Genomic DNA, 144179 nt, shown 5'->3' with positions numbered 1-144179 from the left:
TACCCCTTAACATCTGGCCCTGTTGATATTATCGATTCTAAGTGCTAAGAATATGTTTAAATCAACTAAAATATTTCCGTTATGTTCTGTTCGGGGATTTTTCCCTGCTTGTCTTTTGACCTCCTAAAAGCAGGCAGCCAACCTATTAGTTCATCTATTTTGGCACACTAAAGCATTGAATGGTTTTAAAAGCTTGGAAAATAAACTTCAGACAAATCACAACCATATCCAGCTTATAATGCTGTTTATGTACTTTCTATGGGATGTATAACTACATCCTGTGGAAGGATTTCCTTCACTACGAATCCCCCAAGGTTTCTGACTGATTTCCCTCTTCCTTCAGCACTGTTTGTGTTTAAAAATAATGCCCAAGAGAAAGATAACCATCATGCTGATGCTTTGCACACATGCATTCTCATGCAGTGTCTATTCCCTCTTCCTCAGAAGTGATCAGATGAAGAATGGAGTTTAAGCACATCATCAAAATGGCACAGTAAGTGGTCAGGAGTCTTTCAAATGGCACTAAAAGAAGCTGAGTTTCCAGAGGAGGGAAGTGCAGCTGGAAGCTAGCTATTGCATCATCTGGCTTTCCTCTGCTGAACAAAGGACATTACTTTGTAAAGTATTTACAGATGCTCTTACTTCAAGTGACATAATGCATTTGTTTCAATGGAGGTTTTCAATCTGCAAACTTGGAAATTTTCCTTAGTATGGAAAACCCCATAACCATTCATGGTACCCTGGTGTATATTCGAGGGAAGAGTCGAATCTTAAAGCTAAACTAGCAATTTTGATAACCTCCAGAGGCCGTTCTTTCTGAGACATTTCCATTTTCTATTACAGCACAGAAGTTCTGTCTTTATGACCAAGGGAAGAAAAATGGTCTCTATAGCCATGACACTAATCATGCTGTGAGATTTAAAATGTGTATTACACACTATAGTGTGAGTATTGGAACTGATATTCTCAGGAACTGTGAATTTTTGCAGGAAAGCAAGGATCAAGATGGGTTGCTAAAATTGGGTTGCTAAAGCCATTGTTGTCACTAGTTGTGTTGTTAGCTTATTCATTTAAGTGAAGTGAAGACGCTCAGTCGTGCCCGACTCTTTGTGACCCCGTGGACTGTAGCCCACCAGGCTCCTCAGTCCATGGGATTCTCTGGGCAAGAATACTGGAGTGGGTTGCCATTTCCTTCTCCAGGGGATCTTCCCAACCCAGGGATCGAACCCAGGTCTCCCACATTGCAGGCAGATGCTTTAACCTCTGAGCCACCAGGGAAATCTCCTTCAAAAATCCTACTTGATGAAGAGTCGCAGAGACTGATGAGAAAAATCTAAATATTTCCATGGTGAATCTAAAGATTAATGGTAAGTGCATTGTTGGTTTATTGTATGACCCTGAATCAATTGGTCGAGAAATAATGCTTTGACTGAATAAAGGAAAAGAGGTGGGTTCTCCAGAAACCTGTTCAGATAATGAATGTGCCCCATCACCCTTCGCTGTCATTTAGGAAAGAACCCTGTTGAGAGGAGAGGCATGCAAGTCATTTAAGCAGACCGAAGAACTGAAAACGTGAAATAGCAGAAGGTTATCTTGACTGGAGTCACTCATATCTTTCTGCTTCAGAATCTCAGGGGAATTTCTTTGTGTATCTCCTAGCCTTTACTTGACAGGCTCGAGTAAACAGGAATACCAGGAAGAGTTTGCTCAAGTAGTGTAGTGTTTAGTTTCGGTTGCCTAGTTTCTCAGAATTGGTGGCCAGTGATTTTCTCCCCACATGATGATTCATCCCTTCAACCCCCTCATTTCTCTCTGGCTTTATTTCTTATTAGAGTAGTTCAGTTCAGTTCAGCCACTCGGTTGTGTCCGACTCTTTGTGACCCCCATGGACTGCAGCACGGCAGGCTTCCCTGTCCATCACCAACTCCTGGAGCTTTCTCAAACTCATGTCCATCAGGTTGGTGATGCCATCCAACCATCTCATCCTCTGTTGTCCCCTTCTCCTCCTGCCTAAGTTCTGGATAAAATATGTCGTCTTGGAGTCAGGTTAAATCAATCAATCAATCAATCGACAAGCATTTATTCATTACTTACTGTGAAAATGGCCTGTGCTAAACCCTATGTGCTAGATCACATGGAAGTGTCAGATATATCATTTTTAACAGAAACTTGACCCTCATTCTAGATCATGAGGGTCCTTTAGCCAAGTTCATTAGTTTGCTGTCTGCACACAGGACTTAGATTCCTTCCTCTGGAGAATTGCTTGTGCTTTCCGCTTGGAATGCTTTCCCCACATCATGCTGGCAACTCACACCCTCCAAGAATAGCCCAAAATTCAGAAAGCCTTTACAGATGAAACTTACTCCACTTTGGTTTTTTTCTGCATTGCCTCTTCAACTGATTGTTCTGGTTTTGTACATTCTTTATAAATTCTTTGAATATGGGGACCATAATCTATTCATTTTTGCATCCCAACTGCCAAAAGAGTCCATTAAGAAAGTTTATAAAAATGATAGCTACATACCTTTATTTATTTTCGGTAAAAGGCTTGATCTAAAAATCTAGCCTGACATAATTGGAACTAGACGTATGAATCTCTTTTAAAAATATCATGTACCTTGGGTCTTCCCTGATGGTTCAGTGGTTGAGTCTGCCTTCCAATGCAGGGGATGTGGAAGCCTGATTGGGAGCCAAGATCCCACATACTGTGGGGCAACTAAGTCTGTACAGCACAACTAGAGAAGACTGTGTGCTTCAACGAAGACCCAGGATATACATATCACCCAGTGCAGTGATATATATATGTATATGTATATCATGTACCCTTTATTACTGTTCCCACAGAACAGTAACTTTCGCTTAAGGAGATAATAACAAGAAGCCTCTAAGAATTTGGTAACACTTCGAAGAAAGCTTGTTTTAAGAAGTCTTTGAATGAAATCTACTTGAATTTATATGAATATAATTATCAGCAGCATTTTTTATTGATGCTACATAAAGAGAAAAGTGATAATACCTGTATCTATAGATTTATGCATCCATGGGCGTAATTCCCCAAGATCTTTAGGAGTTTTCTGCCCTCTGATTGGGAAACATTGGTTTAAAAAGTATATATATTGACTGAATTTAGTGGAGTTATATAGCACAGTTTTAGATTAACTCATAACAAATGCCAGACCTCAAAAGATAATCTTTAGACTCAAATTAAGGCTCTGAATTTTGTTTCCTTATTTCCTTCTTCATTTTCTTTCTTCATCCCTCTCTCCTCCTTTCTTCTCTCCTTCTCTTCTTTCCTCTTATTTGCTAAACTAAATGCTTTGATCCTTTGAATGACATATTAAGTCTAATTTATTTTGGCTGATGCTAAAGGCAGACTTAAACCTCACAAATAATAATAATAATAGTATTTACACAAGATTTCCCATGTGTTAGGCAAAGGCTTTACATGTATTACCTTATTTAGCTTTTACACCTCTAGGAGGTAATTACTGTTACTATTATAGTGATCATTGGTATCCCTTTCTCCTTTTATATATAGTCCAAATCAAGATTCTCTTATTTTCATTTCCCAGGTTGCAGATTTAGCTCTTGTTAAAAGCAAAAAGCAATCGAGCTCTTATTTCTGCTCTGAGTATCTCAACTGTTGAGTATATGTTTACTTCAGGTCTTGATGTGATTCTCTCTTCTGTCCCCAAAACATGCTTGGAACTCTTACCACAAATGTAATTTCTAAAGTTTACTTAGGGAGTCATGTTCTGGGCTTTACTGTAGGGGTAAATGCTATGATGTCCAAACATACGTTCTGTCAGCATTAGCAGCGGTGCAGTCGCTCAGTCATGTCCAACTCTTTGTGACCCCATGGACTGTAACACGCCAGGCCACCCTGTCCATCACCAACTCCCAGAATTTACTCAAACTCATGTCCATTGAGTCGGTGATGCCATCCAATCATCTCATCTTCTGTTGGCCCCTTCTCCTCCCACCTTCAATCTTTCCCAGCACCAGGGACTTTGCAAATGAGTCAGTTTTTCACATCAGGTGGCCAAAGTATTGGAGTTTCAGCTTCAGCATCAGTCCTTCCAATGAATATTCAGGACTGATCTCCTTTAGAATTGACTGGTTGGATCTCCTTTCTGTCCAAGTGACTCTCAAGAATCTTCTCCAACACCACAGTTCAAGAGCATCAATTCTTCACCTCTCAGCTTTCTTTACAGTCCAACTCTCACATCCATATATGACTACTGGGAAAACCATAGCTTTGACTAGATGGACCTTTGTTGGCAAAGTAACGTCTCTTGTTTTTAATATGCTCTTTAGGGTCATCATAACTTTTCTTCCAAGGAGCAAGTGTCTTATAATTTCATGGGTACCGTCACCATCTGCAATGATTTTGGAGCTCAAAAAAAAAAAAAGAAAAACAAGGTCTGTCACTGTTTCCATTGTTTCCCCATCTATTTGCCATGAAGTGATGGGACCAGGTGCCATGATCTTAGTTTCTGAATGTTGAGTTTTAAGCCAAATTTTTAACTCTCTTCTTTCATTTTCATTGAGAGACTCTTTAGTTCTTCTTAGCTTTCTGCCATAAGGGTGGTGTCATCTGGGAGGTTCTTGATATTTCTCCTGGCAATCTTGATTCCAGCTCCTGCTTCATCCAGTCCACCATTTCGCATGAAGTACTCTGCATATAAGTTAAATAAGCAGGGTGACAATATACAGCATTGATGTACTTCTTCCCCAGTTTGGAAATAGTCTGTTGTTCCATGTCTAGTTCTAATGGTTGCTTCTTGACCTGCATACAGATTTCTCAAGAGGTAGGTCAGCTGGTCTGATATTCCCATTTTCCACAGTTGTTGTGATCCACACAGTCAAAGGCTTTGGCATAGTCAATAAAGCAGAAATAGATGTTTTTCTGGAACTCTCTTGCTTTTTCCATGATCCAGTGGATGGTGGCAATTTGATCTCTGGTTCCTCTGCCTTTTCTAAAACCAGCTTGAACATCTGGAAGTTCACGGTTCACATATTGCTGAAGGCTGGCTTGGAAAATTTTGAGCATTACTTTGCTTGCGTGTGAGATGAGTGCAATTGTGCAGTAGTTTGAGCATTTTTTGACATTGCCTTTCTTTGGGATTGGAATGAAAACGGACCTTTTCCAGTCCTGTGGCCACTGCTGAGTTTTCCAAATTTTCTGGCATATTGAGTGCAGCACTTTCACGGCATCATCTTTTAGGATTTGAAATAGATCAACTGGAATTCTATCACCTCCACTAGCTTTGTTCATAGTGATGCTTCCTAAGGCCTACTTGACTTTGCATTCCAGGATGTCTGGGCGATCACACCATCATGATTATCTGAGTCATGAAGATCTTTTTTGTACAGTTCTTCTGTGTATTCTTGCCACCTCTTCTTGATATCTTCTGCTTCTGTTAGGTCCATACCATTTCTGTCCTTTATTGGGCCCATCTTTGCATGAAATGTTCCCTTGGTATCTCTAATTTTCTTGAAGAGATTTCTAGTCTTTCCCATTCTATTGTTTTCCTCTATTTATTTGCGTTAATCACTGAGGAAGGCTTTCTTATCTCTCCTTCCTATTCTTTGAAGCTCTGCATTCAAATGGATGTATCTTTCCTTTTCTCCTTTGCCTTTTGCTTCATGGTCCACTGGAGAAGGGAACCGCAAACCACTTCAGTATTTTTGCCTTGAGAACCCCATGAAGAGTACGAAAAAGCAAAAAGATAAGACACTGAAAGATGAACTCCCCAGGTTGGTAGGTGCCCAATATGCTACTGGAGAAGAGTGGAGAAATAACTCCAGAAAGAATGAAGAGACAGAGCCAAAGCAAAAACAACACCCAGCTGTCGATGTGACTGGTGATGGAAGTAAAGTCCAAAGCTGTAAAGAGAAATATTGCAGAGGAACCTGGAATGTTAGGTCCATGAATCAAGGCAAATTGTAAGTGGTCAAACAGGAGATGGCAAGAGTGAACGTTGACATTTTAGGAATCAGCAAACTAAAATGGACTGGAATGGGTGAATTTAACTGAAATGACCATTATATCTACTACTGTGGGCAAGATTCCCTTAGAAGAAATGGAGTAGCCATCATGGTCAACAGAAGAATCCAAAATGCAATACTTGGGTGCAGTCTCACAAATGACAGAATGATCTCTCTTCGTTTCCAAGGCAAACCATTCAATATCACGGTAATCCAAGTCTATGCCCCATCCAGTAATACTGAAGAAGCTGAAGTGGAATGGTTTTATGAAGACCTACAAGACCTTCTAGAACTAACATCCAAAAAAGATGTTCTTTTCATTATAGGGGACTGGAATGCAAAAGTAGAAATTCAAGAAATACCTGGAGTAACAGGCAAATTTGGTCTTAGAGTACAGAATGAAGCATGGCAAAGGCTAATAGAGTTTTGCCAAGAGAACGCACTGATCATGGCAAACACCCTCTTTCAACAACACAAGAGAAGACTCTATACATGGAAATCACCATATGGTCAATACTGACATCAGATTGAATATATTCTTTGCAGCCAAAGATGGAGAGGCTCTCTACAGTCAGCAAAAACAAGACTGGGAGCTGACTGTGGCTCAGATCATGAACTCCTTATTGCCAAATTCAGACTTGAATTGAAGAAAGGGGGAAAACCACTAGACCATTCGGGTATGACCTAAATCAAATCCCTTACAATTATACAGTGGAAGTGACAAAGAGATTCAAGGGAGTAGATCTGATAGACAGAGTGCCTGAAGTACTATGGATGGAGGTTCGTGACATTGTACAGGGGGCAGTGATCAAGACCATCCCCAAGAAAAAGAAATGCAAAAAGGCAAAATGGTTGTCTGAGGAGGCCTTACAAATAGCTATGAAAAGAAGAGAAAGGCAAAGGAGAAAAGGAAAGATATGTTCTGTAGGCATTGCTAAAAGTCATTCTGACAGTTGTCCTGTGGCCCAGGTCTAAGAGCAGCTCTCTTAGCTGGATTTTACCTACTGTTCCTTATGAGGGAACAAGACAATTTTTTATGATCATAGGGAAAGTCAGTGAATGATGTTTTGACATCATATTTAACATCTTCACTGTAACTACAATGACAAGTTTCCTTACACTATATTTTAATATCTGACTACGGCTCAATGAGGACAAAACTCACATCAATAACTTTAATTCAGTAAAGGGCAAAACACAGGTTGCACATTTCTGAAGTTTTGATTTAATCTAAGGATAAATGTTTAGTATATCCAGTGCAATGAAGAAGTTCTTCCAAATATTACCTCTTGAACAGCAGTGAATTTTAGGTTACATCCTAGAATAAGGAAAGCAATTCATGCTGGCTATTGCCTTTAAGGCAGTGAGGAACTGGAGAAACTCACTGAAGATCTGTATTTAAATAGATTGTGTGCAAGGGGAGAATATAGGTCTGCAGAGAGAGCTTCTGGGTGTTCTTATAAAAAAATTTTTGTGCTTGATTCCAGCACACAAATTCTTCTTTCAGAAGAATGGACGATTGTAGAACTAAGGGAAAAACACAAACCCCAAATTTAGTAATTCAGTCTTGAATAAAATCAAGCTGAAATCAGAAATTGAAAATATTTAGTAACAGAACACTTGAAATAATGAAGAGCTGTTGATACATGGGCTTTGGGAATAGAAAACACTGAGCTGGTTTCTTAACATCTTGTTTTGAAAGATAAGAAAGTATATTAGGAAATATTTGCACATCAAGCACCACAAAAGTTGCGTTAATTTAATCTTTAGTCTGTTTCTTAGCATTATGCTAAGTTTCTATCTATTGTTCTGTAATTCAAAAAGCAAAAAAGATTTTAAAATATTGAAATTTTAATAGTTTAATAGTTTCAAAGACTTCTGACTTATTATTCTGGGGGTTTTGAATGCTCAAAATAAAAGATTATATTCACAGATTTTTTGATGGAAAAAACTGTTAAAGTAGAAAATTCTGTTTCCTAGAAAATTTTATTTGTGAACTGTAAAGAGACTTTTGTTGTATGGATGTTTACCCATCCCTCCTTTCATAGGAACAGATTTTTAGCTGTGTATAGGAATACCTAGAATAGAGGCAGTGAGGGATAGCCACGTGACTGAACTGTAAAAAGATCATTTTAGAAATTGAACAAGAAATTGTAGAAATGCAATCAGTTTTCTTGGACAATTGTTAAGATCCCAAAGTTGTATGCCTTAGACCCAGAGCTGTCCAATCCAACTTTCTGCAATGATGAAAATATGCTATATCTGTGTCACCTGATATTGTAGCCAGTAGCTATATGTGGCTATTGAGCCCTTGAAACATGGCTAGTATAACTGAGAAATTGAACTTTTAACTGATGCAATTTAATTTAGATTTAAATAACCATGACCTTAAATTATAGTCATAATGATTTTAGTTTTCAAAACATTTAACGCTCAATAATATATCCACAGAATATCTCTCTTTGAGAATTTAAACCTTCTAGAGAAACCTCCAACATAAATGGATTATAAAATATGTGCTTAGGTGCCTTGACTTGATTTGCTTTATAAGATTCTTAGCCATGAGTCAATTAAATACTGGAGAAGAACATTTGGTTGTCTACTAAATACAACGTTTTTAGATAAAGTTGGGCTTTACTTTGGAAGAGTAATTAGAAGGTTGGCCAGTGATGGATTGAAAGCTCTCCTAGATAATGACAGTTCAGTTCAGTTCAGTCACTCAGTCGTGTCCGATTCTTTGCCACCCCATGAACCACAGCAGGCCAGGCCTCCCTGTCCATCACCAACTCCCAGAGTCCACCCAAACCCATGCCCATCGAGTCAGTGATGCCATCCAACCATCTCATCCTCTGTCATCCCCTTCTCCTCCTGCCCTCAATCTTTCCCAGCATCAGGGTCTTTTCAAATGAGTCAGCTCGTTGCATCAGGTGGCCGAAGTACTGGAGCTTCAGCTTCAGCATCAGTCCTTCCAATGAACATTCAGGACTGATTTCCAACCAAGTAATTAACTAGAGGGGAAAGCTTAGCTTTCTGTACTCTTTGTTGGGAATGGGATGTATACAGCTCAATTAAAAGAGGCAAAATTCATCATGGTTATAGCACAGATGAAATTAGAAAAAGATTCCAGTTCTAGCTCAACTGACTCACTGTGTGATCTTGGGCAATCTACCTAATGATCACCTTCAGTTCATTATCTATAAAATGAAGCTAGCAACGATTCCTATTTATAGAGTTGTAGGTTCATATGAGCTAATTTTCATTAAGTACTTGGTGCAGCGCCAGGATAAGAGTAACAGAAAGACAGGTCACCATCTAGTTTTAGAACCAAAGGATAAAAATGAAAAAGATGAACAGCAACAACAAAATTCCCCGAATGACACAGACTCAGCCACCAACAGGAATGCATTAATCTTGTAAAGGCTTTGGGATACTTCTCTGTAGAGGCAGAGTAGAATTTATAAAAGTTAGGACAGTATCAAATAATTGGCATATGTCCAAATAGTCAACATATGACTGGAGGGATCATGTAAGTGTTAAGAAACATTATATCTACTTTTTCAGTAAGTTGAATCAGAACCAGAGATTTCTATCACATGAAAGCTTAAAAACAGTCTCATTAGGTTGACCAAGATAAAAGTTGATAAAATTTACCCTAATTATATATTTATTTCCCTGAAAACCAGAAGAGATTAAAGGTCAAAATCATCGTGTATGGAAAACTGGATGCTCTCTCATCCATGTCTCTTACATGCACGTAACTAATTAGAAAATCAAATACACTCTGTCTGTAATAAAATTCATCAATTTTAGTTTCTAGTTTATACTGAGATGGTGAGATAGGGTAAGAAACTTCATGGAAGAGATTAACAAATTGAATATCCTCACTTTCCAACACTGTTGGTATTGAAATATTTGCTAGGCATTTGCCGTTTTCTTAGCTTAGTTATGTAGAAGGAAAAAACAGAAGTCAGGATTAAATGAATTATAGTCGTAATAAACTGGGTGAATCTGAAAAAAAACTGTGTGAGCCAAATAAAAATTTTACCAAATAACCTCTAATAACCTCCTTACCCAGTTTCAACCTGATATTTTATTATCTTAATATTTTGTATATTCTAGCACTAAAGCCAAAGATATCCCAGAGGATATTATTACAAAATTGTAAGACTCTCATCTTAAAATAAAAATATAAGCAAAAAAAAAAAAGTAATTTGAAATGTTGGGTTTTCTTACTTCTATGACCTAATCTGGCTGCATTTTAGGAGAGGAATGTTGGTCATTTTAAGAGTTTTAGTTACTGGAAGATAGGAGTTTGTGGTGCAGGGAGGTATGGATTTAAAGGGACGGTGATGAAAAGCTGGTGTTGCTTAGAACTGGCAAAAGTTATAACTACAAGTGTAGTGTGCCCTCCTGGATTAGAAAAGGAAGTTGATCTTGTCTCAGGCAGAGCCATCTAATCAGTTCTTGAATATAGAGCAGTTTTCTGGCTTTCTCTGTTCATCGGGGTAAGCATCAGAAATTAACCCCAGATAACTTATACGATAAAAGATTGTTGGGCAATTCACAGAATCAATGGGAGGTCTAAAGAGTTAGGCCTGGAAAAGAAACAAGAGCCAAGAGAGGGTTGACTGCTGTAAACGTGGCCAGGGTTTCACCACCTCCAACGTCAACCTCGCTGGATTTAGGACACTAGTTCTGTTAACGCGTACAATTCCCAGTCTTCTCTAGATCTTTGTGTCACCACCTTGAGAGTCAAAGTCCCTGATGACAGCATCTGATTAGTAGAATCTACATCTTTTACCTTATCTCTCAGGGCTTTTAGCTTTTACTTCAAGATGTAGACAGTGGGGCATTAGCTCCCAGAGAAAGTTGTACAGGAAAAAAAAAAAGATAAATGTCCACCATATTTCTGGACCAGGTACCCTGGAATTGGATTTATTGGTTCCTCAGCTGAGCAGTACTACTTTTCAGGGAGGTGGAGTTGGGCCAGGTGGGGTTGGGTAATGTGAGGGAGCTTCTTAAAGGAAGGGCACATATTATATCTGTGAATGATAACTTTAAATTTTTGTAGAACTGAAAAAATAAAGGTATATATTAAGCATGGCACAGGGCATGATGGGAAGATGATGGCTCAACAAGTCCCATATTCTCTTCCCGTTTATTGCTAACATCTCCAGCCTAAAGCCTCTTCTGGGCTAATAGGGATCTAGGGCTGGAAGGCAAGTAGAACATGGAGGGCCGCGCTTCCTTTTCCTCCACCACCCTAAAGCCAGAGGAAACTCAGGTATAACCTGGGAAAAGATTTGAAAGCTGCAATTTCTGGAGAGAGGTTGGCCCCTGGACATTCCTGAGCACCCAAGGAGAAGGTTGACATTGGCTACCATGAGTGTGCCTTTCATTTCAGCCCTCAGGAAGCCAAAGAAGAGGTCGAATCTTCTCCACTTCTGAGACTAAGTGAGCATGGGAAGCCCCTAGAGAAAAGAGGCATCCTTCCAATTCCTCAGCAGGGAACTGAAAACATTTTCATCAGTACAATGGGCCACGTGGCCAGAAACTGCTGTGCTTCCATCACTCTCAGGATTCTGTCCTAAAGCACCTCCAAGACTAGACAAAGGAAAATAGCGCTGCACTCCAGGGGGCACAGAGAAGAATAAATAATCAGAACAGACCCCAGCAAAGTCTGAGGAGTTTGCTTGAGGCAAGACTTTAAGCAAATAATAAATAAAAATCCAAAGACCTCAAGACAGGGGAAAACATTTAGTGGAGAAAACAATGGTTAGGAAAAGATCTTATTTTGTGTATATATATATATATATATATATATATATATATATATATAGTTAAATCAAACTGGATAACTATAGACTATTTGAATGTGTGAAAGCTAAGAGAGAACTAATATGGAAGGAGGTTGAAATTAATGAAATTTAAAATGATACAAAGGCTAACTACATCTGAAAGCTAGTTCTTTGTAAAATTCAATAAAATAGACAAGTTCTTTGAGGACTTCACTAAGGAAAAAAAAGAAAGCAAAACTACATCAAATTAGGAATGAGAGAGGAAACGTAACCACAGCAATGTATAAGATTAAAAGATCTGTAGGATAATGCCATATATAACCCAATAAATTTGGAAACTTAGAAGACATGGGTTATTTCCCAGCAAAATAAAATTATCTAAGTAATTCCAAAATTAATTGGAAAACTTGACTAATTACTATAGAATTATGATAACAATTGCCTATTCTTGCTAAAACTATAGCTGACTATATCCCAAGCCCAATGAATCAGACTCTTCAGTGTTGAGATCTAGTCATTTCTTCATTTATCAAGAACGCCAGTTGATTCCTATCATCAATAAAATTAGAGAATGCTGCCATAGAAGATTGAGGCTGGATAATTGCAGATATACTATTTAAGAAAAAGGCTTTAGAACCTGATGTTTTATAGCTGAGTTCTATGTAGCCTTTAAGTAACAGATATTTTCAATTTTATGTAGCTATTCTAGGCCACAGAAAATGATAGAATAATTCTTATGATATCAGGATAATGTTAATACCAAAACTTGATATAGTGCAAAACAAAAACAAATTATAGACCAAACTAGCAGATATAGAGTAAATAAATAAAATAAAATAAAATAGCACTAGTATCCAGCAATGTATAATAGCAATATACCATAACCATATAGAATTTCTTCCATGATTATACAAGAATGACTTAAAACAAGACTCTATCAGCATCAATTATTTCGTTAACAAATTGAGAGAGAACGAAACATATGATCATATCAATAGATGCTAAAAAGACATTTGATAACATTGATTAATCATTTCTAATAAAAACTATAAGCAAAACAGCAATGAAAGGTGATTACTCAAATATATAAAGTCTGTTTTTTAAAAAGCTAATAGCAATGATAATACAAGCAATAATTTAAAAATTCACATGCCCTTTGACCCAGCCACCCTCTTGTGGGGAATCTATCTCATACAGATAAAAGCAAGATGCTTAGTGAAACATTGCTATAGTGACAAAAAACTAGAAACAAAATGAATGCCAAATGGGTAGAAAAAACGAACAAATAAGTTAGAACACATTTGCATCATGGATTGTCAAACAGGCATTAAAAAGAATGTGATTTCCTTTCAGGTACACTTTGTTGTACACTTGAAACTATAACAACATTGTTAATTAACTATACTCCAGTATAGTTAAAAGTTAACTCTTAAAAGTTAAAAAAGAAAAAGAATATGGTTTCATTTAAGCAATTTGTCAACTCCTAAGGATTGCCACCAAGGACAACGTCAAGGCTGTATATTGTCACCCTACTTATTTAACTTATATGCAGAGTACATCATGAGAAACACAGGGCTGGAAGAAGCACAAGCTGGAATCAAGATTGCTGGGAGAAATATCAATAACCTCAGATATGCAGATGACAACACCCTTATGGCAGAAAGTGAAGGAGAACTAAAGAGCTTTTTGATGAAAGTGAAAGAGGAGAGTGAAAAAGTTAGCTTAAAGCTCAACATTTAGAAAACTAAGATCATGGCATCTGGTCCCATCACTTCATAGCAAAAAATGGGGAAACAGTGGAAACAGTGGCTGACTTTATTTTTCTGGGCTACAAAATCACTGCAGATGGTGATTGCAGCCATGAAGTTAAAAGACACTTACTCTTTGGAAGAAAAGTTATGACCAACCTAGATAGCATATTCAAAAGCAGAGACATTACTTTGCCGACTAAGGTCCATCTAGTCAAGGCTATGGTTTTTCCTGTGGTCATGTATGGATGTGAGAGTTGGACTGTGAAGAAGGCTGAGCGCCGAAGAATTGATGCTTTTGAACTGTGGTGTTGGAGAAGACTCTTGAGAGTCCCTTGGACTGCAAGGAGATCCAACCAGTCCATTCTGATGGAGATCAACCCTGGGATTTCTTTGGAAGGAATGATGCTAAAGCTGAAACTCCAGTACTTTGGCCACCTGATGCAAAGAGTTGACTCATTGGAAAAGACTCTGATGCTGGGAGGGATTGGGGGCAGGAGGAGAAGGGGGCAAGAGAGGATGAGATGGCTGGATGGCATCACGGACTCGATGGACGTGGGTCTGAGTGAACTCCGGGAGATGGTGATGGACAGGGAGGCCTGGCGTGCTGCAATTCATGGGGTCGCAAAGAGTCGGACAAGACTGAGAGACTGGACTAAACTGAACTGATACAGGGACGGGGGAGCCTGGTTGGCTGCCGTCTATGGGGTCGCACAGAATCAGACACGACTGAAGTGACTTAGCAGCAGCATACATTGGTAGCTAACATGAAGTATAAGGGTGAGTGGAGAGGGGATGGAGGTGGTAGATAGAAGTTAAAATAAAAAAAAGCAAAACCACAACAAAGACAATTTTCCTATAATGGTTCAACATGTAAAATAGAATTCTATGTATGTTAAAGGATGTACGTGTGTGTGTTTATATGTATAATTCAATTCTTAAGCAGTTTAAATGAAGCAAATAAATTATTTTAAGCAAATTCCAAATGCCATATAACTATATCCAGAAATATTTCAGTGTGAATTTCCAATGTATATCTTTATGTTTGCTTGTACTGGTATTATGAACCAGAAAAAACGGGAAAAGGTAGACACTAGATTGTTTTTAATCAGTCCTTTAGGAGGTGGAAGTGGAGAAGTGGGGGTACAGGGATATAATTAGCTTTGTTTTCATATTGCTTTGAAAGTGTATTGTTTCACTTACTGCAGTAAGCATGAAAAAACTAGCAGTTTGGTTCTTTGGTTGATCTTAGGTTTGGAAGACATCTTAGAAATGTCTACCTTCTTTACTCATGGTCAAGGCAGCATGCTTGAACAGTTGTGGATATGAGTTAGTTGAATAGCAACATATTAGTGAGGAAAAAAATGGATTTTTTTTTTTACCAAACCTGTGAAAGTGAAGATATCTATCTTATATGTACAATTTATATATATATATTTAATATCTTATATGCATACATAATATCTTATGTGTATAATTTCTGTACCTAAAGAAATACATCTAAAATATATTTGGAGTAAATGCTTTCAAGTAGATATCTTTAAATTCTCCAATTGTTGGACATACAGATTATGTCCCAAATAATACTGCAATGGGTATCTTCTATGTGCTGTCTTTAAAATGATGTTTAAAAAGATGACCAAAAACCTTTTCAAGATTAAATGTTAAGATAAACAAAGAATGATAGCCTGGAAATACCCTTCTCTAAAAAAAAAAAAAAAAATCAAAAAACTTCTGCACAGAAAGGAGACGGGAAGGAAATGTAGTGTAGCAGAATGCTAGCAAAGGCTGTCTTTCAAAAGTGATGTCACATTTATAAACAGTACTTCCTACTATTTTCTGTTTTATCAAACTTATAATTAGGTTGCAACATTTTAATAACAAAAAATCTAAAACCCTTAAAAAATACTGTCTGATTCAAATGCAATCGTTACTTTTGACACAAAGCCTTTATAAATATTTTGTAGAGGTTATTACTAGAGTCATTCTTCAACTATTTATGGCATTATAGAGATTTGTGGAACATTAAATAAGGGCAGAAATGCCTATGTTGTCAGTAAGTTGTCCTTAGTTGGGTCAAAAATCTCTGTATTCAAAAAACAACTATACGAAATTGCAAACAGAAAAATATGAGAAGGCTCTGAAATTAGCATTTTGGATCCATTATCAAGAAAATCTCAACTTGACATGAGCTATTGAAGAGAAGCAAAAGAAAGAGATGGTATTTCTGAACTAATATGAAAGAACGTAGTGCACGCGTGCTAAGTTGCTTCAGTCACGTCCGACTCTTTGCAACCCTGTGGACTGCAGCCTGCCAGGCTCCTCTGTCCATGGGATTCTCAAGGCAAGAATACTGGAGAGGGTTGCCATTTTCTACTCCAGGGGACCCCCAACCTAGAGGTTGAGCCTGCCTGTCATATGTCTCCTGCATTGGCAGGCAGGTTCTTTACCCCTAGTGCCACCTGGGAAGCCCCTCTGAAAGAAGTAGAAGTTTACCAGACCAGCTTTAGAATAGTCCCAGTTTCCCTTTCACAAATAATTTCATTCATTCAAATATCATATGCTAAGTTAGGCAAGGTAGTCTCTGTGAATGGCAGTTTCCTTATATGTGAAATGGTGTTCCTATGGAGTACTTCTTACCGTCTTACAGAATACTTCTGAAGGTCAGGGATGATGAATGTGAAGTTTCTGGCACATGATAAGTACTCAAAAAATAGAACTTATTGTTGCTGTTATTGTGATTATTATTATTACTCTTGCCCCCTCTATTGAGGAGAAATTGGTAGCACAGAGGGTTAAATGTCACTTTTAATGAATAGTGTATAAAACTATATGTTTTATCCCACAAAGTAGATTTAGTATTTTTCTACCTTTTTTTCGCCTTTTTATTTTTTAATTGTATTTGTTTATTTTTAAATTGGAGTATAATTGTTTTACAGCTGTATTAGTTTCTGCTGTAAAATGAAGTGACTTGTCTATTTGTATACATATATCCCCTCCTCTTGGACCTCCCTCCCACCATCATCCCCATCCCACCCCTCTAGGTCATCATAGCACCCCGAGCTGACCTCTCTGTGCTATATAGCAGCTTATTTACACAGGGTACTGTATGTCAATCCTAATCTCCCATTTCATTCCACCTTCCTCTTCCTCCCTGTGTCTACATGCCCATTCTCTATATCTGCCCTGCAAATAGGTTCATTTGTACCATTTTTATAGATTCCATATATATGCATTCATATAAGATATTTGTTTTCCTCCTTCTGATTTACTTCACTCTGTAAGACAGATCCTAGGTACATCCACATCTCCACAAATGACCCTTAAACTAGTATTTTTTGTCTGTGTCAAATCATTAATTGAAAGATGCCTTTGGTTTCTGAATCAGTACAGCCTGTATTTTCACTAACCCTGCCACTGAGACAGGCCAGACCCCTTGGCCAGTGGTAGCTGAAAGGCTTCATGCTGGTGTTAGAATCATCCAGGTGATGATTACTCACAAGCCAAGTGATGACACGGACCTCTCAGATCTTTCCAAAGTCTCTGTTGCTAGGCTTCTTAATAGAAACTGCTAGTGCAAGTTTTTCTGTATGTACCTGGTAACAGTAACCATGTGTGTCAGTGGCTAATGCATCCCATGGCCACTTGGAATAGCAACAAGAATCTCCAGATGGAAGGATGCTGCAAATGAGATTTTATATAGTTAAAAGAACATTTGAAAGTCAGAGGATACAGGTAGTTTATGTAAATCCAAATTCAATTTGGACAAACACCATGACCTTCTGGCACCCAATAAAGGACAGCAACTCAGACACATGTTCCCGTCAGGTGGTAACTCTTATCAGCTGGAGTAGTCTAAGCTTTAAGTGGTTATGGTGAGTTCCTGGTGTGGCCAGCTGTCAATAATGGTAACCATCATTTCTGTTGTCGGCATCGTGATCATTATTACCATAGTCCTGTGGTTATTATTTCAGGGTTCAGCCAAGAAAGAACTTGCCCAGACCTTATTCAAGTTAATTGCAGGACGAATTTAGAGCAAGGAAGGCTGCTTTTCTAGTTTAGATAGAATCTAGTTTAGGGAGCAAAGGGATTGTAACATATGGAGGCATCCTGCTGTGATTCTTCTAAATCCATGTGCTGGCAGCTCTTTTCTGTCCTAGAAATCATGGTGTTTTAGAACAGCTCTTCTTAATGCTTACCCCTCTTTTATGCTGGGATACACATGGGTGCTACTTCCATTGAATGTACCCAGATTTGATAAAACGCAGCAAATTGCAGTGAAGCAAAGCACACTAATTCATGCGTGCCACATCGATATATTGGAGACGGAAATGGCAACCCGCTCCAGTGTTCCTGCCTGGAGAATCCCATGGACAGAGGAGTCTGGTGGCCTACAGTCCATGGGGTGGCAAAGAGTTGGACACAACTGAGCAACCAACACACACATGGATATATAGTTCACCAGAACATTATAGTCTGGATCCTCTCTGAAGCAGAGCCTGGGACAAGAATTGGGGTGTAGGTAGTTTATTTGGGAGATGATCCTTTGGAATAGGAAAAAAGTAGTGGAGAGGATCAGGTAGGAAGGGAGGAAGAACTAACAAAAGGGTGCATTAAGCAATGGTTGTCCCAGAACCTGGGAGAATCAGACAGAATGCCTCAGAATTCATTCATCTGAAGGACTGGCACCAGTCATCCATTGTTGAGGGTCTTCTGGGAGCTTAACTGCCCTGAAATCCTGGCCTTATTTTACACACAGTTGGGGTGGGATTTTGGGGTAAATAAACCCCAAAACAAACCAGGGGTGAGGGGGTACTGAATGAATGATGGAGTGAAGTTCTTAAAAAATCTACTTTTCTACATAAGTAAGAAGGGCTGTCAAAATCAACTATTTTAGAATTCTGAAAACTCAAGGCTTGCAATAATCTAAGGACTATTTATTAAAGCAAAATGGCCAAATCTTAGTAAGAACAGCAAGATTCTGGCATTCCGAGACTGACCACAAAACTGGAGAGGAGAAACTGGTGAACTAAATATCCAGAGAGGATTTTGAAACTTTCTGACATATTTGACAAATCTAGAAGCCCACATGCATATACATAGGTCTGTGCACCTGCTCAAGAAACCCTGCGAGACCCTAAGCTCTCACCTTGGGGTTAGCTCAAAGCTCCATGCAATCAGGAAATGAAGGCAAAGGCAGAGCTGGAAATGGCCTGCTGGAGTATCGAAGCTGTCCTCCCAAACAAACACAATCCATAGGCAAGAACTGGGGACTTAATGATTCAAGACATTTAAGGAAATCTCTGTCCAAGTATTAACTGGCCCCTAAGCTAGCAGAGCATAGACTCCAGGGGCTGCACAGGACAAAGACTACAGACTTCACAGAATAAGTCCAGGGAAGTCACCAAACAAGAGCAACAAATCCTGGGAAAATAGAGGAATCTGACTTTCAGAGTTGATGCATTCAGTTCAGTTCAGTTTAGTCGCTCAGTCGTGTCCGACTCTTTGCGACCCCATGAATCGCAGCACGCCGGCCTCCCTGTTTATCACCATCTCCCGGAGTTCACTCAGACTCACGTCCATCAAGTCCATGATGCCATCCAGCCATCTCATCCTTTGTCGTCCCCTTCTCCTCCTGCCCCCAATCCCTCCCAGCATCACAGTCTTTTCCAATGAGTCAGCTCTTCTCATGAGGTGGCCAAAGTACTGGAGTTTCAGCTTTAGCATCATTCCTTCCAAAGAAATCCCAGGGTTGATCTCCTTCAGAATGGACTGGTTGGATCTCCTTGCAGTCCAAGGGACTCTCAAGAGTCTTCTCCAACACCACAGTTCAAAAGCATTATATATTTAAAATGTATGTACATTTTCAGCAAAAGATTATGAGGTGAGCAAAACAAAAGACCAAGGAAGTAGAAGCCTTACACAGGAAAACAGCAGCCAATAGAAACTGCCCTGAGGAAGCCCAGATGTAGTACTTACTACACAGACAGCACAGATCTCCAGCACCAAAGAAATCTATTACAGTAGCTTGTGACTGTATAAACTAAGAAGCTGGTTATGTGTTATTTCTGGGGTTTTAGGAGTAGATTTGTGCTCTGCTTTGCTAATCAATTTAATAAAAGAGAAAATAAATGAATGGAAGTGGGGCAAATGATACTGATGACCCTGAATTCCCAATAATTAAATTTCAAATGCCATTCTAAATTTTACATTCTAATATTCTAAACAGTAATAATTTAAAAAATCATTAATAAAACTTTTTTCTTTATAACACATCTCACAACAGATAGTAACCTGTCACTGCATGGTGAGACCCTGGTAGGGAACCATGACTTACCTGGTCATCTATCTCAGTGAATCCCTAATTTTACTAAGTATAAGAGTCACTTAAAAAAGAAAGAGTCACTTGGAAAGCTATTACAATGCTGATTTTGGATTTCTCTTCCTCTCTAAAGTTCCTTCAGCTTCCCACCCTCGCGAGTGTGATTCGGTAGGATGGGGAGGGGCCCAAGCTGTCTGCATTGCTCAAAGGCATCCCTCGTGATTCTGATGTAGGCAGTCTGTGGGTGCCAGATGGAGAAATACTGGTTTTTGTCCAACTCACTAATTTTAAAGATGAGATAATTGAGACAGAGAAAGGGAAATGACTTGTTTAAGGTTTCATGATAGAGACAAACAGTGAGAGTCTAAATTCAGGCCTTGTCACCCATAGTCTTGTGCTTTTTCCACTATATCACGGTTCTTCTTACATATTTGGGTTAGGTTAGAATAGCCCTCTGCTCCTTGCTTGCTCCTTGGAAGAAAAGCTATGACAAACCAAGACAGCATGTTAAAAAGAAAAGACATCACTTTGCCAACAAAGGTCTGTATAGTCAAAGCTATGGTTTTTCCAGTAGCCTTATACAGATATGAGTTGGCCCATAAAGAAGGCTGAGCACTGGAGAATTGATGCTTTTGAATTGCGGTGCTGGAGAAGACTCCTGAGAGTCCCTTGGACAGCAAGGAGATCAAACAGTTAATCCTAAAGGAAATAAACCCTGAATATTCACTGGAAGGACTGATGCTGAAGCTCCAATATTTTGGCCACCTGATGTGAAGAGCTGACTCATTGGAAAAGACCCTGATGCTGGGAAAGACTGGGGGCAGGAGGAGAAGGAGGCAACAGAGGATGAGGTGGTTGGATGGCATCACCAACTCGATGGACATGAGTTTGAGCAAACTCTGGGAGATAGTGAAAGACAGGGAAACCTCGTGTGCTGCAGTCCATGGGGTCACAGAGTCAGATGTGGCTTAGCAACTAAACAACAACAGCCCTGTGCTCACTGGTTAGGTGTGCCAGGGAGGCAGTGGATCATGTGTCAAAGAACATTAAAACCACTACACCCCTATCCATGGCTCAGGCAATCAGAATTTGTGCTGCCACAGCCCATGAGAAGAATCTTGTGCAAAGCACCAAAATGTGAGTGATGCTGCTGAGGCTACTGTGAGAGAGTCAGCAAATGAGATGATGTATTTAGATGTACTCAGAGAGTTCAGAGAGTGGTAACCCAAAGACTGGCTAATTATTCATTTCCTCTTGGACCAGAGCTACACAGTGCTAAGCATTCACATATTTTCAAACATGTGGATTACTGATTTAAGAGTTCAGCTTTCTGCTGGCATCTGACATCATGAAACCACAACTGTCGAGAATTCCAATTCATAGTTATAAATAAACTTGGCTACAAAGATCAGAGACAATGAAAGGTCTGAGACAGAATATACTCTTCTGGGATAAAAGATTAGCCTTGAGACTATATTATTATAGCTTGACGCCCTTGGGCTGGGCTAGAGGAAGAAAGGGCATACCAGGCTGAGAAAGCCTCATGTACAAAGGCATGGAAACCATCTTGATGACAATGGGGAATCATAGGAGAATTTCAAATGATAGAATTGCAGTCTAGAAAGATCACAGAGGTTAGAATATGGAGAGAAGTTAGAAAGGGTAGAAAGGGGGGGAGGTGTCCAGAAATGAAGACCAGTTAGAAATGATAAGAGCCTGAACTAGGAAGGGGAACGCTGTTCTCCAGTGCTTGAGGACCATCACTTTCAGTTGCTGCCGCTGGCGTGTACTCAGGAGACCCAATCCTAAGAGTGCCTATACTGCCTGTTTACCTAGAAGACATTCCAAGGAGCAGATTCAAGAATCAGATTTCAGGCATACAAACCTGAATGATGGGTATAAAATTTCCAAAAAAAACCAGTAAAGAGAGGAATGGAGAAGATGTGAAAAAGCGAGGAGAAAAAAAGAAAAGTTATGTGAATGTGTGAAACTTGGAAGAAGAATCAAGAGGTCATTCTTTGGCTGCAAAAATATCTTTTAAGGGTTGCTTTAAAAAAATACTCAAATTTCAAGATGGATATCTTTTCTTAGTGTTAAGAAGATAAATTTAAATAATGTGGTTTTTTTTAACAGTGATATACTTTTTTTTTAAGTTTTATTGAAGCATAGTTGATTTATTTATTTATTTTTATTATTTTATTTTACTTTACAATACTGTATTGTTTTTGCCATACATCAACATGAATCGGCCATGGGTGTACACGTGTTCCCAATCTTGAACCCCTCTCCCACCTCCTTCCCCGTACCACCTCTCTGGGTTATTATAATGTTGTGTTAGTTTCAGGTACACAGCAAATTGATTCAGCTATATATATATATATATATTTTTTTTTTTCATTATAGGTTATTACAAGATACTGAATATAGTTCCCTGTGCTATATCAGTTCAGTTCAATTCAGTTGCTCAGTCGTGTCTGACTCTTTGCGACTCCATGAATCGCAGCACGTCAGGCCTCCCTGTCCATCACCAACTGTTGGAGTTCATTCAAACTCTTGTCCATTGAGTCGGTGATGCCATCTAGCCATCTCATCCTCTGTCGTCCCCTTCTCCTTCTGCTCCCAATCCCTCCCAGCATCAGGGTCATTTCCAATGAGTCAACTCTTCACATGAGGTGGCTTTTGGTATTGGAGTTTCAGTTTCAGCATCAGTCCTTCCATTGAACACCCAGGCTGGATCTCTAGGATGGACTGGTTGGATCTCCTTGCAGACCAAGGGACTCTCAAGAGTCTTCTCCAATACCACAGTTCAAAAGCATCAATTCTTTGGCGCTCAGCTTTCTTCACAGTCCAACTCTCACATCCATACATGACCACTGGAAAAACCATAGCCTTGACTAGATGGACCTTTGTTGGCAAAGTAATATCTCTGCTTTTCAATATGCTATCTACGTTGGTCATAAGTTTCTTTCCAAGAAGTAAGCATCTTTTAATTTCATGGCTGCAATCACCATCTGCAGTGATTTTGGAGCCCAGAAAAATAGTCTGACACTGTTTCCACTGTTTCCCCATCTATTTCCCATGAAGTGACAGGACCAGATGCCATGATCTTCATTTTCTGAATGTTGAGCTTTAAGCCAACTTTTTCACTCTCCTCTTTCACTTTCATCAGAGGCTTTTTAGTTCCTCTTCACTTTCTGCCATAAGGGTGGTATCATCTGCATATCTGAGGTGATTGATATTTCTCCCAGCAATCTTGATTCCAGCTTGTGCTATATAGTAGGTCCTAAAATAAACTAATTCCTAAGTGCTTTTCAAAAGAGCTCATAATTAAAATAAACATGTCATAGTGATCTCATGTATATGTAAAGATTATTAAGCTGCACAAAGGAAGCAGATCAATGTTCTGGGGATTGCAACGTGCATTTTGAGTAGGAGGCAGAGCCTAACTTCACATCTCAGAGGAGTTGAGATTTTCTGAGAAGGGGCTGAGAAATGTGCACTCACTGGGGTGGCAGAGGAGGTTGGCGCTGGAAATCAGGTTACTAAATCCTTGTCTGGAGCACGTGGGCAGATGTGAGAAGTGGGAGGAATGTTCAGACCACATTCACATCGTTTCCTAGTGAAAATGCCAAAGCAAACTTGCAACCATAGCAACTCAATAGACCTATTAAAGCCCTATTAAAACAAAAGAGAAAGCAAAAAAAAAAAATCCTCTATGAATTGCATTTAATTGATCAAAGAAACACATAAAAACCCAAAAAACAAGTCACCCCCAAAATACCTTCCCATTGTTCACTTTTTAGTAGTAAATAAAGTTTTGTTGTCTGTTTTTATTTCCCTTTTATCTAGTTGATTAATAGGAGTGTATTGTTAGAAATTTCTTGATAATACTTTCTAACACAGAGGCAAAAGTTTTAGAAATATAATCTGTGCTTGCAGAAGATAATTCTCTTATGTCTCTACCAGCAGAGAAACAAAGAAAATGAAACTAATGAGAAAGTTGGGGATGGCTCTAGAGGTTTCTTGTCTAGGCACCAAAATGAAATCGGAGTGGAGGGTGGGTAGAGGGCTGAATTAACATGGGTAATGCAGAGGGGCGATGAGATGGAAATTCTCTGAGGATTTCAGGACTCTTTCAAGAGCAGGGCTGGCACTGAGGAGATGGAGGTATGCAAGTACCTGGTGGGGTCCCATCTTCATTCAAACTTTTGATATTTTATCATGGATTTGCTTGTATTCATTCTGACTTAAAAACATTACATTAAAACATTGTCTGAATTATTGAGTTTTTGGTATCCCAATAAAATTTGTGCCTCAAGGGAGTGCCTCACTTGCCTCACCCTAGTTCCTGCCCTGCAAAGGAGAAACAACAAAGAGAAAAATTCATAGTGCACATCAGAAACTGTCTGCACTCTGAGCTGTGCTTGAAAAGGAAAGCTTATGTTGCTGAGGTGCAGAGGTCCTGGGCTCCACCACCCATGGTTTGCAAGGTCAGGATGTGGAGAATTGGACGTTAAACAATCTAGAGGAGATACTGCATTTTAGGGTGTTTTTTTTCTCACTGCATTGAAGATTTCTTTCCGATTCTAACCAATTTGATTATGTTGTGCCTTAATGGAGGTTTCTTCTTGTTTTTAAATTTTCTTTATGCCAGGTTAGCTGAAGCTTCTTGGATTGCAGGTTTATAGTTTTCATCAAATTGAAAAAAAATTAAGTCATTGTTTCTTTAAATATTTTTCTGTTCCTCCCACTTTCTATTAGCGACTCTAGTACTCCAATTATATGTGTATTAGGCTGCTAGAAGATTTCCGATGCTCATTTGTTTCCCAGTTTCTTTTCTTTCGGAGTTTTTCTATCGCTATGTCTTCAAGCTCACTAATTCTATTTTTTACAATGACTAATCCACTGTTAATTCTACCTAATGTATTTTTCATTTCAGACATTATAGTTTTAATATTCAGAAGTTCTGTTTGGGTCTTTTTTATATTGCTGTTCAGTTCCTTAGTTGTGTCCAACTCTTTGCGATCCCATGGACTACAGCACACCAGCCGGCCCTGTCCTTCACGATCTTCTAGAGCTTGCTCAAACTTATGTCCATCGAGTCGGTGATGCCATCCAGCCATCTCATCTTCTGTCATCCCCTTCTCCTCCTGCCCCCAATCCCTCCCAGCATCAGAGTCTTTTCTAATGAGTCAGCTCTACGCATCAGGTGACCAAAGTATTAGAGCTTCTGCTTCAGCATCAGTCTTTCCAATTAATACTCAGGACTGATTTCCTTTTGGATTGACTGGTTTGATTTCCTTGCTATACAAGGGACTCTCAAGAGTTTTCTCCAACACCACAGTTCAAAAGCATCAATTTTTTGGTGCTAAGCCTTCTTTAGCTCTCACATCCACACATGGCTATAACTCTCACGTCCATACACGACCACTGGAAAAACCATAGCTTTGAATATATTCCATGTCTTTTTAAAAAACATACTTAATCCCTCCTTTTTGAATGTATGGAACAGAGTTATCATAACTGATTTCATGCATTTGTCTACTAATTCTAAAATATCTTTTGCCATTTCTTGATCTGTTTATATTGATTGCTTTTTCTCTTTATTTTCTATTTATTATGGCTTGTACTTCCTGCTTCTTTGCATGCCTGGTAATTTTGGATTGGATGCCACACACTGTGAATTTTACCTTGTGGGTGCTGGTTATTTTTATATTCCCAAAATATCCTTGATACTTATCCTGGGATGCAGCTAAATTACTCAGAAAAAGTTTGATTCTTTTCAGGCTTGCTTTTAAGCTTTGTGGGTGGGACCAGAGCAGCCTCTAATCTAAGGACAATTTTTCCTCACTGCTGATTCTTCTAACCAATACATCATGAAACATTAGTTTATCCATTCTGGCTGGTAGGAACAGGTACTAGTTCCAGCCTAGCTTGATCAACAAGTATTATTTCCTCTAATCCTTTCCCTGGCCTCAAGGAGTTTCCTAATATGTGTACACTGACCAGTTCCTAACTGAGGACTTAATGAGGATACTCTCATATCTCTAGAGCTCTCTCTGTGATACTTGTCCGATACTCTGCTCGTGAAACTCTAGGTACCTTGGCTCCTGGACTCCCAGGTTTATCGCCTCCCTGAACTGTCTTGAAAACTCTCTAGGCAGTAAGCTCAGACAATCTGAGAGAGCTCCTCATTTGTTTCTTCTCTCTCAGAAATCATTGTCCTTTGTTGCCTGGTGTCTAATATCTAAAAATTGTAATTTCACATAGTTTTCCCACTTATTTTTTAGGTTGTGTGTGTGTATGTATTTTAGAGAAAGAGTTTGTTAGGTTCTTGTTACTCCACTTTGCCTGAAGCAAAAGTTCCAACTTCATGGCTTCTGAAGGTGGTTGATGAGTAATTTATTTGAAGTATAGAATACATTACATCCTGAATGATCAGTTAAAGTCTCATAATGGTTTAGGACATTCTAATAAAATTTACATCCTTTTCCACTGTTGAAACATAATTCTCTTGATTTTATACTCATAATTTTTATGTAAATACTTAGTAAGCAAGTGTCAAAGTTTTATTTCTCATTAATGAGGTAACCAGAAAGATGATAAAAGCAGTTAGGAACCTGAAACGCAGAGAAAGCCAATGATCAATTAAGAGGGAAGGAGGCAGAGAAGGAAGGGGAGTGGGAATCTAACTGGAAAAATGGATTGGAATAAGCTAAGTAAATTAGACATAAAACTGGTTAATGTCCCACAGCCCAATAAAATCATAACCTTTGAGTTTATCTTCCCAGTTGAACAGACATGATTTTTGTTTCTATTATATGAAAATTCATTTGTATAGTATTCATTTTTACAAGCTAACATCCAACCTTCATAGACTTAAAAATGTCAGAACCTTAGTTAAGAGTAATAGTAAATAAAATAAAAGTTACTTTCCCTTGGAAAATCAGTGTTTTAAGAAAGCATTAAATGGACATATATTTTGGGCTTATTTTTAAGTTTTGGAAATCTTCTTAACATCAGTATTACATAGACATCAGTGAGATCTGCTGTTATCAGCTGGTCACTCTGAGTCTACATTCCACTCTTTTAATGAAAAGATTAAAGTAGAGCAGTGGTTTCAAATTGTGGTTATATGTTAGAATCAACTGGGGGAGATTTGCAAAAGTACCAAAATCAGAATCCCTTATTAGACCAACTAAATTCAGTGCTTTGAGGGTGAAGACTGAGGATTGTTACCTGTTTCTAATGTTCAGCTGGGGTTGAAAACCACTGGTCTAGACTGGGTTGTTCAGACCCCTTTCAATAATCATGCCCCATGATTCCATGGCTTGGAATCTAGGCAGATCACTTTACACTGAAGAAAACAGACAAATAAAAGCTCTTCTAACTTGTCTGCATTGCCCGTGACTTGGAAATGATTCAAGGCTGCTCATACTCACTCATGGTGTGGAAGCAGAGGGAAAGGCCAAGGGTGGGAGAGATGAGTGACTGGTTTTTGTGGTCCAATTAGATACAGTCAGCATGAGTTGCTAGAAAGAGATAGGAATGCCAGTAAATTCTTTAAAAAAAAAAAGGAAAAGAAAAATGAAAATTCTTAAAAAAAAATAGGACAACAAATATCAAAATTTACTTTGTGCTTCTACACTCTTGAGCTTATCTTTGCTCCCAGAGCGGGTGTTCTTTCACAGATGTTATTGGAGATTGCATTTCTGATTGAAGACTTTGCATCCATAAATTAAGGCTATGCCAATAATACTCACACGAGGAAAATAATGCAATAAAAGCCTTTAAGATGATTTCAAAAGACAAAATTCTATTTCAAATTCTATTCCTTCATGCTTGTCACTGAAAAGCATTTTTTGGCAGCTTTTCTTTAAGTGAAAATAATTTTTGAAAGCACTGGCTTTTGAAGATTTCACCCTAAAACTACCCTTACAAGAAACACATGACAAATTAACTGAGCAAGCCAAGAATTAAAAGAAAAGTTGCTTAACTTGGTGAGAGTTTTTAAAATCACAAATTAACATTGAATTATTTTAAATTGTTTTTGGGCATCTTTCTCTATGCTTATATTATTTCTTCTCTTTGATTTGTTAATGTAGTAAGTAATAGTAATAGATATCCAAATGTTAAAATATGTTTTTACTCCTATTATAAACCCTACTTGGTCATGATGGATTATTCCTTTCATATTCTATTTGATTTCATTTATCTCCTCCCTGACACTTTTCATGGTAATAATCTTTTTTCCTTCACAGTGAACTTCCTGTGAGTTGAGTAGGAGTTGTATTAACTTCCATAGCCACTTGACAGATTAGAAAACTGAGACACAGAGGTAGCAAATGACTTATTCAGTTCAGTTCAGTTCAGTTGCTCAGTTGTGTCCGACTCTATGCGACCCCGTGAATCGCAGCACGCCAGGCCTCCCTGTCCATCACCAGCTCCTGGAGTTCACTCAAACTCACTCCCATTGAGTCGGTGATGCCATCCAGCCATCTCATCCTCTGTCGTTCCCTTTTCCTCCTGCCCCCAATCCCTCCCAGCATCAGTCTTTTCCAATGAATCAACTCTACGCATGAGGTGGCCAAAGTACTGAAGTTTCAGCTTTAGCATCATTCCTTCCAAAGAAATCCCAGGGCTGATCTCCTTCAGAATGGACTGGTTGGACTTCCTTGCAGTCCAAGGGACTCTCAAGAGTCTTCTCCAACACCACAGTTCAAAAGCATCAATTCTTTGGTGCTCAGCCTTCTTCACAGTCCAACTCTCACATCCATACATGACCACTGGAAAAACCATAGCCTTGACTAGACGGACCTTAGTCAGCAAAGTAATGTCTCTGCTTTTGAATATGCTGTCTAGGTTGGTCTGAGAACAAATGGCAAATAAAGTGACAAAGCTTATGCTTAAATTTTGGCTCCTAATTTCTAGTCGAGGGATTGTTTTCTCTTCTCTAGGAGATTTACATTCTCATCAAAACATATTCCAATCACTAAATATTTCCGATAACCTCACAATATTTCACATAACTTTAGAGTAATGTCTTAAGAACAGGATTTTCAGTTCCACTAAATCATTAATGCTGTTTAAAATCCTAATGCCCAATGCTCTTCTGTTTTTTAAGTCTCCATAGTGACAGTTGTCATAACCACATTTAACCATCATGGAGCCTGGGGAAAAACGTGGGGCGGAAGTGGGAGGAGACGAGAACAAAAGAGGGCAGATGGATGGCTGAGCTGTTAGACACGCTGCAGAACCCCCGAGGATGAGTAGATTTGAGGGTGAGCCTGCATGAGTGGACTTAGAGAGGCGTGGGCACCTTAGTTGAATTTCCAGGTGTGAAATCTACAAGGCAGTTGAAAATACAATTTTGGAATGTCACTTGCCATTTAATTGTCATTTGCTTCTACAAGGATTAAATCACTAGTCACTGTAGTCACTGACCTTCAACACACCCTGAAAGGGTTTCAGGAATGAGGAATTCTGTGCGCTGGGAAAAACTAGCAGAATAGCCCTTCAGACAGATATTTTCAGGAGATGATATGAGCCCAAATTTCTTGCATCTTCTCACATCTAGAAAAGTACTAAAATGATTAATAGAGACATTTGTTCCTCATGACTAGCAACAACTTCCTCCCAAAATGTGTGCTTGATGGCACGTATCCCTCTTCACCAAAATTACATGTATCCTGACACCTTCATCTGCCCCTACCCACCTCTTCACAGCAGTTCCTCCGAGCTATCTTAGATGATGTTTCCCAGCCTAGAGGCCTCATTTCTGTTTCAAAACTTAATTCACGATTTTCACCTTGTGCGTTTTTTCCAATGGACAAGAATGTTGAAGCGAGTTTGGATTGGCCATGCACAGTCAGAAATGATTGGCAGATAGGTGCTACCAGAGTCTTGGGAATGGCTGAAATCATCCAGAGAGAGTGTGCGAGCAAGGATGAATAGAGAAAGAGGAACCAAGAAGAAGCATAGAAAGAATACAGTGAAGGAAGGAGACAAGCAGGAGAGAGCAGTGCCCTGAAAGGCAAGGGGAGAGGAGAATTCACCTCCCTTCTTATTCTAAACTTGTCATCTCCAGGTTTCCCCATCTCAGCAAATGGCTCGCCTTCCACTCAGTTGGAGGAGGGAATGGCTACCCACTCCAGTATCCTTGCCTGCAGAATCCCATGGACAGAGAAGCTTGGGGGGCTACAGTCCCTGGGGTTGCAAAGAGTTGGATACGACTGAGCGACTAAACACATCACCCAGTTGCCTAAGTGAGCAAACAGGTGTCTTTCTGATTATGCCCCTCTCCTCTCATCAGCAAATTTTTATCAATTCAACTCCTATTTATATCTGAATTTGTTCACCTCTTCCCTGTTTCTCTGGAACTCCCCCACCTCATGATCCAAGACCCTCCTACCTCTCCCTGGGACTGCAACAGGCTCCTCAGTGGTCCCTCTGCTTCTATCTTGTCCCCCACCCTCCCAACCAAGACCATTCTCCACTCAGAAGACAGAAAGGCACAAAGAAGATCGTATCATTCCTTGATTAAAATCCTTCGGTGATTTTCTATTGCACTTCCACTAAAATCCCAAGACTTTTATCATGACCTAAATGGACCCACATCTGGCCCTACCCAGCTCTCCAACCTCATCCTGTACATTTTCCCCTTGTTCACCAAATCCAGCCACAACAGCCCTCCTCCTAGGTTTTGAATGTACTAAGCCCACCGCCCTCCACAGGGCCCATGCCTTTGCTGCCCCCTTATCTGAAGAGCTCTACCCCAGACCAATGCACTCTGGCTCTGTCTTTGGTGATGCCTCAGCTTAAATATCACCTCCACAGAGAGGTCTTCTCTGAGCATCCCATCTCCGTAGCCAACACCCACTGCAATAGTTTTCTGGGGCTGCCATAATAAAGTATCACCAACTAGGTGACTTAACAGAAATTTGTTGTCTTGTTTCTGGAAGTTAGATGCCCAAAAACCTGGTGTTGGCATGGTTGGTTTCTTCCTGAGAGCTGGGAGGGAGAGTCTGCTCCTGGCTTCTCTCCTCGGCTTGCAGATGTCTTTTCCCTGTGTCTCCTCACATTGTCTTCCCTCTAGGTGGGTCTGTATGGCCATATTTCCCCTTTACATAAAGACACCAGTCATACTGGATGGAGGTCCACACTAATCTCACTTTAGTTTGATTAACTCCTTTCTCCAGAATTAAAAAAGGTTACCCTCTGACGTACTGGAGGTTAGGACTCCAACAGATATAGGATCACTATTCAACCTGTAACATCCAAATTCAATCCCCAGTTAATCACATGGTTTCACTTTCTTCATAGCATTTGGCCCTATCTGCAATCACATTGTTTGTTTTTTGCTTTCATTTTTTCCTTTGTCTCTGGACATTCCGCAGAACAGGAACCTTGCCAGTCTTTGGAGCAGACTCTGCTGGCACCCCTGACACACCCCTGTTACCATAGTTACCAGCATCCTCTCCCTGCAGCACCTGTAACTTTCTGAGTTTTCCTCTAGCACGTGAGGGGTGCTTCACATGCTGGGAAGCTACTTGCAGGTGAAGGTTGGTGGCAGAATAGCTGTATTCTCACCTTCTCCGGGGGACAGTGCTGAAGTTTGCTTTCTGCTGTCTTGGAGAGGTCCAAAGCAGGGCTGAGTCGAATTATTCATACTGCTTGGCTTTTTCACATACTCTGTTCACTTTTTCACTCCCAATCAGTGTTTCCAGGGATCTCTTTCCCAAAAAGATGCTTATGCTGAGTTCCTGTCTCTGGGTGTGCTTCCTGGGGAAACACAATCTTAGAGGGTCTTTATCACTATATTTCTGGTACTTTAAACAGCTCATAATCCATTTATGGTAAATGCTCCATAAGTTATGATGAGTCAGTTAACAGAAGGAGGTGGTAATTGATATTTTCAAGCGCTATAGGAAGAGGTTTGGTAGAAAAGAACTAAAAAAAAAAGGAATTTGATAAGTGAGATCAGAAGCTGCTGCTGGAGGAGCTTATTAGAATGGCAGAGGTGAAAGTCTGATTTTGGTGGGTAATATGAGGTGAGAAAGGTAGGCAGCAAGGGACAGGAAAGAGTTAACTTTATATGAGGGCAGGGTGGAAGGAAATGTATTCTTTTGAACAAGAAAAATTTGAGTATATTTGAGGCTGAGCCAATGGAGAAGGGGAGAATGAAGATAGAAGTGAGAAGCGGGATAACTAGTGGGTCAGAGGTTTAGAAGACAAATTAGAGGCTGAGTTAGTACATACAGATGGGGGCCCTAGCATAAGGAAATAAAGACCTTTGGATATGTGAGCATCCATTTATGTATGTATAATAATATTCATTTGTTCTTATTTCAAAAATATAAAGTGTTCATTGCAGAATATTTGGAAAAGACAAAAACCATGAGATTTACTGAGCTCTTACAATATTTCAGACTCTGGTCTATGTGCTTTGCATATATTAACTCATTTACTTCTCAAATAGTCATATGAAGCATGATTGAACAGTATGAACCATACTGTTACTATCTCTGTACTATAGAGGAGAGCGATTGAGTCAATTGCCTGAAGTTGCAAGACTGGTAAATTGCCAGTTAGGATGTAAACCTACCTCATCTGTACCTTATGTACATATGCAGAGAAAATCCCAGAGAAGAAATTTATCAGGAAAAATAAATAAACATGTGTGGGATACTTAGATATAGAAATCACCAGGCGTTAACAGCTGATGCTTCTCTTTTCTTGGGGAAGTAGGTGGTGACTCTGAAGGAAGGAGACGAGAGTAAGCAGGACTCTAGACTCAAGTTTAATAATAGTTTGAAGATACTGCTTCCAGTAAAGGAGAAAGAAGCTGACTAGGAATTTTCAGCAGTATTGAAGAGCCAGCTTGAGTTTGTAAGTACTGAGTTTGCAGAGGGTTGGTTGGCATGGTTAAGTGATTTTCTGAAGGGCACTGGACTGCTTGTTGTTTGGGGTAAGAGCAGTTGTAGATTAGCCTTAGGAGGAGCACAGACAGTCATGAGAAATTGATGGTATAGTTGAAATGGCTGCATCTTTGTTTGCGATCTCTCAAGGCAGATGTTGGGATAAGGATTCAAGAGCAAGAAGTTTACTAGGAGGTGAGTCCAGGAAAAATGCTTGTAGGTGAGAGGGGGAATGAGACACATCAGAAAAGAGAGTACCTGGCAGACATGCGAGGGGAGCTTACTCCTGCAGGGGGACTCTGGGAGCCAGTGGGAAAACTCATCTTAGAGTGATCTCCCAGCGCCCTTGCACATCACTTCCCATTTGCCGTTGGTTAGGACTGCTCCGGGGCAATCATGCATGGATCGAGGGCTGCCACACATGTGAATACAGAGAATTCTGGTGCCCTGAAGATGGCCTCAGGCAAAGAGAGGCTGACTGTTGGAAGTCTGGTCTAGCAATGCCTATTGAAAGAGAAGGCCTGGGAAGATAAAGACTGGGCATCAAGAGTGTCTGTTACACACATGGAACTCTGCTCAATGTTACTACTATGCGCCAGCTTGGCTGAGAGGAGGGCTTGGGGGAGAATGGATACCTGTATATGTATGTCTGAGTCCTTTTGCTGTTCACTTGCAACTACCACAACATTGTTAATTGGCTATAGCCCAGTACAAAATAAAAAGTTTAAATTTTTTTTTTTAAGTGTCTGCTACAGATGGACCATGAATTTGTGTCCAGTAAAGACGCAGCAAACCTATGAAGAGACTAGGAGAGCAAGGAAAAGTTCTGTGATGAACATTCTTTTCTGAAAATAGTTTTGAATAGGTAATAATAGTACATGGAACAAAATTGAAGCATGAGAGAATATAGAGTGAAAATTAAGTCTTCCTTTCTCACCATCCACCTCCATTTTCTACTATTGTTAGTGTCTTATATATCCTTTCAGAGATAGTATAGCAGGGATTATGTATGTGTAAATGTATTATAGGCATCAGCTCAGTTCAGTTGCTCCGTCGTGTCTGACTCTTTGCGACCCCATGAATCGGAGCATGCCAGGCCTCCCTGTCCATCACCAACTCCCGGAGTTCACTCAGACTCACGTCCATTGAGTCAGTGATGCCATCCAGCCATCTCATCCTCTGTCGTCCCCTTCTCCTCCTGCCCGCAATCCCTCCCAGGGTCAGAGTCTTTTCCAGTGAGTCAACTCTTCGCATGAGGTGGCCAAAGTACTGGAGTTTCAGCTTTAGCAACATTCCTTCCAAAGAAATCCCAGGGTTGATCTCCTTCAGAATGGACAGGTTGGGTCTCCTTGCAGTCCAAGGGACTCTCAAGAGTCTTCATAGATATATGTATATACTCATATTTTAGATATGGGTTTTATATATGTGTGTATATGTTAAACATACAGGTAATATATATGTTAATTATACCCACACAGGTGGTACAAATAAAATACTCTGTCTTTTACACATGTATCTTGGGGAACTTTTCATATCATTGCATGTGGATTTGCCTCAATTTTAAAAATAGGTGCCTAGCATTCAGTCTGATGGGTGTGTGTGTTCCCTCTCAGTTGCTCAGCCGTGTTCAACTCTTTGCGGACCCATGCCAGGCTCCCCTGTCCATGAGATTTCCCAGGTAAGATACTGGCATGGGTTGTTATGTCCTACTCCAAGGGATCTTCCCAACAAGTTACCAAAAAACCCCAAAATAACAAACTTTCTTCTGGGTATGTTATCTTGTATGTGTGTTACTGACCAGATGCCAATGATCTGTAAGATAAATGCCCAGGAAGAGGGTTGCTGAGTCAAATTTGAATTTGATAGACAGTACTGAACGTCTTTGAACCAATGTGCACACTCATGGGATTGACCATCAAGAGGTCAAAGAAGGGAAGTACAGGGGCGAGGGAGTTGAGGAGGAGGGAGGGGCTGGATAACAGTAAATGCCGGATGTGGAGATTCCGGTGGAGCAGTTCCTGCCGCTGACAAAATCCAGGGTGTGGCCACAGCCAGAAGTTGTTGGCGTGGGCTGGGGCGCAGGCAAGGTCGAGGAAGCAGAGGAAGTTAAGGAACCATGAGGTGTCAGAGTGACTCACTCAGATGATGAGCCAGTCAGTTCATACTGGTTAGTTCGTCATTATCTTGTAAAAGGCCGTTGGAGAAGCCTTCAGCTTCCCTTTAACTCTGGCAAGGAAAAGATGCCTATGCCTCCTGATCCTCTTTCCACTCTGTGGTGCAGAAAACTCTTCACCACTGGAGCTTGCTGAGGAGGAAATGCATCAAAACAACGTGGCTGCTTCCAGGGACAGGCAGTGATGTCTCCAGTTAATATTATGGCCCGTGTGGCTGTGGAAGCAGGTGAGTCTGTTTTACCAGATCCTTTGGCTTTCTAGTGAGTATCCATTAGGCCTGTGGATAGCTCATTTTACGACAACTCCAAACTTACAGGTGTTTATGACATTGTCAAATGAACGCTGGCCTGGGGAGATACTTCCTTGTTAATAAAATCACTAGCAATTATAATAACAATAGGGATTAAGGTGCTGAATCAGTTAATAATTGTGTTCAGTAAGTAGCAGAGAGAGATCTTAAAATCACTGGTTTAAACTAGAGAGGAGTTCTCTTTGCTCTCAAGTAATGTGTAAAGTTCAGGGATAAGCCTTCCACAAAAGGTGTAGCAGCTCCACAATGCCCTTGATGTCTCAGGTTCCTTCTCTCCTTCTGCTCTGCCTCTCTGGTGCTGACTTCCATCCTCATGGTTTCCGGATGGCTGCTGAAGTTCCAGCCATCATAACCATGGTTTCATGCTGGAAAAGGTCAGAGGTAAAAGGGATTATGCCAGATGAATCAGCACCTCCCACTCCCACCTTTTAATGAACTTTCACAAAAGTTTCACTCAGTAAAGAGAAATTTTCCTCTCACTGCACAGCTTACAGTCACGTGGTCATCCCTATCCGCAGGGAGCCTGGGAAACGGAGACTTTAGCAGGACTCCTTGCAGCCCCCAACAGATTGGATTCTGTTAATAAAGAAAAAGAGACTAGATATTGGCTCTGGGAGACTAGGTATTGGCTAGGTAACTGGCAATATCTCTCAAATTTCCTAGACACTTTACATTTTAAAAACATGATTTTTTTTTTAATAGTGGTAAAATCTGTATAACCTGAAAGTTACTGCTTTAGCTATTAAAACAATTATTTATTTGGCTGTGTCAGATCTGAGTTGTGGCATGCCGGATCTTCTAGTTGTAACATGTGGGATCTAGTTCCCTGACAAGGGATCGAACCCCGCCCCCTGAATCGGGAGCACAGAGTCTTAGCCACTGGACCACCAGGTCAGTCCCACTATTTTCGTTATTTTTTAAGTGTACAATTCAGTGACATTAAGTACCTTCACAGGTGTTGTATAGCTATGACCACCATCCATTTCCAGAACTTAATCAGCTGCATCAGAAACTCTGTCTCCATTAAACAATGACTTCATCACCACCCTCATCTCCCCTCAGTCACTGATAACCCCTATTCTACTTTCTACATCTTTGATTTTGCATATTTTAGGTACCACAGGTCATACAATATTTATCCATTTGTGACTGACTCCATTTCGCATAGTATTTTCAAAGTTCATCCAATTGCAGCAAGCACCAGTACTTCACTCCTTTCCGTGACCGAATAACATTCCATTGTATGGATATGCCACATTTTGTTTATCCAATTACATGACACTTGGGTTGTCTTAGTCCGTTCAGGCTGCTGTAATGAATTACCACAGACTGGGTTGCTTCTAAAGAATAGAAGTTTATTTTTCACAGTTCTAGAGGTTCAAAGTCCGAGATCAGAGTGTCAGCATGGTCTGGTTCTGGTGAAGGTCCTCTTCTGCATGGCAGAAGGCCGACTTCTCATCCTGGTAGAAGGGGAAAAGGATCTCTGTGGGGCCTCTTTCATGGCAACACTAGTCCCTTTCATGGGGGCTCTACCCTCATGACATGCTCACCTCCTAAAGACCCTGTCTCAGTACCATCACATTGTGCATTAGGATTTCAAGATAGGAATTTGGGGGAGACAGAAACATTCAGACCATAGAGGTTGTTTCCAAAGTTTCACTACTGTAAATAATGCTGCCATGAACATTGGTGTATAGACATCTGTTCAAGTTCCTGCTTTCAGTTCTCCGATTCCACCCACGTGGTAATTCTCTGGTTAACTTTTTGAGATGCTACCAAATGCACTTTACATTTTATCTACTCTTCACAAACTGGCCATTGTTGAAATCACACATTGAAATTCTGATGGAGAGGGGCCTCCTACGCTGGATCCAGGTTATCCCCGGCAGGCTGATACTGCCCATTGCCTCCACTGGGGGACTCCCGTGAGTTATATGCCTCAGTGAGCTGGATGGAATTTTTATTTTAGAAATGGGAAACAAATGTAAGAGGCTGAATCAGCAGTATTCCCACTCTTCTCCTGGTAATGAGAGCTCTGCTAACTTTCCCAGACTCTGCCCTTTGCAGCCTTATTGGGTCTATACTGGATTCCCTTGACCAGTGGAGACTTGGAACCATAAAGTTCCAGGAGGGAGCTGTTTTCACTCCTATGTTCGACCTCAAGCCAACCTGTCACAGATTTATCAAGGAGGGGGAAGGTGGCCTTAGTTCATCTCATGCTCCAGTAATAGTTCTAAGTGTGCGTTCTAGTGGATAAGAACGTGGTCACCGGAGCCAGATGGCTTGTGTTCAGATCCCAGCTCTACTATTTGTTGTGTGATCTTCATTAAAATTATTTCACACTTCACTGTGCTTCAGCTTCCTCACCTATAAATAGGGGATGAATGACGGTGCTTTACTTATTTCACATGATTGCCATGAGGGTTACCTGAGTTGACGTGGTTAAGCAAGTACTTTAGAAAGGTGCCTACACTCTGGAAGGGCTCTGCAAGTGGGGGTCATGTTAGCAGTACTGACCTTATGATTATGCCCAAGAATGTAAATTCTCTAAACCGTAACAGTTAATAGAGAACTGATTATAGATTACCACTGTAGCTCTGGTAATTAAAAACAAAAGAACAAAATTAGGAGGACACAGATGAACGAAGCATGGAGAGACACAGTCATATGGTTTGAAAAAGCCATTAGACTTTAACTGTCTTTGGCCTGATGTCACAAGCTTAGAAAATGCTAACAGTTGGCCTCTGAAATTTGTTAGACCGGCCTGATTCTGTGATCTATATCTGTAGCAAGATATTTATTCAGTAGTCACCTTGTGCCATCTATAGGTCAGTATGATTTACTGCAATAACTGAAGAGTAGGCTGTGATAATCTTCGGACACAAAATGATTGACTTGATTTTCAAATACTACTCACACCTCCTTTTTGCTTGGGAAAGCCTTTCTCCTTTTTTTGGTTTGTTCTTTGCTTTTGTTTTCGGTAGATGCAATGCTTTTCGTGACTAAAAATAATCCTCTCTATGGAACAAGGGGAGAAATTTTGCCTTGAGATGCAGCTGTGAGTGAGGAGGGCATTGCATACCCAGATTCCATTTGCTCACACGTCCCTCACAACCAGGAAATCCTTCCTTCTATGTTAAATGGCCAAGATGTCATTTTAAAAATCCAGTGAAGCTTGCATTTTCCCACAGTAAGGGGGGTGAACCAGGAATTGGAGCAATTTCTGCTTTCTATTGTCCTGGTGTTTTATTCTTAGCACCAGTGGCATAGGAAAGGCCATTGATTGTGATGCAGGGAACCCTAAGTGCTGTAAGGGGCAATGCAGGCAGGGGAAATCAGGGAGGACTGTCTGGAGGGGATGAAGTAGGCTCTGGATTTTAGAAGAATGCGGGTGGCAGGAAAAGGGATGACTGGTGGCGATGATGACCCATTGCCCTCTATACTATACTCTGTGTTTACTGATCAAGAAGGCCTCATCATATAAAAAGAAGAAACTCATTTCTCATAAGCCTGCCTCGTATCAAGCTTTTTCCTTTGGGTCTTCATGTCTTTGTCTCTTTCCTGTTTCCATTCTAAGTTCCCTTACCCTCTTCCTGGTCCAAATCATACTAGTTTCCTTTAGTTTCTGGAAAGCATCATGCTCCCCATCACCAGAGGTTTTTGCATCAGCTGCCCACCCCCACCCCCTGTATGGAACCATCCTTATCTTGGTAACTCTTCTTCATCCTATAGACCTCAGATGAAAAGTCACTTCCAGAAGGAGGCCCTGCCTGATCCCCCAGACCAGGTGGAATCTCCTTGTACATGCTGTGCTTTGCATTCTTCCCTTTCTTTTGGAACTCCCATCACACTTGTCAGGTTACAGGTCTAACAGATGTCTTTTCTATACTGCAAGTATGGGGCTGTCTGTATTCCCATGGACCAGAAAGAGGCCCATGCAAGGGTCAGGAAGGAAAAAATAGCAGAAAAATTGTACATCTTCCATTATTAAGTTTTCTTTGATGGTTTATTTTAGAGGCCAAGCTAACAGTGCCCAGTCACCAATGCATGGTAGTATTGGTGTAGGAGAATGTAGTGGGTACCATTTTTTCAGTCCAGAAATGGGGCAGGTGCTCTGGTGGCACTCTGTGGACAGAGGAGGGACAATGCTCTAGGGTGGAACTTCTGCCATCACTCCTGCCCCTGGGGATGGAGTAGGATGGTAACTCTGCAGGGTCAGGGGTGGGGGAGAGGGAGTGGGCGAGTGCTGGTTGGAATATAGGACCATCAAACTCAGGAAAAGGGAAAGTGGACTTTCCCCCTTCAATTAATTGAGAAAAGCCATTTCCCAGAGTGCAGAGGAGAATTGGAAAGATGGATTAAGTCCGTAGTGCAATCTTTTAAAATGTACACGATATTAGATAGTAAGCTATACATAAACCACAAAGAAGATTGTGCAGAGGCTTAAATGGGTTGACACCAACTGTGGATCCAAGCATTATGAACTGAGAGGAGATAGGATGAGAAAGACTAAGTGACCCAGTTCTAAGCCTCATCTTTTATCTTGAATATAATAAAATCTTGAGGTCTTGTTAAAAAAAATAACGTATATACTATTTTGAAGGTGAGAAAGAGAAAAGGTATCCTGTGAGGTTAATTTGGCTGCAGTATTTAGGGTGAATTAGAGAAGACTGGTCCGGATCAGAAGAGTGAGTGTTAGGGCTGGAATGGACTTCACGAAGCGGCGTTTGAAGGAAGACTTAGAGCTCAGAGTCTTTGGGGTGCTAAGGGTCCCAGTGGGGCATCTGGCTTAGTACTTAGCGTCAGGATAGTCCTGTGAGTGTCCTGCCAGGATTATTTGAGGCTCATGAGAGAACTGCTTTGGGTTGCCAGCAGGAAGCACCTGGCTTGGCAAAGCTGGGACAAAAGTAGGAACTGGTGTTAGCATGCCATCGTTTGATTGGCCAAAGAGATGTGAGATTGACCAAGAGGAGGGGAAGACACTAGGTCTTGAGGGCTATACCATGATAATAGTATGTTCTATGGGAAACGAAGTCAAGGCACAAGGAAGCTCCCTGACCCTCCTTTAAGTTTTAGGAAAACCCTCATAGACTCAGAGGGAGTTGCTTAGGAATGTAGCCACGGACTTGACTATGATCTTTGAATCCAGCCTGGTTAACACCACATTGCTTATTTTGACAAGGGAAAACCCCAAGTGCTGGATTTAGGAACATGTACTGAGTTTTTTTATTGGCCATACGGTTGGCTCCCCTAAGGGAAATGTTTCATTGAGCAGGTCATGTTCTAAAGCCATTCCTTGCTGGTCAAGTTCTTCAAAGTTTCTTCTTAGGAGCTACCCTTTGGAAAGAGCACTGACCTGGCAGGGGAGAGTCTGGGTTCTACTCCCAGCCTCACTACTCTGAAACTACGTCTATGAACAAGTCACTTCACCCACCTGGAACCCAGTTTCCTCCCTATAGCTTCCATCTCTCACATCTTATAACTCTAAATATGGTGCAGTCACTAGAGATAGTGATGAAGCTCATCTTGGTTCTAGAAAACAAATACAGGTTCTGGAAAACAAATATATCGCTATGAAGGACTGTGTCCCCTTAAAATTCATATGTTGAAGCCCTAACTCCAAAGAGCAAAATAAACTCGATTCTGGAAAAGAAGATACTCCTCAGCTGTGACACTTATAGTCTGTGTCTCTTAAAGCCCTAGTGATTTGTCTGAGATGTTTTCTCTGACTCCAGCCAATTCTCTGATGCCAACTGGGTCTCCAACAATTTACCCCATCTACCTGGAGTCAGGAAGCAACAGCTAGAACTGGACATGGAACAACAGACTGGTTCCAAATAGGAAAAGGAGGACGTCAAGGCTGTATATTGTCACCCTACTTATTTAACTTATATGCAGAGCACATCATGAGAAACGCTGGGCTGGAAGAAGCACAAATTGGAATCAAGACTGCTGGGAGAAATACCAATAACCTCAGATATGCAGATGACACCACCCTTATGGCAGAAAGTGAAGAGGAAGTAAAGAGCCTCTTGATGAAAGTGAAAGAGGAGAGTGAAAATGTTGGCTTAAAGCTCAACATTCAGAAAACGAAGATCATGGCATCTGGTCCCATCACTTCATGGGAAATAGATGGGGAAACAGTGGAAACAGTGTCAGGCTTTATTTTTTTGGGCTGCAGAATCACTGCAGATGGTGATTGCAGCCATGAAATTAAAAGACGCTTACTCCTTGGAAGGAAGCTTATGACCAACCTAGACAGCATGTTCAAAAGCAGAGACATTACTTTGCCGACTAAGGTCCGTCTAGTCAAGGCTATGGTTTTTCCAGTGGTCATGTACAGATGTGAGAGTTGGACTGTGAAGAAAGCTGAGTGCTGAAAAATTGATGCTTTTGAACTGTGGTGTTGGAGAAGACTCTTGAGAGTCCCTTGGACTGCAAGGAGATCCAACCAGTCCATTCTAAAGGAGATCAGTCCTGGGTATTCATTGGAACGACTGATGCTAAAGCTGAAACTCCAGTACTTTGGCCACCTGATGCGAAGAGTTGACTCATTGGAAAAGACTCTGATGCTGGGAGGATTAGGGGAAGGAGGAGAAAGGGACGACAGAGGATGAGATGGTTGGATGGCATCACTGACTCAGTGGACATAGGTTTGGGTGGACTCTGGGAGTTGGTGATGGACAGGGAGGCCTGGCGTGCTGCGATTCATGGGGTCGCAAAGAGTCGGACACGACTGAGTGACTGAACTGAACTGAACTGAACTGAACCTGGAGTTAGCATTAGATCCCACAAACTAAAGGACTACCCCCTTTTCAGATGTCAGTTGCAAGTTCTGAGCCACATGTCCTCTGATCAACTAGCTATAAATTGGGGGTTCTGATGATCTTTTCCTCAGGTTTGAAGATTTGCTAGAATGGCTCACAGAACCCAGGAAAACTTTATGTTTACAGGTTTACTGGGGCTTTGTAGATGGTACAGTGGCAAAGAATCCACCTGTCAATGCAGGAGATGCAAGAGACTTGGGTTCAGTCCCTGGGTTGTGTCTCAGGGTCCCTGTGAGGAGTCCCAGGGAGCTGATGACCCCAAGTGATAGTAAACATGTGTCCATGGACTTGATCTGGACCTTGAGTGTCTGTGGGGCAACAGCAGGTCTTGCCTGGGCTTTCTTGGTGCAATAGGATGTTGAGATTACTCAGTGGGATGGAGAACGCAGGCCAGTGGCCAGTTCCATGCTCCTGTGACCACTGTGTCTAGTCCCTGCTGTGAGCCTGTGAGCCTGAGATTGGCAGGCCAATCTCCCGAGGCCTGCAGTGAAACCTTCTTGATTCTTGTTCCTGTTTTTGGAAGTATGTCTAATTTGGAAAGAGACCACACTGCCATCTGACTCCACATTGTACTCTCAAAACTGTGTGTTAAGCAAAATTATTTCCTTTTCTTTTATCTGGCATTCACCCAACAAAATCAGAGTTCCAAATGTCACGCCAAAGGCACTTGCTTAGGAATCTTGAATATGAAGGAGTTTTCCAAATTCTCATAGAAAAAATTATTTCATTTTACAGAAGTTTCTAATTTTTTTAAGTTTTTTTTTGACATGGACCATTTTTTAAAGTCTTTCATTAAATTTATTACAATATAGCTTCTGTTTTATGTCTTGGCCTTTGGCTCCAAGGCATGTGGGATCTTGACCAGGGATCAAACCCACACCCCCTGCATTGGAAGGTGAAATCTTAATCACTGACTGGATCACCAGGATGTCACCTAGAAACAGATATTTTAAAAAGTATGTCCATCTAAAATGTGTAGTCTATGGGCCAGATAGATTTTTCTATACTTAGAATTTTTGATTTTCCAGAATGTCTGAGATTTTATTGGTTAGTGCATACAAGATTGCATACATATATTTTATCTCCATAGGAGAATAAACTCTTTTCACCCATGTCAGAGGCATTTAAAAAAACAAGATTACCTTGCTAATGAGAATATTTATCATAGGAAGTAGGAAGTATTATAGTATAGGAAGTATCAGGAAGTATTATGATAAATATTTTCATTAGCAAGGTAATCTTGTTTTTTTTAAATGCCTCTGACAGGGGTAAAAAGAGTTTATTCTCCTATGGAGATAAAATATATGTATTAAAAACTATAGGGGCTTCCCAGGTGGCGCTAGGGGTAAAGAACTTGCTTGCCAATGCAGGAGATAGAAGAGGGTTCAATCTCTAGGTTGGGAAGATCCCCTGGAGTGGGAAATGGCAACCCACTCCAGTATTCTTGCCTGGAGAATCATATGGACAGATGAGCCTGGCCGGCTACAGTCCACAGGGTCGCAAAGCTGGACTTTAGCACACAGGCATTAAAAACTATAACACTTGGAATTAGTTGGAGTACTGTGTAAGCACACAGCATGATATTTTTATAAATGTACAGGTGTTGACGCCTGCATCTAACTCACTTCTGAATCCTTCACAAACCCCGCTCACTACTCGGCATGATACAGCCTTGCTAAAGCTTCATTGAATTAGTTTTTTAAAAAGTAAATAGTCTGAACCACTTATTTGCATACCTCTGGAGTTTCCTTAACAGAAATGGGAGCCTTATTCAAAACAGACTAAGAGAAAGGCCCAAGGGAGCACAGATTTTCAACTTGTGGTTTCTGAAATGCACAGTTCATGGGTGTCTATTGCTTGCTGTCTCTTGACACTTCCACATTCAGTACAGTGCAGTTCATTGCTTTGATCTATTTTCTTTTATGCTTCACTGAGCATGTAGTTGCAGGCCAGATTTTAAAAGCCATCCATAGGTGGCCAGCTGTCTGGTGGTGGATCTGAAAAGAAGGAGCTATCACTCCCTGAGACACTCACTCTGGAGGTGAGGACAGCTCAGCTTCAGCTTTCCGAATTTCTGTTCTCCCCTTAGGCTCTCAAAATCTGTCAGAATTCTTGGTTGTAGGCAATGCAAACAGACATCAACTGATTTAACCTCACTAATTAAAATGACATTGGGCTGCTTGTAGGGTCGTTGGCCGAATAGGAGATCCAGGCTTGGAGGTAGAGGAGCAAGGCACAATACCCACAGTCGGGCCACTCCGCGCTCAGGGAGGGCACCACTGCCGCTGCCAGATGCTGTGCTCTCCTGCTGACGTGGCAGCACTTCTGCTCCAGGTAGAGGATGGGGACAGCATCTAACCACTGCTGCCGTGGAACTGTGATCTTGCCACCACCTCTGGAGAGGGAGGGCCTCAGAGTCACCTCTTCGTTTCATCACTAGCACCAGATTCACAGTCCAGAGGGGGTGCTTCTGATTGGTGGGTCCTGGATCCTAGACCCATATAGCTACTTGCAGGGGGTTCCTGGAAAGGTAATGTCTGGCATTTCAGTTTTTATAATGGCGAGTGGCCTCTGCCTTTCTTGAAGACTCATAAGAAAGGCAATTCCTCAAATAAACAGTAGGCAGCTGAAAGAAATGACAACTGTCCATGATATGAACTAAACTATACCAACATCGGAGAAGGCAATGGTACCCCACTCCAGTACTCTTGCCTGGAAAATCCCACAGATGGAGGAGCCTGGTGGGCTGCAGTCCATGGGGTTGCACAGAGTCGGACACAACTGAGCAACTTCACTTTCACTTTTCACTTTTATGTACTGGAGAAGGAAATGGAAACCTATTCCAGTGTTCCTGCCTGGAGAATCCCAGGGACAGGGGAGCCTGGTGGGCTGCCGTCTATGGGGTCGCACAGAGTCGGACACGACTGAAGCGACTTAGCAGCAGCAGCAGCAGCAGCATACCAACATCAGGCTTCAGAGGTGGCTCAGTGGGTAAAGGATCTGCCTGCAGTGCAGGAGCTGCAGGAGATGTGGGTTTGATCCCTGGGTTGGGAAGATCCTCTGGAGTAGGAATGGCAGCCTTCTCCTGTGTTCTTGCCTGTGAAGTCCCGTGAAAGAGGAGCCTGAGGGGCTACAGTCCATGGAGTCACAGAGAGTCGGACATGGCTGAAATGACTCAGCAGTCATACCAAAGTCACTGCCTCTAAGAAAGAGGATAAAAACTTTACTGTACGCAGATTATTAAAAACCAAGCCAAACAAAAACTACCAGCAGTAACCATGAGAGCAAGGAGATACGTTATTCCTTGCCTTTGAAAATCCTGCTTATCATGAGAACCATTTCAAATGTAGTTGTTTATAGTTTACTATACGAGGAGCTTTTAATTTTGTCTAAATATTTTACTTAAGGGAATTTTGCTTTTTCTTTTTCTCCTTCAGAAATCTACATTATTGGTGGGCTATGTTATTGGGTTGATGTGGGTTATTTTTCATTCATGGAGGTAGATAAATTGTATATAGGGATTATGCCTCTAGAAACTTCCAAATGGAAGAGCTTCAAAACCTCTGTGGGGATAATCAGGCTTTTCTTAACTCATTTAGTCAATATCTCCTTGGATTGAACAAGAAGTCAGAATTAGAGCCTAATAGGCCATTTCTATTTAGATGGGAAAAAGTGTCCTATTTCATTAGGTTTGTACTATGTCACTTTGTCACCAAAAGTTTCTAGGTCATATAATTTCACTCGTACACAGAGGTGCAGACTCAGAGCGCTGGGCACGTGGCGTGGTGGTGAGAAAAGGAGAGACTGATATGGTGGGAAGGGTGAGAAGTCAGGAATGGAGGTTCCTGAATTTTGCTGCCCAAGATTACCTCCCAGGGAGCAGCCTCCCAGCCTAAACCCTACTGATGTTGGACCAGTTATTTCAGATAGTCCAACATAGTCCAAAACAATGCTACAAATGAATTGGGGTTGTTCTAAAATGATTTTCACCTCCTCATTGACAATAGCAAGTCTTGATCCAAGGGAGCATAGGGAGTAGGTATTAATATATACACACATGTATAATACTTCTATACATCATTGTTTAATTAATTAGCGAATTAATTCACTCTGTAACTATTTACTAAGACCCTATTATGTACTAAGCATCACACTGGTTTACAGTTGCTACCTCATCTAATAATCCCTCTAACAACCCTATCCTCTGTAGATCAGTTCCTTCCCCTATTTGAAAGATAAGACAATGAAGTTCAGAGAGCTCAAGAGGCAGAAAAACTTGAATCCACATCACTTGTCTCCAAGTCTGTGATTCTAGCCACTGTTTCTTGTGATCTGAATACCACCTCTGAATACTGAGGTGACCAGCAGACAGTATCTACCCTCCATGGTGGCTGGACGTCAGAAAAGAAAAGAGACATCACCATACAGTGTGATTTTTCTCTATAATATTATTGTGTGGATTTTGAGGTTTGTGCTTGCTCAGTTGTGTCTGACTCTTTGAAACCCTGTGGACTGTAACCCACCAGGCTTCTCTGTCCATGAGATTATCGAGAAAGAATACTGGAGTGGGTTGCCATTTCCTACTCCAGGGGATCTTCCAGACCCAGGGATTGAACCTGCATCTCTGCATTCTCTGCAGCTCACTGCATTGGCAGGCAAATTCTTTACCACTGAGCCACCTGGGAAGCCCAATACTGTTGTATCAAGAGCCCAGAGGAGAGATATCTAAGCCAGCCAAGGTTTGGATGGGAGGTAGTTCATGAAGGTTTTTATGTTTTCAAAGGTTCTTCTTTTATTTAGTGATAAAATTTGATAATGAGTTTGATGTCCTTTTAATTAAATTAATTAATTTATTTAGGCTGCACACTGTGGCATGTGGGATCTTAGTTCCCTGACCAGGGATTGAATCTGTGCCTCCTACATTGGAAGCTTGGCGTCTTCACCACTGGACCACCAGGAGGTAAAACGAGCTTAGTGATGAAGGGTGACGAAGATGTTTCACAGGAAAAACATATGTACAGGCATAGAAGTGTGGCATGGAACAGGCACACACCTGTTCCATGGCTCGTGTGCATAAAAGGAGACACACACAGAGAAAGAGACTCTGAAACATGGCTAGAAGGATATGCAGAAATAGTGTAGGTGAAGAAAGGGTACAGATTTGAGAGCCACTTGGAGAGTAGATTCAACAGGACTTGATGACTGATTATATATGAGGAATGTGGGATCCATAAATTTTTAAAAAGAGTATCTTTCAGAGTAGTATTAGGTTTACAGTAAAATTAAGAGGAAATAAAGATTTCCCACATATCCCGCCCCCCACGTGCATAGCCTTCCCGTTACAAATATTCCCCAACTAGAGTGGTACATTTGTTATACAGATGAACCTATGTTGACACGTTACTATCCAAAGCCTGTAGTTTACATTAGGATTCACTCTTGGTGCACATTCCATGTGTTTGGACAAATGCGTAATGGCATGCACCCTTTATTATAGTAACATATACTATATGTATCATTGTTTAATTCGTTGCCCTTCAAATCATCTGTGCTCCATCTATTTATCCTTCCTTTCTTAATACCCCCTGACAACAATATCCATTGTCTGGACCTACCACAGTTTATTTATCCACTCACTTACTAGAGGATATCTTGGTTGCTTTCAAGTTTCATTGTTGTTGTTGTTCAGTTGCTAAGTTTGTCTGGCTCTTTGTGACCCCATGGACTGCAGCATCCCAGGCTCCTTTGTTCTTCACGATCTCCTGGATTTTGCTCAAAGTCATGTTCTTTGAATCAGTGATGCTATCTAACCATCTCATCTTCTGGTGCCTCCTTCTCTTATTGCCTTCAATTTTTCCCAGCATCAGGGTCTTTTCCAATGATCCAACTCTTTGCATCAGGTGGACAAAGTATTGAAGCTTCAGCTTAAGCATCAGTCCTTCCAATGAATTCAGGATTGATTTCCTATAGGATTGACTGGTTTGATCTCTTTGCAGTCCAAGGGACTCTCTAGCACCAAAGCTTTCTTTATGGTCCAACTCTCACATCTGTACTTTACCACTGGAAAAACATGGCTTTGACTATACAGACTTTTGTCAGCAAAGTGATGTCTCTGTTTTTGAATGTGCTGTCTAGGCTTGTCAAAGCTTTTCTTCCAAGAAGCAAGTATCTTTTAACTTCATAGATACTATGGCTACAGTCACCATCTGCAGTGATTTTGGAGCCCAAGAAAATAAAATCTGTCACTGTTTCCACTTTTCCCCCTTCTATTTGCCATAAAGTGATGGGACCTGTTGCCATGATCTTGGTGTTTTGAATGTTGAGTTTTAAGCCAGCTTTTTCACTCTCCTCTTTCATCCTCATCAAGAGGTTCTTTAGTTCCTCTTTCACTTTCTGCCATTAGAGTGGTATCATTTGCATACCTAAGGTTGTTCATATTTCTCGTGCAATCTTATTCCAGCTTGTGATTCATCCAGCCCAGCATTTCACATGTGTACGCTAGAGTCAGGCATGACTGAGTCACACACACACACACACACACACACACACACACTCTGCATATAAGCTAAATAAGCAGGGTGACAATGTACAGCCTTATTGTACTCCTTTTTCAATTTTGAACCAATCAGTTGTTCTATGTCTGGTTCTAACTGTTGTTTCTTGACCCACACACTGGTTTCTCAGGAGACAGGTAAGGTGGTCTGGTACTCCTATCTATTTAGGAATTTCCCACAGTTTGTTGTGATCCACACAAAAGCGGTAGCATTATCAATGAAGCAGAAGTAGATGCTTTTCTGGAATTCCTTTGCTTTCTCCAGGATCCAGTGAATATTGGCAATTTGATCCCTAGTTCCTCTGCTTCTTTAAAACCAGCTTGGAAGTTCTTGGTTCACATAGTGCTGAAGCCTAGCTTGAAGGATTTTGAGCATTACCTTCCTTGCACATGAAATAAGTGCAATTGTATAGTAGTTTGAACATTTTTTGGCATTGCTGTTCTTTGGGCTTGGAATAAAAACTGACCTTTTCCTGTCCTTTGGCAGCTGCTGAGTTTTCCAAATTTGACTCAAAACTGACGTACTGAATGGAGAACTTTAACATCATCACCTTTTAGGATTTTAAATAGCTCAGCTGAAATTCCATGACCTCCGCTAGCTTTGTTTATGGTAATGCTTCCTGAGGCTCTCTTGACTTCGCACTCAAGGATATCTGGCTCTAAGTGACTGACCATGCCATAGTGGTCATTTGGGTCATTAAGGCTTTCCTTGTACAGTTCTTCTGTGTATTCTTGCCACTCTTCTTAATCTCTTTTGTTTCTGTTAGGTCCTTACTCTTTCTGTCCTATATTGTGCCCATCCTTGCATGAAATGTTCCTCTGATAGCTCCAATTTCTTTGAAGAGATCTGTAGTCTTCCCCATTCTATTGTTTTCCTCTACTTCTTTGCATTGTTCATTGAAGATGGCCTTCTTATTTCTCCCTGCTGTTCTCTGGAACTCTGCATTCAGTTGGGTATATGTTTCCCTTTCTACTTGGGTATATGTTTCCTTTTCTACCTTTTACTTTTCTTGATTCCTCAGCTATTTGTAAAGCCTCCTCAGACAACCACTTTGCCTTGTTGCATTTCTTTTTATTGGGGATGGTTTTGGTCACTGCCTCCTGTACAATGTTGTGGACACAGTTCTTAAGGCACCTGGTCTACCAGATTCCAGGTTTTAGCAGTTATGGATAAAGCTGCTATAAATATCGTGTGCAGATTCTTGTGTGAACATAAAGTTTTCATCTACTTTGGATAAAGAAGAAGGCATGTGATTGCTGGATCATATGGTCAGAGTATGTTTAGTTAGTTAAGAAATCACAAAACTATCTTTAAAGTGGCCGTACCATTTTGCATTCCCACCAGCAGTGAATGAGGGTTCCTGTTGCTCCTCACCAACTGATGTTGTGATAGTTCTGCATTTTGGCCATTCAAACTGTGTAGTGGTATCTTATTGCTTTAATTGACATTTTTCTGATAACATGATGTGAAACATCTTTTCATACGCTTATTTGCCATCTGTATCTTTTCTTTGATGAGGTATTTTTGAAGGGCTTTGGCCTATTTTCAGACTGGACTGTTTCTTTTCTTATTGTTGATTTTTAAGAGTTCTTTGTGCATTTTGGAGAACAGTATTTTATCATATGTGTCTTTTGCAAATATTTCCTCCCAGTCTGTGGCTCGTCTTCTCATTATTTTGACATTGTATTTCGCAGAGCAGAAGTTTTAAATTTTAATGAACTCTAGTTTATCAATTATTTCTTTCATGTATTGTGCCTTTGGTGTTGTTTCTGAAAAGTCATTACCATACCCAAGCTGCCATACCCTAGGTTGTCTCCTATGTTATTTTATAGGGGTTTTACAGTTTGAAGTTTTAAATTTGGGTCTATGATCCATTTTGATTTATTTTTTGTAAATAGTGTAAAGTTTGTGTCGAGTCTTTTTTTTTTTTTTTTTTGCATATGGATGTCCAGTTTCTCCAGCACCATTTGTTGAAAATAGTGTCTTTGCTCCACTATATTGCTTTTGACTCTTTGTCAAAGATTAGTTGACTATATTTATATGTGCCTGTGTCTGGGTTAAATTCTTATTTTATTCATAGTGTTAATGGACACCTGCTTTAAACCAAGTACTGTAGTAACTTTTGGAAATACAGGGTACAGTAGGAGAGATGTCATCCCTGTTCTCATGGATTGTACAGTGTATAGAAAAGAAAGGATCAAAGATAGCTCAAGATTTCTCATTTGGCTGATGGGTCAGGAAATCCAGAAGCAGCACTAGGTTGATGTGGGGAGATGCTTAGTCTTGGGGAGTCTGACATTTCTGTGTTTCATAAAAAACAGCCAGTAGGTAGTTGGGCATTCAGATGTGGAGCTAGGAGAGCTTGAGCTTGAGATACAGATTTGGGCACCATCTTGCCTGGATATGGTAGTGGAAACCATGCGTATAAGTGTGATTGCTCAAGGAATGTGTGTTGGGGTTGGTGGGGAAGAGAAGGAGTCAGACAACGGAATTCTGAGGCACTCTAGCATTTACAGGAAGAGAAATGGAGAGGACCACAGAGAAATTGCAAACCGGTGGTCAGAGAGGTGGGAGGGAACTGTGAGAGAGTCATGCTATGGAAGTCAAGTTGTTATGAACCGAACTGTGCCCCTCTCCCCCTGCCCCACACCAAAATTCATTTGCTGAGGCCCTAATTCCCAATGGACCATGTTTAGAGGTAGACTTTAAGGAGATAAGTGAAGTCGCTCGGTAGTGTCTGACTCTTTGCGACCCCATGGACTATAGCCTACTGGGCTCCTGCGTCCATGGGATTTTCCAGGCAAGGGTACAGGAGTGGGGTGCCATTTCCTTCTCCAGGGGATCTTCCTGTCCCAGGGATCAAACCCAGGTCTCCCACATTGTGTGCAGACACTTTACCATCTGAGCCACTAGGAGAGAAATAAGGTTACATTGGGCTTTCCTGGTGGCTCAGATGGTAAAGAATCCACCTGTGATGTAGGAGACTTGGGTTTGATCCCTGGGTTGGGAAGAACCCCTGGAGGAGGGCATGGCAACACACTCCAGTATTCTTACCTGGAGAATACCCATGGACAGAGGAGCCTGGAGGGCTACAGTCCATGAGGTCACAAAGAGTCAGACACGACTGAGTGACTAAGCACAGCACAAGGTTATATTAAGTCATACTGATGGAACCCTAATCCAATAGGACTAGTGTCTCTATAAGAGGAGGAAAAAACACCGGAGATTGCTCTGTCATACTCCACATGCATAGAGGAGAGGCTATGTGAGTACTCAGAGGGGCTTCCCAGGTGGCGCTAGTGGTAAAGAGCCTGCCTGCCAGTGCTGGAGATATAAGAGGCATGGGTTTGATTACTTGGGTTGGGAAGATCCCCTGGAGAAGGAAATGGCAACCCACTCCAGTACTCTTGTCTGGAGAATCCCATGGACAGACGAGCCTGGCAGGCTACAGTCCATGGAGTGGCAAAGAGATGGACATGACTGAAGCGATTTAGCACCCATGCCCGAGGACTCAGAGAGACAATGTCATCTCTAAGTCAGAAAGAGAGGCCAAACTGGGAACCAGCCCTGTCAGAACCTTGATCTTGGGGATTCAGCCTCCAGAACTATGAGAAAGCAAAGGTCTGTTGTTTGAGCCACCTAGCCTATGGTATTTTGTTATGGAAAGTTGAACAACTCCAAGGGAGGAGAGAGTTTCAAGGATTGTTTAAAGAAAGATAAATGTCAACAAAGGTGGGAGTAGACATGTGCTCTCTGAATTTGGTAATCCTGTGACCCTAGCAAGAGCAAGGAAGGACCAAGTCTGTCAGAAGATAGACTACAGTGAGATTACATCAGCAGGAGGAGGGGACCACGTGTTTTATACACAAGCATAGCCTCCAGGCTGGAGTCTGGCAGCTCCTACCATCTGTGTTTGTAATTCTGTAAACTCTTTGTGCAGATTCCCCCAGGGACCAGCTTTGCAGTGGTTCATGATTGTGAACCATGTAACAGCCGGCCATGTGCCGGCTTAGGTGTAGTCATCTCGACCAGTGAGGCAGCCTTATTTAATAGTATGAGGGATGTGAATTTAGTGCTTTCTAGGCACCAGGCATTTGTCCTAAACCCTTTGCATATATTTTCCCATGTAATTTTTACAACAACTTTATGAATTAGGCACTATTATTATTATGCTCATTTTTCTTATGGAAAAACTGAGCTATAGTTTCAAACAACCTGACCGCAAGACTCAAGCCTTTAACCACTATATTCTGTAGCTCATATCCTTTTAGCATCTGCTTCCCAGGTGACTTGGTGGTAAAGAATCTGCCTGCCAATGCAGGAGACTCCAGAGTTGCCAGTTCGATTCCTGGGTCAGGAAGATAGGAAATGGCAACTGCAGTATTCTTGCCTGGAAAAGTCCATGGGCAGAGGAGCCTGGCAATCTACAGTCCATGGGGCTGCAAAGAGTCAGACATAGCTGAGCAGCTGAGCAAGCATATCCCTGTGTTTCAGACCCCTGGATCTGCCCTGTGGAGGCTTGAGGAACTGACTTGTGTCCTCTGGGCCTCAGGATCCTAACAATGCACTGTGTAGACTTTGGGGAAGATGATTCTCTAGGGTGCTTTCTGACTCTCATGGTCCATGATCTGATGGTTTAGACTAAATTATACTCTAGTGACCTGGCATTAACTTCTGCATAAAAGTTAACCAGAAGTTTTCAGTCAGGATCAGTTATCAATCACCAAGGGGGAAAGGGGAGAATAGGGTGAACTGGGAGATTGGGACTGACATATATACATTGTTGATATTATGTATAAATAGATAATTAACGAGAACCTAATGAATAGCTCAGGGAACCCTACTCAACGCACTGTGGTGACCTAAAGGGGAAGGAAATCCAAAAGAGAGGGGATATGTGTATACTTATAACTGATTCACTTTGTTGTACAGTAGAAATTAGCACATTGTAAAGCAACTGTACTCCAATAAAAATTAATTTATGAAAAAGATCAGTTATCAGGACCATGAGAAGACCCTGTATTGAGTGTCTTGCTTATAAGACACCACCCCCTATTTATGCAGGCAGGGAACATGGGGAGCCCCCCAACAGTTGACAGGGAGTGGGGCATGTACACAGGGTGACCGGGAGGCTTGATGTAGGCTCCACTTCAGGCAGGATGCTAGTGGACTTGGGAGAAGCCCCTGACTCTACCCCATGTTGCTGCTTCCACCCATTGGCTGGGAAGTGAGGAGACTGCTGGCTGAGGGTCCGTGATCAAGAATTTCATGGAGGAGAACAATTAGCAGGTCACCACCACAGCTGTTGAAGGGTTTAACAGTGCCACTGCTGTCTTGGGGTACGTAAGGGTCTGGGGAAATTTTTATTCCCGTGCCCTTGTCCATCTAAGCAATTTGACTGAAAGCATCTCACAGAATTTGATGGATCCATGTGAAGTCCATATGACTTGTCAATGAAGACATAGATTGGTGAGTAGAGAAGAGGTACTTAAGTATTTACTTATTGTCCTGTTATTGTACATAAAGATCCCTGGTTAGATCTGGCAATCACTTTGTAATCTTTGTTGTCAAATTCATGATTCCTGGATAATTTTTTGTATGTGCCATGATGAAAAGGTAGCAATGCTATTATCACGTCATGGCTCCTCAGAACCTGTTTGTATTGAAACTGTGTAGACCTTCTGGCTTCTGTCGTCTACTCATCTCATTTATTTAATGTCGATTACAGCATTAGTCATTATACAGCATCATCCGTCAGGCTGCCTGTGAATACGGGCTTCCCGTGCTTGTCACACGTGTTGTTATTGCACTTCTCTGAGAATGATCACAAATACAAGTCAGACTCAGAGCACACAGGAAAATGTGAACAATCATTTGGTTTTTGGTCATGTTCAGAATTTTGTAGCATAAGATGGAACAGCATATCTTTCAATCGCATCTTCTTTTAAAATTTGTAGATCATTATCATTCTGTTCCTAGAACGTGATCTTCTTCCACGATGACTACACCTCCGTCTTTCATACACCACGCAAGCTGGGAGGAGAGGTGAAGCGCTCATAGGCAGGTGGGGAAGAGTGTGGTTTCATTCATGTAAGGAATCAGTGTCCCATGCCAGGCACAGCTTAATACTGACCCAAGAGAGCATGAGGTCACCAGCCAATTGGAGGCGGGGTTGGGGGGGGGGGGGTTTGCCTCACTTGGAAGGATATGTAGTGGGAGGCAGAATGGTGCTGGGGGAGGGGCACAACATAAAGTACACCTGCCCCATCCTGCCTTCCTTAGTGCTATAGCTGGAGGCAGCTCTTTGGTCAGGACGTGGACAGATTAGAGTCTGTGCACCTGTCTGCACATGTGGCTCAAACTGGAAGATTGGCTGGTTGTTTGCTACTGCTGCCATAACAGACTATCTATATATTTAGTGGCTTAAAGCAACTCATCTATTATCTCACAGTCAGAAGTCTGGGTGCTCAGCTAGTTTTCCATCCCAGATTTCACAAGGCTAGAGTCAAGGACTGGGCAGGTCTGTGATCCTTTCTGGATGCTCCAGGGGGGAATCTGCTCACAACCTCATTCAGATGGTTGGCACAATTCAGCTCCCTGTGGTTATAGGAATGAGGTTCCCATTTCCTTACTGGATGTTGACCAGGTGTCGTTCTCAGCTAGAGGCCACCTGCATTCCCTGGCCCATGGCCTCTTTTCACCCATCATCAATGCCAGCAGCAGTAGGCTGTCTTCCTCATGCTTTGAATCTTTTGCATTTTCCCTTTCATCTCTTTCATCTTCTGCTTCTGGCTGGAGAAAGTTCTCTGCTTTTAAGGGCTCATGTGATTAGATTGGGCCCACCTGGATAATCCAGCATACTCTAATTTCTCTAATTAAGGTCTATACCTTAATTATATCTGCATAGTCCCTTTTGCCTGGAGAAGGCAGTGGCAACCCACTCCAGTACTCTTGCCTGGAAAATCCCATGGACGGAGGGGCCTGCTGGGCTGCAGTCCATGGAGTCGAGAAGAGTTGGACATGACTGAGCGACCTTACTTTCACTTTTCACTTTCATGCATTGGAGAAGGAAATGGCAACCCACTCCAGTGTTCTTGCCTGGAGAATCCCAGGGATGGGGGAGCCTGGTGGGCTGCCATCTATGGGGTCACACAGAGTTGGACACGACTGAAGTGACTTAGCAGCAGCAGCAGCAGTCCCTTTTGCCATATAACATAACAGATCATAAGAGGTTCTAGGGTTTGAAGTATGAACATCTTTGGAGGCCATCATTCTGCCTACCCCTGGGATCAGGGAATAAGCTTCACCCAAATTAGGATGTTAGCACCATTCTGGCAGTTCAACACTGCAGGGACCTAGGAAAATAAATACCCTACTGGCCATCAGGAGCAATCTGCTTAGCAGTCCACCCTCTTGGAATGAACCCTGGCCATTGAGTCTGGGGCCACCCCATGAGCATGGTCCCAGAGCTCCTTGGATCTTGTGGTCCCCTCTCCAGGCGGATAGGGGGTTTGGGGCAGAGGGCTAGAGTGTGTGAGAACATCCCCAAAGGGAGAAGCAAGGACAGACCAACATAGGTCCCTGTTTGGGTTCCTGCCTAGATGGTACTGCTAATTCTGGGTGTTCCCAGGCACTGGAGAAAAGCTCTTGAAATGGGCCAGTATAGGGGCCCTGCTTACTTGGTTCCAAGGGCAAGACAGTGCTGCTTCCAGCAACTAAACTGATAAGAACTCCACTTTCATTTTCCTTGTGTAATATCTCCAGAGTGCAGGCCAATGCCCTGTTGAGTTTGACCTGCTCAGGCAACGTTGTATAGCAGAGCCTCCAGGGGCTTTCATTTCAGCCTTTGCTCAAGTCCCAGATATTGTTTCAATAGCCCATTCTGGCTGGATGACCTTGGACAAATTACTTCGTTAGGAGAGCCACAGTCTCTTCATCTGAGTAATGAACTGAGGGCAATGATAGTGAACACCAACACTCTGAGGGCTGACAGATATCACAACTACTTTACACTTGTATCTGCCTCGTTATTTCCACCTTTTAATGTTGTGATGATCAAGTAAGTTGACATATTATAAAAACTCCTGGAATACAGTAAGCAATCCACGTGTGCTATGTGCTCATCTTGTCTGGCTCTGTGACCCCATAGCCCACCAGGCTCCTCTGTCCATGGGATTCTCCAGGCAAGAATACTGGAGTGGGATAACATTTCTTATCCTCCTAACCCAGGAATTGAACTCGCAGTCTCTTGCATCTCCTGCATTGGCAGGCGGATTCTTTACCACTAAGCCACCTGGAAAGCCCCCAAGCAGTCCAGACATCCAACAACAAGCGTCAACTGAGCTGGTAAATGCTTAACAACTGGCTCTCTGGGGAAGGAGAGGAGGCAGACTTAGAGCGTTGCCGATGGCCAGGGTGTACAGACACCCACCCAGCTAACTTCAGACTAACAGTATGGTGTCACTGAATGCAGAGTTGAGAAGCGATGCTAACCATTGGCTCCGTGGGCAGGGGGAGCCAGATTCAGCACCCACCAGAAGGGTGAGCTCTTCATTTGTTCCAGTTACGGTGTTCACGCTGGAGACACAGTGATGCATGTGATGGCGCTTATAGTTCTCCTCTTGGCGCTCTTTTTCCTCTCCCCAACTGAAAGTCCGAGTCTCCCAAATGCTTTGTAAAGCAGACCTAGTTCTGGGTAGAGAAACGTGAACCTGGTAACCTCTCAAGGTGTCTGTCGGCTCTTGCCTGAACCAGAAGAGGAAGTGTTATTTCTGGTTTCTTTGCAAGCCAGCAGTCTTGTTTCCACAGAGCTGAGTCGGGTAAGATTAAAGCCAGAAGCTGGCTCCTCTCATTGGTTTGGGGTTTGGTGTCGGTGGAGATATTTCATTTCCTGGAGGCCCATTTCCTCGCGCTAGGAGGGGAAGGTGCTGGCTCATCCATTCATTATCGTGAGGACTGACTGACCCTGGTGAGAACCAGAGTCATTTCCCAGTTGTCTGAGATCTCACCCCTAACCACGCTCACGCGTCATTCTCCCAAGCACGGCGAGGATGCCAGGGGTTCCATTAAATTAGCATGTGGTCTTCTTAATACGGAAGCCATTGAACGGTTCTCAAGCGGGAGAGAGACTTTTTGCAGATTGTAGAAGGAAGCAGGCTGTGAAACATCTATGAAGAATACTTGGAAATGCATAAACTGGTAAAACTAGAGAGCAAGTAGAAGTAGGTTGTCTCTACCTCACCATCTTGAGTCATTGAACTCATGTACTGTAAGTTGTTTTATATCATTTCTCAGAAGCCAATCCCTTTTCTCACATTGTTTCCATGCAAGATGGCATTGTGAGGGAAGGAAAGCATAATGTAAGCACTATTGTTACTGGTGTATAAAAAGGGCCATTAACACAACATTGTGGGTCAACTATACTTCAATTTTTAAAAAAATGTTTTTCTTTCTGGAGAAAAATATTAAAAAATAAAAAGGGCCGTTAAAACAAAAGTTAATATCTGCCCTTCTTAATACACCCAAATGGAAATTAGCATAAAAGCTGGGATCCTGATGGCGTGCATGTGTGTTTGTGCGTACAAACTTCAAATAAAATTTATTTGGGATGTTTAAGATTATTTTATTTATTCATCTTTTAAACCACATTTGGAAAATTAAAATGTGTATTCATATGAGTTCAAGCTAAATACCTAAGTTTTAGAATACAGGACAAATTCTCAGAAATTCAAAAGGGCTCTCCAATATAAAGAGAAAGAACAAATTAAGACTCAAGGATAGTAGAAAGTAGAAAAAGAACTGCAGGTTAGTTTCAGAGCAGCATTTTGGGGATGAGTTGGGTGTTTGTTTTTATTTCACTAACATATAGGCGCCAGGTTTTTCCATTTTGGATAACTCAACTGATATCTCATCTGTCAAGGATTTAGCCTTATGAGTTAGTTTCCACAATAGTGTTTACATTTGATATAGAGTAATGTATCATTTTCCAGGTTGGAGCTTTGGGGTTCAACATGGCAAACGTGCAATGTACATGTTTAGTCACTCAGTTGTGTCTGACTCTTTGTGAGCATTTGGACTGTAGCCTGGCAGGTTCCTCTGTGCATGGGATTTTTCAGGCAAGAATACTGGAGTGGGTTGCCATTGCCTTCTCCAGAGGATCTTCCTGAACCAGGAATCAAACCTATGTCTCCTGTGTCTCCTGCATTGCAGGTGGATACTTTATCCACTGAGCCGTGGGGGAAGCCCCAATTAACAATCCCCGTTAGACATTAGACATGGCTCAGATGGTAAATAATCTGCCTGCAATGCAGGAGACCCAAGTTCAACCCCTGGGTTGGGAAGGAAATGGGGAAGGAAATGGCAACCCATTCCACCAGATCATCAGACATGGAGATAAATCTTATCGGATGTGAATGATTGGGGAAATGTGCACTAGGAATTGAATTATTATTTTGCTGCAATTTTAAAAAATCTCATACATTTTCCTTTTTTTCCTTGAGGTCTTGGAGACAATCTGATCATTATAATTTTGCAATTACAATGAAAAATTAATATCCATTAAGTGCTTTCTGTGAAGGTAGTATTACTCTTTGTTTCTGAAATGAATCTTTAATATTAAAAAGATACCCTAAAAGTTGGCTTATGTTGACAAGATACGGCAACAGGAAAACATGGAGCTCTGAGGTCAGCAAGCAGTAGAAATTCAGTTGTGAACAATGAAGTGCCAAAATGTCATTGTAAGAGGGTACTGTGATAATCTTGAATGTTATAGGGTAAGACGCCCAAATTTTAAAATCATCAGTGACTTCTTTTTGTCTGAAAAATTCAAAGCAGGGAAAGGGTGATATAATGGTGTGATATTATCAGTACTTTTTAAGACATATGTAGAAATATATAAAGGGTAGATCGGAAAAGGAGAGGATAGAAACACGAGTTAGGAGTAAGACTGCCAGATAAAGTACAAGGTGTCCAGTTAAATTTAAATTTCAGATAAGCGAAAAATATTTTTTTAAGTTTACGAATATCCCATGCAATATTTGGGACATGCTTGTACTAAAAAATATATTTGTAGTTTATCTGAAATTCATATTTAATTGAGTTGCCTGTATTTTTATTTGCTTCTGACAGTCCTTATTTAGAAGGCTACTGTAAAACTCCAAGTAAGAAGTAAGTAGCAAGGGTCAACCAGAGACTGCAGGAAGAGACTGATAGAAGGGTATGAATGTGACGGAACTGAGGAAGGTAAAATCAACAGGATCTCACAACTGGGAAGAGAAAATTATGTGGCTTGAAATACTGTAATATGGGAAGAGGAGCTAGGATCTAATAGACTAATTTTCTAATAGAAAACTTAAATATTTCAAAGAAAAATTTGGTTAATGACATAGAGTAGTGATTCTGTGAATTGATTGCCTTGACAAGTACAAAGACACAAACATTAAAAGAAATCATTGCAATTTTAAATTAAATTGAAATAAAAATTTAATAAAAGTTATATTCTTGGAAGAATAATTAACATTTTCATAGAAGTATTTCACAGTTTAAATATTTTATTAATAGCATTGGGAATATAAGTCTGTGTTTTCATAACCCAAATAAATGAAAACTCACGGCTTTTATTCTTCCAAGACATTTAAAGACGTACCTTAAATCAAACAATGGCTGTGTTCTCCATTTCCACTGAGGAAATAATCTTTGAAAAGAGATCCATTACCAAGCTGGGCAAAGTAACTTGTGCCTCATATCAACTGGGCTTCCCAGGTGGTGGTAGTGGTTAAGAACCTGCATATACATGCAGGATATGTAAGAGACGTAGGTTCGATCCCTGGGTCAGGAAGATCCCCTGGAGGAGGGCATGGCAACCCACTCCAGTACTCTTGCCTGAAGAATCCCATGGACAGAGGAGCCTGGTGGGCTACAGCCTACAGGATCACCAAGAGTTGGACATGACTGAAGTGACTTAGTATGCATACATATCAACCAGTAGGATTCAAGAGTGTTTTTATAAAATCTTGCAGTAAAATTATTAGACAATATTCCCATGTTATTTTAGCACAGTTAATTGGGCCATTATATTTTTCCAGACTTTGATTTCTAGGTATATCTATTTCTAAATACATATGTTTAGAAAGATGATGGTGGAATAAATTAGAAATTATAAAGATGTTCCTTGAGAATGTTTAAACTCTTATAAAGCCTATTTAAATGTATCCAATAAATATTAAATAAAAATAAATAAAAAATTTATTAGGTACCTTTTGTAGCCTAATTTCAACTGATTATTACAAGAATAGTGACTCTCTCCTTATAATCTTAAAGACCAAATCAATAACAGAGCAATCAAGATGGAATAGAAACTTCAGATAAAAAGCAATATTTCCCCATTTTCCTTGTGATCTCTACTCTTAATTATCTGCTACAGTGCTGTGTCAACTTCCTATATCTGCCAGGGTCCAGTAAGGGGACAGAAACCACACTATTTGGACAGAGGGAATTTAGCATAAAGAATTGTTAACCAGACAATAATCATGTGAATTAGGCAGCTGAGAAGCAAAAAGAATACTCAAATGTATCTGGGAGGCAGCAAGTGCAACGACCACCCATGGTACGAGGGAAACAAGAGAAGATGTTAAATTGACTAAAACTTAAGAGGCTAACAGGAGGAAGCTGTATGCCCAGGACCCAGACCTCTGAGGCCCGGTGTCCAGTCCATTTGGTGCTGGTACCTCTGGGGAGTGGGGTAGGGATAATGAAACTAACTCTGCACATGGATGCAATCAAAAAGTGGATTCAACTGATGCTACGGAAGGCATTCTGCTGCCACGGTGCCCTGGGGTGATGGTCACACAAACATGAGGCAGATGGGGAAGAGCAAGCGCCTTCCTCCTGCTTCAGGCTTCCAGTCTCCTTCTAGTGCCTCTACTGGCAAGAGCCTAAATGGATCTAGTTATCAGAAGGAGAAACTTGGTTTTCAGACTCCCAGACTCAGCATCACAATGCATAGTATAGAAGAATGGGTTTGAACTGAGAGATCATCACTTAATGACCATCTCCTAAATGCCTCTCCTGGGCCTCCTCTTGCCTTCTCCCATGGAACCACCTCCACTTCACACCAGAATGATCTTTTCAAAGCCCTCCAAATCTTCTTGCGATTTTAGAATAGAGGAAAAGATGCCAACCATGACCCCCAGGCCTGCATCATCCGACTTCTGCACGGTCCTTTGGTATCTTTGAAGTCTTGTTGGGCCTGCCAGTTAGTCCTAGAATATGCCATTTTCTTTTCTCCTTCAGGGTTTTGAACACAGTACTGCTGGGAATTTCCTTTCCCTCCTGTTTGCTTGGAGTAGTCTATTCAGTGTTGAGATCTTGGCTTGAGAATGGTTACTCCTTTGGGAGAGCCTGTTCCTCTGCTCTGTAGACTAGATGATGCCTCTTGGTTAAACCTTTCCATGGCTTCCTTGCTCTCTTCTGGGTTGTTGTATTTGACTAATGTGTCTTTCGCCACTAAATAGTAGCAACTCAAGGGTAGGGGTAATGGCTGTTTTGCTCACCACAGTTTTCTCAGTGTCTGCAAGATGTCTGGCACACATGTGTGTGCTCAGTCGTGTCTGACTCTGTGACCCCTATGGACTGTAGCCTGCCAGGCTCTTCTGTCAATGGAATTTTCCAGGCAGGAATACTGGAGCAGTTTGTAGGTGCTTAACAAATACTTATCACATGACCAGGTGACTGAAACAAATTATTTTGTGAGGATGAAGGGTTTATTATCATAATTTAGGATGCTACTGTCACAAATACTGTTATTTCACAATAAAGAAAAAACAGTTGGTAAGGAGCATTCTGAAAACATGTTAATTTTTCAGGGTCCAGGTTCAGAACAGTGAGTCTCAAACAGTGGGAGACTTTTCCTTACCGACTCATTCCAAGGTCCAGTTTCCCAGTGCTCCTTTTAGATTGGTTTATTTCTAAAGGAGATCACTCCTGTCCACAGGATAGATTATAGACAATCACAACAGAATGAAACAGGCCACTATTGTTATAGATAATTCATATACAGAGATGTGTGTGTGTGTGTGTGTGTGTGTGTGTGTGTGTGATCTTACATTTTCCCTTTCTGAATTCCAAAAGTAAAGGGCAGCTTGCTTATTGATTGATTGATTTAAATCTTTTTCAGAGCTGAGTTGGCATGGATTTCTATAGCATCACAAGTTGGGCTGCAATGATGGTATTCTGACTGCATGCTGCCAAGCCCAGGCCCGTTGACTTTTCTGTGAAGTGAAATAAAGTTTGTCCATCCTGGATTTTCAAGGTCCCAGCAGCAGATTTTCTGCACACCTCTCTTCATACAAAACCCTGCTCCATGGGAACCAGAGCAAACGTACAGGCGCAGCACCATCCAAATTCATTCTTAGAAAAGAAACATTTCTTCAAAGGAAGCATGGTCTGCCCACCCTATAGACAACCTTTTACATTCTCAGAAGAGCATTTCACTTTCCAAGTGCAATGTCATATCTCAGACACCTGTATTTACGATTAGGGTCTTTGTTCTATAAACTGAAGTCCTACTCCGATGATGTTCCCAGAACCACAGATTGGTCTCTACTGTTTGAGTCTCCACCTTGCAAGACAGAAAAGTGTTTACAACCTTAAACTGGTGGTTCCAGCTTTTCCCCTTCTCATCAATGCCGCAAAGATGTGAAGGCTAAGTTACGGTCAGGGCTTAGGTTTAAAGTACCGTGAGTAACAGCCCCACCCCGCCCCAGCAGCCTCCGCAAGAAGAAAGTTTTTTTTTTTTTTTTTTTTTTTTTTTAAGAGCGTGTTTATTCATTCAGTCATCCACTTATTCAGCCCACATTTACTGCGTGTTTACGATGTACGAAGCATTGTTCTAGGCACTGGAACCATTGAGTTGATAGGGAGAAATAGATCATAAATAAATAAAATAACATCAGGCCATGATAAGCACCAAGATGAAAACAGAGAGTGACTTGTGGGCCTGCATTGGGATGGGTGGTCACTGATGTCACTGATGAGATGAGGTTTAAGTAGAAATCTGAATGATAAGAAGGAACCAATTACTAAGATATGTGGGAAGAGTATTTCAGGCAGAGGGGCAAATTGTGCTAAAGCCCTCATGTGGGAGTAAATTTGGCTAAATGTGGCTGGTGTGTAGGGAGTGAGGAGCCTGGGAAGAAGAACCCAGTCCCTCCTCCATGCTCTGTCCCATTTTGCCTTCTTACTGTGCTGGGGCTAAATGCATTTTCTGTTATGTCCATCCATGATTTCTGCTTAGGTTCAGCTGGAGCACCTATTTGCTCTACTACTATATTCCATAAGTTCAACTCTAAGTTCAAGTATAATTTGAGAAAATGTTAATACAGTTCTGAGCTTACCCTTGAAATGTTGTATAAGCCAGCTACTGTATAGTACATTTGGGATATTAGAAAACAAGATAAGTAAATTTAGCTATGGGGCTACCTGTTCTGCCAGATACACGCCCTCCCCATTAATTCTCTGATAGATTCGGTAGCCCAGAAGAACAAATTCATGTGCATATTAAGCCTTCAACAAAGCTCTTCATTCACTGGCTTCCCAGCCTACCCTAGAACCATAGAGACTGGGTTGGTACAAGCCTTAGAGGTCATCTAATAATCTACACTAACCTCTCCTCTAATTCTAATTGCTTTGTGTTCTGATGAGTGATCATCTTGTCTTTGCTTGAACATGCCCAATGATGCTGTCTACTTTTTGAGTCAACCTGTTTCATTGCCAGATAGTTCTGGCTTTTAATACAAAGAGTGGCATTCTAAGTTGAATTCTACCACCCTGTCATTCACCCTTGGGCCTAATTACACCCCAGATGATCACAGATGTCTGTTTCTTCCTGCATGATCATGCATGAATCACTTCATTTTTGGAGCCTTACTTCTATAAAGCAGGGCAGTAATAGCTGCTGTTCAAGAATTTTGTGAGGATTAATGAGACAATATTCATTAGCTCTCTGGCATAGTGGCTGATGCAGTAGACATGAATATATTTTCATTTTCTCTCACTCTCTTTGAATAATAGCCTTTCAAATAATTGTTATTGGTTCCCCTGTTTCTCTCTCTAGCAACATCTTTTCTTGTTCATTCACTCGTCCATCCATTTATCCATCCCCTTACTGGTTCTCAAATGTTTACTGACGATCTACTGTATGAAAAGCCCTGTTCTAGGCAGCGAGGGTACCCTGGGTAACAGACCAGACAGAGTTCTAACCCTGATCACGTGGAGTCTGAAGACGAGTAAGTAGTTGATAATCTTTGAGTGCTGTAAGTGCTTTGTGGGCTGTGCCATGGGAGAAGAGGAAAGGGAAACTTTTTCAGTTTGGAGTGTTGGTTTCTTGGGGTCTATCTTAACAAATAATCATAAACTTGGTAGATTAAAAACAATAGAAATTAAGTCTCTCGGTTCTGGAGGCTAGAAATCCCTCAGGGTTGCATTCCCTCTAGAAACTCCTTGCTTCTTCTGGCTTCTGTTGGCAGCCCTGGCATTCTGGGCCACATCACTCCAATCCCTGCCTACCTGGCCATTTCCTCTGTGTGTCTCCATATTATCTCTTTTAACTTCTTTCTTATAAGGACACTTGTGATGGTATTTAGGGCCCACTTGGAAAACCCAGCATAATGTTATCATCATCATAAGATTCTTAATTACATCTGCAAAGACCCTTCTTGTAAATAAGGAAATTCCAGGGATTAAGAAATGATGTCTTTGGGTGTCCTTTATTCACCTTGGTATGGAGGGGGAAGGATGAAGGCAGACTTCCTAGAGGAAGCAGTGTCCAAATTGAGATGTAAGAGCTGCATAGAAATTCTTCAAGAGGAGAGGTGCCAAGAGTGATCCAAAATGTTCCAGCTGGAGGAAGTCAGAGGGAATGGTGACTCTGAGGATCTGAATGGAGTGTGCTTGTGACTGAAGCACATAGTAGGTGTGTGTCCATGTGCTGAGGAAGGGCTGGAGAGAGGAGAGGCAAGGGTGAGTATGGAGAGATAAAAACACTGGTGATATTGTGAAGGTCCATGTTCAAGTGTTTGAATATAGCATGAAATATAATGGTGGTCTTAGAAGAGTTTTCAGAAGGCACCTGACATAGTCGGGTCTGTGCCAGCCTCTGGCGAAGAGGGGAGGTAGGCTACCAGAGGGCTGCCTGTCCTTCCTTTTCCTCCCGTCAGATGACTCCAGACCCACCATTCTTATTCTAGGGATCACACCTCATTGGCCACTGTGTTCCCCCATCCTTGAAAGAGGAAATTAAGACAGAGGTTGTTTGGCCATGGAATACATGGTCATCTTATTGTTATTTAGCTTACTATCCAGTAAGTCGACTTCCCTGGTGGCTTAGATGGTAAAGAATCTGCCTGCAATGTATGAACCTCAGGTTTGATCCCTGGATCAGGAAGATCCCCTGGAGAAGGGAATGGCTACTCACTCCAGTATTCTTGCCTAGAAAATTCCATGGACAGGGGAGCCTGGTGGGCTTCAGTCCATGGGGTGGCAAAGAGTTAGACAAGACTAAGTGACTAACACACTGTTTGGTCACAGACTGCAAGGTCAGTTTATTGTTATTTGATTTCCAGTAAGTCATGGGGTTCCAAGACTGTCCGTGGAAGAGAAGTTGACTCAGGCTCTGTGAGTGACTTTTCTTCATCTTCTTTCCTGGGCCAGCCTCTTCCCAGCACCTCACCAAAGACAGGGATGAGAGACAGTGGTGGAGGGCAGTCAAAGCAAAGAACACAGGAACTTCCCAGGATGTTTTCTGACCTTGTTGGACTTTTTATAGGCTAACTGGTGGTACAGTATAACGGAACCCACCCATGAACACAATACATATGCATTCAAAGGCATCTGTAAAATTGGAGTTAGGTTAAAATTTTATCAGAGGACCTTAGGAGAGGGTCCTTCTGTCACTGTTTTGTCTCAGTTCCCTTGCTGTTTTCAGAACCAGCAGAACAGATCAGGCCTGACTGATAAATCAGTCTCTGACTGACTATATGTTCTGGCTCATCCTATAGCTAAGAATCTTTAAGCACCAAGTCCTTTTCTCTGGATTTCTGGGATCTAGAAGCAGATCTTTTATGTTCCTCTCAAAACAGGGCCAGGGATTCCAGAGGGTGGAAGATTGAAAGTATTGAGAAAGAGTAAAAACACATTTGCAAGATTCTGTACTTTGGCAAAATGGTGATTCTCACAGTGTGTCTGCCCACCTCCACCACAGATGAATCACCTGGGATCTTTTTTACAGTGTACAGGTTCTTATGACTGGCTTCAATCAAATGAATTTGGATTTCTAGGGGCTGGGGTCCAGAGTCAGAATCTTTAACCAGTTCTTCAGGAAGCCATCATGCTCATAAATGTATGAGAATACTTCTATAAAACACAAGGAAGACAAAGAAACGGGGAACAGCTCTGATAAAGGAAGATAAGAAGGAAGGAAAGGCCTCCTACAAAGGGTTCAGATAGAAAAAGAATCACTTATGTAAATCACTTATGCATGGTACAAACAATGATCATAAAATATAGCAAACAAATGCTGTAGATGGATATATATTGACATGAAAATATACCAATGATACACTGTCAAATGCAAAATACTGTGTATGGGATAATTCCATATATATATATATATATATACACACATATATATATACACACATATATATATACACACATATATATATAAATTGCTCAATTATGCAGCCCAAGACTCTTCATTGAGTTAACAGTGGTGAACAAGACTGCTGCAGTCCTTTGTCCACAGTCTAGTAAGTACACATAGAAAATTGTGTTAGCTCACTATTTATGGATATAGAAATTCCTATTGCCTTTATAAATTTTCCAACTTGTACATAGCTACCATGTTGCTTATATAGTGAAAATAATAAAAAATGAATATAAACACTCTCCTCAAACAGGACGTGCCTTAGATATTATGAATCATGCTCTTTGCTGGTACATTAACAGAGTGATTTTCTGCCCTCATCTTCTTTTGTGCTGGATTCTGTCGATCATGGTTTATACTTTCTTTTCTATATTCAAATCATCAGTCATATTCCACCAACTTTGTGTGGAGAAAAATCAAGTTCATTTCACTTATTACCCGCATGTCAGTACCATGTATGGGTATATCAATACCTGGCTGCATAAGTATCGCTCATGACATCTTTCCTGTTGTTTTCTCTCCACTCTGGTGCTTTTTTTCTGGTTCAGACTACATGATACACAAATGAGTAATAATTCCCGGTAAGGGAGACAGGAGTCAGTGGCAGGCCATCTCAGTGTATTTCATTCATGTCAGTCCATAGTATGGGAGTACTCCCTGAGATTTCATGTCCAGTTCTAACTAGTCCCTTTTCCAGGACCAAACAAGACTGGTTGTGAACTAAACAGAGTCAAATGACTTTAACAAGGAAGCACCCTGAACTCTCTGTATTGGCTGAAGGAGGGGCTGTAGACTGAAAAAGGAAAAGCTGGAATTGTGTCAGGGCAGCCTTTCTGTCTTCCCTTCCTCCCTGATTAGACTGTTTAAAGACTTTCTTTCGCTTTATAGGCAGAGTTTAAAAACTCCTGAATTTTATAGGCTATAGGAAGACTGAACAGGTGCAACATCTTTTAAATTCAACTTTTTTGGAGCCTGAGACCTGAGACTGGACAAGTACATGGTTACCCTAAATGAGGCAACTCTAGAAGTGAGAAATGTGTTTTCTTTCCTTTTTTCCCTTCTTTCTGGCTTAGCAAAGCCACTGAAACTTTAGGTTATCATGTTGTAATATGTTTTCAACGTATTTTCAGATGCTTTTGCTTGATTTCCTTCCAGCACACCCAGTTCCTTGTACATTTCTAATGTTAAGCTATGGCTTGCAGTCAAGCATATGATAAGCCTTATGTTTCTTCTGGACCAGTGTGAGTGAGGCTTAGGCTGACAACTGTGGGAGAATGTAGATGAGAAGAGGGGTGGGAGACTTCTTCTTGGAGCCTCCCTCCCACACTCCATGCTCACTGTTAAGCTATTACTATTCTGGGAATGATAGAACATTGCTGAGATGTTTGCTGTGTGGGTCCTGGGTTGTGTGTGTGTGTGTGTGTATTCTTGACAGTTATAACTTCACTTCAAGTTTGCTTTAAAGGAACTTGTGAAGAGTTTGTGATGCAGGAATCTTAAGAATATCATTTTATTATTCTTTTCTTAGCCCAAAGCCATTGAATATCTCTTTCCATGGACACCTGGAAACTATTTAGGACCTCCTTCTTGTGCATGTTGGAGGCTCAACAAGTGCTATGGACTCTAAGGCAATTGGGAAATTGCAAATGCATATGAGCCGCCTGAGATTCCTTTATTAGGAAACTGATTCCAGTTTCCTAGTAAAAGTAGGGCTCTGTCCAGATTAAAATGGAAAGCTCTGATTTGGCTTCCACATGTTTTTCAATTGAACATTCCACATCTAGATATTTAAAAAATCTCAGTGTCTGACTGTTGGAATATTCATTGTGATTTTTGACACCTGCCTGAAACCTCCAAACATGTAAACTCAGACTGTTGGCACTTTTGGAAAAGTTTTCTTATTGCCTCTCAGAAGCCACCATAGTGGGAGGTAGTCTGATAAAATGGATAGATGAGTGTGCTGACTGACCAAAGAAAAGAAATGCGAACAGGGCAGATTAAAACAAAATACGAATGTCCAGCTATGCTACATGTTCCCATCTCCTCTGGGAGATAATCTTCAAGCATTTTATTTATTTATTATGTGCACACTTACTGTTCAAAATGATGACATGAAGATGAAAGTGATGTGGTCCCTGTCTTCAAGGAATAGAATGTAGTGAGGAGACCTACAAATTAACAAAAGATGCTGATAAGGTCATGGCAGAAGAAAGAGTGTAAATCTGTTGGGATGGAGATGAAGGAGAAGGAAAGAATTCACGGAAAGAGTAGGCATTTACCAGGCTAATGAAAAGGTAAGGCAGCCCAGGCAGGAGTTGCATGCACAAAATAAGTTTCAAAGAGACTGGTGGTTTAAGTGGATTGCTCTACAAAAAACAGGTGTGGGACTGTGGACGATTCAAGAGACAGGCAGCAACTTCCAGAGAAGCTGGATCTCCATCTTCCTGGCCATTCTGTGGAATATTATTAAATGTTTCCCAGGCAACAGCACCTCAGATTGCTATTTTTCTTTTATCTGTTAACGTGTAGTTTTATGGATTAGTTGATTTAAGAGTACTTTCTTGAGACATGGGATTTAACACCATAGTGAAATTAGGGGATGGGTCAAACTAGAGGCTGGATAAAGCAATGCCCACTACTCATGAAATGGAAATGCTTGAGTTGCCCTGGAAGATGGTAAAGGAAGGAACAAAGAGCCTGATGAAGTGGGCATGGACGAATCATTCACCAAGGTCATAGAGAATGTGCTGGGGAGAGAGACATCAGCAATGCAGTGGTTGCCTCCTCTGTATGGGGGGATTACGGTAGGATAAGCCATCACAAGTCTGGGCTTATTAACATCCATGGGGATGACAGAGCTCTGGAAAGCCACGAGATTGCAAGAAAAATGAAGCAAGAGTGGAGAATCAGGAGTCTGAGGACAATCACCCAAATAAAAAGTCAAAATCCCTTTCTCAATTCCTTGACCTGAGCCAATTTTCAGATCTAGAATCCATTGACCGAAGAGGTGACCAGGTGCCTAGGAAGAAGGACCCTTCGGCACTGTGGTAAGAATATATGGTGACAGTTACCTGAGTCTTTCTCCCAAGGGACTTATGACCACTTACTCAGATGAGGGAAAGGGGAATAACCAGATATATTAACGGGGAGGGATTGGGGGCAGGAGAAGGGGATGAGATGGCTAGATGGCATCACCGACTCAATGGGAGTGAGTTTGAGTGAACTCCGGGAGTTGGTGATGGACCGGGAGGCCTGGCGTGCTGTGATTCATGGGGTCGCAAAGAGTCGGACACGACTGAGTGACTGAACTGAGCTGAACTGAACGGACATAGAGTCTAAGATAACATCAATCCTTGGAGTCCCAAGTGCCATCATGGTACCCTTTGTTAGAATTAGAGCCCGTGTGTTGTTAGTTGCTCAGTTGTGTCCGATTCTTTGCAACCCCAAGGACTCTACCTGCCAGGCTCCTCTGTCCATGGAATTTTCCAGGCAATAACACTGGAGCAGCTTGCCATTCCCTTCTTCAGGTGATCTTCCTGACTCAGGGATCGAACCCAGGTCTCCTGAACTGCACGTGGATTCTTTACCATCTGAGCCACCAGGGGAGCCTATGGGGGCCAAGTAATAAATGGAATCCTTGAAGATTACAAAATAGAAGTTGATATATTTGGAAGTTGGAGTAAGTTCATATAGGTTTCCTGGTCTGTGGAATAAGGGTTGTCATACAGGGGAAGACCAAGTGGAAACCTTTGAAATTTCCCAACACCCTTTCTGCTGTATCCAAGATAATAGACTCCTCCCAGCCACCAATGTCATATCTTGGGGAGAGGTGCTAGTGGAGATGAGTGCCATCATTAAAGACCTGAAAGACACAGGAGTGGTAGTTGCTGCCAAATCTCCATTTTAATTTACCAGAATAGTCCCTTCTAGAATATGGATGGATCCTAATATTTCTGCAGATTTCGATAGTAGTAGCAGCCTCACTTGCAGCTGCTGTACCAGATGACAAATCATTCCTAGAGCAGATAAGTAAAGACTCAGACTTAAGATATGTAGCTAGTGTCTTGGCAAACGCTTTTTTAAAAAATTCCAAATATAAAAGAGGATCAGAAACAACATTCACATGGGGTGAACAACAATATTCATTTAAGATTTTGTCTCAGGTCCACCTCTCTTCCATCCTTTGCCACTGAATAGTCTGAAGAGACCTGGACTACCTGGACATCCCACAGAACATCACATTGATCTATTTCATCAATGACATCATGATGACTGAACAGGTTAAGCAAAAGATGACTGGCATTCAGGGCCTTGGTAAACCATATATGCTCTAGTGGATAGGAAGTCAGGGCCAGATTTTAGAGTCCAGTGTTCAGGTCCATGCTGAAATGTCCCCTCCAAAGTAGAAGACAAATACACACACACACACACACACACACACACACAAATATGCACAAAGCAAAAAAGAAGAGAAACAACATCTGGTAGACCTCTTTGAGTTCTAGAGGTAACACATCCACATCTAGAAACATTGCTCCTACCCCTGTACTGGGAGACAAGAAAGGCTGCCAGCTTTGCATTCAGTTCAAAGCAGAAAAAGACACTGTAGAGGCACAGGGTATAGTACAATTAGTCCTGCCACTTGGGTCATGTGATCCAGCAGACCTTGTGGACAGAAGGTATCAGTAGAATCGCAAGCTGTAGTGGGAGAAGAATAATGAGGGCCTCTGGGATTCTGGAGCAAGGCTATGCCGCTGAAGCACTACTTTCTAAGAAACAGCTCTTGATTTGTTACTGAATACCAACAGAGGTAAGAACTTGACTGTAAAACTCCAAGAGACGATGTATTTGGAACTGCACTATATGAGCCGGGTTCAGTTAGATTTACCAAGTCATCAAAGTCATATGGCACCAAAATAGTCAATCATAAGCTGTAAATGGGATATCTGGGACTGAACCCTGGAAGAACTGGAGAGCATGAATAAGCTGCATGAGCAGATGGCCCAGAGCCCTTGCCATCTACCTCAGTCGTTCCAATGCCCCTCCCCAGTTTACACCTATGACCAAATGGGTATTCCAGAATGACCAGTTGAAAGTGGGGGAAACAGCCAGAGTTTTGTTTATAAGTGGCTCTGCTTTGTACTTGACTGCAAGCTGAATGTTGACAGTGGCTGCGTTAGAACCATATTCAGGAGCAGCCCTGAAAGACAGCGAGGAGGAACAGTCCTTCCAGTGGGCAGGTCTGTGTGCTGTGCTCCCAGCCACCCACTTTGTGTGGAAAGAGAAGTGATATGAAATGAAAATACAGATCCTGCAGTGTGGTCAATGGCTTGGTCACTTGATCAAGAAAGAGGAAACCTGGAAGACTAGAGAGAAGGTCTAAGGCAGACCTCAGTGTAGTCTTGAGGCTACACATATGGAAAAGAGCATCAGGCACAAAGATTTTTGTTTCATACATTAATGCCCATCAGAAAACAGTCACAAAGGAAGAAGCACAGAACAACCAACTGGACAAAATGACTTGGCCAGTTGACATTAGCCAGACTTCATCACTGATTACTCAAGGACTGGTCAAGCAGACACATGAACAGAGTGAGAGAGAGAGAGAGACAGGACATATTGGTCCAGTAGTATGGACTTCTACTACCGAGGCAGATCTAGTGAATGCTGTCTATGGATGTCCACGTTGTTAGCAATACCGAGTATCCCATATGGCACTATTCCTTGGGGAAATCAACAGGCCACTTAGTAAAAATTTGACCGCATTGAGACCTCTCCATCCTTGGAAAGTCCAGTGGTTCATCCACACAGGGACAGATAACCTATTCTGGGGACAGATATTTGCTTCTTCTGCCTGCAGAGACCCATACCAACACTACTATCCATTGTAGAATGTTGACTCCACAGGCAGAGAATAACATTCTGAAGATCATCTGACTCAGGGATGTACTTTACCTTGAAGGTGGTGTTGGAATGGGTTCATATCCACTGGTTGTATCTTTTAATGTTCCTGGAGGCAGTCTGCCTCATATGGTGTTGCTACAACATCCCTTGAAAGGAGCAGCTGAAATGCCAGCTTGGAGGAAATACTCTGGAAGGATGGGGTATCATTCTTTAGGATGCAATGTATTTATTAAGTCAGAGACTCCTATATGGTGCTGTGTTCCCTGTAGGAAGGGAATATGAATCCAAGGATGAAAAAGTAGAAGGAAAAGTGGGCCCATTTACCATCATTCCCCATAAATGACCCACTGAGGGGTTCTGTGCTTCTTGTTTCTGCCACTCAAAGGGAGCACAGTCTTGCTAGAAGACACAGCAAGGATCTCAGCTGCCAGGAGGATACCTTGAAGTCCTGCGTCCTGGGACCAGCGGGCAGGAAGGAGAGTCAACATATTGGTAGAGATAATTGACCCTGGTCAGAGGAGGAGGTAGGGATGCTCTGTACAGTGGGACAGAGGAACACAGATGGAACACAGATGATCCACTTCCTGGGTCTTGCCACTTTGTAACTATGAACAGACATGTGTAGCAACCACAAACTGTGAAGGGTATGATTATCAAGGCTAAGACCCCTCAGAAACCCAGGTTTGGATGACACCACCAGGGCAGGCCTTGAGACCTGTGGAGGTAATAGGTGAGGATGTGGGGAAGAAATTCAGAGTTGAGGGGGGAGAGGGAAAGATGAGTTATGGCCTTGAGATCAATCACAGGGTTAAGGGCGGTGGTTTATTCATTCATCTTCCTCTTTTGAGTTTTCCCTCAGGAAGAAAGGCCCAAGGAACTGAGAGAGGAGCTACCAAAACCTGTGTGAAGTGGATCCACATGGCACAAGGGGTGGATGATGGCATCCTTGAGAATGAGTCTCACAGACACCCCCCACACACACCCCATTGTAATGTAAGGAGGGTAATGGCCAAGGGCTCTGACAATCACTGCCATTTAGTCTGAAGTCTTGCCTCCCACAGTGCGTGGCAGGAATTGTAAAGCAAGTCTGTTCCAGATGGTCCACCTTGGCTTAAGGACCTTGACGGTCTGGCCAAACCTTTCTTAGACTGCATAAGGGTCTAGAACACTTCCACCCAACTTCCTGCCCTCCTTCCTTCCCTTGCGGGGGATCAGATTTACATCATGATCTGATGTTTCTCCCAGCAATCCCTGCCTCCCTCCTTATTTTCAGTCATGGATAATTCTTAACAAAAGCCTTACAGGTTTAATCCCATTTTGGCCTCCAATGTATATAGTCCTGAAGCTGAGAAACGCTGACTTAGAGAGATAATAATAGTGGGAGTTGGGTATTGATATTGGATCAATTACTTTGTGATCTCCTGGAGATAGAACTCTCGGGGATTGGTCCAGACGGTACATTCTGCACCAAGGAAAATGTTTCTCCATGGACAGACGAGTCTGGCAGGCTACAGTCCATGGGGTCTCAAAGAGTCAGACATGACTGACGAACAAAGCACACAGGGGAACAGTCAGAATAAGACTAGCAGTATTCTGTTCCTGGGGGATTTGGTCGGAACTGAGTCTCTCTGAGAACACATGGACACCAGTCCTTGTCTGATGTGTGCCTCTTTCCTTTCCCCCTCCTTACTCTCCACCTTCTTTCTCTCCTTCCTCCCTCCATCTCCTAGCTCTCCCTTTCTTTCTTCCTCCTTCCCTCCCTCTCTTCCACATGCCTTCATTTTCTCTCTCTCTTCTGCTCCCTTCACACCTTCTCACTCCCTTCTTTCTCTTTTCTGGCCTCCTTGACTTTTTGTCTTTTACCTCAATATTGTAGTTAGAAAATAACAATGATTACTCGATAGTTCCATCCTGAAAACGCAACTCTCATGCACGCAGTTAACAATGACTTTTAGTTTGAATTTTCTCATTGTTCAGTTTCAGATAAGGGGTGAATGTTCTTGGAAAGTTTGAACTTAATCAGAAAAGTTACTTTAGAATGATCATCTTAGAGTAATTGCTGGGCTTTTAGATTTGGAAATATTTTCTTACCCGTTATTGTCCACTCATTGTTCTGAAATTCGTGTTAATAATTTTATCAGTTAATAATTTTTTCCTCCTCTTTGGTTTAGTTTCACTTCTACTGTGAGCACTGCACCCCCAAATTAAAACTGAATTCATTTCAGCCTCAAGTTCTAACTGGGTCAGTTTTGTTAAGAATCAAGCCCAGTTTAATCAACTTTTTCATAAAATTGATCTGGGTTTCAAGAACGTAATGAAACCAGAACATGGGGGAGTTTAGAATATAGTCTGGTCTCAATTTGTCTACACTTTGAAAACCACGGTCTGGTTTCAACCCGGCTAAACTTGGATAGTTTAATTGAAAAAAATAATGACTGGAAAATCCCATCAACAAATGGAATACAGTAGAACCCTTCTAGGAATGATATCCCAGAGGCAAATGTTATTTTTCTTGTTAGGTTTGTCAATGAGTGATAGATACTCTAAAATAAATGTACTAGATTTATTTTATCTGGTAAAATAAATGTACCAGAATCCTGGTCTCTTTAGAAAGTAACCTTGGACATCCAATCCATTACCTATATCTCTTACCTCTATCTTGACCAGTTTCTTTCATCTGTGTTCTCATGTACCTACCCCTCACCTACAGGCTCTGTTTTACCTCTCTTCTAAAATTCTTAGTCCTTCACTGAATGAGGCTTTGCATTTGTAACTATCCAAGACTTGGATCCAATGAAGCTTTTGATAACTGGGCTCTATAATCTTGGGAAATAGCCATTCGGCTCTCTCCATACTCACATAAATCTCATTTTCCCTCCAAGTCCTTTTGTCTGAATCTCAGAGGACTGAGTTTCTGCTTTGAGTCTTTTGACTGTCTTCCTCTGTCTTGCCATTTTCCTGAGGCCAGAAATTTTCTATCTGGGGCCTGGGGCTCCCCAGTCTGTGGAGAAACCTTCTGAATGAAAAACTATCCAGTTACCATCTACCTGGATTCCTATTTTTTATTTTCTACTCAGTTTATATAATCTCTTTTTGCTTGGCTCCTTGGATTGTGCCTTGAGATGGTTTGGAATACCACCATTATTCCAAACTATCTGATCCTCCAGGGGTCTGAAGCTTGTCTGCAGTCCAGCACCAGTGATAGACAATGAGAGAATCAGCCTCCCTCTCCATTTCCATGTGCTTTGTGTGGCAGGATCCTATCTCCTGCTCACTCTCCAGATGTATTAGCTCATCCTTTGCTCTGGTGATGCCACCGTTACTGAAAATGTTCTTGTTATTCAGAGCCTTGTAGCACGATCCTTCCAACATTTTCCAAGGCAGCACTTATTTGTTGTCTGAATACGGTGATTTCTTTCAATGATTTCTTCATTAACTGAGGGACTTTGGTGACCAAACGAGGTGTTTTCAATTTTGTATCAAAACCAAGATGTAATTGCAGAGTAACAAGACACTGAATTTTTTTCTCCTCCATAAAAGTGAAAATAATTTCAAAAGAGGCATCTCAGAGATGTCTTGATCAATAACAGCATCACTGGAAATATATAGTCTTCCAAGATGACATATTTGATGGGCTGCCATCATTTGGATTTGAGGTTTTATGCTCATCTCCAGATGAAGATGAAACAATTGAATTTTTCATCACTTAGAGGGTTAAAATTTTTTTTTTCCAGCTATAATGAGCTGTGGGGAGCCAGTCATCTTTATATTTCCTTGAGATTTTCCTTGTGACACTGTGCCATGTCTCCTCTAATGTTACAGTGTAACCTAAGCATGAATAACTAACAGGGCTCTATGTGCTAAAGAAAGCTGGATCTCTCATTTTTCCCTTTCCTCCTTCTGCCAGAGAAGAGGCTGGCATGGTTGACAGCCTTAGACTATATTGCCATACCATAAAGAAAAAGTACCTTTAAGTAGGAATACAATTTTGACATAGAGAAATTGGCCAGAGAATTTCTAAAATTGCTTAGGATTGGTCCCTTAATTTTCTGTCCTTGGTATGCTTAAGGTCATGCCTAATTTTTATGTCACTGAACATGGGAATTTCTAGAAATTCTGATATCTGATTCTGACATTGTATCCCCTTGATGCCTGCATTCCACCTTAAACTAAAGGTCATCTGTTTGAACGACCTGTTTGTGTATCTTGTGTAGTTTCTATGAAGTTAGAAACCAAGGACATGCATTCAGAGAATGAAAAGTCTGAAGTGGAATGTGAAACCAGGTTTACCTATTTGCCTGTGTGGGTCAGTTCCTCCTTGTCACAACCAATAAGAGATGGATGTTAAACTTAGGACTCCTACATTCAAGGTCTCAGTGAATTAAAACCTGAAGAGCTCAGACTACATTTAATAAACATTCTCTAGTAAACCTAGCCCACTAATGTCTGTCTCCTATGTTGGTCACATTATGTATTTATTTACATGTCTAATTAACCATGCCCAAGGCTCAGCAGTAAAGAATCCACCTGTAATACAGGAGATTTGGGTTTGATCCCTGGGTTGGGACGAATCCCTGGAGAAGGAAATGGCAAGCCACTCCGTGTTCTTGCCTGGGGAATCCCGTGGAGGGAGTCTCAAAAGAGTCGGACATGACTTGGCGACTAAACAAAACAACAAAAAAATAAACATCGTTTATCTTTGGGAAAAAGAATGTATTTCTTAATGTGCACAGTATTTTTCATAGTATTCTAGGAAAATTAACACGAGAAATACTTTTAAATGATTGTGATAGTGATGCGCATCTGATAGCATAATATGTTGTGCTGAAGAAATTCTTCTTTGGTTGATATTTCAGAAACTGAAGTTCCTGAATAGACTCATCTTGAATTTCAAATTTCTGCATGAGGAGGAAGCTATATCCATATCTTATCTCCTTTAAACCTTTTACAAAAGCAGAAAAGTGCTGATAACCTGGCATACACTTAGTGCACTATAAACATTAGAAAGACTTTAATTTTTATTGTTTGTAGTATCTGTTTTTCTGACCACAAATAATACATGTACATTCATAAAAATGGAATGTATAGGTAGGTGAAAAAAGAAAATAAAAATTCTATGTAATCACTGTTAGCATGTTGCTATGTAAAAGTCTGCATGTATTTTCAGTTTATTTTTACAAAATGGATCATATGCTAAATATAATATTCTAACTTGTTTTTTCCACTTACATGTCATGAAGGGAAAATGTACTTTTAATTAGAAATTATTTAGAATTGAAAGAAAAAAAAAAGAAACAGATTTTCCTAATTGAGTCTCCTCATTTTCATAGATGAGACTGTTAAACTCTAATAAAATTATATGGCTAAAGTAATTCCTATTTAGGTAGCATCAAAGCAAGAGAGTTCCAGAAAAACATCTATTTCTGCTTTATTGACTATGCAAAGCCTTTGACTGTGTGGATCACAATAAACTGGAAAATTCTGAAAGAGATGGGCATACCAGAACACCTGACGTGCCTCTTGAGAAACCTGTATACAGGTCAGAAAGCAAGAGTTAGAACTAGACATGGAACAACGACTGGTTTCAAATCAGTAAAGGAGTGTGTCAAGGCAGTATATTGTCACCCTGCTTATTTAACTTATATGCAGAGTACATCATGAGAAACACTGGGCTGGAGGAAGCACAAGCTGGAATCAAGATTGCCGGGAGAAATATCAATCACCTCAGATATGCAGATGGCACCACCCTTATGGTAGAAAGTGAAGAAGAACTAAAGAGCCTCTTGATGAAAGTGAAAGAGGAGAGTGAAAAAGTTGGCTTAAAGCTCAACATTCAGAAAATGAAGATCATGGCATCCGGTCCCATCACTTCATGGCAGATAGACGGGGAAACGGTGGAAACAGTGGCTGACTTTATTTTTCTGGGCTGCAAAATCACTGCAGATGGTGATTGCAGCCATGAAATTAAAAGACCCTTACTCCTTGGAAGGAAAGTTATGACCAACCTAGACAGCATATTAAAAAGCAGAGACATTATTTTGCCAACAAAAGTCCATCTAATCAAGGCTATGGCTTTTCCTGTGGTAGTGTATGGATGTGAGAGTTGGACTTTAAAGAAAGCTGAGTGCCAAAGAATTGATGCTTTTGGACTGTAGTGTTGGAGAAGACTCTTGAGAGTCCCTTGGACTACAAGGAGATCCAACTAGTCCATCCTAAAGGAGATCAGTCCTGGGTGTTCATTGGAAGGACTGATGTTGAAGCTGAAACTTCAATACTTTGGCCACCTGATGCGAAGAGATGACTCATTAGAAAAGACAGTGATGCTGGGAAAGATTGAGGGCAGGAGGCGAAGGGGATGACAGAGGATGAGATGGTTGGTTGGCATCACCGACTCGATGGACATGGGTTTGGGTGGACTCTGGGAGTTGGTGATGGACAGGAAGGCCTGGTGTGCTATGGTTCATGGGGTGGCAAAGAGTCGGACATGACTGAGCTACTGAACTGAACTGAACTGAACTGAAAGCCACATCTGTAACTCCAATCTCTTATATCCCACACCGCCATTTTATGCATTTTATCCCTTATATACTGTGACTAAATTCTGACTCAGTAAATTGGAATTAGAGAGCACGAGAAAGTCTTTGTCTCCCTCTAATGTGTTGTATCTTGGCTGAATATTTGCTGGGAAACACAGTGGGAATGATCGATTAACTCAGAATTTATTTAAAATATTTTGTAGAAAATAATTTGTGAATCACATTGATTGGTTTTTGATCTTTAAAGCTTGAAACTGAGGATAGAACAATCCTTTGTTTTTTTTGGCATTAAATCTTGGTACATCCCAAACTGCTATAAATCTTAAAACATTCTTATCTAAGTCAGTGTCAATAGAAATGTGGTTAAATCTAAGTAAGAGTTTCCTGACTTTTAAACTAGTGAGTTAAAAAAAATTACTATTTATGCTGTGGTAATTTGAGTTACAGAATCTAAAAATAGGTTCTATAATCTTATCAATTACTATCAAATTTATTTGCTAAATTTAGTACTAGAGTGACATTATCTGTACATTTTTTCTATAAAAACATCTAACAGAGCATCATTTTTGGGGTTTTGTGATATTGAGAGCTTTCTGGAATTTTACCAAAGTTCCACCCACAATCAAAACCAATGATCTGTGATCGTTGATTAATTCTGTCAGGTAGGTCAGAACTGATACTTTTTTGAATATATGCAAATTATCCTTAGTTTAAAGTTTCTGTTTTATCTTCCTTTTCTCCATTTATGTTTGTCTTCTTCTTTCTTTTCATTTTCCTCTTTATTTCCATTCTCTTAAAAATCTTGAGGCTGTTTCCCCCAGTTTTTCTTTATTATAAGAGATATTGAAATTAATCAATATATTCAGATTATACAAATGGCATTCACATACACAAACATTTTATGATGCTAATTAAAAAAAAGGTCTGGATTTCTAGGAAGGGAGCCAGAGCATTAGGAAGTGATTTATTTTCTCAAGTGAAAATAGCAATTCCAAATGATGAGAAAAAATTGCATTTACTCAACAATATTTATCACCATAACCTTGGTTACTGAATTTAGCATATAAATCAAGATAATAAACTCCAGTAGCAAAGACTTAATTTTTATAAATCATAACTTCCTTTAGCTCTTTTTTATACTGTGAGTCAAAAATTCCTAACAACTTCATTTGTTCTTAAGCGCACACTTGTCTCTTTTATAAGAGGGTGAAAAGCAGGGGGGATGGTTGACCAATGCTTCTTGACCTGCATATTTTTGGGGAGGACAGGGAAAAAATGTTTCTGGTATTTTCTAATTGTCAGCATTTCTTAACCAGTGTAAAGAAATGACCAGAGATGACAAAGTTTGCATGTGACAAGAACTTTATGTGATCAGAGTAAATTTAAGTAATGCTGAGAAGCAACCTACTCCAGTATTCTTGCCTAGAGAATTCCATGGACAGAGGAGCCTGGTGGGCTACAGTCCATGGAGTCACAGAGAGTCGGATACGAATTTGCCTATGTGTACTGAACTGTAACTTCCTCCAATTTTAAAGGAAAACTGGAGAAGGAAATGGCAACCCACTCCAGTGTTCTTGCCTGGAGAATCCCAGGGACGGGGGAGCCTGGTGGGCTGCCGTCTATGGGGTCGCAGAGTCGGACACGACTGAAGCGACTTAGTAGTAGTAGAGAAGTAAAACAAAAATATAAGAAATGGATTCCTTAGAGTTTTAAAGGCAACTTCCTTGCTGTAACGATGCTCTTAGATGAATACAGAAACTAGGCTCCATACCTGTGCCAGACAAAACCTAAAGACCATGTGTTTTCGTCATAGTGCTGCCTTTGCTGCCTTGGGTCCTGATGTGCCCAAGTAAGAGCAATCATTTAGCTTCCTACTCATGGATGAAACTCTGGGCCAGAGAGTTTTCTCTTGGAGCATAATCCATGAAATAGAGCCTGCGAAGGAAAGCTGCTAAATGTAACCAGCTGTTTCTAAATTATATTCTCCTAAAGCATGCGTGAATAATACAGTTCTTTGAGCCAAAGTTTCTTGCCACAGCCTAACTCCATCTCATTTAGTTATTCTACAGCCATAAGCAACCTATTAGAAAATTGTGCCCAGGAGAAGACAGAGCCAAATGATCCATATCTTAGATTCTGGCTGGTGATGGTTCAATGTGACGTGTGGTCACAATTGCAGGTGATGAGGAATAATCAGAACTTTTCCTCCTTGCTTCAACCAGTTGCAAGTTCATTCCTTTGACTCTAGGAAAGAAGCAAAACTGGCTATGTGTTTCATCTAGATTACTCAGAGAAGAGGAAAAATGTATGGCCAATACATACTGTAAGATCAGTGATATGCTTTTTAAGATGGTGAATGCCAACCGAATGCATTGGCATGACCATATATTTGTGTGTGTGTAGAGTAAACCTAAACATAACATGAAATTTACTAAACATATAAAAGTGTATGATTCAGGATATTTTCACATTCACTATGTTGCATAACCATCACTAATATCTAGTTCAAGAACATTTTCATTATCCAAAATAAATCCCATGTGCATCAGGCAGCCATTCTCCATTTCCTGATTTTTCCCCCAGTCTCTGGTCATCCACAGATTGCTTTCTATCTTTATGGATTTGTCTGTTCTGGATATTTCATACAAATGGAGTTATATAATATGTAACCTTTTGTGCATTATTTCTTTCAGGGTACTATTTTCAAGGTTCCTCTATGTTGTAGCATGCATCAGTACCTTATTCCTCTTTATGGCTGAATATGGAAGGTTTCCCAGGTGGCTCAGTGGTAAAGAATCTGCCTGCCAATGCAGGAGACACAGCAGACATAGGTTTGATCCCTGGGATGGGAAGATCTCCTGGAGGAGGAAATGGTAATCCACTCCAGTATTCTTGCTGGAAAAATCCCATGGACAGAGGAGCCTGGTGGGTTACAGTACATGGGGTTGTAGAGAGACTCGATTGTGCAGCTGAGCACACACACATACACATGCATATACCACTTTTTCTTTATCCATTCATCACTTGATGAACACTTGGGTTGTTTCCATCTTTTGACTATTGTGATTAGTGCTGCTATAAGACCAAGTTTTCTTTTGTTTTTTTACTTAAAATTTGATTTGCTGATTTGTCTTCTAGGGGACCCAAGACCCACCAGGAAGTTTGGTGGGGCTGAATTTCAAGTTGCAAATTACTCTAGCTGGAAATTAGAGTTAGAAGCCCTTGGGAAGACGGTGAATGATGTTAAAGGCAACCCACTCCAGTACTTTTGCCTAGAAAATCCCATGGACGGAGGAGCCTGGTGTCCATGGGATCGCAAAGAGTCAGACATGACTGAGCGACTTCACTTTTTTTTTTTTCTTTCACTTTTTATGGACTTTTGAGCTCTCATCTTAGTTCTGCCACTAACAGGTTATGCATATAATTTGGGGTAGATCAGTTCACCTTGCAGGGGCTTTGTTTACTTTCTGTAAAATGGGAGGGTAGAACTCACATTTCTTTTAGGATTCAGTGCCCACAACAGGCTGTGCAATCGCCCTGTGTTCCTCATCATCTAACACAACTTTCTGCACCATCACAGCTGCTATCATGTAAACTACAAAGGAGTAAAGATGCTCCTTTTCTATGTGCAAGGTGTGACCATAAGGTGTGGAGAAGATCAAGGCCTGAAATCATTCAAATGTTGCAATAGCAGCAGGGCTTGAAATAACATAGCTCAAAATATGAAAACACTGATTGTCTCTGCCACCAAGAATCTGAAATAAATGCTTCAGGCTGAGATGACCTAGCCACAAATAACATGGGAGAAATGGGTTCCATTAAATCTTTGACACTTCCAATGCCCACTATTTATAGCTGCTGCTCCGACTCTGTCCGGTTCTGTGCGACCTCATAGATGGCTAGCTAGCAACTTTTTAGGGTGGGGTGGGTTATTCAGTATCAAAGGCAATTTTGACTTGCACTCCAAGGTTTCTTACTCCTTTCACTAAGGTAGGCAAACAGTGCCTGGTACACTTTCCTCTTTAGTAAAATGAAAATGATACTAGGCCAATCTCAACTTGTCCTAAATGGCAATCAGGCAGGCTGTGAGTACCTTTCAGGTGGAGAGAGCTGGGGTGCATGATAGATTAAGTATTGATTATTTACTCTTCTCTTTCTATTTCTGCTTGATGATTAAGGAATAAGATCTAGATGTGTGATCCTAGGCAAGCCACTTTTCTTCTCAGCAAATCACTTATCCAATGTATAAAATAAAAGGGTCGTCTATTTTGAAAATATCTATTCTTGGTTTTGGTTGAAGTCACTGACTTAAACTATTCATGGCTGGCAATGTGGCAACAAGGGTGAAGGATTAAGAATAAAACACAATCTAACTTAATTGTACTTTTAGGTGTGAAACGCTAAGAAGACAGAGATAACCAGAGATGATAATGGCTAAAACCGGAAATATGAGACCGATATCCATAAATGGAGATAACACATTCAAAAGCGCTCAATCATATATAGTAAGCAGCTTGGGTAATTAGAACATAGATTCCCCCCTTCAAATTACTTTGTGACAATTGTAGTCCAGTTGACTTTATCATTTATTCATTCAAAAGTATCTGTCTTTGTCTCTGCACAAATAAAGCTCTGATAGGTGAGAATTAACCTTCAGCTGAAGCAGCCTCTGCATTTCATTTTGTCACTAAGACTAGTAGATAAAACTTTGCTTCCCTGGCAACAATTTCCACATCTCCCCACCCTATTCTTCGCTCCCCCAGCGAGGGGACCCTGTAGAATAAAAAGTCAGCAGGAACTACTCTATTTCCCTACTAAGGGATGCGCAGGAAGTCCACAGCCCAGAGCCGTCCATTTTTACCTGACTTTATGATGTAGATTAATTTCCTAGGGACTGAAAATTCACCTACCACGTTTATTTAAGTAAGTTCTTGGCCAGCCCATATTTTCACCCTTTAATGGTAATAAAGCTAAAATTTCTTTCCAGTCACTTTGCATGTCATTTCCTTTCTCTTTAGCTCTCTTTCTCAGTGAGATGATTGATAGATCCTTCTTTAGCAATCACTTTGGTAGATGATTTTCTTTTTCCTTTGAAGTCGATTTTGAAAGGAGTTACACTGTGATGAGCTAATTAGCATAAAAACACAGTATATAACCTTAATTAGGCATGATTATAGGCTCAACGTAATGGGATGTCCTGAAACTGCACGCTATGCAAATATTAGACTCTTCATTCTTCCCGTTACATCTGAAACCATCAAGTAAAGGATGTTTTGCAGTATGTACCACACTCAATGCCAGGTGCAAATTTTTCAACAAAAGACTTTTTTTGAGGGGTGGTGTACTAGTTGGGGAAAGGATTATAGCAGGTTTAGAAAAAAGAAAAAAAACCTTTACAAGTTCAGCTAAGCTCAGGATGAGCTTTACAAATTCAGAGGAGTTTTACAATTAAGTAATAACAACCCAGTTACCCTACCCAACCCATATCTCATCTGGAATTCTGAAGGCACTTCACTGTAGGCATCACTGTGAGTTATGCAAATGGACAGATCTTTCAAATCCAGTAACCACTAAGAGTACTACAAAACCAGTCTGGGGTTTACTCAGACTAGTAGGATATAGGAAGATGGTGAGGAAATGAAATCACAGTGAATCCCCGAACCCTAATTTTAGCCAATTATTTTCATTTCCTTTACCACCAACCTTTTTTAAAAAAAAAATTAGAGTGATAAAAGTAAATAACAAAATTGATTTTCCCCTTCCTACCCTGAAATGACAACATCCAAGGATATGATACCCTCAGACATTTGAATATTCAACCACTGAATATTTGAGAGCTCACAATACAGAAATCTTTGATTATGTCTAGAGTTGTGAGTTTTCAGACTCGGAAAAAGAAAGTGAAGTCGTTCAGTCGTGTCCAACTGTTTGCGACCCCGTGGACTATAGCCTGCCAGGCTCCTCTGTCATTGGGGTTTTCCAGGCAAGAGTACTGAAGTGGGTTGCCATTTCCTTCTCCAGGGGATCTTCCCGACCCAGGGATCAAACCCGGATCTCCTGCATTGCAGGCAGACTCTTCACTGTCTGAACCACAAGGGAGATGCTTTTCAGACTCAATCATTTGATTCCAGATACTGATGACATTGAAAACAGCAAAAATTGAATAAATGTGTGAGTGTTAGAAAAGAAAGAACCCGATATTAGTCTAATGCACCATCCAGTCACTAGTAATGATAATGTGTGTGCTCAGTTATTTTGCTTCAGTCATGTCTGACTCTTGGTGACCCTAGGACCTGTAGCCTGCCTAGGCTACAAAGCTGCTCTTGTCCATGGGAATTTTCAGGCAAGAATACTGCAGTAGTTGCCATGCCCTTCAGAGTGGTGATAATAAAAAAAGGGTTTATATATGAAACAACTGAAGTTTGAAATCCATGCTTTTCTCTGTATTTAATTGATGAGTTAACATTTACCGGGCATGGACTACTATATGCTAAGCACAGCTTTCAACATTTTATTGGCATAGTTGAATGTCAATAACCATTGAATCATTACAATAACCCTACAAGATTATTGGCTACCATAACTAGCCATATTTTATAGATGATGAAGCTGAGGATCAGAGAAGTTCGAAAACCTCACCCAGGATACATCTAGTAAGCAGCGGAGGCAGGGTTTGAACTCATGTCTGTCTGACTCCAGCCATACTCTTTCTTAACCACTGTGCTGGGCTCACTGGTGCTTATCAGTCCTCTGATGGAATCCTTACTTATTAGTACCTTCCCTAGAGCTGGAAATGAGGTGCAAGAGCAATGAAAGTGTTGAGAATGAAATCAAAATGCAGAATTCTCCATTGCCTGTTTTATACAAAGGAGTTCTTAGTCAGATGCTAGGTGTGGAGTGAGGATGTTGCTGTTGTTTAGTCACCAAGTCATGTCTGATTCTTTGTGACCCCATGGACTGCAGCATGCCAGGCTTCTCTGTCCTTTACTATCTCCCAGAATTTGCTCAAACTCATGTCCACTGAGTCAGTGATGCCACCCAACCAAGTCATCCTCTGTAGCCCCCTTCTCCTGCCCTCAATCTTTCCCAGGGATGAGGGTGCAAGATAGAATTTGAAATAGGGGAGACAGAATTGCACACAACTGTAGTGAATGCAAACTTACATGATAGGACTTATTATTATTGCTAATGAGATAATAGGGGAAAAGAAGTACTGGGTAGGATGAGGCCAGGATTTAAAGCCAGTTTTCACCACATACTAGCTTTAGGACTGGGTCAATGAGAGACTCTACAGGAAACAGGTGATTCAAATAAGAGACTCACTGAAAGTACTACAATTGACCCTTGAACAATGTGGGAGTTAAGGAAAATCTGCACATAATTGAGAGTCGACATTTGGTATCCGTGATTCCTCCATAACTCTTGCTTCTGTTGATTGAACCAGCCAAGCGTGGTGTGGTACTGTAGTACCACTGGAAAACACACACACACACATATACATGCACCTGCACTTCAAACTCGTATTGTTCAAGGGTCAACTGTATTTTAGAGGTATTAAAGAGGGTAAGGGGCTGAAGATGTTAAAGCACTCAGATGCTAGCAACAGTAGAAGCTGATACCACTTCCAGGACTGAAAGGAGCAGGGGAAGAAACAGAACTGGCATTCTAGAAGTGTCGGGGAATACCGCAGGAGCTATAGTTGTGCAAAGCTAATGTTTCTGCCAGAGGCAGGGCCTGAATCTGGGAGAAAGCAGGGAAGAAATATTCTGACCTCCATCCTCATGCCCTCTGACCTTATGCCAGTGCCTTAAATTAGCTGACTCCTCCCAGAGGCCAACCTGCCTGAGAATCAAGTCCTCTACAGGGTCTGTCTCCTAGGTAGAGAACAGATGTGAGGAAAGGGGATGGAGAATAACCTTAAACAAGCCATTCCTCTCTCTAAATTTCAGTTTGCTTATCTGTGTATCTACTATATTAATAGTGGTCTTATAATTTCTACTTCCAACATTTTACTTTGAAACTTTGCTGTATAACACAGGGAGCCCAGCTTGGCAGTCTGTGATGACCTAGAAGGGTGGGATGGAGGTGGGGTTGAAGGGATGCTTGCGAGGGGATACATGCATGCTTATGGCTGATTCGCATTGTTGTATAGCAGAAACCAATAAATATTATAAAGCAATTATCCTCCAATTAAAAATAAAAAAGAATTTATAAGAGTAGTACCATGAGCACACCGATGTAGTCTTTACCTTAGATTCTCCAGCTGTTAACATTTTGTCATTGCTGTCTTATTAGTATTATTCTGTCTACTAATACAAACATATACACATATCATTGCTGAACCATTTGAGAGTTATTTGCCAACTTTATCCCTAAATATTTAAGCAAATATCACTCCAAAACAAAGATGTTTCCCTATATAACCCTAATAAGACAATATTTGGCCAACTTAAAATTAACGCGCTATCATCAGCTATAGTCTATATTTCAAATTTGCCCAAATATCTCAATAATGCACTTTATAGTTGATTTTTTCAATCGAGGCTTGCGCATTGGATTTTGTTGTCATGCCTCCTTAATTGCATTTAATCTAGAACAGTTTTTTCAGGTTGTTTATTTTTTAATCTTTCATAATATTAACGTATTTGAGGACTCAAAGGCCAGTTTTGAAGGCCAGTTGCTTTGCAGGATGCTCCCACTATGAATTTTTCTAGTTGTTTTTTCATAATGTGATTCAGTTTAAGCTATTTTGGCAGTAATGCTACAGAGGTGTGTTCTTCTCAGTATATTGCATCTGGACCTGATGTCAGAAAGGCCCATCATAGGTGATCTTCAGTCTGATCACTTGGTTAAAGCAGTATCTGCTAGATTTGTTGATTATTTTCTCTCTTTGTAAATATCAAGTCATCTACTGGATAATAAATGTGAATATATCTTTTTCACCGATACTCTTTCACGCAGTGGCTTTTACAGCTGCTATTTTGCAGAAATAGTTTCATAAAAGTGTATTTAGGGGACTTGGTAAGAGTTCTTTACAAGTTTTTACTGTGATTCTCATCTCTTTTTATGTTAAACTGTTTTCATTGATTTATCTATTAAAATAGTCGTAATGTGTTCATCATGTGTCTTGGGCCTGTGAAATTTTCACCTGTGGCTTCATAGCTGTCTACGTTAACATCTTGAGCTCAGCTCCTTCTCCTGAGCTCTAGATCCACATGGCAAGTGCTTTTGAGTGCCCTCACCTTACCATCTATGGATACCTTAAACTCAACATACCTGAATGAAACTCACCATCATCACTTTCTGGTCTGATTTTCTTACATTTTCTATTCCAATAAATTACGCTTCTGTTTTCTCAGTGACTCTGCAACTCAGATGGTAAAAAAAAATCTGCCTGCAATGCAGGAGACACAGGTTTGATCCCTGGGTTGGGAAGATTCCCTGGAGGAGGGCATGGCAACCCACTCCAGTATTCTTGCCTGGAGAATCCCCATGGACAGAGGAGCCTGGCAGGCTACAGCCCATGGGGTGGCAAAGAGTCAGACACGACTGAGCGACTAAGCACAGCACACATTTGCTGAGTAGCCAGCCACCATAATAGGTCTTTAACATACCTGACGTACATTATCTCATTTAATCCTTGCCATAGCATTGAGGCTATTTTCTGAAAATCATAGCCCCAGATTGACAGGTAGCAAGTCATTGTACTAGAATTCAAACCCAGTTCTCTTTGACTTTAAATCCTTTGCTTTAGTATAGTGATTAACAGCATCATTTGGCTTCAAATCCTGACTCTCCTACCAATGACAGGGGATTGGATAAGTCTCCTTAATCCTAGAGAATTTCATGGACAGACCATGGGGTCACAAAGGCCCAGACACGACCAAGCGACTTTTACTTCACACTCCTTAACTCTCAGTGCTTTGGTTTTCTCCTTTATACATTGGGAAAACCAGTAATCCCTTGCCATTGCCTTAGTTTAGACCAGGAGATGGCAAACAATGTCTTGCGGGTCAAATCCAACTTCCTCCTATTTTTGTAAATTTTGTTTTTCATTGAGGTATGATGGACATTAAAAAAATGTTTTATTGGAACACAGCCATACCCATTCATTTATGAGTTCTTTGTGGTTGCTTAAACCTTACAACAGAAAAGTTGAGTAGTGGCAACAGAGACCATTTTGTGTGGCCTGTGGAGCCCGATCGACCCTCTATAGAAAAAGCTTGCCAATACCTGGTTGCCTGGGGTGTTGCAATAGTGTCCTTCTGGGTTTTCCTGGTTATATCTTATTCCTCCTTGAGCTCATCTTACCCATCCATCCTCCTGTGTTGGGGGAATTTCCCTAAAATGTGAACTTAATCATGCCTATTTGCTCCTTATGGTGCATTGAAGACTAAGAACCTAGACTTCTACCTACCAGTGATTCCCATACTCATCTTGTTCTCTGGCTGTAATGAATGTTAATACTTTGTGCTCTTTCCAGCCTGGCATGGGCTGTTCCTTCTGTTTGAGTATCTGTCTTCTGCCCCTTGTCTTTAACAATAAGTTCAGGGCTTACTTCCTCTGAGAAGTCCTTTCTGACTTCCATAGGCTGAACCAATGGCTTCTGCTCTTCTGTGGCAATACTTCAATTCCAGCACTTATTCCCAATTTCCCAATCATGGGTTTAATCATCTGCCTTGCGACTGCCTTGGCTTCCTCCCAAGATTAGGATCATACATTTTTCACTTTTGTATCTCCAATGCCCAGACTGGGATCTGACCCTTGAATAAGTGACCATTAGGTTTGTATCGCCTGCTGGCATTTTAGCTGTGGTTTGAGGGCTTCTGTAAGGAGCTTGTGGAGGATAGCAAAGAGCCAGGTCAGGAGAGATTTCCAGGAGGAGGTGATGTTGCCTCCTGGAGGATGAGAAGGAGGATAAAACAAAGTAATGGGAAGAAGAAGCCAGGAGGAACAGTTTTGGCAAAGGTGATGAAACCTGAAAGAGTGTGCTGGAGAGACGACATTCAGAGGAAAGGGGCACGTGAGGGAATGCTGCAAGACAGGCTAAGATGAGACGCATCAGGCCTGTATTCCCCAGAGTGCCCTCTGCAGTGCTGAGGAGCATGGGCACGTGAGACCACAAAGGACTGCAGGAGGCCAGCATCACACCATCTGCTTGTGGGTCAGTCTTCTAGAAGTCCTTTAAGGCACTATGTTTTTGTCTGGTCATCATTCAATTCTATTCACACACAGTTTCTGGCATCTCAAAGCCTCTGAATAAGTGTTTCTTTCATCACTGAAATACATGAAAACTCCTCAGTTTTAAGAGTGATATAGTCCCCAATGCTTAGCATTTTCTTAGAGGATGAACATTTGTTCTCTTTACAGCTTTCATAAATTTAAGCACTTCAGTCATATTTAACCTCAGTTCCTGGATTTTCTGTTTGAAAAGCTCCCATTAGAGAAAAAAAAAAAAGAAAATCTATCCTCTGATGGAAGGTTCGAATATCTTGGATCATTGACTTTTTCTGGACCTTATCCAACTCTGTTTTGTCTTTGAGGAGTTAGATCTCTTAAGAATGCACGAATTTTTTCTTAATCTTCAAAACTAGAGGCAGATCAATTTATTTCTTGTGATTTGGATATTTTCTCTTAACAGAATGCTAAATGGAGCTAGGAGAAATAAACTCTGCTTTGCAAAGCACGCCAAGGATGGTGTCTCACAGGTGGAAAGCTATTATGAATGGTGCCCAGACTCATTCGGGAGGCTTCCCTGGTAGCTTAGTTGGTAAAGAATCTGCCTGCAGTGCAGGAGATTCCTGAGTCTCTGGAAGACTCAGGAAGGTTCCCTCGAGAAGGGATAGGCTACCCACTCCAGTATTCTTGGGCTTCCCTGGTGGCTCAGACCGTAAAGAATCCATCTGTAATGGATTTCATCTGTAATCCACCTGTAAAACAAAACAAGACTTGGGTTTGATTCCTGGGTTGGGAAGATCCCCTGAAGGAGGGCATGGCAAAACTTCCAATATTCTTGCCTGGAGAATTCCCATGGACAGAGGAGCCTGGTGGGCTACAGTCCATGGGGTTGGAAAGAGCTGGACACAACTGAGCAACTAAGAACAGCACAACAGACTCATTCTGTCTTTAACACAAGGGCTCAGAGGGCCAGCAGCTAAAGCAGTTCTGGGGGGTGTCAGTGAAATAAATTGGGTGACAAAAGATGCCTAGACGATTAGATAAAACTGGGACTTAGGGGGGCTCCTGCGCTCCAGGAAATTCTCCAAGTCTCCACTTATCCTCAAAGTGAACAAGAAGCTTCAGTTTCAAATTGAGTGCATTTTCCATCCATGGATCGGCTTGTTTTGCTCAGTTTTACTTTGAGTGTTTGAGGTTATCTCTTCGACGTAGCAGCTAAACCCACGTCTTCCTTTCTCGTAAAACCAAAACAAAAAGGATAGATACATGTGCCTTCTGTGTGTGCACATGTTACATACCTGGGATCAAAGCCAGCTATATAAAGTCCTTGATTCTGTGTGGGTTCAAACACATTTCAAAGCTTCAAGATCCTGAAAGTTTTTGCTCTGCTTCCTGAAGACCTGAACAAGCGCTCCCATAAAGCCATGGCTTGCTCTGGATCCCAGAGTCATGGGACTTGGCGGACTTCTCGGACCTGGCCCTGGACTGCCCTGTTTTTCCTTCTCTTCATTCCTGTTTTCTCTAAAGGTGAGTGAGACTTTTGGAGCATGAAGGTGGAGGAGGTGTTTCTCCCACTGGGTTTCATTTCTTTTCTCAGTCAAGGGCAGAGATTTATAGCAAAGCCAGAAGCTAAAGGTGAGACTCCAGTCTCCTGGTTTGGGCAGCTTTGTATTCCAAGGCAGGCAAGGGACAGCTAGAAGGAGCAAACCAGCAGAGACACAGCTAGCAACAGCTTACTGGGCATGGAGTGGAAGCTTAATGAGTATATGTGAGTTGGTCTGGGAGACAGGAGAAATTTCAGACACTTCCATAAGACTGGAAGAAAATACTGTAAAGGTAAGCGATGTAAGAGAGAAGAGAGACCATCCTAAATCCATTTGGGCTTGGAATAAGGGTTAGCTCAAGGTTTCCTTTTTAAAACACATTGATTGAAGCAGATTATGAGATGTTTCTTTCCTATCAATTCAAGGTTTTAAGGTCTTCTGATTCATTTTTATAAACAAATGAGCCTGCTTGTTTAACATTGCAGCCTTCTTTACTCAATGCAAGGTTTTAAGATCCACTGAGTCAACTGTATAAACTAGTTAGCTAGTAATTATTTTTAAAATGAAGCAGTTTGAAGTAGTAAAACAAAAAAAAAGGGAAGAAAGAATGAAATAATAAAGGAATGAACAAAAGAAAGGGCCATAGGTCTGTTTGGCATAAGACACTTAATTGTTGCCTGACTTATCTCTGAACTTTAGGGGCAGGTTCCCCAGTTTTCAGATGAAATAAAGCCCTTTAAAGGCTGATACTAGGTTTGTTACATGGTTTACAGTGGTGATCTTTTCTAATAAATTTCTGCTTTCTATCCCTGTAGACCTCGGTTGAAAAACTATGTGGTTTGTACAAAGTAGGGGCTCAAAAAATATTTGCTTATTCAATTTTTCCTGTATAAGAAATATTCACACATATTTTCTTAGTTTACATGTTTTAAATAATGTAAAGGTTAAATATCCAGAGAAACAATCACATTTACTTTTAAGAAAATTTGTCTCAACCTGTCTCTGGGATCCGCTCCTGGTGGATGTTGGAAAATGAAGTGTGACCAGATTTGGTGGCGATAATTGGAAGCTTGCTTTGGGGGAGGGCAGGAAACTTGGTCTCCTTTAGGTTTAGAGTCAACACAACAAATGGAAGCATGCAATGATGCACAAAAACATCCTTTAATACAGGGTGGGATTTAAGTACTACGGTGGAGTTGTAATAGTACAGAGGATGCTCAGAGGGCATCTCTGGTAGACAGAAATGAGGGCTGAGGAAGAAAACTGTTGTCTAGCCAACCAGGGTTGCTGCATTACCCATGGCAATGGCGCTGCCATATTATTCTCTCTTCTGGGTGTCCATACAGGTGCCTGGGGGAAAGACTAGTGCTTTCAGTTTAAAGGAACAGGTGTCCTGGAAACTCAGACTGGAGTAGTAAATTAGGATCAGGTTATAGAGACAGTGAGTGTTATTTACTTTATTTGATTTTGCAGTCGACGGCTCAGAGGTCAAAGAATCCGCCAGCCAATGCAGGAGACATGGCTTTGGTCCCTGGGTCAGGAAGACCGAGGAGGAGGGTCTTTTGCCATTTCCTCCTCCAGGAGGAAACCTACTGGCAACCTACTCCAGTATTCTTGCCTGGGAAATCCTATGGCTAGAGGAGCCCAAAGGACTACAGTGTACGGGGTTGCAAAGAGTCAGACATGACTCAGCAACAACAACCAAGTGTATAAGGCATGAAAAGGTTTGAAGAGAATGAGTTACTCAGTTCCATCCAAGTTTTGAGTGTCACTTGTATGATGGGTGGACTAGAAAGGGGCTGAGTTACTTATAGGAAGGTAATTTGTCATGAAGCCATCATTTTTTATATGATGTGAGTCCTTTTGCATGGAAAGCTGGCCTCCCTTCTCCTGTAGAAGTGAGAAGACAAAGGATAGAGGAATACAAGATGTTCAAGTGAAGGAGAGAGGGTGGAGGAAGGGGTGATGGCAGTGTCAGGGGAAGCCCATAGAAGTGAATGGCAGGGTTGCCTCAGCCTACAGAGGAAGCGACCCGGTGCCCTCCCTCTGCGGCTTCCTCCATCAAGCAGCATCCTTTACTCTGTGGTAATAACACAGGGAAGTGGGGTGGCCAGCACGTTAGCCAGGGCTCGGCTCCCCATGGGCAATCGAGATCCAAGGCCAGGTTGACGTAAGCAGAGGTAATTAAGGTGTACTTTGAGAGGTAAGGCAAGATTTTCTACCTCAGCCTCCAAAATTTCCCCTACTACCTTTTACAGTTCCTACAGCTCTATTATAACTTTAGAAGACCAGAGTTGGGAGGCACTGTGATGTCATCTGAGCTAAACCCCTCTTTTGCATGGGAGGGAAAATGAAGGCTATGAGGGAGGTGCAGCTTTCCCCAAACCATGTATTTCATGGTAGAGCCAGCCCTTCTGTTTGTCACATCGGTGTTCTCATTGCCACAGCCAACTGCCTTCCAAAAACTGTTTTCCAGTAAGGAAGCACCTTTATGGAAGAGAAGCCAGAAGGCAGCAAGAGATGGAGGGAGGGGGCATTGGGGTGGACGGAAGAGGGGAGGGGTGGGGAGGGTGATAGGTTTGTTGATGAGGGGAGAGAAGGGTTGACAGGTGAAGTTGGAGGGGGCCGTCAGAGATCACCCTGCCCAAGGGTTTGCCTGGACCTGGTGGTGGGTGAGCTTGAGTTCATTGATTTCCCTTTGGTTTTCCCACATTAGGGATGAATGTGACCCAGCCTCCAGTGGTGCTGGCTAGCAGCCGGGGTGTTGCCAGCTTCACATGTGAATATGAGTCTTCAGGCAAAGCTGATGAGGTCCGGGTGACAGTGCTGCGGAAGGCAGGCAGCCAGGTGACCGAAGTCTGTGCTGGGACCTACATGGTGGAGGATGAGCTAACCTTCCTGGATGATTCCAGTTGCATTGGCACCTCCAGAGGAAACAAAGTGAACCTCACCATCCAAGGGCTGAGGGCCATGGACACTGGGCTCTATGTCTGCAAAGTGGAGCTCATGTACCCGCCGCCCTACTACATGGGTGAGGGCAATGGAACCCAGATTTATGTCATTGGTGAGCATCACTGACCGGCACTTTTTCCACTGCTGTCTCTTCTTTGCCACGCAAACAAATTGGCCCCTTGATTTTGGGTCATTCGTGTTCAGGATTGTGGGAATTCTTGTTAAGAGTTTTCTGGCACAGACACAGAGAACAAATGTATGGACCCCAAGAGGGGAAAGAGGCTGGTGGTAGGATGAATTGGGAGATTGAGATCGACATATATACTTTGTGGATATTATGTATAAAATAGATAACTAATGAGAACCTACTGTAGAGCTTGGGGAACTCCACTCAGTGCTCTGTGGTGACCAAAATGGGAAGGAAATTTAAAAAAAGGGGGGGGAATATATGTATATATATAGCTGATTCACTTTGCTCTGCAGTTGAAACTAGTGCAACATTGGAAAGCAACTCTACTCCAACAAAAATTAACGAAATAAAGACTTCTCTGGCATAACATGTGGTAGTCCTGCTTAGTATGGATGGTGAGACAACAGCATTTTGACTCTAAGATGAGTTGAGGAAGGTGTTTTTCCTCCCAGCAGGTAGGGGCGCTCATTCTGGAGTGATGGCCAGCATGAAATTTGGCCTTGGCCTTTGATCTGAAACTCCTAGTCAAGTAGCCCCAAGAGACAGACTTAGCTGGGGGCCAGCGATTCTATTTAGGGGTGGACATCAAGGTTTGGCAGCTTGAACTTATTCCCTTTCTCACCAGTAGCAGGAGTAAGGCCCTAGAATTTAGAAAGCATCTCAGGGAAGCTCTACTTTCTTCTCTATTGCAGATCCAGAACCATGCCCGGATTCTGATTTTCTCCTCTGGATCCTGGCAGCAGTTAGTTCAGGGTTGTTTTTCTACAGCTTCCTCATCACAGCTGTTTCTTTGAGCAAAATGGTGAGTGCAATGTGGGCAATGCACCGTTCTTGGTCAGGATGCCTTTAGTGATGATAAATGACCAAGTGACGCCGTTGAGTCGAGTTCTCTTGAGGTGAAGCAGTAAGTGAAGAAGAGCAAGGACAGTGGTAAAGAACACACTAGAACCCTTGGCATTGGCCTTTGAGGTTTCAGGATGACTAATAGTTTAGATGAGTGTGTTTGACATTGAATGTTTGTGTGCTTTTGCACTAGGTTTCAGTTTGAGTAACTCTGTGAATAACACGGCGCAGCTGTTTTGCTCTTTATCTCCATAACAATTGTACTTGAGTTATCATAACCCTGAAACCCAAAACGAGGTTGGGCAAAATGCTGCTGGAGAAGATCACCTGGGTGGTTAGTGTCCCTCACTTCACCTGGAAGCCACCTCTCTGTGCCCCATTACTTGAGCCTTCCTTGTCTAAGCTGTAGGTGTCCACGTAACCCCTGCCCAGGGCTCCCTGGTACCCAGTCTGCTTGACTGGCAAGTCTTACCCTCCTTTCCAGCGCAGTAAGAGAGAACCCAGTTTTTATTTACTGCAGCTGTAGAAGAGACAGAGGTCTGGAATCAGTGCTCCGGTCAGTTTCTCTCTGACAGTCACTTTCAGCCTCCTTTGCCTATGGCTGGCTTTGCCATCACAAACCTTCCTCTCCCCTCCCTCTTTGCCTCCCTCACCTCCACATTCTATTCCCAGATGCTCTATAATCTGTTCTGTGGCAGTAGCTTCTTTCTACCTCATTTGCTACAAACTGCCACGCAGACTAGTACATTAGACCTTGGTTTACTGAGGTGATAAAAACTGGAAATCAGTGTGGACAGAGAAAACAACGAATCAAAAGTATATGAGGAGTAGAGATGAGGACTACAGCTCTCAAAGAGAATAATTGAAGTTTATTATCTTAGCAAGCTCACCCCCTGACACACAAGACCCAGTCAGTTATCGCAGGCGTTTTGGAAGTTCTTTCTAAAGCTGTTTCAGAGTTCCTTCCTCCTGTCTCCCTGTCAGGGAAAATGATTTCTATTTTATGTCAATAACACAGGGTTTTTTTTTTACATGAAATGAATTTTAATAGCTGAATCAAGAAAATCTCCTGAGGCTTATAATTTTGCATGTTGTGAACATTCATTTTTCAGTGGGGTAGGGACCCAATATTTGTTGATTCCTATTACAGTTAGAAGTGGCTTCTGTATTCCTCAGTACTAATGATTGTTTCTTTTTATGTTTGGCAGCTAAAGAAAAGAAGCCCTCTTACTACAGGGGTCTATGTGAAAATGCCCCCAACAGAGCCAGAATGTGAAAAGCAATTTCAGCCTTATTTTATTCCCATCAATTGAGAGACCATACTGAAGAGAAAGGACTATTTTCTAATTTCTAAGAGCTGAGGCAATTCTAACTTTTTGCTATCCAGCTATTTTTGTTTGTTTGTGTTTTGGGGGGGATTCATCTCTGACATAAAGCAGGATGCAGAACCCCAGTTCAGTGTACTACAATTTTAAGGAAAGGAGCAGAAGAACAGAGCCAGGCTGGCTCTGTCACATCTGGTCCAGTTACAGTAGAAGCATCACGTGAGAGCGTGTTGGGGAAGCAGCATTACGACGCAGGGTCAGGGACAACAGTTAGGGAATAGTACCATCCCAAGAAAGCAATGAAAGAAGGAGGGGAGAGGATGGTATTGTATACATCTTGTATTTACCCATGGGAAGTTTCTAGCTGAAATGTCTTTAAGTAAAATACTTATGCTGTGTTATTTTTCTTAAGTATATAATTATGTGAAGACTTTAAAAATACTCACATGGCTATATTTTAGTCAGTGATTCCAAAGGTTGTATTGTAACAATATGTATTTTTTTATTTGATAGTATTGTGCATGGGGACCACATGTGCTTTTGTGTATTTGCTGATTGTCTGAATAGAAACACTATATGGCAGTGTCTTCCCATCATGGGTTCAGGGGAAGTTTTATGGTGGAGACTCAGGACACTAATACACTGGGTAGAGTACAAGGTCACGTGCCAACTGGCTTAGAAACCGGATAAGGTCATAGCTGATCCTTGCAGACATGTGGGCTGCATTGGTGGTGACATTGCTTTGGGCTTTTATGCCAGCTCCTTTCCCTTCCTTTAACAAGGAAGCCAAAACAGGTGGCATCTGAGTTAATTTGATGGAATATCATCGTCGTGGAGAAATCGGCTCATTTCAGGAGTCTTGTGGGTATGAACCTCAAGAAGCTCCAATTCCACTGGGCGCCAATTCCTTACACATGGTTAATGCCACAGACAGGAAAAAGCAGCAAATGGCAAAACAGGGTGCAAAGGTCTCTGAAAACTAACACTGTTGGTGTTTTTTAACTTGATATTTTCCATGAAAATGCAACAACATGTATAATATTTTTAATTAAATAAAAATCTGTGGTGGTCGTTTTCCAGAGTTGTTTTTAACCTTCCGTAGATGTGAGTATTGTGTTTATTTTTGATTGATTCATTCAGCACTTGGTTGACTCTTCAATATTAGGAAGAGCGGGAACAAATTTAAAGAAACCCCAAAGGGCAAATCACGCTTCATGAATCAGCTGTCCACCAAATCTTTACCTGCAAGCCCCTCTTGGAAGGAATTCATCCTTTGTCTTTTTGATTTCTTCCTCACTGTTTGGGATACAAAGCAGCTACCACACACAGCTCCAGCAGCCCTTAATAAATCACACAGCGTTCTCTTTAGCACAGGTTTCTCACCTCCTCTTTCTTACCCAGGCCTTTCTCAACTCTACTGAAACACAGATTACAGTTGTCATGGCAACTCCATTGTCGTCAACCCTGCAGCCATTTCGCTCTGCTTCTGCGGTAAATGATCTTTCCCTTGTGGCTTCCAGATGGACTCGTTCACAAATGTGAGGAACACAGCCCTTCTGTGATTGTTGGTTAACCAGTATGTTGCCTCAGCCTGCTTGGTTTCCACTTAAGGTTTCTCATTCTTGACCTCCACATCCTGTTGTTGCTTTCTGCAATGACTCTCAAAGTGGCCAGGGACCACCTATAATTGAATCAACTGGGTCACTTACAAAAAATGCTGATTCAAGTGCTTAACCTCAGATGTACTGAATCAGAATCTTCAGGCTGTGGGACCAGGAGTTTGCTCTCCCAACAAACCCCCCAGTGCGTCTCAGATCCATCACGTTTTGAGGACTGCTGTTTAGGCAGCTCTCTCGCTCGCTCGCTCACTATTTACGTGCTTTGTTGCCCAGTCATGTCCGACTCTGCGATCCCATGCGCTGTGCCCGTCCAGGCTCCTCTTGCTCACTATGTGCTCTTTTTTCCCAAGCAAGTGTAGCAAACAAATGAGAAAGCACATAGTGAGCATTTCAGAAAGATTTGCTAAATAAAAAGGAATAGGTCTTCCAAATATGGTAATAACACCTAGAGTAAGCTCCTAGGGCTTCTCCGGCAGCTCAGTTGGTAAAGAATCCACCTATAATGCGGGAAATAGGGGTTCTATCCCTGGGTCAGGAAGATCCCTTGGACAAGGGCATGGCAACCCACTCCAGTATTCTTGCCTGGAGACACCCATGGGCTGAGAAGCCTGGCAGTTACAGTGCATAGGCTCGCAGAGTTGGACACGACTGAGTTGACCAGGCACAGCACACACAGAGTAAGGGCCTGCTTTGTAGAAGACTGCTCCTTTGTATTTCTTGGTCTTTGGTTGGAAGCCATGAAGAAGCACATCTAGAAATGCCAGTGAATAGTTTATTACCATTTTTGTTCCTCCAAGTCTTTAGAGAGATCATTTTTCTCCATAGTTGACAGAAGATCTAAATGACAGGGAGGGTCTTCAGGGATGTCTCAGGCATTTTTCAGACATAAACCTAATATCTTCTTTACACAAGAATATCCTAATATCTCCTCTACTATTATCTGAAATTCCACTATTGAGCTAAGAATTGCTTTCTTCACTCAGTCTCAGTTTTGAAGAGGTAAAATACTCTTTAACTCAAAAAAGTTTCTCCTATGGCAGAAGAAATGGGCAAGAAAAGGATCAAGGTCCTGGGGAAGCCCAAAGACTCCACTCATCCCAGTGAGACTCGGTCTACCATGGAGGGAGAACCTGGGCATTGCGCCCCTCCTCCTGGAACCACTAGTCTCAGGTAGGAATCTGGAGATGAGGGGAACAGGATACAGCTACCAGGGGTTGCCTGGGCCAACCCCAACTCTTACCAGTCCCTAGCACATACATCTTCTCATCTCCCTTCTTCCAACATGGTACTCTCATTTCTGCCATTTCCCATTTCCCTGTTGCTCACCCCTAAATATCTCTATCCCTCATTTTTGCATCTATAAAGATTCATCTCAGATTCTGCTCCCTCTATCAGATGTGCTGACACTTCAAACATATATGAATGTTTTCCCCTTGTTTTGTAGCTACACTCAGTTTCATCTCTAATCATTTCAAATGTGAATGTCTTTAGCCTGGGTGGGAACTTCTCCAAAATAGGCATCATCACAGTCTTAAGCACACAGTAGATGCTCAAATAAATATACTGGAGAGTTGAGGACATCTGGGATGATGGGAGGGACATGTCTTCTATGTGGAACCTGGCTGTGCTTCTGAAGGTGGCTTCAGCATAATCTGTTTCCTTTTGGACCAACAGAATTATGTGTAGGTCAATCTAATAATATTTCTCAGTTTAAACCTTTAAGGCTCTGGAATGTGAGCTCCTGCTGGCTTCTCTGCCCCACACATTCTACTTTTATCTCAATCTAATCGTCCAGTGTTTTTTGGTGTGTGTGTTGGGGGTGGGGGTGGGGAAAATGAATTCTCAATTTTAGTATCTATTTTTTGAACAGTGGGTTGCTGCTAAAATTGACTATATTTTTATACAGAGTTTGAACCCTCTTTTATATCCACAGTTAATACACATTTAATTTACTTGGGATCCAAATTTGCAAAACTTGCAGAGTACATCATGTAAAATGCTGGGCTGGATGAAGTACAAGCTGGAATCAAGATTTCTGGGAGAAATATCAACAGCCTCAGATATGCAGATGATACCACTCTAACATCAGAAATTGAAGAGAAACTAAAAGCTTCCTGATGAGGGTAAAAGGGGAGAGTGGAAAAGCTGTTTAAACTCAACATTCAAAATGAGAAAATCATGGCATCTGGTCCCATCACTTTGTGGCAAACAGAAGAGGAAAAAGTGGAAGTAGTGACAGATTTTATTTTCTTGGGATCCAAAATCACTGCAGACAGTAACTGAAGCCATGAAATTAAAAGACGCTGCTCCTTGGAAGGAAAGCTATGACAAGCCTAGGAGGCATATTAAAAACCAGGGATGTCACTTTGCTGACAAAGGTCCATATAGTCAAAGCTATGGTTTTTCCAGCAGTCATGTATGGATGTGAGAGTTGGACCATAAAGGCTGAACACTGAAGAATTGATGCTTTTGAATCGTGGTGCTGGATAAGACTCTTGAGAGTCCCTTGGACTGCAAGGAGATCAAAGCAGTCAATCCTAAAGGAAATGAGTCCTGAATATTCACTGGAAGGACTGATGCTGAAGCTGAAGCTCCAATGCTTTTACCACTTGATGCGAAGAGCTGACTCTTTGGAAAAGACCCTGATTTTGGGAACGATTGCAGGCAAAGGAGAAGGGAGTGACAGACGATGAGATGGTTAGATAGTATCACTGACTCAATGAACATGCATGTGAGCAAACTCCGGGAGATAGTGGAGGACAGAGGAGCCTGCCGGGCTACAGTCCGTGGGGTCAAAAAGTGGGACACAACCTAGTGACTGAAGAACTAACTTGCAAATGGTTGATGTCACTGTGCTGTTAATTGGAGAAAAGCCAATTAGGAAGGAGGAGAATTTATACATTAAAGTTATTGTCTGGGAGAGGTCTCAAAGGTAAGGAGAACTTGGTTTTCTCCGGAGAGCTACTCTGTTGTTTGACTTCTCTTTTGCACCTGGTTAGAGCCATGACTCGGGTGCTATAGAGGCCTTGTTCTGTTGTACACTTTTGTTTCCCTCAGCACAGGTCAGTTTTCTTTGTTCAGACTCGAAGGATGACACGACCTAATGGTGGAGAGGGAGGAAACGTTCTTTCCTTCCTCGCTTGCGTGTCCATGTTACAGCCTGGGGTAGGAGTTTGTAAGTAGGTTTGCCAGATTCAGCCAAAAGGAAAAAAAAAAAACAAACAACAAAAAACCTCAAAACCCAAAAACAGGATGCCCTGTGTTTGATCTGACAACCCTATCAGCAGGAAACTTTGTACCTTAATGTGGTGTGAATAAAAAGTGTTTTGCTGACCCCTCCACAGGAGTTTGTGGGCAGGAAGAGCCTGAGACCATGATTGCTGTTTCGGAACTGACACGACCTCCTGTTCTCACTCCCGGGCACATGTCGGATGATGCTCAGTTTCGCTGGAGGCTAACGGGTCCTGCAAAGGGGGCCGTTCTTTATCTTCTGAAGATTTTTCTTAGAGGTCACCTCCATTTGTTCTGTGTGGTGTGGAGTCTGACGTTCAGACCCTTCTTGGAAATCTTTGCTTTTGTGGTGGACTTGTTTACATCTGTTCTTACATTGATTGTGCACAATAATTAACTGAAATGTTTGGGGGAAATGTAGATCAAGGGGCCACAGACCCAGAGCTTCTCATTTATAAGGTCTGAGGTGGCGTCTGGGGGGTTTTCATTCTTCAGTGGGTCTTTGCGATCTTACTTTCAGATGCTCTGGTCTAAGTCAGCATCCTACCATCACAGATGGTTAGGACTTAGAGAAGGGACCTTGGAAATTCTTTTCACATTTTAGAAGAAAATTAGGGCTTCCCAAGTGGCTTAGTGGTAAAGAATCCACCTGCCAATGCGAGAGATGAAAGAGATGCAGGAGACATATGTTTGATCCCTGAGTCAGGAATATTCCCTGGAGGAGGAAATGGCAACCCGCTCCAGTATTCTTGCCTGGAAAAATCCATAGACAGAGGAGCCTGCTGGGCTTCAGTCCACAGGACTGAAGCAACTGAGCATGCATTGGAAGAAAGTTAGGCTCAGAGACATTAGGCAATTTGGCCAAGGTCACAGTCTGAGAAGACAGGTCTGTAGATTTTCACATCAGGGCTCTGCTGTGGGTGACACTTTGAACCTTTCTGCCCAGGAACTGTCCTTTTTAGGTTGCTTTAGTAATGTCATTGCCACCACCCCAGACTGTTTCCAGAAAACCTGTTTTTCCTCTCACCTCCCCCCCAGCTGCTCTTCTGAGCCTCAATGTGATCATTATCACTCTTTCCTACCTGCTGTTGGCTCCATCTTTTCTTGCTCTCCCTTAAGCTTCCAGGGCCCTGGCAAGAGGGTCTTGGGTGATCCTCAGCAATCCAGCAGACAGATGCAACAGAAGAGAAGGCCAAACAACCATTGCCAACAGTGTTCCAGAAAGGTCTCCAAGGCTCTGAGAAAGCTTCTCGATTCTGCTGGAAGTCATGGAACCACCCAGTGAAATGAAATGTGCTTTTTTTTTTTTTTTTAATCACATGCCATCAGGTTACCATGACAACCAACTGTGATTTAAAAACATGATCTTAGTCACCCAAGGTGATATTGTCTTTTTGAACAAAAAGAGGAGGATCGCTCTGGGAAAAACTGTAAGGAATATATTTCAGGAGGCAACTTCAAATTTTAGAAAGCAGCACAAATGATGTTTCGTGAACTATACTTTTATGAGGATGTTGCCTTTTTTCTTTTGGCTTCATTTTGACATCATTTTAGTCCGTGTGGCAGTCATCCCACTATTACCTTATTGGGTTGTCCAAAGAGATTTTTCTGTAACATCATATGGAAAAACCAGAGCAAACTTTTTGGCCAACCCAATATTTTATTCAATGGGTTGAAAATGAGCCTTGCTTTCCTTCCTTGTAGTTAACTTGCAACTCTAACAGTCTGTAGTCTCCTGTGAGCATCTGTTTTGTCCTGGAACGTCAAAGTTATCTTTAACCATGACTTTAAGGACAGAAAGATTGGATCTGTGAATGAAGACTAATGTTCTCTAGTTGCTTTCCTGTTGAGGAAGTCGCCATACTGGATGCAGTTCATGAGCTCCTTATTTGGAATGAAGAGGGGACAGCAACCAATTTGTGAAGCGTTCAACACTGCAGAGGTATAAATTAGCTGAAGTCATTCTCACAAGATCCCTGCAGAAGAGATACTGACATCAGCCATATTTTACAGATGAGGAAACTGAGGTTTCAGGGGGATTTATTTCTTGCCCAATACCACGCAGCTCATAAGAGGTAGAGTCAGGATTAGAACCAGTGTTGAATTCCGAAGTCCACTCTCTTTTCAAATGATCATATCTGAATTCTGAGGGTCTACCTGAAAAAGGAAAAGGGAAAATGGAAAGTGAGTGGAGATCGAAGTGCTAGAGAAGCAAAGTGTGTTTCTGAGGGTTACACATGGGTTGTGGAATAAGCAAATATTCTTACTTTGAAGAACTGTTTCAAAACAATTGTTTTAAGAGGCTTTTGGAAGATGCGATGAGACTAGCTCCAACAGCTGAGAATTGTCCCTAGAGAGCAAAGAAAACAGGAAGTTGAAGACATTTAAACATAGACTATGTGTTTGATACACAGTTTAAGCAGTATCTACTTTCCCAGTCACTGGAGCTGAAGTCCATGCAGCAACATTGCTGGCTGTAATGAGGTATTAGAACTTGTCACTCAGAGATGGGCAAATGGAAACCATTAATACAGCCCAGTGGGAAGAAATAATTTTCACATAACCATAGCATGCTCCCTCTATACATGGGGTCAAACCCCATTCAAAACAGGCTGGAGGTAAAAGAAAGTAATGACTGTTGGAAGTCAGTGTGAGTGACCTTGCAAGTATATCTGTGACCCCTGGAATGGGGTTTCTAAAGTTTCTAAAAGGATAATAATCAGCTTGGAATAGAAGGTGAGCTTGGGAGATGAGGGTAAAGAGAAGGGAGAGCCTCTAAGCTGGGGTTGCGGGGTGCTGGAAAATAGCAATGAGTCTCTTTGAAGAGAAAAAATAAAGTGAAGCAAAAGACTGAAGCCTGAAGTTCCCCCCACCCCAAATGGCAAATGAAGTAGACCAGCACTCTGTGAAAAAAAAAAATGATCAAGCAAGACCCAATGCCACAGGCCACATAGAAGACTGAGAGAAGTCCAGATGGGAAGTGGGGGTCCATCCATCTGAGACTGTGATGGAGATAGCCATAAAGAAGTACGTCTACCAGAAGTCAAAGTGTGGGACCAACTGGGGCTAAAGTAAGAAAAACCAACCTACTCTGCCGGAATGTGCATGAAAGGTAATGGCTCCGTTCTGGACGGATGGTGTTGGAGGAGGTGTGTGTGTGGTATGGGGGAAGGCACCGTGCAGGGCTGAGAGCTGATGATGGGGGAGCATTATGAAAGAACTGCTGAATGGAGAACCTTAAGCCTGTGCGAAGCTCAGCAGTGCGCACTGTGCTTGTGCCCATCTGAGTGTTCGTGGTGTTTGTCATTTGTGCTTGAGTAGATCATTCAAGGATGAGATAGCTGGATGGCATCACTGACTCAGTGGATATGAGTTTGAGTAAACTCTGGGAGTTGGTGATGGTCAGGGAGGCCTGGCGTCCTGCAGTCCATGGGGTCGCAAAGAGTTGGACACGACTGAGCGACTGAACTGAACTGAACTGAGATCATTCAAGAAGGACATGAGAACTGTGTTCAAGATATGGAGGGCTGCCAGATGAAAGAGGAACTAGATTTGCTCCGGGGGCTTCCTGGAGCACCAGCCTGAGTGTTCCAGGGAGCACACGATAGGAAGGAGGGTTGGAACAGTTTTCCTTCCTACGTGTAGATGTGGATTTGGAGCCAGGGAGAATGCATCACTGTGCGTTACACTGCAGATTGGTTTGGGGCAGGCCTGCTGGATCCTCATCAACATCAGCTGGTGGGGAAGGAAAAGAAGCAAGCGATTGGGTGGGATAGAGGCTGGGAAAGGGACCTGATTGAAGGACTGGCTCCTTCTGGGTGGGCAGCACTCCTGTGGGCTGCATTGGAGACTTGTGATGGGTTCAGGCTCCATTCAGGTGGGCAGCATGGTCTAATGTGACAGGTGGGCACCATAGCAGGAAATGAAATGGTAAGAAATACCCCAAACTAGATGGCCATTGGTGTTCTGGTGGGTCAGCTGGTAGGACTCCCACAGATCTTTGAGGATACAGAGAATAGTACGTCCCACTTACAGGGAGGCTAGGAAGGGTGTCCGTGAGAACTGGCCTTCTGGACAAGGAACTGAGGCCACAGACCAGTTCACTCCCTAAACTGGGGAAGAATACATTCTCCTGGAGAGCTTGCCTGGAGATATTGCCATACACTGGGTCTGAGATTGACCACAAGGCCACTGAAAATCCTGGACAGAACCATAGAACCTTTTTCAACACAGGTCTCTATGAATCAAAGAGTTATCACAGATAGTATTCAAGATGTCATTGATAACCCCAGGAAAGTAGTCACTTCCTTTCTTTTCCAAGCCCCAGCTCAAATGTCCCTTCCTCTGTAAACCTTCCTAAACCCTCACACGTGGTTACTCCACTGCCCTTGGTCCTTCTTTACCTCTCTGCTGTGTCAAAGTTTGTTGATAGCTTAGTACCTTCTCTAGAGAGAACTCATTGCAGGGAAATGGGGAGTCCTTCTTGAATTTGTCACTCCAGCCACTAGATGGGAAGATATTATTCTACTTTTGTTAAATAACTTGCACACAGTCTCATCATGGGACCATCTACACAGAGACAGATCTGGGTTCAAGCTGGCCTGATACCAAACTCTGTGTTCTTCTCTTAAACTCTGCACTCAGTGATGAGCCCCTCAGCTGTTGGCCCGGGTTCAGCTAAGAGGAGGATAAGGCTGAACTTGTCAGCATTGACAGATGTATAAGGAATTTTATGGCTGCTCATGGAATCCTAGGCTCCACCCTCAGAAACTTTCCTTTTCTGTGGTGTTTTATACACACTGGGATCAAGTTATTCTGGGTGAATCTGACTTTTAACAACTGTGCTAACATTTTTGCCTTCATCAGTCACAGCTGAACTGTTGCTGTCTAACTTGGCTGCCTAATCTACAATTTTTTTTTTTTCAAATCAGATGTCACTATGCCTAGTGAAACAGAGAGAATTATTTTATAATCTTACTCTCCGGAAACCAAATCGTTGATGGAAATTTTTAATAAAGAATGTGGTAGAAACACAAATTTAACTCACGAATTGAAAACATGTGGCAAAATCTTTATCCACTAGACTCTACAATATTCTGCGACCATCTGTGGAAATTTATAGGTATTAAATTAGATACAGGCTGGTTTTTCTGTTTGCAGAACATAACAGAAACCTAATTGGAAAATCACATAGCAATAACATAAAACCAAATGTGATGTCTAGTCCCTTCAAGATCAAAATACATGTGCAAATGAAAAGAAAATTACATGTTTTGTCCTTGAACAAAAAGACCTCAGTTAATATTCTTATTAAATACTTCATGTGTCTAAGAGATGGTTAAGAAAGCAAATGTAGCATTTTCTTTGAGCCTAAATTATATTCAAAACTGGCAATAATAGAGACTAATGTGTGATGGACAAAGTTAGTCTTACTTTGCTTATATTCCATAGTTTAAATGTTTTCTTGCATATATTTATAAGCCTGTGTTCAGTTCTTTAAAAATACTGGTCACTTTCCCACAGAATCAAGAAAATGAATGCAGAAGAATTGCTCCATTTGACGAAAAAGCATATCAGTATTTCCTGGCCTGAGGGCAGGAGGCTGGCCAAGGCGAGACCCTAAGTTCCTGTGGAGGGAAGTACTAGATTTATCCTTTGAAACCCTGTCTCCAAGGAAACACCTATGGAGCCCTGAAAGTGAATTGTCAATGACAAAGGGATGGGGAATCCCTGTTAGGAGCCAGGCAACCTGGTTCTGCTCTCGGCTCTGCCCCAGAAAGTTTGCAGTCTCCTGAAGCCATTTCTGGGTTGCACACCTTTTAAGAGGCACCCTGGTCGTTCGTTTATGGCTCCAGCCCCACTGAACTCTCATTCCTGAACTCCTCCTTACACTGTCTTGTACTGATATAATTTGTTATTGTTTAATGCTCATAACTAAGTACCCATGCATTAATATTGTGTGCTAAGTTGCTTCAGTCGTGTCTGACTCTGTGAGACCCTATGAAGTCTAGCCTGCCAGGCTCCTTTGTCCACAGAATTCTCCAGCAAGAATACTGGAGTGGGTTGCTGTATCCTCCTCTAGGGAATCTTCTAACCTAGGGATCAAACCTGTTTCTCTTGCATCTCCTGCATTGGCAGGTGGGTTCTTTACCACTAGTGCCACCTGGGAAGCCCATTAATATTACTGGGACCCCAAATACATAATGAATTCCCTAAGGGACTTTTCCTTCGTGGAGGCAGAGGGGAGTAATAGTTACAGCATGACCTCTGCTGCAGGAGGCTGGGACTAATTCTACTCCATACTCTATGCTTCTGTTTCCTCCTCTGATGGGCAAGGTTGCAAACTGAATGAGTTGGTGTTTATAAAGTGCTCAGCATGGGCCTGGCAGGGGCTGAACACTATGTCATGTAGTAATTCACACAGTAACTATATTACTAATATATAGTTTAGTAGTTACTAAATAGTTACTAAATATAGTAACTATATTACTAAAATACTTGTGTTATTTCTTCATGACTGTTTATAGCACTTGGCCCAGGGCCCGGCACAGGTCAGGTCTACATTTTTCCTGTTTGCCTTCCTTTCTTTCACTTTTCCTTCATTTCCTCTTCACCAAATATTTGCTAGGCAAATAGGGCCTTTGAAATAAGACTGTGTGTGTGCATGCTAAGTTGCTTCAGTTGGGTCTGACTCTTTGGGACCCTATGGACTGTAGCCCTCCAGGCTTCTCTGTCTGTGGGAGTCTCCAGGCAAGAATACTGGAGTGGGTTGCCATACCTCCAGGGGATCTTCCCAACCCAGGGATCGAACCCGTATCTCTTATGTCTCCTGAATTGGCAGGTGGGTTCTTAATTACTAGCCACCTGGGAAGCCCTGAAATAAGACTGATGATGGTTAAAATGGAGATGTGTATTAAGATGTGTATTAAGGCTGGGTGATTGAATTCACTGTAAGAAAGAAAGTAAGAGAGAAAGAAAGAAAGTGAAGTTGCTCAGTTGTGTCCATCTCTTTGCGACCTCATGGACTGTAGCCTACCAGGCTTCTCCGTCCATGAGATTTTCCAGGCAAGAGTACCAGAGTGGATTGCCATTTCCTTCTCCAAGGCATCTTCCCAATCCAGGGATCAAACCCAGGTCTCCTGATTGCAGGCAGACGCTTTCCCCTCTGAGCCACCAGGGAAGCTCACTGTATCTGGTTATTCTCCTCCCAGTCTGCTCCCCTGGCGCTGCTGCTCTGCTCTCTGTGGGAAAAGCTGGCCTGAACGAACCACACGTCTGCCTTCCTTGGTCTCTGGCAATCATGGTGGATGGAAAACACCAGACTGACATGGGTCGGGGAGTCAGTGATTAGGGTATTTTCTCCAATCATCACTGCTTTGACACAGCATCGAGGATGGTAGTTGTGTTCTTCCCCGACTATATCCCTGGTTGAGGGCTTTTTCTCATTTCCAGCCCCACTGAGCTCTGCTCACTATATCTTCCACTTCTCCTTAAACTCTAGGGAAAGCAAAGAATCTCTGCAGTGGCTGGTTGCTGGGGGTCTCAGCACCTACTGTTTACTCTTAACCCTGTCCACACTTCTGTAAAAAGTCCCTTTATTCAAGTTTCTTCAGTTGAACCATCTGAGATGAACTCTGTTTTGTGCTGAATGTAAATCATACATTCTTGAAAATGTCCTCTATGCCCCTGGATCCCCATTGCCTTCCCTATAGCAGAAGAGGAGTGATCAGACTCGCTATATCCAAGATTTCTTCTAGGTCTGAAAGCCTACAGAACTTTCATTAGAGTTCAGAGCAACCCTAAGAAGCTGTAGAGATTTTCAGATATTATCAAAATGAATTTCAATTAAGAACAATTGTAGAGGGCTGTGCTTGGGGAAGAAAAACAAAACTATAGAAATTTCAGGTGATAAATGCCTAGCTGTGTGCAAGTATATTAGCACAAAAAAAAAAAAAAAAAAAAAAAAGTCAGGGATGAGTAAGCTGTGCTGATCCTGCTCAAATTGAATAAATCTGGGGGATAAACACAGAGTGTGATTTGCAGGAAGTATTACTACAAAGCCATCTCTCCCCTGGAGTTGCTTGTCACTGCATATACTAGTCCAGGGTGTTAGGATTTGATTTGGCTGAGTAACTTAGAAGTGGGGAACTTAAGAGAAAAGAAACACAACATTAGATTGAAAATGGAAAATGACTTCTGCTAAGATCAATTTCTTCTCTCCGTCCTCCCTTCCTCCCTTTGTTAAGAGCCTGGAGCTAGAATCAAGGAGCAGTCCTCATTTGTAGGAAGGGACATCTCATGTCCCTGTGTCTTGGAAATGAACAGGGACTTGAGGTGTTGAATAAGTTGAATCTTGGCCAGTTATGAGTGTGATCCTGGACATAAAATACAGTGGATAGGTATTGGTATGTTGTCATTGATGGTGTCAGGGTCTGGAAAATGTATTCTTTTCCCTCTTCCCATTTTTTCCACTTTAATGGCTTGGACACTGAGCAGTGATTGGTACAGAGTAGGTTTTCAGTAGACATGCTGAGTAGAATGAATGCCTGATTGAATATGAAAAAGGGGCTATGGTCACTGTTGAATGAAATTAAGAACAACATAAGGAGAAACCTCGAAGGCTTGTAGGGCCTTTACTTACCGGATATAAACCTGCAAACTACTCCCCAGGAAATGATACAAGAAAAGTTGTAATCTAGAATTCTGCATATTTTCAGAACAAATCTCAAGCATAAGACTCCATTAATGGAGTTCCTTTAGTGGCTGGAAGCAGACCTAGCTTGTGGTCAATGTCAGAGAAGGACTTGGTAGCAGGTATAAATTCACATGCCTCCTTGGTGGATGATTTGTGAAAGAGTGTGTCACCCAGAGAAGGACCACCTAGGACTGTATCCCTAAGTTTCCCAAACATTAGTTTCAAAGCAGAATATTGAGTCATTTTAGTTAGAAGAGGACCTTTCAAACAGATCTGTTCCACATTTTGATGTTAAACTCTTTTCATTTCTTTTGGGTGGTAGAGGCCTCGGTGTAGTGCTTATTTCTAAAGCATGTCTTTTCAAATTGTTAGTTTGGTCTCCAAGTTGGTAGGCAAGGAGAAATTGGAAAGATGACAGAATCTCCAGAGGAAATACTGCTGGATTGTAAATAAAGACAACTAGCTCTGTGTCTCAGACCCATAGCTAATTAACTCCCCGTCTCACACAGCACACAACTTTTCTGGGCTTGAATTTTCTCAATACTTTTCATTTGAGGAACATGTTTCTGTTTTAAAAGCATTTTCATGTACATTGCTGAAATGTAAGTAGTCAAAGGAAATGGTAGTTCCTTTGATCATCCCCACTGCCCTAAGAAGTAGGCAGTGCCAAGCTGGTCATGGCTTGTAGAGAAGAAGGTCAAGGTTTAGAATTGTTAATTAACATGGTTCAGAAACAAGGTCATATTACCCAAGATCTTATAGGATGTGTTTACTTGATCTATCATTTTCAGCTTTATTTTATTGTGGTACTGACTATGATGTATGTGATAAGGAACATAAATGTTAATATAGTTATTGTCCTATAAGTTTTAAAATGAGCAGATAAAATTTATTCAACATGGACTGTGTTCCTAGTTCCTTCTTGCTAGAACACATTTATTGTTGAATGAAAAGAAAGTCATGTGATATTTTTAATAGATATCCTTCTCTTCTCCCTCCCCACCCTCCCCTAAACCTCAGAGCTTTGCTTTCTGGAAATAACTCAGTACATAAACCCCACAACAAATTAGACTTGAGACCACATGCTTGGAACAGTCAGAATGGGTTTGGTGAGGTGTGGTAATCAAGAGAGGAAAGGAGCACAATTCATTTCTGAATTGGTTATCAAATTCTTCTTGTAAGTGACACGATTGAAACTGCCTATTGGCTTTGTAAACTGCTGAGTCCATATTTCTACATTTGTGAAAGCTCAGCAAATGAACCCTTCTAAGCAAAGCAAGAGGGTTTTACCAGCAAGAAATGTGATGAGGTGTAGCAGCCTGTGGCCAACCATTTCTCAAGAGACCTCTTTCTGTTTCACCTGTTGAATTCCTTTATGATTGACAGACGGCGTCACTCTTTACTCAGATTTTCCTTCAGGTTATCTCCTTGGTCAATCTCATTATCTCAATACTTTTCAAAGCAGTCACATTATTATTATGGAATCATTCAACCCTAGAGCTTGGAGGGACTCAAGAAGTCATAAAGGCTCTTCTCCCAAGAGCAAGCTTTCAGTTTTTGCATGTTTAATCCTTATCAAATGGACACCATAGTCTTTCTTTTCATTTTTGTTGACATATTCCATCAGGAAGTCCTTCATACTGCCATTCAAAATCTTAGGCTCCCTGCATCACAAAATGGTGCCTTGAGTAATTTATTTTACTAAAAATTATGATACTAAAGATTCATTTTATTTGAGCTAGATGGGTTCTGGGGGCCATTTTTAGCATCATACAATAAGCAGAAGCATTTTCATGAGGGCCAAGGCATCCTGACAAGGCCTATTAATGTTTGAACAATAGGGAATAGAAGCTAATCTACTTAGATTCAATCTCAGGATAGTTTACTACCCTTTTGGTAACTACATCTTTCAGAAAGATGTTCTGAGGAGTAGGATGGGTTTAATATTTGGGTAGGGGGAAAAGAACATTAAGAAAAAGAGATATGCTTGATTGCTTTCTTCTAGGTGTTTTTCTTCCTTCCAGACATTATAAGTCTGTTTCAAGGACACACTTATAGTAACAACAGCTATAGCTAAATGAATAAACACATTGTCCATCTGAGAGAACACCATTCAGACCACTGGAAACAGAGCCAAGTTAAACAATAGGTGCACAGAAGCAGGAGAGTGGCGTTTTGCCACTTAATGAATTACAAGAAACAGATGTGAATTTTTAAATAAGAACACATAGCCTGAACTTGGCCAGCTTTATCAAGAATTAGCAAAGGACTTCAGATTCACGGTTTAATGAAAAGCCATTAATTCATGTGTGTATACACATGCCTTTGATGATTTTATCACGTGATCTGATGGCTTTTCTCATTCAAAGACTCACTTATTATTGGAGATATTTAAGGCTTTTGCTGGGCCGGGGTTGAGAAAATGGGGAGTTTATTTAGCATCCATTTACTGTCATTGTATTATGCCATAACATTATTTCCTACACACAGAATTTACTAACCATTTTCTTAGAGTCTAGTAGAGTGGGAGATGATGTTCATTAGAAGAGGTTAATAATTATATGCTTCCTGAGGTCAAGTCTGTGCCTTAAATTTCTGCTGTATCTCCTATGCAGTGTTACTAGAGCAAGAATGAATCATGCTTAATAAGAACACATTGCACAAACATATTCTTGGTAGCATCTCTTGCTTAAGAATCTTGCACAGAATATGATCATTTATTTACACATAGCCAGTAAGTTAAAACAGGTTTGGGACTGGGAAGGATAGAGGCCTGAGATTTTGTGAGATGAAAGAAAGAATGGAGATGTGGTCTGGTGGGTGAGGACTACTGAGGGGAGTGAGCAGGAAGAGATCATTTGGTAATTGTGCCTATTTAAGAAGTCAAAATTAAGTAAGTGCTTTCAGCCCTATAGTAGTGTATCTAGTCCAGGTCCAGAGCTATAAGGTGAACTGCTGTCATTTCCGGATCAGGAAAGGCTGAGGGATAGGTTACACAAAAAGAATACTATTCAACATTTGTTGGAAATAAATTGGGCTGCCCATTGGCTGGAACCCTTGGAAGCCTATGAAAAGCTGGACTGGGAACCCACGGCGGGGGGGGGGAGGGGTACAGTCAATGTCTTGGCCACCATTTTTGAGTAGGAACAAGCTTATTTTTGTAGCCACTCTAGAGCTATGATATCTGCCCTAACTTTACAGATTTCCTATTTGTCCTAACAACTCCTCTTGACTGGGAATTATGGCCTCCTTGCTACAGAAATGTACTGCTGTCATAAGCCTTGGTAGTCTGTTTGGTCTCAGCCATCGTACTAGGGAGATTAGCTGGTCAGTGTTGTTGAGATTTAGCCATGCTCTAAGATTCTGTGGGGTGGCTTCTCTTACAGAGCCACCCTTGAAAAATCTTGTTCAGCCACTTTCTTCTTGATTATGCACATAACTGAAGAACCTCTAGCTCTCTCTGTCCAGCTGCAGGCTCAACATTCTCTCCCATTGTTGGTAGGTTGGCAGAAAGTACTTTCTCAGACCGAGAATGGAGGGATGGCTTCTGGGTCAATCTAAACTGGCTAAGTTTAGATTTAAATGAGATGCCTCTGAGTATCGTATTGATTGTGTGATAAGGAAACTTTAAGTGAGGTGGGTGATCATAAAGGATGCCCTGTCCAAGGAATTTCAGGTAAAATGCTTGTGGACTCAGCACTCTAAAGGAAGACCCTAACAAAGAATATGTAATTAACCTGCAGGTTCTAGAATAATCATGACATATCCATTGAAAATGGTATTTCTGTAACATTGATAAGTGATAACTTTGTGTATGTAATATTACCCTGAGGGGTAATAATCACAAATATTTGGTGCTGGCCATGTACTCTGTTTTAAACCCTTAAAATTGAATTATTTAGTTTTTCTTCCTGAGATGAGTTAGGAACTCTTATTATTATTACATTTATCTGTAAGATTAAAATTGGGGAGAAGACATCACACAGACAGTGAAGACGTGTGTGACTGTATGGTATTCAGGAAAAGAGGAGTATTTCAAGTGACCTAACTAAACTTGTGGAAGAGTATCTAGGGTAGTGTCTCGCTGATCGCTGAACACAGTGTAGGCAAGGCACAAGCAGGGAAGGTGGAAGAAAATGTGAGGAGCTGTAGCAACTGCAGACATGCTTCATTCCCAGTAGCTGATACTTCAGCAAGGCAAAAATGCCTCATTTTCTCATGGCTGATGCAGTTGCAAGGGCTGGTTCAGGTGGTGCTTATACAGGTATACAGAACAAAGGTGTCATATGGATAAGCATGTGCATTGCTATAAATTATCTCCGCTGTTACATAACCGTGCAAAGTCATTGTTTGCAGAAGGTGGGGTGAGAGAGCTTGACCACTGCCATCTTGGCTAATTGCTATACCTCCACAGCTAGATAGGCTGAGAATGTTTCTATCCTTGTCTATAACCTAACTGCAGGTTTCTAACTTGTTAGAATATCTTGGGTCCACGGCTTTTCCTTTTATAGCTGCTATCTTGAAAACTTGGAGACAAAAGAGATTCTTGTCAGTTTTGCAGTGTCTGCAGAGAGAGTCCTTGGCATTCTTCTAGGTGTGGATAGTAAAAAATTAATCTCACTTGTTCATCCTTTTTGTTTTGGGTTGAATGTCTGGAATACCCAGTAAATCACTTGGACACTGGACTAAACATAGCTATGACTGAAAACATCAGTAAGGAAAGCATTCTTAGCCGGCATAGGTTTGACAATGAAAGAAGACCCAGGGTCACAAGCCTGACATTTGCGATGAGGTATTAAAAATCATACCTCTTCCCTGTTTCCTTGCTTAAATACTTAAATACTAGGCCTCACTTAAAAAAAAATCTTTTTAAGGAAAAGGAAGCAACGAAACAGGATTCGTGGGTGGTAAGTTAGTACTTTTGAACAGTGACTGTTAAAGTGAAATGTGAAATCCTGTCACTTTCAGATGAGAAGAGATGCAGATGCTGTTTGAAGTGTGTCTTAGCCTCTGCAGCAACGGACAGAATCCAACATGGCTGCCCCTCAGAGGGATCTTGATGCCTTCACTGGCGTTGATTCTGAACTTCCAGTAGGGAGTGGTTATTATCCATCTATTTCTTAATATGATACCTCCCCTTCCAAATTGTCCAAAGGGAGAGATTTGGGAATATTTTTAGCAACATGAGCTATGATGTTAAAAATAATGAGGATGTGGGACTGTTGAAAGGCTATTTTCAATTTCAGTTAACACCTGGCCATGTCTGGTTACAGCACAGCTGCCAAAGGTGAACGTCACACTTCAGGACATAGCATCCCAAATTTCACAGTGCTCCTGGAGCTTCAATACTGTTAACGCCTTTACAGTTCTTGTAAAAACACTTATAGCAGCTGTCTGCCTTCCAGGGTCAGCTCCCTGGTGAAAAGGATGGAATTCTTGCGGGTAGAGCTTTGGAATAATCTGAGGAAATGGATCTGGTAAAAGCTATTATTAAGGGCCCAGTCTCTGCTGCCATTTTACTGATTCAAATAGCTTTCTGTCTGTATTCAAACTGGCATGCTAAGATAAAGGAAGGGAGTCATTTCAGTGTTTCATTAAATATGCGGGTTGCTCAGACAACCAGTCAGCCAGCAAACGGTATTCACTGAGACTGCTATATATGTGTTATGCATGGCTCCAGGTACTTCAAGGATGCTTAGCTAGCAAGGAATACTTAATGAATAGTATCTTGGATTCCCTAGTATTCTGCAGTGTTGATTCCTACCAGAGTTGATCACACAAGGCAATGCAATACAGCATCCTATGGACGGAGAGCAGTTATGAATTTTAGAAAGGGATAATGTATATTTCAGTTCATTGTCTTCATTTTAGTAACTCAGTTTCAGATTTTGATTTCTGACTGCAAGCTTCATTCCGCTAGGCTAGTGGAAAGATACCTTAACCTCAGTCCTTCCTGGGGTTTCCCCATTTCTCCCCAGGATTGTGTCATACTTCTGGATCTTGTGCAATTTTAAGATATTGGGGTAGTCTGATATCAGGTCTTCCCACACCTGTCCAGTTTCCATTTTTTTTCTTTTTGTCTTCTTCATCCTTCAGGTACAGAAGGTTTCAGCCACACTCATGCTCTGTTTGGGTAGGGGGTTCTTGAGAGACATTATCTCTGGTACATATTGGCCTATATGTACCCTACAGCCATTCCCTTCTTTCCCTGTGGTCTTGATGTCTTGATACCAGGTGGTGTCACCAGGGAGAGAGGTCAGGGCAGGACCTTTGGTGGAGTCTCTTTAGGGGCTGAGAGAAATCCTCAGTTCAGCTTCTTTGAGAGCCTCCCTTACCTTGGGGACTTTTGTTAAAGAAGAGGCAGAAAGACCAACAGGAGTAGCTCTTTTTCTTTAGCATATTCTTTCCTTGAGGCCAAGAAGAGCAGAGGTAAATTCTGAGAACGTGGGGGTGGGGCATGGAGGGAGTAGAGAGAAGTAAAAGGGAATAAATGATTATTATTTCAAAATACTATTCTTTAGCAACTCTGTGAATGTAAATATACATTCATCAAATTGCAGGGGATTAAAAGGAGAGACAAGGGGGCTAGGAAAAAATAATCCAACTCACAGGGGACTGAGGGGAGGTATCTGTGTGTTAAGACATAGCTGCATACACTCAATGGTGCCTTTTTTATATTTTTTGATTAATTTTAAAAAATCTATTCATTTCTTTAATTGAAGAACAGTTGCTTTACCGAATTTTGCTGTTTCCTATCAAACATCAACAAGAATCTGTAGGTACAGATCATCAACAACAAGCTATAGGTATACATTTGTCCCCTCCCTCTTGAACCTCCCTCCCATCTCCCTCCCCATCCCACCCCTCTAGGTTGATACAGCACCCCTGTTTGAGTTCCTTGAGTCATACAGCAAATTCCCATTGGCTATCTATTTTACACATGGTACTGTAGGTTTCCATGTTACTCTCTCCATATGTGCCTTTTAAAACTGGATAATATACAATGGTGTGGATGACATACAATGGGTAGTCCTTAATAATGATTGTTAAATATGGGATGACTCCATGGTATAGCGGACAATGATCAAATGGCCTGTGTGGCAATTGAAGTGTAGGATACCTTTGGGAGAAGGGAATGACTAAGTAGAAGAAAGAGAGAGAAAATTTCTCTAAAATCTTTTCTTGTACTACTTTGTGAAGATAGAATCACTGTCTCAGAGAATATTAAGGCTAAGAAAGATTATTGGAGAGCCTGCAGTTTTATCATTTAATTTTCTAAAGAATGAAATGCTAATCACGTTTGCTCCAAGTCCATGGCAAGAATAACCCTACATCTTTGGGTCCTTGTTCTTTGTGCTCTCTAGGACCTTCCTACATATCGCTAAGGAATGTAGCTATTAAGTTATTTTAAAGATAAGAACACACTGAAAAAGAACATGCCAATATGACATTACTTGAATGGATTTCAAGACAAAACCCTTTGTCAACTTAACTGTTTCTGGTAGTTTATTTCCAGGAGTGGAAGATGTCATCTGAGGACTTAGACTGCGCACAGTGAATCACCATTGTGTTCTCGGATTCAGAAGCCCAGGCTAGCTGCAAGGCCAGATGGCTCTCTGGTCCCAGTGGGCCTATCCTGCTGGTCTGAGAACTAGAAGGAGAGTTGGAGAGTCGGGGAAGGGGGAGAAATTATAGCCAATGGCTGCTGTAACTCAAGCTATTGATCCAGTTCCAGACATGAGCACGATGTTGATTTGGCTGCCAAAGAGTAAGACATATTCTAGTTAGAGAGAGAACTGCCAAGGATCGGGATGATGTGCTTCAATAAATGTGTCTTGTCTCATGAGCAGCCAGTAGAGGAGTGAAGCTCAGTTTAATTTTTTTCTTCAGTATTATTTCAAGGGATATCTGTCGTGATTTTGTGATGACTTTGCTACTCAAAGTATGTATGATTCCCAGCAACATTGGTGCCCACGAAGAGCAGATTAGAAACATAAAATCCTAGTCCCCATCCTGAACCCAGTGACTCAGATTCTGCATTTTTAACATGATCCGCAGGCACCTTGAGAATGAGAAGCTCTTTAAGTGACGAATAAATGCAGGTCGTAATATGGGGCCAATAGGGTTGGGTTGCAAATTTGACTGTAGGCAGACTGTAGGGATGTGAAGACTAGACTGAGATATGAGACCTGGTTCTAGACACGCTTCTTCCATTTTCCTTTGGTGTGATTCTGGGGTAACCACTCTCTCTCTCTCTCTCTCTTTAGGTATTGGTTTTCTCTTCTTAAACATGGGAGAATAACATCTGACCTTTTTACCCTAGGACTGTGGTGAGGATGGAGTGAGATACTGCGTCAAGACAGTGATCTGTAGAGTAGAATGCACTTTTCAAATGTGAGAGCACGAAGACTGCTGTAGTTGTTCAGATCTACCTAAAATGGAATTTGGGCTTTTTTGACTTTTGAAATGAGTCATAGCATGTCTAAGTCAATTATGAAGAAAATGTACGTGACAGGCAAGAGCAAGTCATGAATCAAGGAAATATCTCCTCGGAGCCGCTTGCCTCCGATAGGAACACAGAATTCTGACTTGGAAAAAAACGGATATAGTCAGACTCTGTTTATGAAGTTAGCAGTGATTCTCAGCTTGAGCTGTTCATTGTAATCATCATCTCAGGGGATCTTTTAAAAATGGCTGTCGAGGGGTTCTGGTGCCTGGAGCTCAGCTAGGCAAACAGAACAGCCTCTGTCTGGAACATTGCTGGATCTAGTGGCAGAAGAAAAATGGAGAACGTGGCAAAGCATGTGCTGACTCTGGACATTTCTGCCTGAGACTGACACACATCACTTCACCAATATTTCACCAGCCAAAGAAATTCCATCAAAAACAGGTGTTATTTCATCAGGAGTTGCCACAGTGACTATAATTGGGTGTGAACATATCAGAGAATCATCCTCTTCTCAGGTTTTCTCAGCAAAATAGAGTGGTTGAGAGGTTTAGCCCTATAGTCAGACTTTGGGGATTCAAAGCTCATTTTCTCCATATAAAGGAAAAGCATCCCCGCCATTCGGGTCACAGGGACATGAGCCTCAACCTTGTCTCTGCACTGGTCTGTGGATTTCAGCTTGTTTGAGATCAAGCCCTGAGCCTTTGGGGTGGGAGCACTGACTCCAAGACCCTAGACTACTAGAGAACTGACCCTAGGGGGTATCAAATAGTGAGAACTCACAGAAAGAAAACCACTTGAATATAAGACCCGGCATCACCCAACCACCAGTAGCACCCTGTGTAGGACACCTCATCTAAACAACAAACAAAGCAAAAATACAAACCCAATCATCAGCAGACAGGATTACCACCTCACTCAGCCTTGCCCATCAGAGGAAAAACAAACAAACAAAAACTCAGCACAAATCTCACCCTACAAGAAGATTACATAAACCACTGGACCAACCTTAGGAGGGCAGAAGCCAAAAGGAAGAAGGAATTCAACCTTGAAGCCTGTGAAAAAGAGACCTCAAACACAATAAGTTAAAAACAATAATGAAAAGGCAGAGAAATACTACACAAATGAAGGAAGAAACTAGAAACACAGAAGCCCAAATAAATGAAGAGGAAAGAGGTAAACTACCTGAAAAAGAATACAGAATGATGATAGTAAAGATGATCAAAAACCTCGAAAACAAAATGGAGAAAACATGAGAATAAATTAACAAAGGCCTAGAAGATTTAAAGAATAAATATACAGAGACAACACAATTACTGAAATTAAAAATACTCTGCTGCTAAGTCACATCAGTCGTGTTTGCTCTGTGCGACCCCATAGACGGCAGCCCACCAGGCTCCCTGGTCCCTGGGATTCTCCAGGCAAGAACACTGGAGTGGGTTGCCATTTCCTTCTCCAATGTATGAAGGTGAAAAGTGAAAGTGAAGTCACTCAGTGCTGTCCGACTCTTTGTGACCCCATGGACTGCAGCCTACCAGGCTCCTCCGTCCATGGGATTTTCCAGGCAAGAGTACTGGAGTGGGTTGCCATTGCCTTCTCCAAAAAATACTTTACAAGGAATCAAAATCTACTGTTGCCTGGGTTCTAACTCAGACCATCTGAATCAGAACCACAAGGGCTTGGGACACTGGCATTTGTTTATAAAGGCTCCCCCAGGTGATTTTAATGTGTAGCCAGGGTTGAGAACCACAAGAAGCTCAATCAGAACAAGTCACTATATACAACTGAATGTTACTTATCATTGCCAATTATGGACTAGAGCTAGGGCAGGGAAATACTTCTGTGCTTTTTCCTCCTATTTCCAGAATTTTTCTTAAAGGAATTCATTGTCAAATGTGAACTTGGATGTCTGAGGAAGACAATAATCTCATTTCGTGGCACCAGAAACTCTGAACATAAAGAATTCTTCCAGAGGTCTGTTATGATGAGATGGGATCAAGTGGGAGCACCATTGTTCTGGTTTAATAGGCTTTATAAATAGGACTTGTCATGAAAGGGATGCTGAGAATGAAGAAATGAACACTTAGAAGTCAGAGGAAACCCAGGAAAAGAAAGAAAGCATATTGGTCAGGGAAATGGTGATGATTATGAATCAGGAAGACTCAGGAGCTTGAAGATTACTTAGCAAGAATTGGGATGGGCACAGTGGGTCACTTTGGAGCCAAGTGAGCTTTTGAGCCCCTATGTCTTTGCTCTGGGTCACTGAGGATGGGGACTCTCATACTGCATTCTGGTCTCTCCTCTCCAGAGAACACCTCTTTTCTGCTCAGGACTCTAGCTTAGCTGAGGATGTGATCCACCCTTCTTGCAACCATTTCTGAGGAATGTGATCAGAAAGCCTCCATCTTTCTGGTATAAGCAAGTTCCCTAAAATGAGAGTGATCTGCCAAGAGGAGGAGCCCGAGAGCAATGGTTATACTCTCCCTACTATCCAGAATGCTTTGTGTTCCGAACCATGAGACACGAGGATGTTGACTGTGGAAAGTGCGCATCTCCATTTCATATGGACACAGGGACTTAACTGCCTTCAATTTCCTTTTCCTGAACAGTCTTTTCCCATATCCCTTTAAATACCTGATGACCCAAGATCCTCTTGGCCACCCTCGTTAATTACCATTAGTTTGCCTTTGTGGGAGAAAACCCCATCAGACACCTCCTCTTGTCCCTTTCAGAACTGGCATGGACTCAGGAACTGAACATCCTGGACATAGACAGTCCAAAGCAGGGGCAGTACATAAAGCCCTTCCTGCAAAGGGTTACGGACTCAGCCTCCTCTATGTATCTTTCCTCGTCAGACTGTCTCTCCCTGGCTGCCATGATATCCTGGGATTTGGGACCAACACTTTTTTTAGCAAAACAAAGAAGACTAGGACTTTATTTTCTCTGTACTTTTTATCTTGGAAAAAAAAAAAAACCTTGATAGATCAGCAGCTATTTTAAGGGTTTAAAAAAAATGTAGGATATCATTAGCACAAGATTGCTTACAAATGTGCACATTATCCGTTATTATTTACAAAATGTCTGACACTTTCCTAGTGTCTAGATTTAAAAAACTGCAGACAAAAAAAAAAAGAAACAAGTGTCTCTTTGTCCTATATTCTTTTCTCCCTCTCCTGGCCCTTGTCTCAGTTCTGAAGACATGGTAACTGGAGGGGATGAATCCTCTGGAGTCAGAAGCCCAGCCTAACATCCCAATCAGGTCTCGAACTTACTGCTTCATAGTTTGATTTATTTCTTTGTGTCTCACGTTTTTGTGTGTGAGGTTTCTACGTAGTAATGTCTTTGGCCTTGTTCATAAAGTATTTTAAACAGTCTGAACACAAGAGTTTTTTTCTTTCCTCACAATTTATACAATTATGTCTCCAAACACCACAGCATTTAATTCTTGTTGAAAAAAAGAAAGGGGGGAGAAACCTCCTTATTCCTTGAGGTTAAATATATAGTATGTCTATTTTAATGGAACAATCTGGATTAAAAACCATCAGCCAAGATTTCTTCTGCCCCCCACCATTCTCTTCTCTTTACTTAGGGCCTGTGGCCCACTCCTGTGGGTTCAGGAGGCATGTACCAGTCAAGATGTTGGCCAGATTGCCCCGGAGGAGGAAATCTTCAGAAGCTAACTCTACTCAGCTGATAATAACTCAGTTCCTGGACAGTAAGCAGACATTGGACATTTTTACTTCTGTCTCTTTCATTTAATTTATTGTTGTTGTTCCATCACTATGTTGTTTTGGACTCTTTGCTGCCCCACGGACTGCAGCATGCCAGGGGAGCCTGTCCGTCAATGTGTCCTAGAGTTTGCTCAAACTCATGTCCGTTGAGTCGGTGATGCCATCCAACCATCTCATCCTCTGTTATCTTCCTTCTCTTGCCCTCAGTCTTTCCCAGCATCACGGTCTTTTCCAATGACTCAGCATTTTGCATCAGGTGGCCAAAGTATTGGAGTTTCAACTTCAGTCCTCCTAATGAATATTCAGCATCATTTAATTTCTAGCCCTGTTCCAGATATGCTGCTTCCAATCTTTGACCCTTTGCCATGGTTCTGAAGGAGGTCAGGCAAACAAGAGGCCATTTCTAGGACCCTGAAAATCAGATACCCTTAGAAGATGAAGAGATGAATTCTCAGGTGGGATAGGATCACAGGCATATTTTGGGGAAGTTTCCAGGTGCATTTATTTCAGTAGGAAGAAGATTGTCAGTCTAGAAGGGTGTAACCAGATTTGATCTCCAAAGTATGGTAATTAACCAACCTCTCTTTAATTTTTTAAAAACAGGATATTGCTGTCAGCTGTGTGGCACTTGTGGTCTTAGCGGGTGTTCTCCCAAACACCAGTTCTGGCACAAGCCATAGAATTACATCCTCCAACAATGGCCAAGTCTCCTTCCTGCCTCTGATTGGACTCTCTATGCTGTGAAATTTATCTGATAGCCTGAAAATCCACCAAATATGCAGCCCAAGCAATGAAATTGCAAATGTACTTTACCTAAAAATAATACATTTTCATCACTCAAAAGGTTCAGAGGAAATTTTACTGAAGGCCATGAATAGAATCTTCATTTTCATGGGGCCTCTCTTGATTTCTTTAAATAGTTAAGTTCTTCATCTGTCTTTCACTTCCCATTAGAAACTGCTGACATTGCTTCCAATTTTTTGTAAACTTTTTACTCTATGTGGCTTCTATAGAGCGCCTTCTTATTTTTTCTTCCTGTTATTTTGATTTTTGAACATTTACAGGGTGTTAGGTGTCAATGCTAATTAACCCCAATCATAAGCTTTTAATCTTTTCTTAATGGGGCCCCAAGATCTTTATATGAACAACTACAGAGAGCTCTGTCGCTGACCAAAATTCCAATCAGTAAGGGAGAGCCCCTTCCTCTACTGCTTTCTATTATGGCTTTTTCCCCTCCCTGCAACACTGCACTCATGAGCACAAGACTGAAAGAATGATAAATGGACCTTCTTATCAAAACTGGAGGACCCCTGGCTTTCTAGAAAAACCACAGAGACAAAGCTATTCTTATCACACTCTCTGCCTTTCCAAAATCCTCTCTATTTGAGTAAATTTCTCTAAGATACTCATACCTTTTATTCTTTTTTCCATTTTATTCTTAAATGTCAGGATTGACATTTCAAATTCTAGTGTACATGGGGTTATTTTAGCTGTAGTTTATCCACTCTTGGCTGCAAATCCAAAAGAATGGGCTCAGACAGGAGGCCTTGGTACCTCTTCTTTTCCTGACACCACAGTTCTCCACAGCTTTGAAGCCAGGGACACTTGTCAAAGATAGATGTGTTGGGGGCTGTATGTACAACTCTGCCTCCCTTTTACCCAGACCCCAAAATCCAGTGCTTACAGATTGTGATGGTTAATTTTGTGTCAATTTGACTGGGCCATGTGGTGCTTAGTTATTTGGTCAAACATTACTTTGGGTGTATGTAAGGGTGTTTCTGGGAGTAACTAACTTTTAAATTGGTAGGCTCAGGACTTCTCTGGTGGTCCAGTGATTAAGACTCTGCACTTCCTGTGTAGGAAGCAGGGGTTCAATCCCTGGTTTGGGAACTAAGATCACATGCTGTGTGATTTGGCTAAAAAAAAAAAAAGAAAAAATAAGAGAAAGAGGAAAAAAAAAAAGAAATTGGTAATCTGAATAAAGCATATTTCCCTCTCTAAAGTGGGTGGGCCTCATTCAATCAACTGAAGACCTGAATAAAAGGCTGACCCTCCCATGAAGAAGAAGTAACTACTTCTGCTTAATTGACTTTGAACTCAATTGTTGGCTTTTTTCCCATCTTCAGACTGGAAATGAAATACTGGTTCTTCCTGAGTCTCAAGCCTGCCCATATTTGGGCTGGAATCACACACTGGCTCTTATGCATCTCCAGCTTGCAAATGGCAGATCTTGGGACTTGTCAGCCTCCATACGGTTGTTGTTCAGTCGCTCAGTCGTGTCTGACCCTTTGTGACTCCATGGATTCCAGCACGCCAGGCTTCCCTGTCCTTCATCATCTCCCAGAGCTTGCTCAAACTCATGTCCATCGAGTTGGTGATGCCATCCAACCATTTCATCCTCTGTCATCCGCTTCTCCTCCTGCCTTCAGTCTTTCCCAGCATCAAGATCTTTTCTAATGAATTGGCTATGAATCAGGTGGCCGAAGGATTGGAGCTTCAGCCTCAGAATCTTTCTGTCTCAGCCTATTGCTCATATTTATCTGAAGAACACTGACTAATACACAGATATAATGATTATATGCCTGGATATAACAAAATTTCTTTGTGTTCAAAGGGAAATCTTGATTTCTAGGTTTTCATGATAAGCACTGTTGGAAGACCCTGTATCCTGGCGTGTAGGCTTTGGGTTACTTGTTTCAGTATGTAGACCTGGGTTTAAGACCCATGTCTAATTCCATCCCTACCGCCAAGTAGCTGTGTAATTAGGGGCAAATTCCTTCTCTCTGAGCTCCGTGTTCTCATTCACTGAATGAAGGAATTATGGTAGATTATCCCTAATGTCTCTTTTTTTCTCTAAAATCCTAGGGTTTTAAAAACTAAACTAGTTTTTAATACTCATTCAGACATCTTTATATTTGAAATCATAGAGGGAGTTGAGGAGGATCAAGGGAAGGACAGGTTATTCAGGGAACTGAGAAAACACCTTCTGCCATCTTCTCTTCCCAACTCTTCTTTTTCCTCCTCTCATCTGCTCGGGATGCATTACCATCTGGATCAATTAGAATTTGGACTTCGGGTTATAGTAGCTGAAAATACTGATTCAGATGAGCTCAGTGGTGATGGAAGTCATTATTCTGCATAGCAATAAGTCCAGAGGCAGGATGGGCTTGAGGCAGGATACAATTAAGGGTCTGGTTTCACTTCCCTGTGACCCTTCTGGCTCTGGTCCCTTTTTGTGTTGATCCACATGGCAAGAGGGCTGCAGTAGTTTCTGGGGGGCCAGAGAGATGAGCAGGCATCTCACAGATTTTCCCATATATCTCATTGGCTAGAATTGGGTCACACGTCCTCTTCTAAAGCAGTGACTTGCAAGGGGAATGAAGCTATTATGACGGGCTAGACAAGGAGCTAGCAAACTATAGTCTATGAGTCAAATCCAGCCTGCAGCCTATGTTTGAATGACGCATGACCTAAAAAAAGGTTTTTACATTTGTAAAGGGTTTTAAAAAACAAAACCAAAAACCAAAAACTATGTGACAGACATTTATGTAGCTGAACCCTTAAAATATTTACTACCTAGCTCTTATAATAAAAGTTTGCTCAATTCTCTGAAGAGAATTTAGGTTCCAATCTAGTTTCTTGAAGTGAAATTAAGTGAAAGTCACTCAGTCATGTCTGACTCTTTACAACCCTTGGACTATACAGTCCATGGAATTCTCCAGCCCAGAATACTGATGTGGGTAGTCTATGCCTTCTCCAGGAGATTTTCCCAACCCAGGAATCAAATCAGGGTCTCCTGCATTACAGGCAGATTCTTTACCAACTGAGCTATCAGGGAAGCCCATCTAGGTTCCTAGATGGAAAGTATTTTCTCTCCTGAATGTTCTGTTTAGCAACTGATTTTCAGGTAATAGCTCTTCTTTTTCCTCCTGAGATCTGCACAGAGTATTTTCAGACCATAGACAGACATGTAGTCTCAGATACACACTCACACACAGAAAGACATACATAGAGACACCCACCTTGAGATGCTCACTCAGAGGGCATTCAATAAACATCCAGGAAGTTAAACATGTGCAGAATTGACGCTTTCGAATTATGGTGCTGGAGAAGACTCTTGAGCGTCCCTTGGACAGCAACGAGATCAAACCAGTCAATCTGAAAGGAAATCAACCTAGAATATTCATTGGAAGGACTGGTGCTGAGGCTCAAGCTCCAATACTTTGGCCGCCTGATGTGAAGAGATGACTCATTGGAAAAGACCCTGATGCTGGGAAAGATAGAGGGCAGGAAGAGAAGGAGGCAATAGGGGGTGAGATGGTTGGATGGCATCACCAACTCAATGAACATGAGTTTGAACAAACTCCGGGAAGTGGTGAAGGACAGGGAAGCCTTGCATGCTGCAGTTCATGGGGTCACAAAGACTTGGACACAACTTAGGGACTGAACAACAGCGACACCAATAGGATGATTTTTTTAAGAGAAAGCTAATTGCAGTTCCTAATTCAGTTTTGGATAGACACAGGTCATATTAGGACTAAGTGAGCCTGCATATAACTGATAATATCTCTAATCAGACACATGTGCTCTTTTCAGATTGCCCAAGAATCCCACTGAGTGTAATTGGTTGTTAAATATACACAGAAGCCAAGAGGATCCTGTAAGCACCATTTAAAAGTGCAGGTCTTTGAGCATTGTTTATGACCCTAGAAGAGTTTGTGCTGGGCACTAGCATTCACAGACGTGAAGAGCTGAATACTAATGAGAGCTCATTTTCTTTAAGCCTATTATTGACTTTGTCATATCAGCTCATGTTCTGCAGTGCTATAAATTCTTAAGGCCGACTGAGGACATTGTCATTCAGTTCAGTTCAGTTCATTTCAGTTGCTCAATCGTGTCCGACTCTTTGCGACCCTATGAATTGCAGCACGCCAGGCCTCCCTGTCCATCACCATCTCCCGGAGTTCACCCAAACTCACGTCCATGGAGTCAGTGATGCCATCCAGCCATCTCATCCTCTGTCATCCACTTCTCCTCCTGTCCCCAATCCCTCCAAGCATCAGAGTCTTTTCCAATGAGTCAACTCTTCACATGAGGTGGCCAAAATACTGGAGTTTCAGTTTCAGCATCATTCCTTCCAAAGAAATCCCAGGGCTGATCTCTTTTAGAATGGACTGGTTGGATCTCCTTGCAGTCCAAGGGACTTTCAAGAGTCTTCTCCAATACCACAGTTCAAAAACATCAATTATTCGGTGCTCAGCTTTCTTCACAGTTCTCGCATCCATACATGACCACTGGAAAAACCATAGCCTTGACTAGATGGACCTTTGTTGGCAAAGTAATGTCTCTGCTTCTCAATATGCTATCTAGGTTGGTCATAAGTTTCCTTCCAAGGAGTAAGCGTCTTTTAATTTCATGGCTGCAGTCACCATCTGCAGTGATTTTGGAGCCCAAAAAAAGAAAGTCTAACACTGTTTCCACTGTTTCCCCATCTATTTCCCATGAAGTGGTGGGACCAGATGCCATGATCTTCGTTTTCTGAATGTTGAGCTTTAAGCCAACTTTTTCACGCTCCTCTTTCACTCTCATCAAGTTCCTCTTTACTTTCTGCCGTAAGGGTGGTGTCATCTGCATATCTGAGGTTATTGATATTTCTCCCAGCAATCTTGATTCCAGCTTGTGCTTCTTCCATCCCAGCATTACAGGATCTAAATAGCTGGCCAAGAACAGTGAGGGTGAAAGAGCCTGACTGTGCCACCAGAAAATTCATAGTTGAACTTTATTCTGCATATGCTCAGTATGCTGAGTTAAGGTAGGGTTTTCTTGGCCCTCTACTAAGACTTTCAATGTGAAAATAAATATTAAGTGCTTTAAAGAGATCTTTGATACAGCAAAGAAGCTTCTAGCTATTCATTTATTCATTCAACAACTATGTATTTGCTGCACTGATATGAACCGGGTCCAGTTCTAGGCTCTGAAGAAGCACCAGCAAAGAAGCAGACAAGAATTCCTGACATCATAGGGCTTAGAGGCTGGAAAGAGAGTTTAGGAGTTGCAATATCTATATGGTTTTAAAGTTATAAGTTTAACTTTGACTGTGTGGATCACAACAAACTGTGGAATATACTTAATGAAACAGGACTACCACACCACATCTCCTGCCTCCTGAGAAACCTGTATGCAGGACAAGAAGCAACAGTTAGAACTTGACATGAAACAATGGATTAGTTCAAAACTGGGAAAGAAGTATGTCAAGGCTGTATATTGTCACCCTGCTTATGTAACTTATATGCAGAGTACATCACATGAACTATTGGGCTGGGTGAAGCACTAGCTGGAATCAAGATTGCCGGGAGAAATGTAAAAAACCTCAGATATGCAGATAATACCACTTTAATGGCAGAAAGTGAAGAGGATCTAAAGAGCCTCTTGATGAAGGTGAAAGAGGAGAGTGAAAAAGATGGTTTAAAACTCAACATTCAAAAAGCTAAGATCATGGCATCTGGTCCTATCACTTCACGGCAAATAGAGGGGGAAAATTTGGAAACTGTGGGATTTCATTTTCTTGGGCTTCAAAATCACTATGGATGGTAACTGCAGCCACGAAATTAAAAGATGCTTGCTCCTTGGAAGAATAGCTATGACAAACCTAGACAGTGTATTAAAAAGCAGAGACATAATTTTGCCTACAAAGGTCCACATAGTGAAAGCTGTGGTTTGTCCAGTAGTCATGTATGAATGTGAGAGTTGGACTATAAAGAAGGCTGAGTGCTGAAGGATTGATGCTTTTGAACTGTGGTGTTGGAGAACTCTTGAGAGTCCCTTGGACTACAAAGAGATCAAACCAGTCCATCCTAAAGGAAATCAACCCTGAATATTCATTGGAAGGACTGGAGCTGAAGCTCCAGTCTTTTGGCCACCTGATGCAAAGAGCTGACTAGTTGGAAAAGACCCTGATGCTGGGAAAGATTGAGGGCAAGTGGAGAAGGGGATGACAGAGGATGAGATGGGATGGCATCACCGACTCAACAGACATGAGTTTGAGCAAACTCCAGGAGATAGTGAAGGAAAGGGAAGCCTGGTGTGCTTCCAGGCTTCATGGGGTTCATGGGGTTACAAAGAGTCAGACATGACTTAATGACTGAACAACAACAAAGGTATGAGATTGGATAAGATCACCAAGGAAGTGAATGTAGACAGAAAAGAGATTTCTGAGGACTGAGGAGCACTCTAATAATATGAGGTAAGAGCAGTGAAGATGAGACTGACACAGAGCAGCTGGTGAGATTGGGGGAAGTCCAGGAGAGTGAGCTGTTCTGTAAACTGAGTGAAGTCTTTCAAAGAGGGAAATATGTACCGATATTCTGATGTTGAGAGTTGAGCATAGAATCTCATTATGTGGAGGTCATTGTTGATCCCAGTCACTCACCAAGTGATTTTGGTGGAGGAGAAGGAGAAAGAACTTGACTGAATTGTGTTCAAGAGAGAGTGAAAAGAGAGAAATAAATGGCTGAAGAGGAGCCCTATTAAGATAATGTTCTGTAAAGGATATTATTTATCTGGTCTTTTTGTTCATTTGTTTTGTAATATCAAAATTGTGATTAAAATTGAAAGCTGCAGCAAGTTAGATAAAAATATGTCTAGCAATATCTTGAGGTTTTTTATTTTAAACCTGAAATTTTAGGCAAAGATTGTAAAACTTAGGATATTAATTTGGCTTCTGTAACAAAGGCCAAAATAGCAGTGGGTCAAATAAGATGGAAATTCATTTCTCTCTTACTTAATGGTCTGAATGAAACAATTCAAGAAGACCAAGGGGGTGGCGGGCATTCTCTGTTATGCTCAACTCATGACTTCCATATTGTGATCTGTGAAGGATTCTCTAACTTCTACCATGACTTTTACATTCCAACAAACAGGAATAAGGAAGGGGGAAGAAGACATCCCTGTATTTTTAAGGGTATGACCTATAAATTGCACATCACTTTCTCTCATTTCCTATTGGTCAAAATCTGGTCACATGATACATCTAGGTGAAAAGGTGGCTGAGAGATGTCAGCTTTGGTGGTGGAGTTATGTATCCAGGTAAATTTTTCTATTATGTAAAAAGAAAAAAGGACAAGATGCTGGGGGACAATTAGCAATGTCTGCCACAAAGATTAATTGAAAACAACTAAACTGTGGTTATGGACTGAAACTTTATAAATGTTATTTTCCTGTACAGTTGGCTCAAGCATAATTATGATCTGTGAATAACTTAAAATTAAACTTAAGTTTTGCCCCTTAAGAATTAGCTATCAGGTCATGCTGGTCATTTTTGGTGCTACAAGGTATCTTGTCTAGCTTGTATCTTGCACCTATCAATTGTGTATGAATCTTATTTTCTGAAAATAAGCTTGTATCTGGCATCTACCACCATCATGTCGTATAATCACCATTTCTTTTTTTGTGGTAAGAGTGTTTAAGATCTGTTCTCTTAGCATCTTTCAAGTATTATAATACTGTATTTATTAACTATAAACACCCTACTGTATATTAGAATTTATTTATCTTATAACTAGAAGTTTGTCCTTTTTTGACTAGCATCTCTCTGTGTGAGTGTCTGATTTTTTGCAACGCTATGGACTGGAGCCTGCCAGGTTCCTCTGTCCATGGGATTCTCCAGGCAAGAATACTGGAGTGGGTTGCCATTCCCTCCTCCAGGGGTCTTCCTGACCCAGGGATCGAATCCGCTCTCCTGTGTCTCCTGAAGGCAGATTCTTTACCTCTGAGCCACCGGGGAAGCCCAGCTAACATCATACTTACTAGTGAAAAACTGAAAGCTTTTCCTCTGAGAAGAGGAATAAAACAGGGCTGTCTCTTTTTGCCACTTCTAATCAACACTGTAGTGGAGGTTTTAGCTAGGGAAATTAAGCACGAAAAAGAAATAGAAGCCCCCAGGTTGGAAAATAAGAAATACAACTCTCTCATTTGTGTATGAAATGATCATATACATAGAACAACCTCAATAGTTCACCAAAAAACTTTTAGCACTAATGTACAAAGTCAGCAAGGTTGCAGGATACAAGATCAACTGTTGTATCTAAAGTATGGTGAAGGTTAGTGGTTTGCTTCTTTTGGATAATACAATCACTTTCTGATGGAGGTTCAAATTAAGAACTCTGTATAGTTTCACATGCCAGATGTTCCCTCGGCAGCACTGTGAAACCATCCTCTGCCTGCTGCATCTTGGGCTCTTCTTTTTAATTTCACTCTCATGATGGACAAGTTGGGAGGTTTTCAGATGCCAGACCTAGTAGGAGGAGTATTCTTTGATAAACTTTCACTTGTCTGTAGTAAAATGAGAAAAATGTGATTGATATAGTACACTTTTGATTCCATTCAAAGAATTGTCATTATCTGAAGACTGTTTACTTCCCTGTTTTTTGGTTTCAGGTATGTCCTTTCAATGAATTTGTTATGTTAGTTTATACTAGGAACTTTTTTGTTTTTCAAATTTTATTCGCTAAATGCCATGACTTGGAAAGGTGAAAAGTGAACGAGGTCCTCCACTTTTTATTTCGAAAATTTACTTTGTGAAATTTGAGAATCTGGGAAAACCAGGTGGAAGTACATTGGCAGTTTCATTTTTTGTACTAGGTTTTTAGGGTTCTGACTTCACATTGGGCTTCCCAGGTAGCTCAGTGGTAAAGAATCTGGTTTGATCCCTGGATGGGGAAGATCCCCTGGAGGAGGCAATGGCAACCCACTCCAGTATTCTTGCTGGAGAATCCCATGGACGGAGGAGCCTTGTGGGCGACAGTCCATGGAGTTGCCAAGAGTCGGACACGAATGAGCACCAGCACAAGCAAGCAAGCTGGCTTCATGTTCACTGCATGTCTGCTCTTTTCTAATCCCATCTTTTCCTCTCCCTCTTTTTAATTGATCTAATAAGCTCATCTCCTCAACTTTTTTGTCTCTTATGAACTAGAAAAATGCTGATGTGGGGAAGATCTAGAAAATGCTTAAAGGATTTGAGATTGCTTTGAGTCTTAACATCATCCTTCCTCAGAAATAGAGAAGTTGTGATGTGAAGGGCGTGAGCCTTAAATATTTTTAGCAGTTAAAATGGGAAAGACTGGGTTAAATTTGCTGAGCATTTGTTTGATCAGCAAGAAGGAATTCTTGAAATGGAGCTGTTATTAGCTTTGGAACAGCTACTGAGATCCAGCTTGGAGTTTTTGTCCAGCTCAGTTCACATCTGCCCAAGTTTCAGAGGAAGGCTGAGCCTAGTAACCTCCAGAGAAGCATGCAGACTATCTGACTGCAAAACATTTTGAAGACCTGCCCCCAAATCCGTACATGATTCTTACTGCACTGTGTGTATGCTTGAACTTTCGAAGTTCTTTAAGTAAATTCTATAAATAGTCAGTGACCCATGGGCTTTAAAAAATGTACTTTGACCAAAAAAGAAATGAAAAAGAACAGATCCATAGTTTGAACGACATCATTTTTAATGTTCTATTGATTTCAATTATTTTATGATTATCTTATTCATGATGATAAAAGCTGGTCAGTCTTCTGCAGGAAAGCCTATGAAAGTTTTGGAGAGTCTAGAGTGTTCTTTTTCCTTGTCTTCAGTTTGGTAAAATAAATATCACTTTTTAAAAAGTTATGTATTTTTACAATATTGGACTTTAAATCATAGCAATGTTTCTTTTGTTCTGAATGACACTCTCTTTTGTTCTTGTTGAACTAAACACTATTTCCAACTCTCTATTTATGTGATGATAGGAGTAAAGATCCACAAAAGTTAACTATCTTGCTCAAGGTAATGTAATTAGGACCAGAAGACAGATTTCCTGATTCCTGCCTGTTTTTCTTTGAGTAACATCAGACTGTCTTCCTCAGGATCTCTGCTCTGAAAAACTAAACTCGGAAGAGAAACGTTCAAACATGATGAGAGAAATCTCGGAAAGACTTGAAAAGAAAATTGGCTGTGCTGGGCCTTCATTGAGTTTTACTTCCAGAAGTTCTACCAGGTCTCACAGTTAAACCTAGAGAAAAATCTTCTTGTGCTTCCAGAACAAGAGGAAAAGGAATCATTTTGAAATATGCAAGAGCATCCTATTCTTCTGTTCTCAGAAGAAAGTATTTTACTAGAGCCTAATCTACTGGAAATTTATCACGACATAACCTACGTGAGGGAAAAGAAATACCCAACCTCAGTCTGCTCTGGCCTTCCATGTAGTCCCAGACCTCTCCCTTCTCCACTATCCTGTTCCACCTAAGGGGAGAAAATAATGAGAAGTACTGGAAAAATTCATATTGTAGAGAACACATTAATACTTAAGCTAGTACCTCCAGAAATGAAATGTGTAATACAGAACTAATAAAATATGTGTGAGATCTATATGAAGAAAACGACAAAACTGTATGATGAAAACACCAAAGAAGAACAAAATAAATGAAGAGGTATGTCATATTCATATATGGAAAGACTCAGTATTGTCTTCAATATAGCCAATATTTTATAACAGCTATGAATGGAGTATAATCTTTAAAAACTGTGAATCATTATGTTGTATACCTGTAACTTACATAATATCGTACAGCAACTACACTTCAATTAAAAAAAAAAACAGTTCTTCCCAATTTGATATATAGATTCAATGCAATTCCAATCAGTGTCTGAGAAAGTTATTTTGTGGATGTAGACAAACTGATTTTAAAATTTATGTGGAGAGTCTAAAGACCTATAATAGCCAGCTGAACATTGAAGAACAGAGTTGGAAGATCAAGATGACCTGACCTCAAGACATTATAAAGCTACTGTAATGAAAACACTGTGGTGTTAGTGAAATAATACACAAATAGATCAGCGGAACAGAATAGAAAGCCCAGAAATAGACCCATATAAATATAGTTAACTGGTCTTTGACAAAGAAGCAAAGGCAATACAATAGAATTTTAGTGGTCATTCTCATTTAAGTATGAATTAGTTTGTGTATGTGCGTGTGTGTGTGTGTGTGTGTGTGTGTGTGTGTGTGTGTGTGTGTGTAGGGAGGTTACTTTCTTCTACTAAGGAGGAGAGGAAGAAGTGGGTAATTTTAGGACTTAGAGAAACATAATGGCACCAAGATTTGGAGGAGTAGAAACTAGTAAGTGATAAGAAGTAAAGGGGATAAAGTGGCACCAATGTTAATTTTTGCCACTTGAAAAGTGGCATCTAGGATTGGGCTTAGGTTGTGTGCAGGCAGTATTGTGTTGATGTATATGTATTGTTTTCTTTTATAACAGAATCATTTGTATATGTCATTTTGTGTCTTCCATTATAATGCTTTCACCTTACTAATTAATTTTCTTATTGCATGAACTAGAACTTCTAAAACAATGTTGAATGATAGAGAATAATAATTGGACTTCTAGCCTTTTTCCTGACTTTAACGTGATACACCCAGAATTTTAAACCTAAATATAACGTTTACTTGGACTTCTGTTAACATTTCCAGTGTTAGAAAGATACATCCTTAACAATAAAGGGTTCTAAGAACTTTAAAAATGGATATTGAGTTTCATCAAATATGTGTTGTTATTTAACTTTATTTATATTTATTATATCTTTCATATAAATTGTATGGTTATATGTACATAAACACATATGCATTATTTTCACATATAGGAAAAATGTGTGATGTATATACTTTTTACATCCTTCACACCTTCTCCTATATGCTAAGCATCTTAGCATATAGGAGAAGCTTCCTCCTATATTTTCTCCATGTTGATATTAATAATTCTTTACATATGTACATTGTGCATACTTTTTTGGATTTGGCTTTTCTTATTCAACAATACTTCATGGAAATCCCTCCAAGTTACATTTTCAGTCTTGCCTCTGTTATTTATTATAAGAAAAGCTATGACCAACCTAGACAGCATATTAAAAAGCAGGGACATTACTTTGCTGACTAAGGTCCGTCTAGTCAAAGCTATGGTTTTTCCAGTAGTCATGTATGGATGTGAGAGTTGGACTATAAAGAAAGCTGAGTGTTGAAAAATTGATGCTTTTGACCTGTAGTGTTGGAGAAGACTCTTGAGAGTCCCTTGGACTGCAATGAGATCCAACCAGTCCATCCTAAAAAAGGAAATCAGTCCTGAATATTCATTGGAAGGACTGATGCTAAAGCTGAAACTCCAGTACTTTGGCCACCTGATGTGAAGAACTGACTCATTTGAAAAGACCCTGATTCTGGGAAAGATTCAGGGCAGAAGGAGAAGGGGATGGCAGAGGATGAGATGGTTGGATGGCATTACTGACTGGATGAACATGAATTTGAGCAAGCTCTGGGAGTTGGTGATGGACAGGAAAGCCTGATGTGCTGCAGTCCATGGGGGTTGCAAGGAGTTGGACACAACTGAGCGACTGAACTGAACTGCTGGTTATTAATTGCATGTCCTTGGGTAAGTTAAGAAACATTTCTTGCCCAAGTATTCCCATCTAAACATAAGAATAATTATCCTTTTCTCCCAGGACTACTTTGAGAACCAAATGATATCATAAATATAAAGCACTGAACATGGAGCCTGGCAAATAATAAACTCTAAACAAGTGTTACCTTACCCAGTATGGGGAGAGAACCCAGTGTGGGGAGAGAAACCCCTTTCTTTCCCTTTTGGCAGTCATGGCCTCTGGCCCATGGATTTGTAACTCAGCCAGTGCCTGAGTACTTGCTGAAGGTCCCTAGGTGGTGGTTTGTTTCACAGCAGGAGTTCTGCAGCCCCAAGGCCTGGTTTGGAATCCAGGCCTTGTTACCTTGTTGCTACTTTACTTCTTCTTAGCCTCTCTGTACTTCAGTTGCCTCACCTTTAAAATGGAAATAACAGTACCTATCTGTTACACCCATTGTGGGTTTAAATGACATGATGTGTGACGCACTTGGAAGAGAGCCTGGTACACGGAAAGCATGTGATAGGTACAGGGGTGTTAAGTGAAAGGGCACAGGCTTTGAAGTCAATTGGTTTATCTCTGACTTTACTGACTGTGGGATTTTGATGGGGGTTATTATAAACTGTCTAATCCGAATCATCTACAAAATAGTATCTTAATACCCACCTCAAAGTTACTTTGAGAGTAAAAGGAAGTAAGGTATGGTTGTTGGTGGTGGTATATAGCAAGCGCTCAGTGCAGATAGCTTCTCTCTGCTCCTGATACAGTCTAGCCTAGGGATTGCATGTGCTCTGATTGGCAGCCTAAGGACTCTAACTGTCCTTCACACTTTTCTCAGTTCCAAACATGGTCTGCCAATGAACTTCCAGAACGTATGCTCTCAGGGAGTCGAGGCATGCCTGTGTTGTGATTGTCCATTCTCTTCAAGTGTGTGCTAAGTCGCTTCAGTCGTGTCTGATTCTTTCCGACTCTATGGACTGTAGCCTGCCAGGCTCCTCTGTCCATGGGATTCCTCAGGCAAGAATACTGGAGTGGGTTGCCGTTTGCTCCTGCAGGGGATCTTCCTGACGTGTCTCCTGCATTGGCAGGCAGGTTCTTTAGGACTACTGCTACCTGAGAAACCCTTTCTCTCCAAGTGTATCTGTGTGTGTTAGTCACTCAATCGTGTCTGACTCTTTGTGACCCCACGAACTGTAGCCCACCAGGCTCTCTGTCCGTGGAATTCTCCAGGCAAGAATACTGGAGTGGATTGCCATTCCCTTCTCCAGGGGATCTTCAGTGGTTAAAGGGAACAATCAAGAACAACCATTTATGGAGGGAGGGAAAGGCAGTATTGCTGTGTTAGTGTAGGTCAGAAGCAGGGTTCTCTAAAACTCTGCAGCCATTTATTTACAGACATTCTAAACAGTTATATTTAAATTTTTTAAACAGTTAATACACTAAAAATATAAACTGAACTGCTTAGGATACTAAAAACTGTTTATGACACAAGATATTTTAAAAAGCAAAACTGGGAATTCAATTCCCTTTGACTTCAGCAATCAATTTCTTAAGACCACGATGTCTGGGAAACCGGTCAATCTTTCACAAGGAACTGGCTTCTGCTCAGCTTTCTCCTCTCCCTGAGGTATGTGATCAGGTGTTGTCACCTCCTCCACCTGACCTTTATCCAGTACTTCTCCTCGGGGTGTCTTTAACCAGATGACATCCCCATGGGTGGTGGGGTCATGTTCTGTTCTCAGCCTTTGCCCTCTCCTTTTGTTTCTTCCCTGAATGTAAGCATATGAATTTTGTTTCAAGTTACCTTGCTTTGTGGGTGACGAATCTGATGCTGCTCAGGCAAGTACTATGAAATGCATTTACAGTTAGAGAGGGTGGAAATAGGACCAAGATGAGTCTGATGGGATGCATGGCAATTTCAGCTGATTTTCTTGCCTTCACTGGGATGTCACAATCCTTCAAGGACAAATCTCAAATCTTTGTATGGAAGCACTCCCACTATCTTCCTCTTTAGCCCCTCTCCAAGGCCAATCATGACAAAAAATGAGCAGGTTTTCAAGCAATCATCTCCTTGAATGAAAATAAAAAATTCTTTTAAGAAAACAATTCCAGTGAAGATATCACTGCAACAAGATAATCCATCTCTTCTTGCTGGGATTTACCTGCATCGTGTTTGCCCTATGGGCTTGTACTGCAAACTGTTAAAAACAAAACAAAACAAAACAACACTTACCCTTGCACTGAATTGCACTGTACATCTATGGAAATTGTTCTTTTTCTTTTCTTTGGTTGCAGCAGAACAAAAGCATTTATACAACTGTGGGTTTTGAGAGTCAAGTATGATCCATCAGCACCTCCTAGTGGCTGTATTTTGGAATTGAAAACGTCTCCGAGATGGGACGTCAAATTAGAACACCCTTAGAAATATTTTCTTTTTAATATCTAATAATATCAGCCACCGCTACAACTTATCCAAGTATGTTTAATTATTCAGGAATTTAAAAATCACCTAACTAAACTTTTTAAAAGACAACCCAGTTGAACAAATAGAAAGAATTACGTCTCTCTGCTCTGGTCTCAGGAATCTGTGGAATATTCCATCTGGGCCCGTACTCTGCCTGTCTCCACTTAAGCAGCACAAGCCCAGGAAGTGGTGATCAGTTCTAGTCTTTTATTAAAGGATATTCTGCTGTTCAGCCCCTGGAGTGGGTATTGATGAACACAATGGATTCTGTATTCAACTACAGGCAGACTCATTGTGAACATTAGGCTCATTATCAATTATCATAAAACCTGAGGATGGATAGAATCCTTATAGTAGACGACCAATTTTTCAAAATTATTAAAACATTAAAAAGGTGATAAAATGAAACCCTTATTCAGCTGAGCCATTTGAAACATACATGAATATAATGGGTAGATAGTAGTCAAACATGTGACTGCAGTCTCTGCCAGTTGCTATTTTCTTGAGCCTCAGTTTTCTTATTTGTAAAATAGAACTGCTCTGAGCATTTAATGAGATAATATGTGTTAAATTCATAGCACAGTGTATGAAAGCTTAAATAAATGTCAATTCTCCCACTCTATGTTGTGCAGAGAAAAAGTTAAAACAGAGGGTTTACAATTGGTAAATCTTAAGTTGTGGAGGATGAATTAACTGATGTCATGGCTTTGAAAGGGTTGCCCAGGTGGTGTTAGTGGTAAAGAAACTGGCTGACAGTGCAGGAGACAACAGAGACTGGAGTTTGGTCCCTGGGTAGTATTCATGTGTGGGAAATCCCATGGACAGAGGAGCCTGGCAGGCTAGAGTCCAGAGGGTCACAAAGAGTCGGACATGACTGAAGCAACTTAGCATGTACACACACGTGGCTTTAATAAGTGTGGCAGTTTTAAGTCCAGGTGCTGGAATTCAATCCCTGTGTTCAAATTCTGGATCTGGACAAGACGGACCAGGGAACTGTCCTAGACTGGAGGACCTACGGGAACTAAACTTGATGCTGTATCTTGGGTTGGATTCTGGGACAACAACAAAAAAGGGTATCAGTGGAAAAAAGCGAAATTTGAATACAGTTTGCAGTTTAGTTTACGGTATTATGGCAGCACTAATTTATTGCTTTTGATAATTGTACTGTAGTTACAAAAGATACTGAGTTGAGAGGAAGCTAGGTGAAGAATATTTGGAAACACTGTACAATTGTGCAACTATTCTGAAAAGTCTGAAGGTGGTTCAAAATATAATAATTTAAAAATTGAAAAGAAACAAGTGAGTTTAGTATTGTAACATATTTTATTTAACCTAATACATCCAAAATGTTATCATTTCAACATGTATTCGTTTTAGAATTATTTTAATGAGATTTTAACTTTTTTGGTTACTGTCCTAAAATAATTTGGTTTGTATTTTACACTGATAGTGCATGGCCATTCGGACTAGCAGTTTTCAAGTACTCAGTAACCACGTGGTCTGGAGGCTGCCATATTCGACAGGGCAAGAGTGGATGCAGGATGGGATGTCACCCAGTGCTCAGTGACTACTTTGCGGTGGTTCTCTGGGGTGGTACATCTCCCAGCTCTGATCCTGGATTTCCTCCTATCATATACTCTTAGAACTCCCAGAGGTGATTAACTCCTAGAAGAGGGGCTAGATGGGGAAACAGTGGAAACAGTGTCAGACTTTATTGCTTTGGGCTCCAAAATCACTGCAGATGGTGATTGCAGCCATGAAATTAAAAGACACTTACTCCTTGGAAGAAAAGTTATGACCGACCTAGATAGCATATTCAAAAGCAGAGACATTACTTTGCTGACTAAGGTCTGTCTAGTCAAGGCTATGGCTTTTCCAGTGGTCATGTATGGATGTGAGAGTTGGACTGTAAAGAAAGCTGAGCGCCAAAGAATTGGTGCTTTTGAACTGTGGTGTTGGAGAAGACTCTTGAGAATCCCTTGGACTGCAAGGAGATCCAACCAGTCCATTCTGAAGGAGATCAGCCCTGAGTGTTCTTTGGAAGGAATAATGCTAAAGCTGAAACTTCAGTACTTTGGCCACCTCATGTGAAGAGTTGACTCATTGGAAAATACTGATGCTGGGAGGGATTGGGGGCAGGAGGAAAAGGAGACGACAGAGGATGAGATGGCTGGATGGCATCACCAACTTGATGGACGCGAGTTTGAGTGAACTCTGGGAGATGGTGACGGACAGGGAGGCCTGGTGCTGTGATTCATGAGGTTGCAAAGAGTCGGACACGACTGAGCGACTGAACTGAACTGAACTGAAGGTTAACTAAAGTCTGGTGATACTGATGGCTCATCAAGGAGAAAATGTATCAATTTATAAAGAGCAAGGTCCCTTCTAAAAACAAAATATAGCATTTTGTAAGCTTTTCAAAGTGTGTGATGGATACCACTAGTTTTGGAGAGTATGAGAAAAAATGAGTTCGGATAGAACTTGAACATGACATAAAATCACACTGACTCACAAAGTGAGAATATAATTTTTTTCCCATTTCAATTCTCTTTCATTCTTTTTGATTACATCAAAGGACAAGTCTCATTCAGTAGCCTTATATCTTCACCACTTCCCTAACATTTGCTAATCTCCAACTCTCCCACTCTCTAGCTAGAATTTAATGCATTGTTTCTATTTTATTTATCTCATCACCTTTCATTTATGGCAAATAATACTATCTTTCCATTTAATTACTGGTACAAAATTTCTTTAACTTTTAAATAAAAATATAAACAAAAGGGCAAATTTTGTAAAAATATAAGTGTCAAGGTAATTACAGTCCAAGTGGCACTGGGAAATAATGAAAGCAGAAACAAAAACCCAAAGCAAAAATAAAACCAAAAATAAAATGATGGCTACAAGAAGGTTTGAAATTTGGGGATCAATGCTTCGTTTCAGAGGTGCTACCTTATCGAAGGCTTTAAGAAGCCAGTTAAGCCTGCAGAAGTGGAATGGGTTGTTCTCAATAAATGTTTCCTTGTTAAAATCTTTCCCTAGAAACATTGCTTTCCTTCTCACAGTTCTCTCTTCCTCTGACTGTTGTGATCTCCCTTCCCCCTCCTTTTTATTTCTTATCCCTCAAGTCTTTTCTCTGCTCCCTCTCATATTTTCCTCTCTTATCTCCCTTCAAACTTCCGCTGTCCTTATCCTCCAATCACTGCCCACCTCTGATCGGGCGTGTACTGCCAGCTGACCAATCAGGGTGCTTCATCAGGCATCTTGTGCTTTCAGCATCCTCTGATATCTCCAAAAAAGGACCTTCCCTGGTGGCTTCCCTCGTGGCTCAGATGGTAAAGAATCCGCCCGCAATACGGGAGGTCTGGGGTCGATCCCTGGGTTGGGAAGATCCCCTAGAGAAGGAAATGCCACCCCACTCTGGTATTCTTGCCTGGACAATCCCCATGGACAGAGGAGCCTGGTGGACTACAGTCCATGGGGTCACACAGAGTTGGATAGGACTGAGCGACTAAGCACTTACAAGCAAGAACTTTCCAGTTCTGGCCAACTGGAAGGGACTATGCTTCATAGAGAGAAGCATTGCTCACGATGCTCTCAAACATTCTGGGGAAGACAGGTGGGTTTTCCAGGTCGCCATGCACACTGTTCTATCTATTTTAGGCACAAATGGGACATCAAAATGAATCTGGCTTGGATAATTGATGTCCTTAAAGAATTGGTATTATTTCATTAAATTCTGGGGATATTTAGGGAAAACTCTGTCAACCTGAAGTTGAATATATCAAACTGAACAGCCAACTTGGAAACTATTTGGGGGAAAAGTGATTTTTGTTTCCTTCTCCTCTATCATTATGGATGGAGTTTGATTGGGAGGGAAGCTTCAAGGGACTTTTTCCCACTAGATAATATAAGAAAATATAAGACTTTTTCCCACGAGATAATATAAGAAAACTTTCCACCTTGGACTTGAAAATAACATCAAAATCTGCACTTAGCTTTCTTCACACCTCTCTTCCTTTCACACATTTCACCTTAGTTGTCTTCTTTCTATATTCAGCTTAGAGCACACATAATAAGGGAATTGCTTTAGTTTTGGCTGAATTTTACTGGTCAAGCAAGAGAAAGTTTCAAGTGGTTCAATTTTAGAGGTAATTAAGCAACCTTTGCATCTTCAAAACAAAACCCACCAAGACAGCTGGAATCACAAAGCCTCACCACTGTCACCACAGACAGCTTGACGTGTTTACCAGCTAACCACAGGATCACCATGGGAGTCATATAGATACCCTTGGTCCTTCTGTTGGCCATTTGACTGAAATAGGAGGCTGAGCCAAGCAGTGTGGAGAATAGGTGAGAAGTCATGAGCTGTTTCTGTGACTTTAAACCCCAGCGGCAGCTGAAATTGAGCAAATAAAACACTATAGGTGGAAATAGGTTATTTGGGTTAATTTATTTAATTACCAGAACGAACTAACGAGGCAGATATTATCATTATTATTTTCATTTTACAGATGAAAAAGTTGAACTCAGAAGTTCAGGCACTTGCCTGGTGAGCCTACAGCTACTAAGTTGGGAACATGTGTGTTAGTTACTCAGTTGTGTCCGACTCTTTGTGACCCCATGGACTGTAGCCCACCAGGATCTTCTGTCCCTGGATTCATTCTCCAGGCAAGAATACGGGAGTGGGTTCAGTTCAGTTCAGTTCAGTCGCTCAGTCGTGTCCGACTCTTTGCGACCTTATGAATCGCAGC

At 41.3% G+C, this 144179-nt stretch overlaps 1 protein-coding gene across 1 annotated transcript; it reads left to right on the top strand.

Annotated features, from left to right (window-relative positions):
- On the top strand, positions 34901 to 98887 carry CTLA4 (cytotoxic T-lymphocyte associated protein 4). Its single transcript, XM_005676404.3, has 5 exons — positions 34901 to 35176; positions 92358 to 92486; positions 95220 to 95567; positions 96338 to 96447; positions 97697 to 98887. Exons 1-5 carry the CDS (start codon positions 35134 to 35136, stop codon positions 97799 to 97801), a joined length of 735 nt encoding a protein of 244 aa, XP_005676461.2. The 5' UTR covers positions 34901 to 35133; the 3' UTR covers positions 97802 to 98887.

The sequence above is a fragment of the Capra hircus genome, chromosome 2 (genome assembly GCF_001704415.2).
Source record: "Capra hircus breed San Clemente chromosome 2, ASM170441v1, whole genome shotgun sequence".
NCBI lineage: Eukaryota > Metazoa > Chordata > Mammalia > Artiodactyla > Bovidae > Capra > Capra hircus.
Note: the sequence above shows the minus strand (reverse complement) of the source record. Positions and strands in the feature narration are given on the sequence as shown.

Coding starts and splice junctions, on each gene's coding strand:
- CTLA4 (XM_005676404.3), top strand. CDS start 35,134: ATGTCTCCAGTTAATATTATGGCCCGTGTGGCTGTGGAAGCAG. Junction 92,487..95,219: donor CATTCCTGTTTTCTCTAAAG/GTGAGTGAGACT, acceptor TTCCCACATTAG/GGATGAATGTGACCCAGCCT. Junction 96,448..97,696: donor CTGTTTCTTTGAGCAAAATG/GTGAGTGCAATG, acceptor TATGTTTGGCAG/CTAAAGAAAAGAAGCCCTCT.